Source organism: Lampetra planeri, chromosome 3, assembly GCF_965212315.1.
Source record: "Lampetra planeri chromosome 3, kcLamPlan1.2.h2, whole genome shotgun sequence".
Classification (NCBI taxonomy): Eukaryota; Metazoa; Chordata; class Hyperoartia; order Petromyzontiformes; family Petromyzontidae; genus Lampetra; species Lampetra planeri.
In genome coordinates this window covers 18,602,013-18,720,837 of record NC_136109.1, presented here as the reverse complement: position 1 = coordinate 18,720,837, position 118,825 = coordinate 18,602,013, and the positions used below count along the sequence as shown (strand labels likewise).

At 48.4% G+C, this 118,825-nt stretch overlaps 2 protein-coding genes across 5 annotated transcripts; both read left to right on the top strand.

The window, feature by feature from the left end:
- The first annotated feature begins 3,102 nt into the window (after positions 1 to 3,102).
- Positions 3,103 to 67,593, top strand: AGL (amylo-alpha-1,6-glucosidase and 4-alpha-glucanotransferase). Of its 4 annotated transcripts, XM_078622586.1 has the most exons (37): positions 3,104 to 3,177; positions 8,893 to 8,939; positions 13,847 to 13,956; positions 31,434 to 31,568; positions 32,862 to 33,069; positions 33,408 to 33,580; positions 34,456 to 34,704; positions 38,189 to 38,370; positions 38,868 to 38,979; positions 40,637 to 40,763; positions 41,012 to 41,111; positions 42,103 to 42,200; positions 43,208 to 43,350; positions 43,962 to 44,149; positions 44,892 to 45,015; positions 46,471 to 46,634; positions 47,313 to 47,414; positions 50,226 to 50,381; positions 50,824 to 50,974; positions 51,400 to 51,524; positions 52,850 to 52,962; positions 53,896 to 54,033; positions 55,006 to 55,136; positions 55,561 to 55,697; positions 56,073 to 56,206; positions 56,859 to 57,034; positions 57,614 to 57,716; positions 58,053 to 58,176; positions 58,426 to 58,527; positions 59,196 to 59,307; positions 59,492 to 59,627; positions 59,937 to 60,049; positions 60,909 to 61,123; positions 61,747 to 61,844; positions 63,162 to 63,249; positions 63,832 to 63,965; positions 64,266 to 67,593. In XM_078622586.1, the coding sequence occupies exons 4-37, from the start codon at positions 31,454 to 31,456 to the stop codon at positions 64,399 to 64,401; spliced, it is 4,707 nt and encodes a 1,568-aa protein (XP_078478712.1). In that variant the 5' UTR covers positions 3,104 to 3,177; positions 8,893 to 8,939; positions 13,847 to 13,956; positions 31,434 to 31,453; the 3' UTR covers positions 64,402 to 67,593. The 4 variants fall into 4 exon arrangements, with proteins under 4 accessions (XP_078478708.1, XP_078478712.1, XP_078478727.1 ...); XM_078622582.1 differs by lacking the exon at positions 13,847 to 13,956 and having other exon boundaries at positions 3,103 to 3,177; XM_078622601.1 differs by lacking the exons at positions 3,104 to 3,177; positions 8,893 to 8,939; positions 13,847 to 13,956 and adding an exon at positions 9,800 to 9,908.
- Positions 67,594 to 70,329: 2,736 nt separating this feature from the next.
- On the top strand, positions 70,330 to 84,502 carry ATPAF1 (ATP synthase mitochondrial F1 complex assembly factor 1). The gene is made up of 9 exons (XM_078622571.1): positions 70,330 to 70,608; positions 72,291 to 72,396; positions 74,551 to 74,592; positions 76,888 to 76,950; positions 77,591 to 77,641; positions 80,374 to 80,421; positions 81,063 to 81,158; positions 82,493 to 82,600; positions 83,521 to 84,502. Exons 1-9 carry the CDS (start codon positions 70,349 to 70,351, stop codon positions 83,725 to 83,727), a joined length of 981 nt encoding a protein of 326 aa, XP_078478697.1. The 5' UTR covers positions 70,330 to 70,348; the 3' UTR covers positions 83,728 to 84,502.
- The last annotated feature ends 34,323 nt before the right edge of the window (positions 84,503 to 118,825 follow it).

Genomic DNA, 118,825 nt, shown 5'->3' with positions numbered 1-118,825 from the left:
GATACAGCAATCGTGCTGTGACGGTTCCACCTGAAGACGGAAGCTTGTGTTGCCTCCGAAACGTCGTGATTTTTTATTTTATTTTACTTTTATTAATTTTAAATTTTTACCTACGTGACTTTACCGAAAAAACCTAAGAATATGCATCCTTGCAGTCACGAAAGCTTCAAATCTAGAATCTCTGGGACATTTTTGCCAGTATCAAAAACAACTGTTCACCTATTGACGTTCTCTGGTCTGACAACTGGTGAGAAAAAGGCCACAAAGAAGGCTGTGTCTGGTGTAGGTCAGTCAGTTTCGAGGACAATTCGTGTCATCAGAGCACGATTGGTTTGCATGCTTTGCCACAGATACGTGTGGTTAATGTAAAAGGTTTCTATTTGGTGTTTTGAACATCTTGACACTTAAATTTTTATTTAAAGCTTTCGTGACTGCAGGGATTCATATTCTTGGTTCTTTCGGTAAAGTCACGTAGAAGGGAAATAATAAAAGAATACATCTATAATATTTTATTATATACATTTAGACTATTTTATTATTTCCCTTCTACGTGACTTTACCGAAAGAACCAAGAATATCTTGACACTTGTTGTATTTCCAGAAATGGTGAAACCAAACATTGCTGCAATAATAATAATCATTATTAACATCTGGCAGCTTCACCAGCAGTGGATGAAGCGAGCCTGGCTCTGCTGGTGAGACAATGAATGTGGAAACAGGTGCAGAGCGAATGTTGAAACAATAATTATGATTGGATGTGTAAATAATATTATTCGTTTATTTGGAGGGACGGGTATGTTAACGGGGCATATTGTCTGCTTGTTTATTTTGTAATATGGGGCCGGCCATAAATGACGTCACGCACCTTGGTGGGGGGGTTCAGACATTTGTAACGATGTGTGACGAGGGGGGGGGTGAGAAATGTGACGTCACATCAAAATGCACAACTTTGAATAAATATAGACAACACGTTCTACTTGATTAAATAGACTTTTTAATAAATGTTTTCTCCTACAACATCAGAGTGCAGCGCCACATTAAATACGCACTACAATGACAATAGTTTAAAGTGATTTGAAGCATGTTTAATTTTTGGGGGGCGGGGGGGGCAGAGCTTTGTGACGTCATATTTGAGGGGGGGGGTCTGACTTTTTGTGACGTCGTGTGACGAAGGGGGGGGGGGGGTCAAAAATCGTCCAAAATCGCGTGACGTCATTTATGGACGGCCCCTTTAACGTATCGACTTGATAAGACAGTAACAATTCTAAATTAGAGTTCACGCAAGGACAAATATGTGCAGCGTTTGAATTGGTAGATCTGGTAATAGCATCATAATAAACATGAACGCTGTAACCCTGTCAGTAATTTAGAACTCATTAAAGTGCAATTTAATAGATTTAATAACTTTACATTTCCCCTCCAAATGACGTCAACGTTAAGGAAATTTGAGAAATACAATTTTTTACAAACTATTTCAATTTCAGCATACAACACGAAACGTTATTGAACTCCAGCAATCTAAATCATTACGAAACGTTGATCGAATTTAAACTCGTACATTTAATTACAGCGAAATAGCTCAAGGTTAAAGCGACACTGAGATTTTTAACATTGGGGGGGCTGCGGCCCAACTCCCCGTCGCCCGATTGGTCAAAGCGTCTCACGTGCGCCAATCAACCAATCAGGAGCCCCCCCACCCGCCCGGGTGTCCCCGTTACCTTCCACCGAACCGAGAGGCGCGCGCAGATAAATAAATAAATAAATAGTGGGAATCTTCCGGACGGTCCCAACCGAACGAACGGTAGACATCTTCCGGTGGCGGTAGACATCTTCCGGTGGCGGTAGACATCATCCAAATGGCGGTAGACATCTTCCGATTATGGTAGATGATGACTTCTGGTGGAAGTAGTTCTTCCAGTGGCGGTATAAGTCTTGGCGGTAGAGGATGTTTCAGTTTTCAGTTTCTGTTTTATGTATTTGGTATAGCCCTGTGAGCCATGCGGCTCTTGACTCGGGTGCAACCGCAACAAACAAAAACATGAACAAAAAACATCTTAAAGTGACTACGCGCAAACAGAAAAATCCAGGAAAAAACAGCAGTCTTCCATAAAAAGCACCAGATGTGGTGCTGTATTTTTTTCGGAACCCAGATTGTTTTCGATGTAATAGATTGTTGTCGGACAGGAAACTGCTAATTTGGTAGTTCAATAATTTTTCCAAAATTTTCATCAACGGGGACAAAATTGAGATAGGTCGGTAGTTATTTGGATCATCTGGCTGCAGTAGAGATCTGACGGTGGCAGTGGAATCTTTCATTACAAACTATAAATAATTGTTTTTATCTTACCAGGTAAGGCCAACTGAGCTGTATAGCTCGTTTTTTTCAGAAGCGACCTGGCCACAAATGATAGCGCAACGAAGTGGCTCTTATAATCAACATCACATGGAAATTGACAGCAGCCAAATAACTCTTAACGCGGGATGTTGATTCTAAGTGTGCAGGGGGGAAATCCCGGAGGACCCCGGAGAAAAAAATCCACGCGACCAGGGGGTAGAGAGAGAGAGAGACACCGCAAACTCTCAAATATACAGCAGCAGGCATCAGGGTCGGGATCGAACCCACAACCTCCTGCACAACAGGCGAGGTCGTTTGGGATCGAACCCACGACCTCCTGCACACCAGGCGAGGTCGTTTGGGATCGAACCCACGACCTCCTGCACACCAGGCGAGGTAGTTCGAGATCGAACCCACGACCTCCTGCACACCAGGCGAGGTAGTTAACATCACGGTAAAGTCACGTAGGTAAATAAGAAAAATTATATAAACAATAAAAGAAGCAAACTTTATTAATTTTTTTAATAACATAAATACAATATTTTTTATTTCATTTCTATTATTATTTCTATTATTTGTATTTGTTTTTATTTTTTACCTACGTGACTTTACCGAAAAAACCTAAGAGTATGAATCCTTGCAGTCACGAAAGTTTCAAATCTAGAATTAACATCACGGTGTGCGGGAGAGATCTTCCGGTCGCGGTAGAAGTCATCTTCCGGTGGTGGTAGATCTCTTCCGGTGGTGGTAGATGTCTTCCGGTGGCGGTAGAAGTCTTCCGGTGGCGGCAGTGGGCCAGTGTCGGGAGTGCGAATTCGCGGCACCGGCTCGTCTCCTTGCAGGTAGGAGAGGAGCCATGGAAGCTGCCGCTCGTTGTCCGTGTGTGTTTCTGCGTGCGGCGTTTACACAATCTACACTTCGCACACTTTACACGCACATTGCTGTCATGGACACGCTGCGAGTTTCTGTGTTGACGCGTTCACAATGTTCGCGTCAACACAGCGGCCGATGCGCCCTTAAAGGCGCCCGGTGTTGTTTCGCGGGGTTCAGGCGGAGCCACCGAAACTAAGCATTCGGCCCCGAGGCAACTCTCGTGCCGCACATCGGCCCGTTCAAGGCATCCGCTGCCTGTTGGTTGATGCGGAGCCACTGAAACGCCCAAGAGTTGCGTTGAGGGCACCCGTCACGTACGCAATTAAAGGCGCATGGTGTGTGGTGGTGTTTGGGCTGAGCTACGGAAACGCTGCTGCCTTATTAAAGGGGAGGGGGGTGAAACCATTGTCATTGGGGTTTTGGGTGAGCTACTGGAACCTATCTACACATTTACATCATTAGACCTCATTTGCCAGTACCAAAGTACTGTATAATAATAGGGGGTTTCCCCTTCTTTTTTAGCAACAAAACTGATTTTTTTTACAAGGAATCATGTCTGCATTAACCACAATACTTGTGGTGGTCAAAATGCAAAAAAAAACACACTCTGATAATATATCTGATAATATTTGCATTGTCCTTGAAACTGATTGGTCCACACCAGAGACTGCATCTACATCATTAGACATCCTTTGCCAGCACCAAAGTATAATAATATTTTGACCACAAGTATTGTGGTCAATGCACATCTGATTCATTGTAAAAAGGTGTCAGTTTTGTTGCCAGAAAAAAAGGGGAAAAACATTATATTTTGGTACTAGCAAAGGAGGTCTAATGATGTAGATGCTTACCCCAAGCCCTCATTACTTTGATAGTGCATTGTCTTTGAGCTGTACGCCTTTTGGCGTTCTCTGGTCTAGCACCAATTGAGACGAGGCTCAAAAGAAAGCCGTCTCTGGTGTGGACCAATCAGTTTCAAGGACAATGCATATATTATCAGTGTGTTTTTTGTTTGCATTTTGATAACAAGTATTGTGGTTAATGCGCACATGATTCCTTGTTAAAAGGTTTCAGTTTTGTTGCCAGAAAAAAAGGGGAAAAACCATATTACTATCTACACATTATTTTGCGATACTGCTGCGTTGAAATTGGTGCACACGCAGTCAGCAACGGGAAGAAAAAACCTCCTAACACATTCATTGAGGAATGTAGTGGACAGTGCAGTATTGCATCCTCTCGATGCGCGTGCGGATGTAACCTTTAATTAAAGGGGCATCGTCGACCGCTTCAGGAAGGGCTGAAAACATCCCCTTAAAGGCGCGCCGCGACGTTTGGGTTGGGTCACCGAAACCCTGCACCCTATTTAAAGGCGCGCTCCTTAATTCGTAATGGGTATTGAATGGAGTGACAACTCTAAATCCAACTAGGAATCCAGCTGCTGGCTCCCGGACACAACAGCGGGAGGGCCAGGCTACCCAGGGCCTCGTTGCTGTGTGCGCCACTGCGTGTGCTGAGAGAGCACGGGCAGGAAAAGTCTCCTCCGGTGTTTATTGGTGCGTGTGACCTTTACCGTTTTAGATGAGAAGGGACAAGCTCAAACATAACAGCGAGACTTGAGACGAGATGCAATTTCAACGTGTAAAAAGAAATACAATTAAATACATATATTTACATTAATTCTATCATTGGGACCTTTTTGCCAGTATCAAAATGATGAAGAAAAATAACAATAAGCTTTACCATTTTCTGTTTGCATGTTTTGCCACAAGTATGTGTGGTTAATGCAGACTTGATGTCTTGCAAAATGTATACATTTGGTGTTTCAACGTCTTAACACCTGTTTTATTGCCAGAGGGGTAAAGCCTATTATTTTTTTTACAATGTATTGAGTCTTTTTTCAGCCAGCTGACCATAAATCGGCAAGGATTATAGCCCACTTCAAATTTAAAAGTATTAGGGATATAATTAAATAAATCTCACTTCGCCATTTACTACTATAAAGAGCCAAGAAGGTCTGTGTCCCGCGCGTGACGTCACCCCATGTCGACGAGCCCCCCTCATTAAATATCATTAACAGGTTACGTCCTCCACATGGACCCCCCCTCATTAATAATCATGAGCGGGTGACGTCACTCCACATGTAACACCCCCCATCATTAATAATCATGAGCAGGTGACGTCACTCCACATCGAACAGTCCCCCTCATTAATAATCATGAACAGGTGACGTCCTCCAAATGGACACCCCCGCCATTAATAATAATTAGCGGCTGACGTCACTCCACATGAGGGGGGGGGGCGAGGCGCCTCCCCCCTCCTCGGCGTCAACTCACAACCCTCACTACAAAGGCAGAACCCTCACGTCACGCGATCTCCATAACGCTGTTGAGACATCAAAGTAAAAAGGACGTCATGATGAACAAGGGATTATAACCTTTAAATGAAATAGCTCTGTGTCACCGCGGCCTTACAAATTGCACACGAATTGATGCAATGGATATATCACGTCGTGGTCTGCTTTTCACCTGCTAGTTTCAGATTTACTGTAATACACCCGTCCTTGGACGGGCAAAAGGCTAGTTTAAGATATTATTACAAACTCATAATATCCACGTAATGCATCTAACGTGTTTCTTAATCGTGTGTCATAGCTGCCAATGTGCACAGTATGTATAACTTCTTTCGCACAGTACTTAGCCCCAACCTTGCACTGATTGAAATCGTGCTCCAGGCACATTCATATGTAAATTCAGCATATAATATTTCTGATAGGAAAAGTGTCCTTGGGAAAGGCACATTGCTAAAAAGTATAACCCGTAAAAACTAAGTTTTTCACTATAAATCCTTTATATGCGTGGCGGCTAGAGTCCTCTCATCCTCTGGCTTGAGATAGTTGCCACCTATGGGTCAGATGATTGCATTGCACCATTAAGCAATTGGTAATTAAATATAATATTTTTGTCCTAAAAAGTGTAAAATTTTGGAAATCTTTTTTTCACGAACATTAATTGTCACGCACAACGAGTCTGTGTGGAAAATGTCAGCTCGATTGGATCACGGGAAGTGGGTTAAAAAACGACCGAAAGATTTGCACGGTCGTAAGCAAGCAAGCAAACTTAATATAAAGGATTTAAAAAAGAGGTGATAGTTGATGAATGAGATTGGCGATGGAATGGGGCTACCCACACTTTACCTCACCGGACGTGACCTGCTACTTTAACTGTTTAACTGTAGTGTACCCATTTGTACTGTGCTGGGCGGACAGAGGCTGGGTGGTGAGGGAGGGAAAATTAAGAAAGTTGCACTCGGGGGATCGGATTTTTGACCTCTGGGTAACAAGTCCAGTGTGCAAACCATTCCACCACTGTGTCAGTATCTCCAGATAAGGGACGATCCATTTATCGTTTTTTAAAGGACCCCCAAATTATTATCATTTTTTTCTTGTAAGGGTTTGTATCACAGTATGTGTGGGAAGCGGTAGTGTAGGGGTTCGCGCACTGCGCTATGAACCCGGTGACTTGAGTTCGATTCCCACTTACGAGCCTAGGTCGACTCAGCCCCAAAAGTGCCTGGTGCAGTTTTTAAACATCATCAGTGGGGACACAAAGGCGGCCGAGTGTGGTGCTGGCCACCCACCCCCTCATGTGCCGTGTTAGCCTTCATCGTGTTCCCAAACAGCACTTGCCCCAACAGCCTGTGCAGCCTATTCATGGGATATTTGTCTTTGTGCACAGTGCGGAGCACAAGTGGTGCATCTGGCAGTCATCTAAGTCAATCAACCCGCAACACCTGGGTTTGTCCTGTGACCTGCCAGCAAGCACCTAACCCGGCACAAGCGCCGTGGAAATGTCACCGCCACTTAATGGGAGATGTCGGCTGTTGTTCTGTGCTTGTGCAGTGACTAACCATCAAACATAGACGGTCATCGCGCACTTTCAGATGCGCTTTTGTGGCCGTCTTGTACATTCTCCCTTCCGATATTAGGAAGCAACTGGAGCTATGCACTTTTAAATATAGATTGAAAACTCTTTTTTTAGGACAGTTTTTTTGTTGTCCTTCCCTCGCACCTCTGATTAGCATGGTTGGCAACGTACGGTGCGAAAGAAGTTCAACATACACGCGTATGTGAGTGGTAGTGTAGTGTATTTGGCACCTGGGTCCGTCCCGTGACCTGTCAGCGAGCCTTCTACACTTCACGTGGCCTAAAAGTGCACCTGGCCTGGCACAGGCGCCGTGTTTACTTCACCGTTACTTCGTGGCCAACGGTAAGTGTTGGTATTAGTGGACTTGGTCGAAGCAAATGGCGAAGTGGCAGCCAAAAGAAGGAACACGGCTAAGAGGACGCCCACCGCTTAGATGGAGCGATCATATCGAATTGTGTGCACGTGTCGTGTGCGAGTTTTTAAGCGAGACCGTGAGAGATTTTGCGAGACCGCAATGGCTTGGAGAGGGCTTCATTGATCAGTGGATGCCATCAATGGAAAGTAATGATATTCATGTGCACGATGCAATTAGTGCATCGTGAGAGTAAGGATCTCTTTTATTCGATGAACCCTTACAGCACGTTCGCCCCTTGTTGCAGAGGTTCGTGGTTTAAATCTTGCAGGTCGCCATGGTTAATACTCTGTAGTGTATATTGACTATAAAAACACGACGCACCGTCTGCTTCACTCAATCACAGTGATCCCTTGACGCCATTCGCGTGGACTTAAGGCCATTGTGTGCTGGCATCACGGTTGAAATGTACCAGATTTGGAAAATGATACCACAAGTCACTGAATTGGGACAACAGTGCTCCCCTACTGCGAAAACCTGACAGACCCCTCCTGAAAAAGAGCCATGAAAATCAGCGAGGCTCGCCTGGGTAAATAAGCCTCATAATAATCATATATACGGAGCAATGTAATTTAGACGTTTGTTTTTGTGTGGTCATGTAGACACGTAAAATACACATGCAATGGAGTCGTGTAATAGAGAAGTAACACAATTATTACATCACTGCTTGCGACACCACACTGAGAAAGAGCCTTGTGTAAAGAGATGCGGAGAGGAGAGAGAGGGGGAGTGAGAGAGATGATAGGGTGGAAATTGAGAGCAGAGAATAAGATGTGGCGTGGGCTTGGACAGAAAGTGATTGTGTATGAGGGAGCAATTGAGTGAGTGAGAGTAGGTGAGTGGCGGTGAGGAACAGTGAGTGTGTGCTGGTGTGTGGGTGAGTGGTGGGTGAGAGTGGGTGAGGTAGTGTGTGGGTGAGTGGTGGGTGAGAGTGGGTGAGGTAGTGTGTGGGTGAGTGAGTGAGCATAAGAATGACAGAGTGAGTGGGTTAATAGTTTGTGAATGTGAGTGAGTGGGTTAGGCAGTGGAGAGGTTGAGAGAATGGCAGGTGAGTGATAGGTTGGGTGAGTGGTGGGTTGGTAAATGATTGAGTGAGCATGAGGGTGAGTAGTGGGTGGATGATTAGGGGAGTGAGGGTGAGTGAGTGGTGGGTGAATGAGGGAGAGAGTGAGGGTGAGTGCTTGGTGTGCGAGTGAGGTGGGTGAGAGAGTTTTGGCGGATGTGGGTGAGTGAACGAGGATGAGGTGAGTGGTGGGTGTGTGGGTGAGTGAATGTGAGAGTTTGTTTATCGTGCTAATTGATCCCAGTCTCTGTGTATTGCCCCATCTCCCTTCCCGTCTCTCACACAGAACTCAATTCACAGGGCAGCCTCTCTCCCTTCGGAGCCCACCTCGCGGTAAGACGGCGCTCGCTCTATTCGCTCTTCACCTCTGGACCCAAATAAGTATGCAGGGTTCAGGTTTGACTGCAAACCCTGACGTTGTGTGATGATGGCTTCATAAGTCAGGCCATGAGTGGATATTTTACATTTGTTTGGTAATCACACCAGGGAAAACCTCTTGGTTGGTGTGCTTTGCAGTGAGGGAGACACTCCCTCACTGCAATGTATATGTCTTGGATTGCAACTCCTTTTTCCTGGGGCTTGTTCCAACTGGAGTTATGCATGATGTGTTTGTGTGTGCATATGTGTACATGTATATGCATACACGTGTGTCCATGTATTTGTCTTTGTAGGGGATCCATGGCGCAGCGGTTAGCGCGCTGCGCTACTAACCTGATGACCCGAATTCGATTCCCGCTCACGGCCAACACCAGTGATGATGATCTGAACCAGTCCTGGACCATCCCTAGGTCGACTCTGCCTTAAATGGTGCGGTGTGTAATCATCGCCACTCGGGAGACAAAGGCGTGGTGATGGCCACCCACTCTCTTATGTGCTGTACCGGCCTTCATTGGTGCTTGCTAATAGCACTTACCCCAACAGTATTTTGTAGCTATACTGGAAATATTTGTCTTTGTTGTTTGTACGCATCTCTATGCTTGTGCGTATATTCTTAGTGTATGTGTGAATAGGCATGTGTGGGTGTGTGGGTGTGTGTGTATGTGTCGATCGTCACTATCGTCTAGAAATGTTTCCATGAATTGAGAGAAGGGAGGGGAGTCAAGAGGGAGAGAGATGAGAGAGAGGGAGGAGAGAGAGAGAAGAGGAAAGGGGATAGGAGGGCTGGGCCTGAAAAGAGGGAGGAGAGGAAAGGAGAGAGAAGGGGCAGGCAGGAGAGAGGGAGCAGGGGGAGAGAGAGAGGAGAGAGAGGCAAGCAGCTGAAGCCAGGAGCTTGGTGGTGCGTGGAGACCTGACCTCAACCCGGTAGGCCATTGTGAGCCTTGTGTACACGCTGCAGCACAGCTTGACTGTATAACTGCATGACTGTGGTGATCCTGGCCGTGTTAATGGGGCATGAGAAGGAAAAGTCTGCGTGCCTCGTTGGTGAAACGAGAGTGGGGCGACGCTCATTTCTTCCAGCTGCCCTGAGCCAGTGGGGGTAGAAATTGCACGTTCCCATGCTGCCGACTTCGCTCAAAGTTGCGATGCTCGTTATATCGACCACTGCAGGAGGATGACAATGATGATAACGATGATAATAATGATGATAATCATGATTAATATGCTGATGCTAATGGTGATAAAAATGTCGTTCGAATGTCTACGTAAAACACGTGAAGCCCATTTGTTGGATGACGGCCTCGTCCGTGCCGTGCAGGCAGTGAGGAGTATGTGACCATGCCTCACCACGCTGGTCAGTGCGGTATCGTGAAGGTCGGGGGAGGTGAGAACATCAATAGGGTTTGCTGCACTGCCCTCTGCTGCCTACAACGCCCACTACACGTGTGTGTTGTGCATGGTGGTGGTTGCCCATCCAAGCACTGTCCAGACTCAACCTCCGCTTAGCTTCCGAGGTGCGATGAAATCGGACGCGTTTACCGGGTGGGTTGGCCATGGGCGCAGGAGGCATGTTATCGGTTTACCTTGTGTGTGGCTGTGAGTCTGCACCTGTGGGGAGGTTATTATTTTGATCATCCCGTGTGTTGCGCTGCAGTCAGGGTTCTCGACTCTCAATTTGTACGTGCCCGAGTTCAAATCCCGGCCGGGAATCAACACAGCTGCATGATTACTCTTAAGCATTATACTTGTCAGCATCAAGGTAATTGTCATCACCACCACTCACTATCATCATCATCATTAAGGTCATTGTCATCACCCTCATCACTGTTTACATCATCAACATCAGTGTGATCACCATCATGAGGGACTGCGTGTTGTCTTGCTGTGGTCTGCGACTGTTTTTGCTGTTGTCTTGTTGCCTTGCTCAAGCTTGGAAGTTTGTGTACTTATGCAATTTGAACTGATATACTTTACCTATTTTATTTATTTTCAGTGGTTTGCTTACCTTTCCTACACTTTGCACTCCTATCGTTTTTTGTATTGTTTGTTGTTGTAACTTTCTTACCCGCCCCGACTCAACCTTTGGAAAAGAACTTCACAGAACATCGGATTTCTCCAGGATAAATAAAAATTCTGATTTTGATGATCAACATCTCCACTTTAACCAAATTTAGCATCAACACCATGATCACCACTCCCACTGCCATCACCTTTACCATCATCAGCCTTAACATCACCATTATCACTAACATTATCAATATCATTATTAACACCACCATCACGACACCATTGCCATCATCATCGTTTACCATCATTATCATCAGCGCTTACTGCAGGACTAAAATAATGAGCACAACTCTATTTGAAATAAATAGTGGTCATCCAATGGAGAGACTGGCCTCTGCCATGTTAATAAGGAATTTTCATTGCTGGATTAGAGCTCCTCAATAGCATATTATAAGCAAAGTGAAAGTATGATCGTTGATGATTTTGATCCCATATTTCTCTGAGTAAAATGACAGCCGTGACCCGCAGACACGGCTCCTCTTAAGTAGCCCCTGCACATGGAACGTTGGACCCCTCTGGCCATTCAAGGAGTTTTCACGAATGGTCCGTGCGATTCAATTCGAGGATAGATTTTTTTTCTCGTTTGAATTATTTTCACTCTTGTGAGGTTTTGTACGCTCTCATTACAACCCAAAGGTCACGGCTTCGTAAATTCGGTACAAATTACGTATGTTACAAAAAAAATTTGTTACGCGTTTGAACGGATGCGTGAGTATTGTAAGCGAAAGAATGGATCGTTGGATGTACCGTTACATGTAGAGTGGCTGCGCCAACTAGGCTGTATGTCCAGGCTGTCCGACATCCATTCCGCATCTCTTACGTGGTGAAATAAATACTTCAGTGACTGTCACTTTTCTTGTCCACGTTTCTGATCCATATCTCATTGTGCGTCATATGCACTAGTTGACATTTTATTTTTTCAGGACATTGATTGGCATAATCTTGACTTAAAGCTTTCGTGACTGCAGGAATTCATACTCTTTGGGTCTATCGGTAAAGTCACGTAGATAGAAAAATTATACAAAAAATCACGACGTTTCGATCGCAACAGGTGCTTGTGTTGCGATCGAAACGTCGTGATTTGTAAATATTTTTATATCTACGTGCCTTTACCGAAAGACCCAAAGAGTATAGATTGGCATGTTGCTTTTTCGTGATCAAATTACCCGTTGACATTGTTTTACTTGTGTGGGCTTGCTACGAAGTTAAGTTTGCAAAAAAACCGCGTGAAATCAGCTCGTGCGCAGGAGTTATGCAGCTCATTGTGAGACCGTGAGAGGGTGCTGATGGATTGGGGAGGCTTTCACCTGGCAGTGGATAGATAATGGATGATGGTGGTAGTGCCTGCATTAACACAATCCTAATCGTTAACTGGCGGTTTAATTGCACGTTTATCAATGTTCTAGTGTGAAAGCCTAGCACCATCACAGCCTTTAAATATATTTTGGATTACGAAGATTATAAGTCAATTACGCAAGAGTTCATTTTTAGTAGCACATGGTGTATGTAATTTCATAGTGCACATAACCGCGGTGTATTAGATTCCATAGCAAACATTCACATGTTCATATTTTATCACCTATTTTTAGAGCATCTGGAGGCCTGTATATTTGAAGTTTCTATGTTCGCCCCCTGGTTGCGTGCATTTTTCTCCAGGTCCTCCGTTTTTTTTCCCTCCGCATTTGGAAACATGCTTTTAGAATACCACTTGGTTGCTATAAATTGCCAAGTGATAAGCCAGTTCGTTGAGTTATCATTTGTGGCCAAGTTGCTTCTCGAAAAGAGCTAAATAGCTCAGGGGGCCTTTTCCGGTAAAACAAAAAAATGTTTAGTGGTTTAGTTTAGTCTTTTCGATTTGAAGCTTTCGTGACTGCAGGGATTAATCTTCTTGGTTCTTTCGGTAAAGTCACGTAGAAGGGAAATAATAAAATAATAAACATTAAACAGAAAATACAATTCTCACGACGCTTCGGCCACAACGCAAGCAGCCGTCCTCAGGTGAAGAACAGGGCTATCGGAAAGACAGCGTCTGAATGAACACCACCAAGCTTGGCAGCGTATATTTAAGCTGGGTTAGGGGAGGAAGGGCGCCTTGACAAAGGAATTTGCATATCAAGAGGAATTTAGCTTATTTATGGAAAATGCAGATATGGGATTAGTCACTACTTGTGGAATGCGTAGGAGGTGGGGGGGGTCTCAAAGTCATATTATGCCCGTGCATTATGTAGGATTAGCAGCAACAAAGGTAGGAGGTAGGGTTAGCAGTAATAAAGGGAAGGAATTTTAATATAATTTTATTATTTCCCTTCTACGTGACTTTACCGAAAGAACCAAGAAGATAGTTTAGTCTTTGTTTAATAAATAAGTTTGCAAAGGCATACAGTATAACTGCTTCCTAGTTCACAAAACATAGTGCGTTGCTTTCGCTCAATTCACTGCTGGATGAGAGACTCCCCCCACCCCCTGTGCCGTTTCGGTAGCGGGGGTTGTTTGTCCATACGTCCCCGTGCTGGTCAGTGTGGGGTGGTAAAGGCGGGGAGCACGATAATCGCAGTACGACAAGGGATTTGACTACATTGACTCCTGTTGCCCGCTGCATGGGTGCCCAGCCGTTAACAACGCACCACGCATGCTGGGCATCCATCCAAACGGAGATCTTAAGCGCCCGGTCTCAAAAGATCTCCGTAGTGCACATTTTTTTTTGTCACTTGTTGTCATAGAACAGTTGTCGGCAACCAAAATAACAAGAAGAGCCATTTTTTGGAATTCGATTAAAAACAAACTTTTTTTTAAAGAGCCTGCACTGGACGTGGATACGAGACGTGGTCCTGAATCAACAACGTCACCAAGCAGTCCTTAAAGAGCCGCAGATTGCCGATCCCTGTCATCGACTATATAAGCCCATGTGAGTGAAATTCATAGTACATGTTCACGTGGTGCATTAGTTCTAGATTTGAAGTTTTCGTGACTGCAAGGATTCGTACTCTTTGGTTTTTTCGGTAAAGTCACGTAGATGAAAATAAATAAATGCATAAACAACTCAATTAAATCACGACGTTTCGGAGGCAACACAAGCCTCCTTCTTCAGGTGGAACCGTTACAGCCAAATTCACTGTAATGAGCTTGTGTTGCCTCCGAAACGTCGTAATTTAATTGAGTTTTTTCATTTATTTATTTTTACCTACGTGACTTTACCGAAAAAACCAAAGAGTATGGTGCATTAGATACTGCAGGGCACTTCTTCGTGTGGGGGCTTTTCACACTGTAACGATGCTCTAATTGTCATATATACAATCGGTATGCAATTCAATACTGGAGTGCACATGATAATTATTTATGAACATCTGTCATACATATCTGCTTATGTAGGCTGGAGTATCTGCAAGATGTTCTCCAATATATTTGTCTTGATGCTGCACACAATCAACACGCAGTGCACACATTAGTCAATAACACTGCCTTGAGATGAAATAACACTGCCTTAAATAAATAAATAAATGCATATATTTATGTTATTGACGAATTTGTTGACTTTTATTTGCACTGTTCATGTTGTCTTTATAAACATAGGTCAATCAATAGCATCGTGGACAAGATGTAATCCAATCGATAGAGCGCATCCGCGTAGGAACGTTTGCTCGAATATTCTGTTCAGTTGCATTGCACACTGCCAATCCACTGCTGGATGAATGCCTCCTTACGCCATGTCTTGTACTGTCGTGGGGGTTGTTTAGCCATTCCTCACCCCGTTGGTCATTGCGGGTTGGTGGAGGCAGGGAGTTTAGATGTGCGGTACGACAACGTGGTTTTTTTCTGCACTGCTCTCTGCTTTCGACAACATAACGCTGCAGCCTATAGCACCTGCTAGTAATGGTGATTGCCCATCCAAGGACTGTGCAGACTCTCACTTCGTTAGCCTCTGAGATTTGATGAGATTGGGTGCATTCTGGCTGATTTGATCATTGGTTAAACATCTAAAAATGAACACTGTGTTTGCCAGAACTTATATATAAACTGTTTTTACTTTAACAGTTTGCAAAGATGTTGGTAATGCAATTTGCATCATTTCAACGTGATGCGTCAGTTCCAAAATGCACATCGGCATGCACATTCTGTAACGAGTTGTTTAATATTGTGCGGTTGTTGTTGTTGTATCCAGGCATCTGTAGCTCAATTTCAAAGTGCAAATTCAACATGTTGGATTAAGTTTCACACACCATATGCATGTTGATTTCATAGTCTGTTTGAGCATGTATAATTAGATTACCTAACACACATGCCCTGAGTTCTTCAATGTTTTAGCATAGTACCTTTTACAGTATGGTTACGCAATCATCAACAAGCATGATCTATCCACTGCTGGATGACGACCTCGCCACACCGGCACAATCCCTCGCAGTCTTATGAGGCTGCGATCCATCTCGGTGCTGCGCGTGAGCTGATGGCATCATCCTGAGTCTGTGGCGGTAGTGCTCTCAGTGTGCTTCCATCCTTTGGCTGCCATTCTGTCACCAGTCTCATCCATCCCTTCGAGCAGTTGCCCTATCGCAGACCACTAACGTTGCTTAACAGTCAATATCGTGTCTCTGATTTTTGTTTGTTCCTCGGTAAAAGTGTTCCTCTGCATGCACATGTCTCGGTGTCATTCCCAACACGAATTTCTCAAAGCTTCTTTCCTTTCAACTTAATTTGTCTGCATCTAATCTTCTGATCCCTACTTCACAGAAGATCTGGTGGCACTGCTTAGGCAGTGGTGTGAGAGCACAAATAACAAAAAAATTCAAAACATTTGTCAATAACGCACCTCTGATTTGCGCAGTTGGCTACGTACAGTGTGAAAGAAGTTCAACGTAAAGCGAAAAACACAATGGGCGACATTCGAGCAATGTCGCTTCTTCATACGACATAAGAGGCCAGAATGGATAGGAGTTGGAGACTGCGCTTTACACCATGGGGCCTTATAAGAATACATTTTTTTAAAATGTTAAATGATGAGCAGTTTTTAAATTGGCATGGGAATAGTTACCTATTAGTAGCTGTAATAGACAACCCCTTCAATATATATTTTACTGGTAGGAACCTCCTGGTTACACCAGCCCACAGGGGATTATTGTGTCTGTCGTGCAGGGAGGGGCTGGGTGGGGAGGGAGGGGCTGGGTGGGGAGGGGAGGTGAGGGTGGGTGGGGAGGGTGGGGAGGGGGGGGGGCTGGGTGGAGGGTGGGAGGGGTGGGGCTGGGTGGGGAGGGGCTGGTCACCCCGTGGTACCCTTATAAAACTCAACTTTTAAACTACTCACGCCGGCTTGTGCCCGCCCTCACAGTCGGCCATATTTGCGGAATACACCACGCCGCCGTTGACCCTGGCCATTGACCGAGCAACCCAACGTTCCTACCAGCTCCCTCCGCAGGAATGTGTTTATTACTACTAAATAAACGAATTCACTTGACCTATGAAGAAGGGTCATTTCCTGAAACGTCACCTATTAAATAATATTCCTTTTAAGGCGACAGTGTTATTGACAAATGTGTTGAGTTCGATGTTGTTTGTACTTGTGCATCACTGCCAACACAGGATCACCAAATCACTTTCTCTGATATATGGATCAAAACATCATCTGTACTTGGGCATATTGTTTCTGTATTTTTTGCTATAGAGATCTGCGTCACATTCCTCAGCTATGTTTATGATATTATCTTGGCGATGTTAATGTCACTTAATGTATGAATATGCTATGATTGGTCAACCCACGCGAGATGGGAATTTATTATTGAACATTGATTTACCAATCTTGATTTGAAGCTTTCGTGACTGCAGGTATCATTACTCTTTGGTTCTTTCGGTAAAGTCACGTAGGTAGAAAAAAAAATCGGCTATTTATTTTTTAGATTTACCATTTGTGCTATATTTTCGATTTCTCATGCCGCACCGTTATTTTTGTGCAGATTTCTATTAGCTTCATTGCTGTGCTTTATTTGTTTTTCTTTCATTATTTTGATGACCCCAGGTCACGCTTGCAAACAAGACTATCCTGGCCTCTTAAGTGCTCACTCGATGAAACAAATTTGAACTTAAACTAAACAATTGAACTAAACTTTTTTTTATTTTACCAGGTAAGGCCCACTGAGCTATACGGCTATTTTTTTCAGAAGCGACTTGGCCACAAATGACAGCTCAACGAAATTGCTTATCACGTGGAAAATGATAGCAGCCAAATACTCTTCTTGGTTCTTTCGGTAAAGTCACGTAGAATGGAAATAATAAAATAATAAAATAAAACATAATAAGATAATTCTCACGACGTTTCGGCCACAACGCAAGCAGCCGTCCTCAGGTGAAGAACAGGTCTGTCGGGGAGACAGTATGTGGCCGAAACGTCGTGAGAATTATTTTATTATGTTTTATTTTATTATTTTATTATTTTATTATTTCCATTCTACGTGACTTTACCGAAAGAACCAAGAAGATGAATCCCTGCAGTCACGAAAGCTTTAAATCGAAATTCAGCCAAATACTGTAAACGCAAGGCATTGTGCATCCATGAGCAGCCTATAAGCTACTGTTTCTGATATATTTAGACTCGGAAATCTGAATTCTACTGAATGTCATGCTCATTTGCTCTCTGCAATTCCCTGTGGTATGCTCATTAGCAATGGTGAATACATGCTTGTTGTGTGTGTGCTTAAGTGCACTATGAAATAAAACAAACTAGCAGCTTTGGGATGAGGTGAACTATAAAAAAAGCACCGGCTAATGTTTATGCAGAGTATGAAATCAACACCCAGGGTTATGAAGGCCATGGGGTAATATATTGCTGAATAACCCTTCATCGGAATTTGGAAATCAATTGCTGATGCAAACTGTGAAACATTTAATCGCATAGATGCACACTAAATAACGCGTTGTGTGTCATGCACATCGTACAGTTATTTGTGTTCTTTCCCGTGGAAGGTTTTTAACGTGCATTCTGAAAACAAATCCCCTTCCGCTTATGCAACTTTTGAAATAGATTTAAGTTTAGAAAGTGGCTTTCAACTCTTGACTTAAAAGGTTAATGTATACGTATGAAAGGAAAACTTTGGCATGGCCTCAAGCCTCTTTGGATTTTGTTCTATGCAACCATAAGGCAGTAGTTTGTACCGTTAAATCGAACTTACACATGCTATGAACACTTGTACCAATCTTTACTATGAATTCAGTATCCTCATAAATAAGGGCTTTATGTAATGAGGGGGGTGCCGCTTGTGCACTATGAATACAAATCGTGTGTGCCGGTGTAAACTTTGATTAATAGTCTCTATAAATAAACGGTTTTAATATCGTCGTGTAGTGCGGTCAGGTTTACCCATAGATTACTACAGTACTGTGGTCAATCCAGACACCATTACTGCCACCGGTACTCTCGAGTTACTTGCAGTAATACAGCAACTGCAGCGCTTGGGTAATGCCAGATATGAGTTCGACGAGCGTTACCCCCCCCCCCCCCCACAGTGTTTCAATTGTAACACTGGAATTGCTGCGGTGCTTTCTTGATTACAGACCAGTGCTACGTGACGAGAGACACTCTACCCTGTAGCAGGGAACACCAACCAAAAAATAGCCGCGGAAGCGATTGCCCCCCCGGCAGACACGGCTACTCCCAGGGCACTGGCGCGCACATTTTGAAATTCAAAGCTTCCGCAGAGCCGACCGGCGCGAATGAACCGACCGCGTGAACGTGCTCTCAAGTGGTCTTCACTCTGCGGCCGGCGTCGTCAAATCGTATTTTCAGGTTGCTCTGTGACGGTGACACAGCCGGTGGTGACGTGGCCCAGCCGCTTGTTGCAGATGCTCACCGTGTTCGAAACCAGTGGCCACCGTGATTAATACGCTGCGAGACGCTTATGCAGTGGGAAAGGCTGGCCAACTGGCCTGCTGGTTGGCCGGCAGGCCGCTGCATTTGCCACTGCAGAGGAATCTCGCAGAGTGCTATTTCCATCGTCTTTTCTCCGACGCGTCCTAAAGTGTTTTTTCATATTGTGGGGAGTGGTGGTGTAGCGGTTAGTGCGCCGCGCTACAGACCCGGTGACCCGAGTGTGATTCCTGCTCACGGCCAACACCGTTGACGATTATCTGAATCGGTTATGGGCCTCCCCGAGGTCGACTCAGCCTCATATGAGTACCTGGTGCCATGTGCAAACATCGCCACTGAGGAGACAAAGGTGGCTGGGCGTGGTTCTGCCCACCCTAGCCCCTTCATGTGCCGTTCCGGCCATCATAGGTGCTCACTCGTGCAGCACTTGCCCCAACATTCTGTTAAGGTTACGCTGAGGTCTTTGTTTTGTCTCATTAAAATACGCAAGATGAGGGCACTTTGTGCCGGCATCATGGTCCAAATAAAAAAATTACCAGCAAAGTACACAATTCGAATGCACGTAGAAATCATCTCCCCCTACTGCGAAAACTATTTTGTACCCTCGTGAAAAAGTGGCATGAAAATCAGTGAGGCATTCGTGGGCAAACTAGCGCACTAATAAAACAAACAACAATTCATTTTTGACATTTTCATGGTTTGAATACGGATCGAATCTCCTGGGCTGGGAGAGCATCTGCTGAGTTGTCAAGTGCTGCATTCCAATTGTGTGGCTCCCTGCCACGTGAAGATTTTGGTTTGAGGTTTATAGGGTCAGGGAATTTGGCCAGCCCTGCTCTATGGGATGACTAGTTACTGCAGCGATTCTGGAACGACTGCCCCAAAGTTTGGGCCTGCAATTGGCTTGTTCACAGCCTCCTCCAGTAGTGGAACATTTTTAATCTTTACTCAGGATGCTACTTTTAAACCATGTTTTTTTTAGCTTATCTCCATGTTGGCTAAGCTGATATTTCGTAAAACATGTCAGATTTCATTTCAGATATTTATTTTGTGTACAAGCGCGTAGATACATTTTCTTGAAGAGTGCTTTTTTAGAAATAAAAATTTTGATTGGCTAAAATTGTTTGGCTGAAAGCATCTTAATCTATGCACCTCCGTGTTTGCAGATATACGCAGGGTTGTGTGATGCAGTTTAATAAATGACGCTACTATATAAAAACTCAATATTTTTTACATTATTATCATAGACTATTGCATATGTCGAGGCATGCATAAACGCACAATTGCCATTCCCCACTAAGTGGCGGTGACGTCACCACGGCGCTTGTGCCAGGCTAGGTGCACTTTGAGGCCAAGTGTTGTGTCGAAGGCTCGCTGGCAGGTCACGGGACAGAGCCAGGTGCCATGGGTTGACTGACTGAGATTACTGGCAAGGTACACCACCTGAGGCCCCAACTGTACCAACTTTCGATGTTTTATCCGCCCGGCGCTCTACTCATTGTTGTGAGCATCGCTCTTCTGCCCTCCGCACTCAAGAGAGAGATAGAGCTCCTCTGGAGGGTGGGAGGACCCACACTTTACCCCATCACACACGACTTGCTGATGGGCGGTGGTGGTGGGGGGGGGATACAGGAAACTTGCACCGTTGTTTCCACTGCCGCACTGGGACATGGAATCGAACCGGTGACCTCAGCATCGCAAGTCCAGTCTACGATTACACTGGCGGCAGCTCGGTTCCTGCAGTGCTGGAGGAATACCCTCAACACATCTACTGCAGTAACACTACGCATCCTGCAGAAACATTGGCATCCTTCCGTCAACAGCAGACGATGGAATTTGCAACTTTGCGTTTCCTAATAATAATAATGATACGAACGACTTGACTTGGTTTGATTTACATTTCCTTACGATGGCTGTCAAGGGCGACCCTGGACAGACGGAGCCTGCCGCGGCTCCACGTGTGCTCGTGGTCCGCTCTGCGAATGGGTCGTGGCCGGCTCCATTCTCTGCGCGTTCGCGATTTTATTCCAGAGCCACTGAAGCTGTTTTAACGGCACGGTCTCAATGAGCCAAACCAGAGTGAGTTTGCGGGCAGTTTCCCCTTCATCTCGCCACAAGCCTCTCATGTGTCGGCGTTGACGTCGAAGGTGCTCAGGTCGCACCTGCGGACGTTTTCGCAATCGGAGTTCTGGGCGACCTCTCGTGGTGTTAGCCACTTCTTGCCCAGCGCTGTGGAGGGAGGGTTGGGTGGATAGCGCACACACACACATTGTGTGGGCGTCAAGGTGCCATACCCTGGCTCGCCAGGAGAAGGCGGTACGGTGAAGTGCGGACTAAACTCATCTGCCCCTTAAATTTCGATGTAAGGCTTTCGTGACTGCAGGGATTCGTATTCTTGGGTCTTTCGAAACGTCGTGAGAATTTTATTGGTTTATTGTTATTGTTTTATTATTTCTCATCTGTCCCCTTTCGACTGGAATAGAGGTTTGCTGCATTGCACACGTGGGCTTCCTCCAGTTGCTCCGGTTTCCTCCCACATTTATAAACACGAACTACTTATTGGCTGAAAGCATCTTAATTTATGCACCTCCGTGTTTCAAGTTTCATTTATTAGGTGTAGCCCTGTGAGCCATTCAGCTCTTGAATCGGGTGCAACCGCAACAAAAATAAAACAAAAACATGAACAAGAAAACACAAAGCATATTTGCGCAGGGTTGTGTGTGATGCAGTTGCATAAAGGGGCCGTCCATAAATGACGTCACGCACCTGGGGGGTGGGGGGGTCAGACATTTGTGACGATGTGTGACGAAGGGGGGTGGGGTTTGAGAAATGTGACGTCACATCAAAATGCGCAACTTTAAATAAATATGGACAACACGTTCTACTTAATTAAATATACTTTTTAATACATGTTTTCTCCTACAGCATCAGAGCGCCACATTAAATACGCAATACGCACTACAATGACAATAGTTTAAAGCGGTTTTAAGCATTTTTATGGTTTTGGGGGGGGGGGGGGGCAGAGCTTTGTGACGTCATATTTGAGGGGGGGTCTGACTTTTTGTGACGCCGTGTGACGAGGGGGGGGGGGTAAAAAATCGTCCAAAATCGCGTGACGTCATTTATGGACGGCCCCAAATGACGCTACTATAGTAATTTTTTTTTTACATTATAATAGATACTATAGCATATCTTGAGGCATGCATTAACGCACAACGACCGGTGGTATGGCGCTTGTGGAAGGCTGGGTGCACTTTGAGGCCAAGTGAAGTGTCGAAGGCTCGCTGGAACGTCACGGGACAGACCCAGGAGCCATGAGATGCACCAACTGTGTCAACTTTTTGTATTTTATCCGCCCGGCGCTCAACTCGTTGTTGTGAGCGTCGCTAGTCTGCCCTGCGCACTTGCATGTACATTGCATGGTATGGCTGTACAGACACACTACTCTACGCGACATATTTATACACTCACTATATTTATCTATATGTGTATTCCATCATGGCTCACCATCTGTTAGGTATGAAGGATAGACGACAGTTGACAGCTCGTGACAGCCAGGTTCTGTGATTTCCACCAGTTTGTCAAACACCATTAACATAGAAAACATTTTACAAACATTGTAATTCAGTAGCTTCTTGAAGATGATCAAAATGCATCTTCCAGAGAAGGAAGAGACCGCGACCTGCCACGGCAGCCTTCTCCTGGAAGCGGAAGAGTAAGAGGAGTCAGACGAGTTTCCGAATAAAGGGCTACTGTGGAAGTAGCTTTCACATCATTTATTGATCCACATTCTGTCTTCCAGAAGAGCTCTGCCCTTCACAATCCAGGTTATTGATCCGCCTTGTGTCTTCCAGAAGAGCTTTGCCTTTCACAGTCCAGGTTATTGATCCGCCTTATGTCTTTCAGAAGAGCTCTGCCTTTTACAGCCCAGGTTATTGATCATCCTTGTGTCTTCCAGAAGAGCTCTGCCCTTCACAATCAAGGTTATTGATCCGTCTTGTGTCTTCCAGAAGAGCTTTGCCCTTCACAGCCAAGGTTATTGATCCGCCTTATGTCTTCCAGAAGAGCTCTGCCCTTCACAATCCAGGTTATTGATCCGCCTTGTGTCTTCCAGAAGAGCTTTGCCTTTCACAATCTAGGTTATTGATCCGCCTTATGTCTTTCAGAAGAACTTTGCCTTTCACAATCCAGGTTATTGATCCACCTTGTGTCTTCCAGAAGAGCTTTGCCTTTCACAGCCCAAGTTATTGATCCACCTTGTGTCTTCCAGAAGAGCTTTGCCTTTCACAATCCAGGTTATTGATCCGCCTTGTGTCTTCCAGAAGAGCTCTGCCCTTCACAGTCCAGGTTATTGATCCACCTTGTGTCTTCCAAAAGAGCTTTGCCTTTCACAATCCAGGTTATTGATCCACCTTGTGTCTTACAGAAGAGCTCTGCCCTTCACAATCCAGGTTATTGATCCACCTTGTGTCTTCCAGAAGAGCTTTGCCTTTCACAATCCAGGTTATTGATCCACCTTGTGTCTTCCAAAAGAGCTTTGCCTTTCACAGCCCAGGTTATTGATCATTCTTGTGTCTTCCAGAAGGGCTCTGCCCTTCAGAATCCAGGTTATCGATCTGCCTTATGTCTTCCAAAAGAGCTTTGCCTTTCACAATCCAGGTTATTGATCCGCCTTGTGTCTTCCAGAAGAGCTTTGCCATTCACAGCCCAGGTTATTGATCTGCATTATGGCTTCATTCCTAGTTGCTCTATGCCCCTTAGGGGCCTTCCATAAATGACGTCACGCGATTTTGGACGATTTTTTACCCCCCCCCCTCGTCACACGGCGTCACAAAAAGTCAGACCCCCCCTCAAATATGACGTCACAAAGCTCTGCCCCCCCCCGCAAAAGCATATTTCCATTTTGAAAATAAAACATGCTTCAAATCGCTTTAAACTATTGCATTGTAGTGCGTATTTAATGTGGCGCTGCACTCTGATGTTGTAGGAGAAAACATCAAAAAGTATATTTAATCAAGTAGAACGTGTTGTCTATATTTATTTAAAGTTGCGCATTTTGATGTGACGTCACATTTCTCAAACCCCCCCTCCCCTCTCGTCACGCATCGTCACAAATGTCTGACCCCCCCCCCCTAGGTGCGTGACGTCGTTTATGGACGGCCCCTTATACCATTCGCGTTCTGCTGTAATGTCCACCGATGCCTGCTTTATTGATGGCGATTTCGGCACGTACAATCGAGAATGATCGATTGATTGATTTCTCACTGCTGATATGATTCAGGCCGCTGGTACGTGAACTGGTGGGCACGGCCATCGTGAAGAGTGGTGCTGGATGTGGTGGTGTGCTGGGTGTGGAAATATATTTGGTGTCGCCGTCCCGGCTGAATTGGCATCTAGAATCGTAGCTACGTAGAGTTATACACGCAGTGCCCAGTGGACTATTGGGGCAAGTACCCTTCGCGAGCACCCGTTAAGGCCATCGTGGCCTTCATCAGTAGCCCGTACTACCACCCGCCACTTGGTTTCTCGTGTTTACACACTGCAACAGGTACTCGTTTAAGGCTAAGTCGACCCACTGGAGGCCCAGGACCGGTTCAGATAATCGCGGCTGTTTTTGGTTGTGAGTGGGAATCGAATTCGGGTCAGTGGCTTAATTAAGGCTCGGTGGACCTAGGGTAGGCACGGGTTTGCCACTTGCTTCACTGATGTCATTCGCGGCTGGGTAATCTAACTCAGGGTCACCGGGTTCGCTAAAGGGGTGTTGAACCACTGTGACACGAACATAAGCATGTGCCTGTTCGCATACGCATGCACACGTGGACACGCATGTAGACGTGCACGCATACACATTGTTAGGAAGACACTGGAGCAATGCACTTTTTCATCTGGATCGAAAACTCATTGAAATAAAACGGCGTTTTATGTTCAGTTTGTTGTCCTTTCCCCGCACCTCCGATTAGCACGGTTGGCTATGTACGGTGCGAAAGAAGTTCAGCATACATACACACATGCACGCCTTCTCACACACACACACACACGCTCGATTATGCTTACACCATTATGCATTTACATTGTATTCGATACACATACCCACATGCAGTTATATGAGCTATGAGGTACAGGTTATACACACACATTGATATGAACTTGCATTATCTACACAGACACCCACCAACACTCACACATGCACAAAGACAAAGATCCCGGACTGTAGTAGCCTGAATAGGCTTGGGGCAAGTGCTGTTAGGGAGCACCTATGAAGGCCAGCACGGCACATGAGGGGGTGTGGGTGGCCACGCCACACACGCGCACACACTCACACGTGCACACACTCACACGTGCACTCACTCACAGGTGCACACATTCACACGTGCACTCACGTGCACGCGCACTCACTCACACGTGCACACACACACGCGCACACTCACACGTGCACACGCTCACACGTGCACACACACACACGCACACACTCACACGTGCACGCCCACACGCACACACTCACACACGTGCACACTCACACGTGCACACACTCACACACGTGCACACACTCACACACGTGCACACACTCACACACGTGCACACACTCACACGTGCACACACTCACACACGTGCACACACTCACACGCGCACTCACGTGCACGCACTCACACACGTGCACACACACGTGCACACACACGTGCACACGCACACACTCACACGTGCACGCCCACACACTCACGTGCACACACTCACACATGCACACTCACACGTGCACACACTCACACACGTGCACACACTCACACACGTGCACACACTCACACGTGCACACGCTCACACGTGCACGCCCACACACTCACACGTGCACACCCTCACACGTGCACGCACTCACTCAATGCCCATTCTGTGACAGTAACTGTAGACGGGGTCTTTGCATAGCTCACACTCCCAACGGGGCAGGGCTCTTTCAGGGCACGTGAGACGTGGGCAAGGGCATTGTTAGGACAGGGGCAAGGTCCAGGACATTCGAATGCCCCTGCCTGAGCATACATAAGTGCCGACGCCTCCGCGCTGTGGTGTGTGCGCGTGTGGATATTTTCTGCCTACGTGACCACGGCAGCACACGCACGCTCGCTTGTGTGAGCACTCGAGCGAGGAGGCACTGTGAATTGTTAAAGGTTAAACGTTGAAAAATATCGGCCGCTTACTTAACTCGTTTTCTTTGGCCGGCGTTAGGTGGTGTAATTTTTTTTTAATACTTTTCGCAACACGTTAAAGTGGACAAGTTTTTAAAAAAATACATTTTTTATATTTGATTAGAATATTTATTTTGCGCTCCACCGCCAAGTGAATCGCTCTCAGCGTGGGTGCTGTCGGTGTTTAACTTCGTCTTCACGTTGCGGTTTCACGGTCGTCTTGAGAAAATGTGAGTTGAAGGGCCCTAATGTGCAACATTCACATTTGTGCCATGCATATTCTTGGGTTTTTTCGGTAAAGTCACGTAGGTAAAAAATTTAAATTAATAAAAGTAAAATAAAATAAAAATCACGACGTTTCGGAGGCAACAAAAGCTTCCGTCTTCAGGTGGAACCGTCACAGCACGCTGTGACGGTTCCACCTGTGACGGTTCCACCTGAAGACGGAAGCTTGTGTTGCCTCCGAAACGTCGTGATTTTTATTTAATTTTTATTTTTATTAATTTAAATTTTTTACCCACGTGACTTTACCGAAAAAACCCAAGAATATGAATCCTTGCAGTCACGAAAGCTTCAAATCTAGAATTGTGCAATGCAGTTAAACGTTTATGAGTTCAAATGTGAATACTGTGTGTACACCTCTTTGACTGTGTAGCAATTTATTTTGTAAAGTGTAACCATTCTAAAAGGTATATATCTGATAAAGGCACAGCCCTGCAATGGCTGGATCACGGCACTGCTGCTGGATGAAAGTGCTTCCAGCAGAGGGAGCTCTAGAGAACCACTCTACAATGTATTTGGCCTACTCTTCCAGGCCTCATGTCATACTGTATAATTCGTTTTTTAATGTATTTGTTTAATTGCCACTTTTATAGTTTAAAGGGTCTGTTTGTATCATCAAAATAAAATAGAATAATGTTTGTCCATGAGCCAGTGGGCCTTTGGAACAATGTTTTTTTACTTGGATAATTTATTTTAAAAAATACCATTCGAGTCAAGCTTATTTAAAGTTTTAGGAGTTAAATTTTAGTCATATTTTGTGATGAATTAGAATGAAATGTTTGCAGTGGCATGTTTATCGCATGATTCAAGTTACGTTTAAAAGGAAGATGCAATCCCAAGAGCAAACGGCTCTTATTTTGTAGCAACTCACCTAGGAAGTGCCCTGATCTGTCCGACGATAGTTTAAGCTTCATTCGTGAGAGAAAAAAAACAAATACTAGAAAGTTACCCTCTGGCATAGCGCCATGGCATCATCCAGTGAGTTGTCTTTGGTGCAACTACCGTTACCTATTAAGAGCAGCAACAGCGATGTCATCACCACGATGCTTGTGCCAGGCTAGGTGCACATTGTGAGGCTGCGTGAAATGTCGAGGGGCTTGCTGCTGGCAAGAACTGAACTTGTGAAAAATAAGAACAGGTTTTACCCTTTCTGGATATAAAACAGTTGTCAAGATGTTTAAATGTCAATTAATGTAGATACCTTTAACAATTAATTAAGTGCTTGTGGTGAACATGCAAACAGGCTGTCTCTGGTGTAGGCCAATCCGTTTCAAAGACAATTCACATATTATCGGAGCATTTTTTGTTTGTATGTTCACCAAAAGTACGTGTGGTTAATGCAGACTTGATTATTTTTCATACTTTGATACTGCCAAAAAAGGTCCGATGATAAACTAAACTTTTTATTTTACCAGGTAAGGCCTACTGAGCTATATAGCTATTTTACAGAAGCGACCTGGCCACAAATGATAGCTCAACGGAGTGGCTTATCATGTGGAATGTATAGCAGCAAAATACCCTCGAAGTGCATGTTCATTATACACGTGAGTGTTGGTGGGTGTCTCTGTAGATAATGTGGAGAACATGCAAACTCCCAAATACACAGGCGTCAGGGTCAGAATCGAACCCATGACCTCCCATATACTCGGCGAGGTAGTTAACATCTCTCAGGATCAGGATCAAACCCACGAATGCCTGCATACCAGGTGAGGGAGTTAACATCTCTCAGGATCAAGATCGAACCCACAACCCCCTGTAGACCAGGCGAGGTAGTTAACATCTCCCAGGGTCACAATCGAACCCACGAACTCCTGTATACCACGCAAGATAGTTAATATCTTATCAGGGTCAGGATCGAACCCACGACCCCCTGTACACCAGGCGAGGTAGTTAACATCTCTCAGGGTTACAATAGAACCCACGAACTCCTGTAGACCAGGCGAGATAGTTAACATCTTGCCACCACGGCACGAGGAGTTCGGGTCGGACGTGACCTGTTGACGCGACTACATCGAGGTGCATTGTGGCAGCCGCCACTGCAGCCAACGTCACGGCGCACGTCAGCGGCACGCTGGCAGTCGTCCATGCGGACCCAATGTAGGTCGGGGCACACTTGGGGGGGTGGGGGTCGTTATAGAAATAGCGGTGCTCGCTCTGGGAACCAATTAGGCAAGTTTTCGGGGAGATCCAGATCATTATTTATTTACTTTTACAAGCACACATTGTTTTTAAAGCCAGGGGGGTTTCAGCCGGTTGCACGGTGGTTAATGCGCTGCACTCTTTGAGCCCGCCGGTCACCCGAGTTCAATTCCCGGCCACGGCTAACGTCACGGCGAGGGGTATCCGAACGTGTCCCGGTCCTGGTCCCGTCCCCTTCACTATGACCCTCGCTGAAGACCGCGGTGAAATATGGTCAAACACTCCCATGACCTGCATCCAGCAGTCGATTTACCAGTGGCTGTGAAGTATTTAAAGGAAATTAAACCCAAACACGGCAAACGGCTGCTGTAGATGCATAGCTAGGCTGTACAACGAGGAGTTTCAAGCTTCACTAATGATTAAAAAAATAATTTTAAAGTGATGGCTAGGCGTATCATCATGGTGGCTCACTGCAGTGTTACTTCCATGCGTTTTAACGCCACGTCCATGCATTGATGTCTCTGGAGCGCTATGGTAGCACCTGCCTCGCTATGCCATTAAAGTCTTGATTTATCGTAAACAAAGCATTCCATCATGTTGGATAGCCCAGGACAACACACCCCAGGTGCTGCGTAGCTGCTAGAGAAGAGCCACTGTTTGTTTGGGGTCTTCCTTTGAGTCCCTGCACTGCCGTGGATGTCGGCGGTGTTTGGATTTAACAAAATAAAATAGCGATTCTATCTCCCCGATGCGTCTTCGCATTGTACCACGTGTTGTTTGGCACAATATCCGACGTTTTTCTCCATGTGCATCTTCAGTTCATTGAGGTCAGTGACTGAGTGTGCTGAAATTAAAGAGACGTCTTTTTCCAGGGATAAAATGTTCCGCTCGAGTACCTGATTAGTGTGGCTGAGATGCTTGCAGTGACGGATGTATGTACGTATGAACTTCTTTCGCATCGTACGTGCTAATCGGAGGATAAATATGACTTGCGGTCAGTTTTGAAGTGGGAAACTTCACTTGACCATGGAGCATGTGGAGCGAAAAAGCACAATTGTGTAAACGTATACAGTTACGCATTGGTAACGTCGCAGCGAATTTTAAACAATCTGCTCTTATCCTGGTGAATCGCAACCACACACGCACACATGCACGTGCACCAGCAGCCATTCACGTCTGCGTAAGCCTGGGAGTAGGGCCAACCAATAACCGTAGATGACCTCTCTGTTCGTGAGCTTATTAATATTCATGGCATGGTCATCATGACTATTAATGAGACCTCTGAATGCAGGCAAACGTAATCTATTCACTAAGCGTGTAATGATTCACTCCACCAGCCAGTCCCTTAATTATTCAATACACTGTCACGATTGTGAATCGTGGTCTGACTTAAGTTTCGATTTCCTTTCTGTCTTATACTGTCTCTTGCTCTGTCACATCTGTAAATGACGAGACAAAACCCATGATCATAACATAAAAATAAAAAATAGTGCAGGCCCTAATACCGTGAGTTTCAAACAAAACACATAAATGTGTACAAAGCACTCAGCCTCTGTGCATTGTGCGTTGATTTTTGCATAATGGCCAAAAGCCCATTGTTTTTTTGACATGTTTGTGTGCTGTTTAAAACTCGTGTTCTGTCTCATTTGATAAGTAGCCTAAAGGTAACGTTTGTGCTTGATGTGAATACATTCTAAGTGATCAATTCCTACGTGAACAACCGATGGACGTGTCATGAGCGTAAGAATTGGTTGTAATCGATAAATAGTTACACACTTGCGATTAACAATCAACAACTCACAGTTAGGATTGCGTAGCGTTATGTAGAATAATAAAGAAAATACATGAAGAGTAAACATCTTGGAACGCTTCTTGTGGCCAAATGTATTTTGGTGAACAAAAACAAAAGTGCACATTGCTAGTGCTTTGTTAAGATTTTATTAGTGGCAGTTTCGGAAGCACCCATATATCTGCGTGTAAGCAAATTTGTTTGTAACGTTACAAAAAACCTGACACAATACTGTCAACATTCACCAATGTATTTGCAACAAAGTGACATTTTCCTATTTTCTGCAACAGGCCCTAATATTGCCGCAAATTTATTTATTGTTTTGTTCATATATGCCGAGTTTACAGTAATTGTACCCACTGTAACTTAGATCCTTGGAATCAAATCAATCTAAATACCTCAATATTAAATGATTAAACTTAAACCACGAATTATATCCTTGGACTTAAACACATAGACTTAGAATTGTTACTTCAACTCGCGGATTTTGACCCTTAGATAGGAACTTCTTGACTCACGGACTTGAACCTAAACCCATGATTTAGATATACACATTTATCCACGTAGACCCATGGATTTAACAAGTACACTTAGATACAGGATTTAGCCCCACAGCCTTAATTCAAGAATTTGACCCATGGGCCTCAACCCATACACTTAGAACAGAGTTGGGAAACTTTTTTTTATTTTTCAGAGCCAAATAGGGCTTTCAAATATGTTTGGTGGCAGGCCACACACCACCTCACACCTCAGTCACTGTCACTGCAAGAGGCCATTGCAGTGACAGAAGAGACTGAGTGTGCCCAAATTAGAAAGATATTTTTTCCAGGTCAAAAATATTCTACCCTCTAGTACCCGATTAGTGCAGCTAAGATCCTTGCAGTGATGGATAAGTATAATTTGTGGTCTGTTTCGAAGTGGTAAGTCACATGTGGCCACGGGACATATGAATTGCAGTCATGGATCGTAGCTTCCCCACCCCTGACCCGGACACACAGACACACGAACTTCAACCCTAGACTCATGGGCTCAAACTCGTATCCTTAGACCCATAACTTATCCATTTGCATGCGTTCGCCTGGTCTCGGGCTATCACCTTAATCCTCTGGGCATCCTTATTAACCCTGACCCCCCCCCCCCACCCCCCATAGGGCCCTCCTGAGTGGTGCTGATGCCAGCACCACCCTCCTTGGCCTGTGAAAAGATGGCATCTGTACGGCAGACACGCGTCCTCACCCTCAACGCCATGGACAACCTGGAGCGCACGCTCTACCGCGTCAAGAAGGGTGAGCAGGAGCACGTAGACGGCTCTGCAGCTTCGGGTTCATAACGGATGTCGGGTTCATAACGGCCATGTCAGGTTCATAATGGCCGGGTCGGGTTCATAACGGCTGTGTAATGTTCAGACACTGAGCAGCCACACAGATGTGAGGCACTCTAGAAATTATGCTCATTGTGATCCTAGTTTAAAGATATATTTATGAGAAATAAAGAAAAACATTCTGTGATGTTTTCCAGAGCTGTACCTTTGAATATGCCACTGATGTGAAATCCATGTAGCATACTTCTTATATTTACTATAAAATATATTTTCTCCAGGAAACCGGGTTTTAGGATGACAGTCTTGAGACCAGGTTTTGAGATCAGTGTATTGATTGAGACTTGACTCCAGGAGACTGGTTTTAGGACCGGAGTCTTGAGGCCTTGTTTCAGGATCCGAGTCTTGAGGCCGGTTTTCAGGATCCAAGTCTTGAGGCCGGGTTTCAGAATCCGAGTCTTGAGATCAGGTTTCAGGATCCGAGTCTTGAGGCCGGGTTTCAGAATCCGAGTCTTGAGATCAGGTTTCAGGATCCGAGTCTTGAGGCCGGGTTTCAGAATCCGAGTCTTGAGATCAGGTTTCAGGATCCAAGTCTTGAGGCCGGGTTTCAGAATCCAAGTCTTGAGATCAGGTTTCAGGATCTGAGTCTTAAGGCCGGGTTTCAGGATCCGAGTTTTGAGATCAGGTTTCAACCACTGCCACCTTGGTAAGGAATTAGCCTTGGTTAAGTCTAGAATGATGCAGTTTCAGCTTTGGCCAAGACTAGGAGAGTGCCACCCCATTAATTATTTCTGATTTGAGGGCATGCAGCGATTCATAGATTTTTGTATGAAAGATCCATTCATATCAGGCGCATAATTTCACGGGTCAAATTATGTGTGCAAGAATGTATTATTAATGAATAATTTAAATTATATTCATATTTAATTTAGGCTAATGGTGTGAATGTAATGCAAATGGTACAGAAAAGAGACAATTTAAATGAGACAGTAAAAAGCAGACAAAAAATATGAAATCCTTTCAATCAACTTTTGACCCTGGATTGTGAAAATTCATAAAATTGTAGGAGGATGGAAGACATTAATTTATATATGCTAACTGTTATTGCATTTTCAAAGCCTTGGCCTAGTTTAACCTAGTCTGTTCTCAGACCTTTAGCCTCACACTAGTTTATTTTAGCCTGCGTTCATCCTTGGCCTGGTCTAGGATAGTTCTGTTTCATCCTTGGCTTCATCCCCATTGAGCTTGTTTTTCCTTCCAGGCTTTGAGCTGCAGTTCCGGCTGGGCCCAAGCCTGCAGGCCTTCCCTGTGACCGTCTACACAAACTACCCCGAGGAGGGGGCCGCGTTTGAGAGGGCCCGCTTCCGTGAGCTGCCATGGAAGCACACGGGAGTTGTGGGACAGTCGGACGCATTCTGCTCCATCAAGCCCCACATGTCCGGAACCTACGAGTTCCACTACGTCTACGGGTGAGACACGCGGAGCAGCTGCCTCGGTAGAGAGGCGACCAAGACTTAGATCCAAGACATTTGGTTTCTGAATCAGAGTCTTCATTGAGAATTGACTGCAGGGGAGACCATATTTCATTATAAGAGTCTTGAGACCAGTTTTTAGGAGTCTTAATTGAGAATTTTCCCCAAGAGAGAGTGGATTTAAGGATCGAAGTCTTGAGACTGGGTTTTGGGATTTGAGTATAGATAGAGGATCAGAGCCTTAATTGAGACTGGGTTTGCGGATCGGAGTCTTGAAACTGGGTTTTGGGAACGGAGTCTCGACGGAGTCTGCATTCCGTGCTCGTTCCTTCCAGGGCGGGCGTGAAAGCGCGCGGTTACCTCATCGTCGACCCCGAGCTTGCGGTGGGGCCTAGCGACTCTCAGCGCACCCTGCCCCTCGACTGCATCGCCCTCCACACCGTTCTCGCCAAGTGCCTGGGCCCCTTCAGCCAATGGGAGCGCAGGCTGCAGGTCGCCAAGGAGACAGGTGAAGTCAGGGTTCATAGAGGGTCCCCATGGTTCAAGAGGTCATGATGAGCATTTAAAGGTAGACTCATCTCAAACATACGGATCTTCTCTTGTAGCCATTACATGAGTTTGCAGCTCTTCGGTGAAAAAAAAACCTTTCAAATTTATTTTAAGGTGCCCTCTCGTAATATGCATTTGCGTAAAGCCACTGGAACATGTCCGAAGGTCACTTTTAAAGTATTTTATTAATATTATGAGTCCAGGATGCGCAGGCTAAGTGTGTGGTTACTAGCGAAGAGCCGTGTGATGGTTGGGGCATGTCTTCCTTTAATCTTTTCCACTGCTCTTCATTGTCTGTCTTCTGTTCAGTTTCTTAAAATGCCCTCCTGTTTCTATCTCCGCACTCCATTGCCTTAAGTGGCCTTCACTGCCCTCCATTTTCTTCTAGGCCTGTCCTCTAAATGCACTCCAATGCCCAGCTTTGTTATTCACTGTTCTATACTCAATTTTCTCTGGTGCCCTCCCATATCTTTTCCCCCTGTCCAATGTCCTTCAGTGCTCGACTCTTCAGTGCGCTCCGGTGCCCCATTTCTACCCTCCCTCTCCCTCCAATGTCTCTCCAGTCGACACCTAACGATGCATCAGTTCATCCATTAGCATCCATTCTTAGGCTCACCATGAGCGCATTGATTCGTGCGTGTGTAAGAATCGATTATGTTTCACTTGTGTCTGTTGTGTCCAATGGAGGTCACATGGCGTCTGCAGCCTCTAGAGGCCGCATCCTATTGAAATGTGAGCATTGGTGAATGATTACAAGTCTGCAATTAAATTACCTTTCCTACTGCTTGCTGCCCCTCACTGCCCATCCACTCTGCTGCTGCCCCTCTCCCCCAGGCTACAACATGATCCACTTTACGCCACTGCAGGAGCTAGGCGAGTCGCGCTCGTGCTACTCGCTCGCCAACCAGCTCCGCCTGAACCCCGACTTCACGGAACTCGCGGCGACACCAGGATTACCTGGGTCACCAGGGTCAGCGGCCAAGGGGCACGCACCCAGCTGGGATGATGTAGGGACGCTTGTGGAGGCCATGAGGAGAGACTGGGGTGTCTTGAGCATCAGCGACGTCGTCTACAACCACACAGGTCCGCCGGGGCACGCACGTGGGGGGGGGGGTGGAGGGAGATGGGGATGCCATGGGGACGTACAGGGAGCAGGGGACACGGGACCGAGAGTCGCAGGCATGGGTGGGGGAGAGGGGGAGACACAGTGGGATGCCGGGAGATACGGGAGACATGAGAGGGAGACACGTGGAGAAAAGGGAAATACATGGGAAGGAGGAGACACAGAGGGAAGGCATGGAGAGACACGGAGAGTAAATGAGAGCAAAAGGGAGGAGAGGGGAAGGCACGGGGATGAGCAGGGAGAGATGGCGACATGGCGGGGAGGGGGGAGAAGCGGGAAGGGGAGAACAAAGCAGGAGGAGAAGACACAGGAAGGAGATGTGGACACGTGGGAAGAGACGGGGAGACGGAGAGGGGAGACACGGCGAGAGAGACTCGATGGTGAGCAGAGAGGAGAAAATAGTGGGGGAGACGCAGGGCGGAGGGGGCGCACGTAGCGGAAGGTAGGCAAACGGAGTAGAAGAGACCCATGGGGAGAGAGGAGGCACAGGAGGAGGGAGAGAAGCAGAGAAGCAGAGATACGTGAAGTAGAAGACATGAGAAAACGAGAGATGCATGGAGAAAGGGAGACAAAGAGAGACACAGGAATTAGAAGGGCGACGAGGAGAGGAGAAAGGTGTCAAGGAGAGGAGCAGGGAGACATGGGGAAGCATGTGGAGGTGTGGATACGTGGAGGGAGAGGGGAGGCACAGAGAGAAGCGAAGAGAAAATTTAGACACATTAGAGACATGGTTTGAAGACTGACATTTGCGAAGCACCTGAGATTTGACCCACGATTTAAAATAGCCGTGAAAATGTCACTCTAGACTATGCTTGAGCTAAAATTACCAGCGTTTAAAGATAGCACGGATCTGTGAGAGGGCGTGCGTGCGTGCGCGGCTGCGTCTGTGTGTGAGTGCGTAGTGTGTGAAGTTGCTAGAGTGTGTGTGGATGTATGAGTGCACTGTATTTGCGTGCAAGTATCTGGCTGTGCTTGTCTGCATGCATGGATGTCTTGTGTACGTGTGAGCACTTGTGTGTGTGTGTGTGAGAGTGTCTTTGTGTGCAGCGCTTAGTGCGTTGCGCTACAAACTCGGCTACATGAATTCGATTCCTGCTCACGGCCAACATCAGCGACAAATACCTGAATCAGTCTGGGGCCTTCCCTAGGTCGTCTCAGCCTTAAATTAGTACCTAATACTGTGTGTAAAGACATCACCACTTGGTGGGGGGTACAAAAGTCAGCTGAGCGGGGTTCTAGCCACACCACCCTCTCACGTTCCATGTTGGCCTTTATTGTTGCCCGCTAACAGCACTTTCCACAACAGTCCGTGTAGGCTATTGCAGGGGATCTTTTTCTATATCTTTGTGTAAGTTTGTCTGTTTGTCCGTGCATATGTACCTTACTTGATGTGCCCCTGGCCGTTTTTCTATTCGCTTTTAATGCTGCTACAATGCGTGCATATGAAGAAAACGTGGGGGCAGCATTGGGCAGACTGGAATAATGTGAACAGTGCCCCCTTCTTGGTTCTTTCGGTAAAGTCACGTAGAAGGGAAATAATAAAATAAGAAAAATAATGTTTATCTTATATAAAAATAAAAATGTTTATAAATTTATTATATAAGAATATTTTTTTATTATTTTATTATTTCCCTTCTACGTGACTTTACCGAAAGAATCAAGAAGATGCATCCCTGCAGTCACGAAAGCTTTAAATCGAAAAGTGCCCCCTTAGTTAGGCATAAGAACTCCAGCGTGTGGTGCAGCAGCAGGAGGTGGAACTTCACGCCTATCTCTGTATCGGACACGTGCGGGTGACTAGGGAAATAGCTGGCAGTGCTGTTAGTGGTGCCACAGGCAACTGGTGGAATTTTGAAATTGATAATGATAATGTAAATGATTTATGAATAAATGGCACACACACATGCTCGTTAAAAAGCGTGAGTGCACACAAACATAAATGAGTTTGGTGAATACTCTTAGGTTCGGTAAAGTCACGTAGGTAAAAAATAAAAATAAATAATAAAAATAAAAGAAATAATAATAGAAATAAAATAATAAATCTATTATTTTTTTCCTTTTTTACCTACGTGACTTTACCGAAAAAAACCTAAGAGTATGAATCCTTGCAGTCACGAAAGCTTCAAATCTAGAGTTTGGCGAACTTACACTGGGTACTTGAGCTCACTGCAGAAGCACTCACGAGTAAGAGCGAGTCAGCACAACACAAGCTATTTACTTAAGCGCTGCAGTTACACCTTGTTAAGCACTTTGGTAAGCATTGGCAATTGTACGCACTGTTAGGAGGGAGGTGTGGAAGGGGAGCGGAGAGACGCAAAGTAAAACGGAGACGGAGGAAGAAAGGAGAAGCATGGGGATGGTTTTTTGGAGCACAAGTTAGCGCTTGCGTAAATATAAGCATTGCGATTTAAAGCTTTCGTGACTGCAGGGATTCATCTTCTTGGTTCTTTCGGTAAAGTCACGTAGAAGGGAAGTAATAAAATAATAAAAATAAAACTTAATAAAATAATTCTCACGACGTTTCGGCCACAACGCAACCAACCGTTCAGACGCTGTCTCCACGACAGACCTGGTTTTCACCTGAGGACGGCTGCTTGCGTTGTGGCCGAAACGTCGTGAGAATTATTTTATTATGTTTTATTTTTATTATTTTATTACTTCCCTTCTACGTGACTTTACCGAAAGAACCAAGAAGATATAAGCATTGCCTCAAGCATTAGTAACTAGTAATCATTATAGAAACACTATTAATATTACATGTTAGTATTGGTGACATCAATATAGTAATAAAAAGTAGCGGGCTCTCTTTCACAAACATTAGTGAGCTTGTTCGTGTGCACAATGGCTGGCAGGAATTCATTGGTACCAAGTAGAGCGAGCACGTGCAAGGCGCATCGAACCCGACAACCCGAGTTCGATGCCCGCTCACAGCCAACACCAGTGACGATTATTTGAACTGGTTCTGGGCTTCCCCTAGGTCGACTCAGCCTCAAATCAGTACCCGGTGTGGTGTGGAAACATCACCACTGGGGAGATAAAGGCGGCCGAGCGTTGTGCTGGCCACCCACCTCCTCGTGTGCCGTGCCGGCTTTCATAGGTGCTCGTTAACAGCACTTCACAGTCTGCTAAAGGCTATTTGGGAGTTTTTTTGTTTGTCATTCTTGCAGTATTTCTTCCTCTCCCGGTGTCGCTCCCTCTCCATTGCCCTATCTCTCTCATTATTATTGTGTCAGGCTCTTAGCCCCTAAGACAGTGCCATGGAGGAACCTGGGTTCCAGCCCTGGGTCTGAGTGTCTTATTTTCTGAGTGTGTGTCTCTCTCAGAAGATTCATCATGACTGTGTAAGGCTTGCAGCCCCTAAGACAGTGCTGTAGACGGTGCTAGGTTCAAGCCCCCTCTCTGGGTTTCTCTCTCTCTGCTCCTCCTCTTCCTCTCCGCCCTCAGCCAGTAACAGTGACTGGATCCAAGATCATCCGGAGTGCGGATACAACCTTTTAAACTCCCCACACCTGCGCCCGGCCTTTGTGCTGGACCGCGCGCTCTGGCACCTCTCCGTCGAGGTGGCCGCCGGGGCCTGGACCAGGAAAGGCCTGCCGCCCTCCATCACCACCGATGCACACCTGCATGTGAGTGCGGCCCTCATAACGGTCGCGTCGTCATGCTCATAATGGCCGAGTCGAGATGGCATCAGTGGAGGCGATGAGAGGCCGGGGTTTGAGCCATGGGCCTGGATTTTGTGTGTGTGTCCCTGTGTTTTTCTGTCTGGGTTCATAATGGCCATGTCAGGTTCATAGAGGTCGGTTTCAGGAGACAGAGGCAGCACTGTTGAAGAACTGGGTTTAAACAATAGGTCTGCGTGCTGCTACTGATGATGGTGTTGATTATTTTAGTGATTATGACGATGATGGTAATATTGTTGATGGTAGTGATGGTGTTGATAATTTTTTTGTGATGTTAGTTTTTGTGATGATTACGATGATCCTAGTATGTATTGATGATGTTGACAGTGTGTTGAAGGGAAGGGGTTGTTGATGGTGGTTGGTGAGACGATTTTTTTGGTGATAGTATTCATGGTGACGATGATGACAATGATGATGGTGTTGATGGTGTTGGTGGTATGTAGGCCATACGGGAGGTAATCTACGAGGACGTGTATCCGCGGATTAAGCTGTGGGAATTTTTCCAAGTCGACTACACCACTGCACTGGAGGCATTCGCCAAGAAAATCAGCGCAGGTAACTTCACCATAACCATCAGTACCATGGTTTCCACCATTACCATCGTGACCATGCACACCACCATTTACAAGTTTTCACAGAAGGGGGCGGCAACAATTGCTTTGTTTAATCCCAATTGAGTATTGAGTAATTTGCGGCATAAGTTTAGAATTTGGTAAAGTTTGGACCCTGATGCCAGCACACAAGGGCCCACTCTTGCAAATGACGTCACAGGATATTCTAACATCTGCTGTGCAGCGTAGCTCTGTTATGGTTAACACACCCCGGGCAGTTGCCGGATTCGAACCGTGAACGTCTGCAACAGGCGCCCCGTGGTGATGCTTGCACCTTCCCGTCAACTGGTGCCGTGGTAGCGAAATGTTAACTACCTCGCCTGGTCTATAGGAGGTCGTGGGTTTGATCCTGATCCTGACGCCTCTATATTTGGAGTTTGCGATGTCTCTCTCCTGGTGGTCGTGTGGATTTTTCTCCGGGTCCTCTGGTTTTTCCCTCGATATTTAGAATCAACAGCTACACACCCGGGCTGTGTTGTCCTGGGCTATCCAACATGATGTAATGCTTTGTTAATGATAAATAAGGATGTTCACGTAATAGCGAGGCAGATGCTACCATAGCGCTCTAAAGACATCACTGCATTTACGTTGCGTTAAAACTCATGAGAGTTACGCTGTAGTGAGCCATGATGATGCGGTGAGCTGTCATTTTTTTAAAAATCATTAATGAAGCTTGAAACTCCTCGTTGGAGAGCCTAGCTATGAATCTACAGAAGCTGTGTGCCATGTTTGGGCTTCATCTTCCTTTAAATACTTCACAGCCACAATCTACTGCTGGATGCAGGCTGACCCACACTGTGTTGGTTATGGCGGTGTTTTACCGTACTTCACCGTGCTGGTCAGCGCGGGTTACAGTAAAGGGGATGGGCCCAGGACCGGTTCAGATACCCCTCGCCATTGACGTTAGCCGTGGCCGGTAATTGAACTTGGGTTGCCGGGCTCAAGGGTGTAGCAAATTAACCACTGTGCCACCAGCTTTAAAAACAATGTGTGCTTGTAAAAATGAATAAATAAATAACGTTATCACTCGCCCCACAAACTTGTTTAATTGGTTCCCAGAGCGAGCACCGCTATTTCTATTATGAAAACCCCCAAGTGTGCCGCAGGCACTGTGCCCCGACCTACATTGGCTCAGCATGGCCGACTGCCAGGGTGCGCCGTGCGCGGTGACGTTGGCTGCAGTGCCGGCTCCCACAATGCACCATGTGTCTCGATGTCGTCACGTCAACAGGTGACGTTTGACCGATCTCCTCGTGCCGTGGTCGCGAGATGTTAACTTCCTCGCCTGGTATGCAGGAGGTCGTGGGTTCGATTCCGACCCTGACGCCTGTATATTTGGGAGTTTGTATGTTCTCCCCATGGTTGCGCGGATCTTTCTCCGGATCCTCAGGATTTTTCCTCCACATTTAGAATCAACATGCACTTAGAGTATTTGTCTGTTGTAAATTGCCACGTGATAAGCCACTTCATTGGGCTCTCATTTGTGGCCAGGTCGCTTTTGAAAAAGAGATATATAGCTCAGTGGGCCTTTCCTGGTAATTTAAATTTTTTTTGTAGTTTGTAGTTTAACTGACACTGCCCTGTTCCCTGCCCGCTATCAGACAAGGGCATGAAGGCGGGTGGAGAGCATTCTGCGGAGGAGCTGAAGATCATCCAGGACCCCGCGTTCCGCCGCCTCAGCTGCACAGTCGACCTCAACCTGGCGCTCAAACTCTGCCCTCGGAGAAGGTCAGGGGGGTCAACTTCTCAATAGGTCATCAGATCAAATATCAAACACGTCTCAATTGAGGTTGTTTTCTGAGAACGGAAATCTTGATTGAGAAGATTGATTTAAATTACCCTGGTAATATTAATGATGATGTTGATGCGATGCTCATGTTGATGAAAATAATGATGTAATTTTTGTAATTATGGTGTTGATTGTGATGCTGATGTTAATTATCATGATGATGGTGGTGTTGATTTTTTTATGACAGTGATGGTACTGTGAGTGATGACGGATGCCGTTGGCTGAGATCTCGCCTCGAGGCATTGAACTCTGAGGCTCGGATTCTCGTGGAAAATCATCAAGCACAGGTGACCCTCTCCCTCCCTACCTCTCCATGTCTCTCTCGAATTCTCCCTCTCTGACGCTCCTCCGTCTTTCCCTGCGGGTTTAACGACACATTTATATATTTATACTCTTTGGTTTTTTCGGTAAAGTCACGTAGGTAAACATTTTTTATAAATTAAATCACGACGTTTCGGGTGCAACACAAGCGTCCTTCTTCAGGTGGGGACAACTTAGCGAAAGCACTCCACTTAAGTCACTTAGCGAAAGCACACCGCTTAAGTCACATAAGCGGTGTGCTTTTCGCTAAGTTGTCCCACCTGAAGAAGGACACTTGTGTTGCGCCCGAAACGTCGTGATTTAATTTATTTTAATGTTTTACCTACGTGACCTTTCCGAAAAAAAGCAAAGAGTATGAATCCTTGCAGTCACGAAAACTTGTTAGAACAACTGGTGACGTTGCTCAACCATTTCCACTCTCTGACACAAATCTGTAGCTTTGGGAATTGTAATAAAAATACTCAAGTGACTTTCTTACGCACTTCAGAATTGGTATTGCGGCGGGACTGCCGTGTAGTTTTAGTCAACGCAGCTGCCGTGCCGGTGTCACTTCCCGAGTTGGATTCCTGGTCACGGCTAACGTCAGCGGCCAGTGGTGTCTAAATAGGTCCTGGCGTCTCCCCTAGGTCGACTCGGCCTTAAATAAGTACCTGGTGCAGTGTGTAAACCTCAGCACTGTGGAGACAAAGCCAGCCGGGCATGGTCCTGACCACACCACCGCCTCGTGCTCCATGCCTATCTTCATATGTCCTGGCTATACTGGGGGGGTGGGGGTCTGTGTCTTTGTCTTTTCCATGGGCATGCATTATGCGTGTGCGTGTTTACATGAAGTGTATATATTGATGAGTGTGTGTGTATTGTCATCATTAGTTATGGTCTATCCACTGCTGAAGACATATGTACGTGTGTCTCTGTGTGTGTGTGCATGTTCGCATCCCTCCCCACCCTCCCGCCCAGGCGGTGAACTGCATCTTGGGAACCGTTCGGTACGAGCGAATTGCGGAGCAGGGCCCCAAGCTCGGAGCCATCACACGCAAGCACCCGCTCGTGACCCAGTGAGTCCCCTACTCGGCCTGCTCCTTGGCAGCCTCTTAACGAGCCCTCTACCCTGCCTCTCCCCCCCCCCCACCGATCTTTTAATCAGCCGGTAAATCAACCCTTCAATCAGCCCTCTAATCAGTTCTTTAATTTATTCTTTATCCTGCTCTTTAACCATCACCATCAGCCAGTGATGATCTATCTGCTGCTGGATGAAGCTGTCGCCACCACCGCCATCCCTCGTGGCCCCCTCAATGCAATGATCTGTCCAGCACCTGGACACAAGGCGATCTCTTCGCTCCATCTCGGCCGGGGGACGTCTCACCTCGGGCATATTTCCGTCCTTCATCTGCCACTCCGTCATTCGTCTCGCCCGCCGGCCATCGTCCTACCCAAGCCCCCACACTCACTTTGTTTAACAGTTAAACATTACCTCTTTATCCTTCGTATGTTCTCGTAATCCTGTCTTTCTGTGCAGTTCCAAGCATGCATCTCTCCCCCCCTGGCTTCTTTGCGCACTTTTCAAGTTTTCATTCCATTTTCTTTGGTGGTGCCCATGTGTTTCTGATCCACGTTGTATAAACCATCACGCAAACTCTGGTCATCCTCGCAGTGGCTCTTGGCGAGCCATTGAACCCTTTCAGGTGCTCTTCTGTGGCCGTTTGGAACGCACTTTGTTCCAATCATCGGAAGCCACTGGAGCCTTGCACTTAAATCATCTAGATTGAAAACTCATTTCTTGACAACTGATTTTTGTGCTTAGTTTGTTGTCCTTACCCTGCACCTCCGATCAGCCCGGTTGGCTATGCAAAGTGTGAAAGAAGTTCTACATACATTTATACATCAGGTGTTACCCACTGCCTCGTAAATTCCTTCTTTCGCCACGTTGTTGCGTTGGTTTTCATCCGACCCTCGTCAAATTCTAAAGTTGGAGGAGTGGCGCGGGGCAGCGCTAGTTTGGGTGTTTTTCGGAGGCACCTCGGTGGCTGCTGGAAATTCCACGTTCCTATGACCTGTGCTGCAGATACTTCATGTTCCCGATGAAGGACGAGTTTCTGCTGGGGGAGGAGGAGGAGATGATGTTCGACCCCAAAAAATCGTGCCGCTTCCTCGCCTTCAACGGCTGGGTCATGGGCGACGACCCCCTCCGCAACTTTGCTGAGCCAGGTAAGGGGAGACAAGAAAGACAAAGATCCCCTGCATAGCCTCAAACAGACTGTTAGAGCACGTGCTGTTAGCGAGCACCTATGAATGCCAGCATGGCACATGAGGGGGTGGGTGGGCCAACACCGTGCATGGCCACCTTTGTCTCCTGAGTGGAGAAGTTTACACACCGCACCACGTACTCATTTGAGGCTGAATCGACCTAGGGGAGGCCCAGGACTGGTTCAGATAATCGTCAGTAATTTTGGCCATGAGCGGGAATCGAACCAGGATAGCCAAGTTCGTAGCGCAGTGCGTTAATCCGCTATGCTACAGACAAGACGGATAAACCGAAAGACAGACGGACATGAGTGTGGACCCACTCAGGTATTTTGCTAAACCAGGTAAGCAGAGAGACAAAAATAGATAAACACACTGATAGACACACGGGCAGACAGGAAGATGAACAGACACAGACAGAGACACAGACTGATCGTCTGCACACAAACGAACAGACCACCCTACATCTCCTTTCTCTTCACTGTATCTCCATTCTCCCCCCCCCCCCCCCCCCCCCGTGCATCCCTCATCCTCCCCTTGTGTCCCTCCTCTTGCCGCGGGTCCGTCACCCCCAGGCTCTAACGTGTACATCAGACGGGAGCTTGTCTGCTGGGGTGACAGCGTGAAGCTGCGCTACGGACGCGGCCCCAGCGACTGCCCCTTCCTGTGGGCACACATGCGCGCGTACACGGAGCTCACGGCCAAAATCTTCCATGGCATGAGGCTCGACAACTGCCACTCGACACCCCTACATGTCGCAGAGGTGAGGGGGAGCAAGGAGGCGCAGGGAGGACCAGGGACGCATGGGGGAAGAGGAAGCGAGTAGGAGAAGAGAGGTGAATAGAGATACAGGGAGGTGGAGGTAAACAGGGAGGTGAAGTGACACACAGGGAATTGAATGGATACATTAGGAGCAGAAAGAGAGAAGGGAGTTGAATGAAGACATAATGACGAGGTGGGAGGCAGGCAAGAATGAGGAGAGTGGGGAGGGGTTATCCAAGGCAGTGAAGGTAAACATTTAGAGAAGGGAGAAATGGAGAGGAAAAGGGGACCCAAGAAAGAAGGAGACATGGGAAGGAGGAGGGAGACATGAAGAAGTGATGGGAGAAACTGACTAGAACAGAGACATAAAGAGAATTGATACATAGGGAGTAGGAGGGAGACGGAGAGGTGAAGCGATGGACGAGGGAGATAGGGGGAAGAGGAAGAGGCATCCAGAGAAAAGCAACATAAGGAGGAGAAATTATGAGCATGGCAAAAGACTATAAAAGAGAAGCAGAGACACAAGGAGGTGAAAGGAAATGCATGGAGGCAAAGGAAGACACGGAGTGTAGAAGGGAGGTACATTTATCTAAATGTGTTGTTCTTACGTCTCAGTGTATAATGGATGTATGCTGAGACTTTGACCCTACCCGTTTCCCCATGTGTCTGCACGTGTCTCCGCGCTTGTCTCCTCGTGTCTTCTTGTGTCTCACCATGTCTCCCCACGTCTGTGTGCGACTCAGTACATGATGGACGCGGCCCGCACCGTCCGCTCGGACCTCTTCCTCCTGGCCGAGCTCTTCACCGGCAGTGAGGACCTCGATAACGTCTTCGTCACGAGACTCGGCATCACATCCCTTGTCCGAGGTGAAGGGACACACGGGGAGGGGGAGGGACACACGTGGGGGAGGAGAGACACGCGGGGAGGGGGAGAGACGCACGTGGGGGAGGGGGAGGAGAGACACGCGGGGAGGGGGAGAGACATGTGGGGGAGGACGAGGGACACACGTGGGGGAGGAGGGACACACGGGGATCCATACTCTCTGGGTTTTTCGGTAAAGTCACGTAGATAGTTCTAGATTTGAAGCTTTCGTGACTGCAAGGATTCATACTCTTAGGTTTTTTTTTTTGGTAAAGTCACGTAGGTAAAAAAAAGTGAATAAAAGTACAATAAAAATCACGACGTTTCGGAGGCAACACAAGCTTCTGTCTTCAGGTGGAACCATCACAGCACGATTGCTTACTTGATACAGCAAGCGTGCTGTGACGGTTCCACCTGAAGACGGAAGCTTGTGTTGCCTCCGAAACGTCGTGATTTCTAATCAACTTTAATTAATTTATTTTTTATTTTTTACTCACGTAGATAGGTTCAAAGAAAATAATAAACCTATCTACGTGACCAAAAGACTCAGAGAGTATGAATCCCTGCAGTCACGAAAGCTTTAAGTCAAGACACAAGGGGAGGTGAAGGGACACTCGGGCAGGAGGGGGGGGCACATGGGGGAGGAAGGACAAACATGGGAGGGAGGAGGGACACATGGAGAGGAGGAGGAGGGAAACACAGGAGAGGAGAAAGGTGACACTGGGAGAATAATGGAGACGTGGGAAGGTGAATGGCAACACGGTAAGGTAAAGAGAGACACAAGGAGGAGTAAGGGAAGCATGTGGAGAAGGGAGACAATGGACGACTAATGAAGATTAAGCGAGATACTTGTAGGAGACAGAAAGTTAAAGGGGGACACGGCGAGGTAACCGTGAACACAAATTCATGGGAGATGAGATGTGAATGACAAAAGGAATGACAAAAGGAAAGACAAAAGGAATGTAGGACAACTCGGCATGTCAAAGGACTCTTGGGCAAGTGAGAGATGCGGGGGAGGTTATCGGCCAGGCTGAGAGACACGCGGAGGAGAGGGGAGCCCCGTGGACTTTAACGGTGCCACCGTTACGCGAGTCACTGAGATGCCTCTTCTTGGTTCTTTCGGTAAAGTCACGTAGAATGGAAATAATAAAATAATAAAAATCAAACATAATAAAATAATTCTCACGACGTTTCGGCCACAACGCAAGCAGCCGTCCTCAGGTGAAGAACAGGTCTGTCGAGAAGACAGCGTCTGAATGACACACCCCAGGCTTGGAGCGTATATTTAAGCTGGGATGGAGGGGGGAAGAGCGCCTTGACAAAAGAATGTGCATATCAAAAGGAATTTAGCATATTTATGGGAAATGCAGATATGCGATTGGTACTACTTGTGAAATGCGTAGGAGGTGGGCGGGGGGTTTTAAACTCATGTTATGCCCGTGCATTATGTGTCGACACAGAGGCCTTGAGCGCCGGCAACAGCCACGAGGAGGGCCGCCTCGTCTACCGCTACGGCGGCGACCCCGTGGGTTCCTTCATCCAGCCGGGGTTCCGCCCGCTCACCCCCGGCATTGCCCACGCCGTCTTCATGGACATCACCCACGACAACGAGTGCCCCATCCAGGTGCCCGGGCTCCCACGTCCCTCCAGCCAGACCAAGACCGGGATTCGGGGTCAGAGTCTCCATTGAGACTTTTCTATGAGACTCAGACTGAATTTCGATTTAAAGCTTTCGTGACTGCAGGGATTCATCTTCTTGGTTCTTTCGGTAAAGTCACGTAGAATGGAAATAATAAAATAATACAAATAAAACATTATTAAATTATTCTCGCGACATTTCGGCCACAACGCAAGCAGCCGTCCTCAGGTGGAGAACAGGTCTGTCGAGAAGACAGACAGACTCTGACAGACTCTGTCTTCTCGACAGACCTGTTCTCCACCTGAGGACGGCTGCTTGCGTTGTGGCCGAAACGTCGTGAGAATTATTTTATTATGTTTTATTTTTATTATTTTATTATTTCCATTCTACGTGACTTTACCAAAAGAACCAAGAAGAAGACTCAGACTGGGCTGAAATGTCAGTCTTTTTGAGACTCTTAAAAACCAGGTTTCATCATCAGTCGTTATTGAGACTCCCAGGCTTAAATATTGGAGTCTTGATTTGGACGTGTCACCATATGTATGTCCTTATGTGTCTCCTCGTATCTTCCTGTGTGCCCATGTGTAACCCCTTGTGTCCTTCCCTGCTCCGGTGTATCCCCACGTGTCCCCGTGCGCGTCCCCGTGCGCGTCTGCGACACAGCTGCGCTCCGTCTACGACTCGTTTGCCAGCGCTGCCATTGTCGCCATGGCCAACTGTGCCACTGGGAGCACGAGGGGCTACGACGAGCTGATCCCCCACCAGGTGAGCGAGTGGGCAGCACAGCAAGTAGGATGTTGCCTACGAGCATCTGCCTGTGTCAAACGTACTCTTAGTTCTTTCGCTAAAGTCACGTAGGTAAAAAATGAAATAAAAATTAATAAAAATAAAATCATAAAAATCACGACGTTTCGGAGGCAACACCAGTCTCCGTCATCAGGTGGGACCGTATCAGAGACTTGTGTTGCCTCCGAAACGTCGTTATTTTTTATTATTTTATTTTTATAAATTTTAATTTCATTTTTTACCTATGTGACTTTACCGAAAGAACTAAGAGTATGAATCCTTGCAGTCACGAAAGCTTCAAATCTAGAATGTGTCAAACGTGTTTTCCCCTCTTGCTATACACGGTGGGCTTTCTCCGAGCACTCCCGATTGCTCCCACAGGGAACGGAGAGAGACGGTGCTCTGCTTTCATTCATGTCAAGTTGCTGCTTCGTTGAACTTGTATGTCAACTAACTAAAATGTCGTGGTATATAAACGAACTCGAAGCTAACTTAACACGTAGACTTTCTCGACCAATATCATCCATAAGAGGGTTTTTTTGGGTTAGATCGCGTAAATATATAAATGTGTCGTTAAAACCCGCCACCACCCGACACAGCCAACTAGTAAGGGTTGTCACGTAAACAGAACGTGGCCAATTCGTCACTAGTACAGCACTAACCGGTGTGTTGGAGAGCCAAGCCACAACTTTTACAATCTGAGTACCACGTTTCGCCAGTAATTACAACTAGCTTCATCAGGCAACAGCAAGATTTGGCTGTGCTGTACTAGGGACGAATTGGCACGTTCTGTTTACGTGACAACCCTGACTAGTTGGCTGTGTCGGTGGTGGAGGGTTTAACGACACATTTATATATTTATGCGATCTAACCCCAAAAAAACACTATTATGTTTCGATTTAAAGCTTTCGTGACTGCAGGGATTCATCTTCTTTCTAGATTTTAAGCTTTCGTGACTGCAAGGAATCATATTCTTAGGTTTTTTCGGTAAAGTCACGTAGGTAAAACATCAAAATTAATGAAAATAAAATAAAACAAAAATCACGACGTTTCGGAGGCAACACAAGTCTCCGTCATCAGGTGGGACCGTCACAGCCGAATTAGCTGCATCAAGTGAGGCAATGATTCAAGAAGTAATCCCTTATAAGCAAGTTGAAGGGGGGAGGAGAAGGGGGGGGGACCTCATCAGAATGTGGTAGCCAATGAAAAACAATGGACTACGGCTTGGACGAGGTTGCTGCTGTACACGCCAACACAATGGACAGAGAGGGGGGAGGGGAGGTATGATACACATGATAGACAAAAGAACGAAAATGCCCATGTTTATACCAATGCTGGCTGAACAATGAAGAGAGCACTGCCAAAAAATAACTGGGGATGTTAACACTCGGTAAAGTAAAGTAAAATAGTGCCTGTCAAATAAGATGGTCCAAAAAAGTGTAATGCAGTCTTTTCCGAGACCAAGGTTCTCTGCAAACCTCCCGGCTACCATCAAAGGTTTGTACACGAAGCCATACAAATATACAAACACAGACATAATTTCAACCGTGATGATGGGTACAAACTTAGTAATCATTGGAAAGATGTTATCAACCACGCAAAAAAGACTTAATTACACTTTTTTGGACCATCTTATTTGACAGGCACTATTTTACTTTACTTTACCGAGTGTTAACATCCCCAGTTATTTTTTGGCAGTGCTCTCTTCATTGTTCAGCCAGCATTGGTATAAACATGGGCATTTTCGTTCTTTTGTCTATCATGTGTATCAGACCTCCCCTCCCCCCTCTCTGTCCATTGTGTTGGCGTGTACAGCAGCAACCTCGTCCAAGCCGTAGTCCATTGTTTTTCATTGGCTACCACATTCTGATGAGCTCCCCCCCCCTTCTCCTCCCCCCTTCAACTTGCTTATAAGGGATTACTTCTTGAATCATTGCCTCACTTGATGCAGCTAATTCGGCTGTGACGGTCCCACCTGATGACGGAGACTTGTGTTGCCTCCGAAACGTCGTGATTTTTGTTTTATTTTATTTTCATTAATTTTGATGTTTTACCTACGTGACTTTACCGAAAAAACCTAAGAATATTCATCTTCTTGGTTCTTTCGGTAAAGTCACGTAGAAGGGAAATACGTGACTTTACCGAAAGAACCAAGAAGAACACTATTATGTATCAAAGCTAACTTATAGCATCGTTGTACATACATACATAAACTAACAGCTTTATTTCAACTCTCACTGAGATCAGAAGATCGCCCATCTGCGGGAACCGTTGTATTTCGCAGAGACGACGTCGTATATAGTCTCGGCTGGGCGGGTTGGTGGACTCACTGAACAGCAATGAGTTGTCAATGTTTGAAAATGTTTGAATACGCGCTACGGGTAAAAATGTCGATTGAGTTTTCTGATTGAATCAGAATCAGAATATTTATTCATATTGGAGGAATCCGATGAACTATAAAGTTCATGATTGTCCCTGGGCACGTCCAACATGGCCATTGTGAACCTGCCCGAGATACACACATATGTGTGTTTGTAGGGAGCGGTGGCTCAGTGGTGAGTACGCTGCACTACAAACCCGGTGACCTGAGTTTGATTCTCGCTCACGGCTGATATTGGCGGCGAAGATATGAACCGGATCCTGGGATAAGGCAGCGGGCGTGACGCTGGCCACCCACCCACCCCCTAGTTTGTTGTGCCGGCCTTCATAGATTATTGCGAACAGCACTTGCTTCTACAGTATGTTAAAGCTGTACGGGTGGTCATTGTCTTCGTTGCGTGGTGAGTGCAGGTGTCGGTGGTGTCGGAGGAGCGGCTGTACGCGTCGTGGGAGGCCGGGTGTGACCCCTGCTCCCCTGGGACTGTGGGCTTTCACTCGGGGATCCTGGCTGGGAAGCTGGCTCTGAATCAGCTACACAACCAGCTCGGGCTTCACAGCTTCTCCCAGGTACCGCGCGCGCTCAGCCACTGCGTGCAGTGTGTTCATGGCCCCTGTGAACGTCCAACACTGGGTGAAGGGCTTCCCATGCCTGGACTTCCTGTGGTAAGGGAGTTCCATCCGGACAACTGGGGATAGCCAATGGAGAATGAGCGACCTCTCGGAGAAAATGTGGATTGGGGGCTTAAGTTTCAAACAACACGCAAACACACGTCAAGAGCGCACGCACGCGCAGCCGCTGTGGATTACGCAGAAACCATCGGCCTTCTCCTCTCCGTATCTGTCCCCATGTGTCTCCCTCTCCTCCTCCCCGTGTGTCTTCGTGTCTCTTCTACCCCTCCCCATGTGTCTCCCTGTTCTCCTCAACGTGTGTCTTCGTGTCTCTCCTTCCCCTCCCCATGTGTCTCCCCCTCATCCTCCTCCACGTGTGTCCGCGTGTCTCCTCCCCCAGGTATACGTAGACCAGGTGGATGCGGACATCGTTTCGGTGACGCGGCACTGTCCGCACACGCACCAGTCGGTGGTGTCAGTGGCGCGCACGGCGTTCCGCGACCCTGAGAGTGCGCACTACCCCCGCGACGTGCCCTCCATGTGCATCCCGGGTGAGCCACCCTGCTCCTCTGTATGATGACAATGATGATCATGATTATGGTGTTTATGTGAATAATGATAATGATGATGGTGATTGTGGTGGTGATAGTAAGGATGGTGATGATGATGATGATGATAATTATCGTGGTGCTAATGGTCATGTTGATATTGATTGTGGTGACAATAATGTTGGTGTTATTGTGTTCATAATGGTACTGCTGCTGTTGAGGCTGCTGTTTATGATGTGTTGCTGCTGCAAATGGTCATGATTATGATATTGCTGCTGATGTCTATGATGCTGCTGCTTATGATTGTGCTGTAGATATTTATGATTATACTGCCGCTGATATTTATGCTACTGCTGCTTCTGTTGTCAACAACGGTGCTGCTGATACTGATGATGGCGTTGCCGGGTGGGGGGGGTTCCTGGGAGCAGGTAAGATCGAGGAGATCGTGCTGGAGGCTCGCACCGTCACTCGCAAGGGCTCCGAGTTCGTTAAGAGCAACAAATTCATCAATGGCCTCCTCCGCTACACGGTGGACATCACCCAGCACATCCAGGTGACGGCTCCACGGCACGGCGCACGAGGTCAGGGTCCTCGGTGCCCCGCAAGGAGACACAGATTGAGACGAGGGAGGTTAAATTTCGATTTAAAGCTTTCGTGACTGCAGGGATTCATCTTCTTGGTTCTTTCGGTAAAGTCACGTAGAATGGAAATAATAATTATGATGTTTTATTATTATTTTATTATTTCCATTCTACGTGACTTTACCAAAAGAACCAAGAAGATGAGGGAGGTTCTCCGGTGCTTTTCCAGTTGGTCTTTTAGGTCTTGCATTAGTCTCAAAAGTGCCTCTTTCCGACAAACCGGTTCTTCACCTGAGGACGGCTGCTTGCGTTGTGGCCGAAACGTCGTGAGAATTGTATTTTATTATGTTTTATTTTTATTATTTCATTATTTCCCTTCTACGTGACTTTACCGAAAGAACCAAGAAGAGGTATAGGGAGGATCACAAGTAACTCGAGGTTCTTTAGTACATCGACTGGGTCATCCAAGTCTTTGATTAGGTCCATTGGTCCTTTATGCTCTTTGTGGAGGACTACAGGTTCCTTTGTAGATGTAGGCTATTCTCAAAGCCATCCAGCAGATCCAGGAGGACCTCATTGTTCTACAGGAAGTCGAGGATATATTCCTTGAGTGATCTAGAGACGTATAGGGCCCTCGGGAGTCCTTCAGTAGATCTAATGGCTCCTTAAGTTTTCTTTTCAGAGAACTTTATCCACTTTTGCCTCCTGGAGTATAACCAGCAGGCTCATAGTGGCCTCAAGGTCATCCAGGTACAATTGGATGTCCTCCAGTGGTCCAGGAGGTAAAGAATATCCACCAAAAGGTATAGGAGGGTCTCCAGGAGGTCTTTGTGTGTTCCAAGCTTGCTGCCTCCAGATATTCTACTGGGTTGCCATGACCACTTAACATGGCTCTCAATGGTTTTATTGGCTTCATTCATCTAAGATCTGCTGAAGCTACACGAACCAATCAGGAGCCCTCCGCTAAAAACCCCGCGTGAAGCCAGCGGCTCCAGGGAGCCCGCCACGGTGAGGTGGTGTCGCGTCGTGTAAATGCGCTTCGCCGAGACTCCGGACCGCGCTGCCTGCATCGCCGCCTTCATCCCGCACCTCCTATGAGCATGCTTGGCTACGTATGTGGGGAAAGGAATTCTACATACATGCAGGCTTCTGATTTGCCGTCATTCCGTAACCCGCCCTGAGGGTCGGTTGACATGTGGAGCGGATTATGAGAATGAATGATTACGTCATCATCGACATTATTTTATTTTGTAATTATGATTATCCCCCCCCTGACCCATGTCCCATGGGCGAGCAGCTCAAGGAGAGCGAGATGGTGGAGCTCTTCCAGGCTGGCTCGGGCAAGGGTGGCGCCTACGTGCAGGAGATAGAGTTCGTCACCTTCCCTCCCGGCAGCGTCATCGTTTTCAGGTTCGGTGGGGACACGGGGGGGGGTGGGGGTGGGGCGGGAACCTACAGGGAGTGGGAGACACAGCCGCGGGGAGACACGGAGAAAGAGATAGAGAGAAGCTTCGGAGTAGAGAGAGATTTACAAAGGAGGGAGGAGTGGAGGGGGGGGGGGAAGGAGACAGACACAGGGAGGTATGGAGAGAGACAGAGAGACAGAGAGACGCGGGGAAAGAAACACATGGAGAGTACATGTTGCGGATTTACTCTCCAACACACTGGCGTGCTGAACTATTAACGAATTGGCATGTTTTGTTCACGTGACAGACCTTACTAATTGGCTGTGTCGCGTGGTGGTGGGATTAACGACACATTTATATTTACGCTCTCTAACCCAAAAAAAACCCCTCTATTATGGATAATATTAGTCGTGAAAGCCAACGTGTTAAACATGGAGAGTGACTGAAACTGTGAGACGTGAGGAGAGACACGGGGGGGACGTAGTGTGAGAGAGAGACATGGGGAAGAGAGAGAGGGAGACATAGATGCAGAGAAATATGGAGAGAGACACACACAGATATGGGGGAGAGGGAGACATATACGCAGGAAGATACAGTGAGGGAGAGAGAGAAACACAGGGAGAGCAGGTGCTAGAGGGAGAATCACCAAGAGAGAGATCGGTGGAGATAACAGAAACTTGGAGGGTGACAGAGGACACAGTCATTATGGAAGACAGAGAGAAAGCGAATCATAGATAGAGACATGAAGAGAAACCGGGAGACATGGAGAGAGAGAGACACACAGGGACAGTCACAAAGATAGAGAAACAGGGAGGGAGATACATGAGAATTCACACAGAGACATTGAGAGACGGAAAGAGAGTGTGTATACGAGTGTAATTGAACCTTACACCCCCCACCCCCCGACTCCTCACCTCTTACCCATCTCACCCTTCAGGGTGAGTCTGGACCCCGAGGCCCAGGCGGCCGTCTCGTCTCTGCGCGCTCACCTCGTGCAGTTCAGCCCGCACTTCCGCAAGGGGAGTTCCAGTCCCGTTGAAGGTCACCCACCCTTGACGGCCATGAACTTCAGCGCGTGAGTCTGCACATTGCACGTGAATGACTCCCACGGTGGCGAGATGTTAACTACCTCGTCTGGTATACGGGAGGTTGTGGGTTCGATCCCGACCCTGATACCTGTATATTTGGAGTTTGCATGTTCTCCCCATGATCACGTGTATTTTTCTCCGGGTCTTCCGGCTTCCCCCCCTCCCCCATATAAAAAAAAAACACTTTTGAAAAAGAGCTATGTAGCTCAGTGAGCCTTACCTAGTAAAATAAAACAGAGTTTATTTTTTTTAGTTTAGGGAGGTGCACGCAGAGTCCGTGTGGTTTCTGGTCTCCGCCACGCAAGTCTAAGGCTTTGCTAACAAGAACAAAAATACTTTAAAGCCACTTTCATGCGCGCTGCAGCAATGACACTATGACTTGACTAGGCACTTTTTAAAAACGTTTCCAATTTCATTTCGATTCTGTGGTCGCTATCGGCATCCTGATGGCATGATGAGTGTGCCCCCCTCATATCAGAGATCTCTTTGATTGACCATTAGGGGACAACAACACAAACCCTAGCTGCCCTGCCAAAGTCAAACCCAATATTTGTAATTTCTCAGAGCTGGAAATTAGCCAAATCAAAACTGAAGCAAAACGAAAATGACGGTTTCTTGTGCACCGTTGTCTGGACTGAGACCATCATCAACGCACTACAGTCGAGCACCCAGTTTAATCACATGTGGTTGCCTGGATTTGAACCCAAGGTAGTCAGTAGTGCTATTTCAGCACTCTCACCTCTGAGCCATCTGGCCACCAGTCCCCCCCAAACCCCCCCCCCCTAATTGTAATTGAGTTGAATCTCAATCACGACTCCAGTCCTTAAGTCCAGATCTTCTGCAGCCGAGTCTCAGTCTCAGAGTCTTTGGTACCGAGACCCATCGTCGCGGAGCCAAGTTTCGATCTTAAGAATGTTTTCCTGTCTCCCCTCCCCCATCTTCCCCGTGCACGTCTTAAGCCTCGTGTCTCAGCTGTCCCTGGCCGACATGAACATCCTCCTGTACCGCTGTGACGCCGAGGAGAAGGAGGATGGAGGCGGCGTCTACAACGTCCCCGGGATTGGGGGCCTCACCTACTCTGGCCTGCAAGGTTAGGGGGTGCAGATTTTTTATAATATATATGTCATGTTTTATATTGTGGTAAGCATGCGAGCGGAATAGGATAAGCAATTCGTATGTTTGGAATAGAAAGTGACGGGAAGGAAAGTCTTGAGTAGATGTATCAGGAAGAGTAAGTTGTGATGTGTGGACACTTGTGCAAAATTGGGTAGGGTTAGGTTTCCACGGTACCTGGCATTGGAGTTGCACCCAGAGGTCAGTAACCATTACCACTGTCATTGCCACTACCCACACGCTCACCACTAACAGCATCACGATCACTACCACCACTATCATTGCCATTACTGCTGCTGACGCCACCATCATCACCAATATTGCCTTCATCACCATTATCTTTATCACCACCACCATCACACTGTGTTAACGCTGCTCTCTATCTCTCCGTGTCCCCCCAGGCTTTATGTCCGTCCTGTCTGAGATTCGTTCGCGGAACGACCTCGGCCACCCATTCTGTGACAACCTCCGTGCGGGTGACTGGATGCTGGACTACATCAGTGGACGACTCCTGTCCAAGGACGGGCCCCTCGTCGAGGTGAATGAGCGGGCACTGATTGGTTCATCTGTGGCCAATCGGGAACTCCGATATTGACTGCCGCCCCCTTCTTCAGTGACCTTTGCCCTCTTGTTTCCCTGTGTTTCTGTGTATATCTCCATGTCACTGCACACTTCATGTCTCGCTGTGTGTCCCTGTGTGACTCTGCGTCACTATGTCTCTGCGTGTCTCAGGGTGTCCGTGTCTCACCTTGTCCCCCCCGTATTTTAAATTGAAAACTATTTTTTTTAAGAACTGCTTTTTGTGCGTAGTTTGTTATCCTTTCCCCGCACCTCCGACTAGCATGGTTAGCTATGTACGGTCGCCAACATACATAGTTACATGTCTCTGCGTGTCTCTGCGTGTCTCTGCTAGGTGGGACGCTGGTTCCAGTCGATGTTTGCGCTGCTGAGGAGGATCCCGCGGTACCTGGTCCCATGCTACTTTGACGCCATCATGCTGGGGGCCTACACCACAACGCTGGACATCGTGTGGGAGAAGATGTCTCCGTACGGATCACACAGATACTCGCACACAGAGACAAAGATCCCTCCACAGCCGAAACATTCTGTTGGGGAAAGGGCTGTTAGCGAGTAGCACATATAAAGGTCAGCACGGCTGACCTTCATATGTGCTACTCGCCAACACACATCAAGTACTCATTTGAAGCTGAGTCAGAAACGATTCGGATAATCTTCACTGGTGTTGGCCATGAGTGGCAATCGAACTCAGGTTGCCCGTGGTTCGTAACACAGCATGTTTAACACTCCGCCACCGCTCCCCATCCTGACATACAGACACTCACGCAGACACTCACTCACGCACACACTCACACACTCACACACTCACTCACACACTCACTCACACACTCACTCACACACTCACACACTCACTCACACACTCACTCACACACTCACGCAGACACTCACACACTCACCCACACACTCACGCAGACACTCACACACTCACTCACTCACTCACGCAGACACTCACACACTCACTCACACACTCACACACTCACTCACACACTCACTCACGCAGACACTCACACACTCACACACACACTCACTCACATACTCACTCACGCACTCATTTACAGCCATTACTAACCTGACCCGGCTATGATACAGCTGAGTGGTACCATGGTGCGTGCACGTGCAGCTTCGTGAAGCAGGGCTCGTCGTTCGTGCGGGAGCTCGCCCTGGGCTCGGTGCAGCTCTGCGGCATTGGCCGCGTCCCCGCGCTGCCGCCGCTGTCCCCGCTGCTCGGGGACGTCCCCACGCGCACGCAGGCGGACACGGGGAGACGGGAGCAGTGCTGCATCTCCATTGCCGCAGGTGAGATGCACGGAGACATGGGGTCGGGATGGGGGAGACAAGCAGGGGGTCACAGACATTTGGATACATTGTTACGTGCAACAGAGAGACGGACTGATCAATAGGTGGACACGGAGTCATCTCCCTGTATGTATCTCCCCATGGACATCTGTGAAAAAAGAGCTTTATAGCTCACCGGATTCCTCCAGTCTGAATAAAGATCCTGATGTCTCTGTCCTCATCTATTATTACGTCTCCCTCCTCCCCCCGTGTCTTCTTGTTCTCCCTCCGTGTCTCCCTGTGTCTCCCGACTCTCCCCCCACACCTGCCATGTCTCCCTACCCCCCCCCCCGTGTCTCCCTCCTCCCCCCGTGTCTCCCTCCTCCCTGTGTCTCCCTCCTCCTCCCTGTGTCTCCCTCCTCCTCCCCGTGTCTCCCTCCTCCTCCCCGTGTCTCCCTCCTCCTCCCTGTGTCTCCCTCCCCTCCCGTGTCTCCCTCCTCCCCCCGTGTCTCCCTCCCCCCCCGTGTCTCCCTCCCCCCCCCCCCCGTGTCTCTCTCCTCCTCCCCGTGTCTCCCTCCTCCCTGTGTCTTCGCCTGCCAGGTCTTCCTCACTTCACAACGGGGATTTTCCGCTGCTGGGGCAGAGACACGTTCATCGCTCTCAGGGGACTCCTGCTGCTCACGGGGAGATTCATTGAGGCCAGGTACTGTCCAACATCTAGGTTGGCTCCGACGGACAGTTCCTGGTAAATAGCGGCTGCTGTTGTTGTTGTTGTGTGTCTGTGTGCACGTATGCGTGTGTTTATGTGTACATGCGTGTTGTTGACCCCCCCATCTCCGCCTGTGCCGTGCCGGCCTTAATAGGTGCTCGCCAACAGCACTTGCCCCAACAGTCTGTTATGGGCTGGATGGGGGATCTTTGCCTTTATTATTTTTTGTGAGATTAAGGGCCATAATTCTTGTATTGTTACACTGGGACCATCCCGTAGCAGGTTCCCTCAAGCGGTAACCCATACATGTGGACGCGTGCGCGCGTGAAGGAACATCATTCTCGCTTTTGCCGGGACCCTGAGACACGGCCTCATCCCCAACCTCCTGGGCCAGGGAGTGCACGCGCGCTACAACTGCCGCGACGCCGTGTGGTGGTGGCTGCAGTGTGTGCAGGTGGGGACGCACAGCGCTGTCTGCTGCTGGGTTAACGACACATTTACATTTACGCAATCTAACCCAAAAAAACCCTTTATTGCACCTTTACCTTGTGTTCACATCCCAGCTCTGCCCTGCAGCAGAAATGTGTTATCTGCTGTGGCTGTAAGTTGAGGGCATTGGTTTGATGGTTGGCGGAGTGGCTTAACACCAACGGGGCCTTTTGCTCTCCGCTCTCCATGTTGCTGCTGCTGCTGTTACCGCCAGGATTACTGTGTGCTGGCCGACAAGGGGAAGGAGATCCTGGCTCTGCCCGTCTCACGGATATTTCCCACGGATGAATCCGACCCACAGCCGCCAGGAGCTGTGGTAAGAGCATGAAGGATGGCAGTTGTGGTGTTGCTGGGTGTGATGTTGGTCATGATGGAAATGATGCTGATGATAATGATGGTGATGTGGTGGAGTGCAACTGTTAGCGCGCTGCGCTACGAACCCGGCGACCCGAGTTCAATTCCTGCTTACGGCCAACACCAGTGACGATTATCTGAACGGGTCCTGGGCCTCCCCGAGGTCGACTCAGCCTCAAATAAGTACCTGGTGCGATGTGTAAACATTGCCACTGGGGAGAGAAAGGCGGCCAGGCATGGTGTTGGTCACCCATCCCCTCGTGTACCATGCTGGCCTTCATAGGTGCTTGCTAACAGCACTTGCCCCAAGTTTGTTAAGGCTATAGGGGGGATCTTTGTCTTTGATGTTGATGGTGGGGGTGGTGGTGATGATGATGGTGAGGGTGGTGAGGGTAGGGGTGGTGGTGATACTGCTGTTGGTGGTGGAGTTAAAGATGATAATGATGACAGAAGTGTTGGTGGTGGTGTGGAGTTGATGGTGTTGGCAGGGTTGATGATGATGATAATGATACTGCTGATAACAGTGACAAAGAAATGGTAATATTGTCTCCACTTTTGTTCACGATGTTGATAATTTTCCTGCGGCTGCTGCTGCTGATGCTGACGATGGTGTTGGTGATGTCGATGCAGGATCAGCCGCTGTATGAGGTGATCCAGGAGGCCATGCAGAGACACGCACAGGGCATTGCGTTCAGAGAGAGAAACGCGGGGCCAAACCTGGACCGCTGCATGAAGGAGGAGGGTACGAGTGCAGCCGTGTCCATCATCTCCCTCAACATCCCCACCACCCTTAACATCTCTCCAGCATCTTCCTCAGCATTACCACACATCGATATGCCTTCCTGTGTCTCCCTTCTCCCTGTCTTCCCTTTATCCCTCCCCATTTGTCTCCCTTCTTACCGTGTCTTTCCCTTCTCCCCGCGTAGGGTTCTACGTCTCTGTGGGAGTTGACCTGAAGACGGGCTTCGTGTACGGCGGGAATCGCTACAACTGTGGCACATGGATGGACAAGATGGGGGAGAGTGAGCGGGCGGAAAACCGGGGCCTGCCAGCCACACCACGGTACACGGGGAGGAGGAGGGAGACATGGGGAGGAGGATGCAAACATAAGGGAGAGAAGTGGGAGGGTGAAGGAGGCGGAAGGGGGAGGAGATACGGGGACGGGAACCAGAGCAAGAGTGGGAGGCACAGGCTGCAGGAGGGATGCAGGGTGCAAGGAGAGAGACAGGGAGGAGGAGTAACATACGTGGGGGAAGAGGAAGGAGGAGGAAGTCAGTGGATGCACTGATCACACGTGGTGCTCTGGCCCCATTGTTCTGAGCGGTGCGTTGTGAACGCTTTGCCCTGCCCCGGTGTGCCGTTGTCTGACAGGGACGGCTCTGCGGTGGAGATCGTGGGTCTGTGCCGCTCGGCCGTGCGGTGGCTGTCCGAGCTGCACAGGAAGGGCGCCTTTCCCTACGATGGCGTCAGCATCGACGTCGACGGTACAGGCTCACGATCGCCGTGTCGGAGACACTGAGACGGCCCCGCCTATGTCATGGGTTCCATCCCTGAGTTTGGGCATCTCTCAGATTCTGTCTGTGTGAATTTAAAGAATTTCAAATTCCTGTGCTGGAGTCCAGTCTGTCCTTGATTCTGTTACTACTCATGATGATGGTGATGATGATACGGATGATGCTACTGCTGGTATCGTTGCTACTCCTGCGACTGCTACTACTACTACTGTTGCTGCTGCTGCTACTATTTCAGTGGTACTACTGCTGTTACTATTACTGATAGTATTACTGATCTCACTGCTGCTGCTGCTACTGCTACTGGTGCTGTTGCTGACATTGGTTGACATCACCAACAGTAGCAGCAGATACCATAATGGTAGTAATAGCACTGCTACTAGCAGTATCGTTAGCATTAGTAGCAGTAGTTGTAGCAGCAATAGCATCAGCAGTTTGTATCATCCTCCCCTGTCCTCAACCTCTGCTCTCTCTATCCTGTGGTGACGTGGGACCCAGCAGTAGCTCGTTTGCCGCCTATTACAGAGGTTCAAGGTTCAAATCCAGCGGCTGCCCTGGTTAATACTGCGGGTGAGATAACCATAATACGATACACCGCCTGCTTTAACAGTTGACGCTAAAGATCCCGTGACAATCCGCAAGAGTGGCCCATTGTGTGCCGTTGTCGTGGTCCAAATCAGAAAACATTACCTGAAAATCACTCAATTAAGATTATACATTGCGATAATCTCCCTTTACTGCCAACACCTTGCTAGGACCCTCCTGTAAAAGAGTCGCGAGACTCTCCCAACTCAGGGCGTACCCCCACTCTCTTCCTGAACCCCCACCCCAGGTACGGTGTCACACCTGTCCTACACGGACTGGGCGGACCGGATCCTCCGCTCCTTTGAGCCCAAGTTCTACGTCCAGGACAAGAGCGATTCCCAGAGCCAGGACCCCCACCCCGAGCTCGTGCACAAGACGGGCATCTACAAGGACAGCTATGGGGCCTCGCAGCCCTGGTGCGACTATCAGCTCAGGCCCAACCTCACCGTCGCCATGGTGGTGGTGAGATGCTTGCGATGGTCGCATCCGGTTTAGTAATGGCCGTGTCGGGCTCATAATGGCAGTGTTGGGTTTATAATGATCGTGAAGGGTTTATAATGGCTGTGTTGGGTTCATAATGGTTGTGAAGGGATACTAATGATCGTGAAGGGTTCATAATGGCAGTGTTGGGTTTATAATGATCATGAAGGGTTTTTAATGGCTGTGTTGAGTTCATAATGATCGTGAAGGGATACTGATGGTTGTGAAGGGCTAATAATGGGCGTGTCAATTTCATAATGGTCGTGAAGGGTTCATAATGGCTGTGTCGGGTTCATCATTGTAGCGATGGGTTCTCAATGGCCATGTCAGGTTCATAATGGTTGTGAAGGATACATAATGGTTGAGTCGGGTTCATAATGGTTGTGAATGGTTAATAATGGCCGTATCCGGTTCGTAATGGTGACTTTCAATTCAATTAAGATATTTAGTTTCTCCTCTCTGTCTCTCTTCACTTCCCCATGTTGTCCCCGTGTCCCTTCTCTCGATATCTCCGTTATTGTTTCTCTCCGTCTCTTTTTTTTTCCGTGTCTCCCTTCTGCCTGTATCTCCCATGTTTCCATGTGTCCCCTTGTCTCCGTGTTTAGGCTCCTGAACTCTTCACCCCAGAGAAAGCCTGGAAAACACTTGAAATTATCGAGAAAAAACTTCTCGGCCCGCTCGGCATGAAGACACTGGACCCAGAGTGAGACACGGGGAGGGAAAATGAGATATTAGGAGGCGAGGTAGACGGGGAGAGGGGGGAGAGACACAAGGCGATAATGGGAGAAATGGTGCAGAGAAATAGGACACGGGAAAGCAGGGGAAATCTAAGGAGATGGAGGGAGAAGAATTAGATCTCATAACAATAAAATGTTACGTAACATTCTTTTTGAATTGCAGTATCAATATTTGTGAAATATTAATATGCATCGTATGTTATTATGCTATATATTTGTATATCTTGTGTATAAATGTTCATAATTTGGTAAATTTTACGTGAAAATTATCCACCGTTGCCACCTTGCCAAGACCCCGTTTTTAAATGGGATGGGATCTCAAGAGTTTACACCCACGCACCTCCGATTAGCACGGTTGGCGATGTACAGCGTGAAAGAAGTTCAACATACGGTTTATGTTACGGCGCTGGTTCTTAACCTTTACTGCAGCCTTACATTCCTTTGGTTCTCAAATGTACCAACAATGTACAATGTTAATAAATACACAGGTTTAATGAAACAAAGTAGTTGTACTTACAGACCCGAGCTTAATTTGTCTTTTGATTTACCTTCTAAAAAACTCTGCATGTCTCACACCTCCAGAAGGGGCATCTCGCACCCCCAGGGAATGCGCGCACTCTAGGTTAAGAACCAGTGCTTTACGGTATACAATGGAATCTATCTCAAATTTAAGTAAAGTAAACCGTTAACTTCAAAAGTCTCCTTTTTCTGGGGCCCTGCCTTAACGGAACAGGCCCTCGGCTGCCTTCGTTTCTGTCCGTCTCTCCTCTGCTTCATTACCCCAAACGCCCCCTTCCTTCAGCTGCTCCAACATCCCAATCCTCGGCCTTCCTCTCGTTCTCTGCCCGTCTAGTCTTCCCGCGATAGTGTCCTGATCCGCTGAACTGTCCCCGCGCAGCGTACGGCCAATCCAGTTCTTCTCTCTCTCCTCCGGATAACTTAGCTTCAAAGTAATAGTGAAATATTATCAGCATCAGCTGCATTAGAGGGATTTGGTGAAGCCGAGGTCAGTTCCACCTCCTGATGATAGATGTATTGCAAATATGAGGGAGTTTGCAAGGTTTGTGAAAATAGTTGATTATGGTTCATCAAGGTAGGAGCTGACTATGAGCAAAGGTAGAGTGCTAGTTCAAAGCATGCAACATGTAATATTCCCCAGAATGTCACTATTTTTTGGCGTAAGACTGAACTTTGTGAAATTCTGGTTTGATATGTAATACGTTGACGTTGTTGGTGGTGCTGATGTTGCTGATAGTGTTGATGGTATTGTCGTTGATGCACAGTGATATGGTTTACAATGGAGTCTATAACAATGCCGATGATGGAACCGACTTCAACAAAGCCAAGGGATTCAACTACCACCAGGGACCGGTACATGAGCTCACACAAAGACAAAGATCCCCCATATCGCCTTTAACAGATTGTTGGGGCAAGTGCTGTTTGCGAGCACCTTTGATGGCTCTATTATGGACCTTTAAAGGCTGACACGACACACAAGGGGATGGGTGGCCAACGCCACACCCATTCACCTTTGGCTTCCAAGTGATGTTTACACACTGCATCAGATGCTCATTTAAGGTTGAGTTGACCTAGGGGAAGCCCAGGCTTTGAGCAGGAACTGGGGTCACCGGGTTCGTGGCGCAGTGCAATAACCACTGCGGTACCACTCCCTTTCACTTACACACACGGGTGTTCCATGTTTGAACAAAAAAATAACACCACAATGATGTCACTTCCCCACCCCCCTCTCGCAAATGGAAGTGACATCACTTTGGTAGATAAACCCAAAACCATTTTTACAGATGATCCAAATTTTAGTTTCTCAAGTTGATTTACGGTTTTTAAGATCATTCCAAAAATCTGGAACATATTCCTAACATATATCAATATGGGTATGCTTTATTTTTAAAATATCAAACGTTGGACATTTGGCTCTCTCTGTGTCTCCGATAGGAGTGGCTCTGGCCCGTGGGCTACTTCCTCCGTGCAAAACTTCTCTTCTGTCGCTTCATGAGCGAGGAGATCCAGAAGGAGACGATTGCTCTCGTCAAGAAAACACTGGCAGCTCACCAGACTCACCTTGAGAGGTGAGGGAGAGGTGGTGGTGGTGGAGAAAGAAGTAATGGTGGTCATTTTAATTATGATAGGGTGGATGCTGCTGCTGCTACTAATCATAACAATTCTGATGATGATAATATTGCTGATTATAATGATGCTGCTACTGTTATGACGATAATAATGTTGACTGTGATTCCAGTAATAATGCTGATGATAACGTTGCTCCTGAAGTTGCTACCGATGATTCTACCCATCGTAACGATGCTCCTGCTCACGATGCTGGTGAAGATGATCCACGATGATGATGCATGATGATGTCGCTGTCACAGGTCCCCCTGGAAGGGTCTCCCTGAGCTCACCGACGCCTCGGGCCGCCACTGCCCATTCAGCTGCGAGAGCCAGGCCTGGAGCCACGCCGTCATCATCGACGCCGTGCATGCCCTCACCGGGGGCATGGTCGCATAGACGTGCCTTCTGTACGAGGGCAGGGATGCCTAGGTCGCCTAGGCGTGCCCTCCGTTGGGAGGCTGGGCCACCGAGGCATGCCCCTGTCACAACTGGCAAGGCTGATTCAAGTGCATTCGCGAGGGGCGTGGCCCATTAAAGTGTATTACCAGAAACAAGGTGGCTTAGCGGATGCCCCTCCATCGTGGGCAATTGCAAGGGGCTTGGCCCACTGAAGTGTATTACAAAGGGACGGTTGATTGTCATGTATCAGAGGGGCAAGGCCTATTAAAATGCATTATATGGGCGTCGTTCATTGAGGTGCTTTAGAGGGGGCATGGCTGCATAGGCTGTGCCCTTAGTAGGGTCAAGAGCAGCTAAGGGCTGTCCTATTAAAGGCATAGCCCATTGCCACATGTGTCACGTGGCCATTGAAGCATTACAGGGAAGGAGGGCTCATTGAACCATGAAGGGCATTTCCAATTCACAGAGGGCATTTCTCATTCAAAAACATTACAAAGGGGTATATCGCAGTGCACCACTTGCAAACCACATGGCCCATTGAACTGCAAGAGGACATGGCAATTTAAATGCATTAGTGGGGCATGGCCCATTGAAACACATTTCAAAGGGTGCGTCAACACATTTCACAGGGCATTGCCCGTTAATTAAAAAACATAAATGGAATAGTAGGCAAATAGCTCAGTCTATTGAGTGTAGCAACATAATATTGCAATGGTGTGTTTAAAGAAATAAATGACGTGAAAAAATGTACCACCAAAATCAGTGCACAAAATTCACTTTAAATGGAAAAAACTATTTTAGATTAAATGTGTAGCCCACTCAGCACTTTTCAACTTGCTAAATAAAATGTTAGCTCCCCCCCTGTAATGATCGTTTAAAGAAAGACCCAGCCCCAAACCACCATACGGCTCTTCCCAAGTAGCCACTCATCCATGCTGTGTGCCTCGGGTCTGCCCACACAAATCTGCAACGTCATCATTCGTAGCAGCCATGATCCATCCACTGCTGGATGAAGACCTCATCAAGTCGCCGCCACATCTCACGGTCTCGTAATGCAACAATGCATTCAGTCACCTGCACACGAGCTGATTTCATTGTTCCATCTCCGCATAGGACCTAAGTCTTGGGGATGTCCCTTCCTTCGGCTGCCACTTTGTCGTTATTCTCCAGCAGTGTGTGCTGCCCAAGGCCAATTGCTTTTCTTAACAGTAAATATGATTTTTGATTTAACGCTTTCGTGACTGCAGGGATTCATATTCTTGGTTCTTTCCCTTCTACGTGACTTTACCGAAAGAACCAAGAATAGTAAATATGATGTCTCCTAACTAGCATACATTCTTTCAGAAGCTGCGTTATTGAGGAAAATAAACTTCGAAGTGACCTTCATGAGCGCTCTTGTGATGCCATTGCAATGTAACTGAAGAACATGTCATCAAGCGTCACTGATGCTAACCTTTAAGTAAATTTAAAGTATTTTTCTCACAAATTAAGAATTTGAACTCAGGAGGGAGAGCCCCGGTACACGCAGCCATGGCATATAGCTACTGGAGCAGACCTGTGTGTGCTTTGTGTTGCGTCGCTCATCAACGAGTCTGCTTTTAGATAACTATTTATTTTAACAAATGTGGGTAGTAATTGAAAATCAAATTGCTAATGGTGACTTAAAAGTTTATTTCAGTTTTTATGCCAAATTGATTTTATTTTATTGAGAATATCATTGATAATATGTCAGATGTTTCATAACTCATCTGATAACCCTTGTTTTATCTCATCAGATAGAGAAATCCCATCCTATCTTAGAAAATCCAATGCCCTTGTCTTGTTCGATATGGAAGACTCATCTCATCCAAAACAGAACTATCATCATGTCGAAGCTGATACAGAACCCTTGTTTCTTCCAATGAAGAAGCTTTAACTTGTCCATTACATAATACCCGTCTCATCTCATTCAACACGGAACATCACAACGGATCACATCACAACCTTCGTCGCATCCGAATACAAAACCAGTGAACTTCCAACATGAGCCTCTTCAAATGTAATGGCGTATCGGATTTTAAAGGTTTACTGACGGTTGAATTTATGGTGGAGTGTTGTAGTATGTCGTTGCATGCAATCAACCTAGTAGCTTAGGCTTTTAAGTGACACACATTGAAACACATAATTAAGAAACACAAATAGTTATATATCTGATGATGCAACTCAAACACACTTGCAGCTCTTGTCTCGAACTTACTCCCTTGGGTTGTGTCACCTGGACTATACCCCGCATCAGGGGCGGTTTCTTCATTAGGGCGATTGGGCGACGCACCACCAAAGTGTGAAAGGGACTTTTTCAATCACATTCAAAATCTCATTCAACCACAGAGTTACGCTCGCCGTTACTGTGCGTCTGGATATAGTCCAATCAGCGTCATGTCACGTTCTGTGGAGTACCGCCTCTTTTTGGGCGATTTCACTCTGGCTGAGAATCGCCAAGAGTGTTCCCATAGACTTACATTCAAAGATGTTTTTTTTCGAACGGCAGGCGCTGCAATGCATTCTCTATGGCTTCCGGGAGGGCTCGCACTAACGTGCTTACGTCATCATACGTAAGCACGTTTCAGTCAACAATATTATTTGTCGCCACCGAGTGGAATCTTTAATAAAAGAAACTGAGTGGATTGTAATAATAGTGAGTATAAAAACAAACAAGGGGATGTATTGTAAGAGTCACTTTATTTTTCATTAATATTAAAGTAGTGAAGTTGCCTTTACATGCTTAAGCTGTTAATTTATCCATTGCATGGGTGGACCTTATCCTTATCAATCATCCAGACATTTGCCCCCCCTGAGAGATTTTGCAGGAGCCGCCACTGCCCCGCATGCATCTGAAACCTTTTTTGTGGGGAGAAAACGCTTTCAATTTCATTTCAAGCGCAGTCTATTGATGTCACCGAGGTGGCGGATGAAAAGTCAGGCTGCTGTGCCCGATTGACTTCACTATAGTGCTCCTGGAAGTTACTTTAACGTCTTCTTCCCTCACTAATTCATACACAACAGCCCAGGTCACACAGCTCGGATGTGTGGCTACTAGAGAAGAGCTGTGGTGTTTGAGTGGCGTCTTGTTTTAGCGAAAGTCTATCATATCAGGCCTTATGGAGTGTGTTGCTGTGATAAACCAATAAAACGGCACCTGATTGAAACAAACTCGTTTCAGTTTAACACGTTTGCTTTCGCGACCAATATAATCCATAATACTGTAGAGGTTTTTGGGTTAGATCGAGTAAATAAACAAAACGGTCATCAACATGACTAACGTTGAATTATCCAGCGATATAGTTTCAGTCCTGTCTAAAGGTCTTAACTTTGCTGTTGCCTCATGTAAAATCCCTGTCGATGAGATCATTGCTGAAGTGGAATCAGCAGTTAGACATCTCGTTCATAATCAAGCTGAGATGACTAGGCACGAGGTTGCCAAAAACAAATATTAACTTTAGTGAAGCAAAAGCCTTAAGAGAATTGAGAGAAAATAAAGATATCAAAATTATTGCTGCTGATAAGGGCCAATCGACTGTTGTGATGCCCTGTGAGGACTGATAATAAAATCAGAGATTTATCGATGAAGGTACCTACCTTAAAATTAAACGAGACCCAACCAGCACCTTGGAACGTAAAACAACGGCAATCTTTCCCAATATTCTTAGGTTTTTTCCGGTCAAGTCACGTAGGTAAAAAATTTAAATTAATAAAAGTAAAATAAAAAAATCACGACGTTTCGGAGGCAACACAAGCTTCCGTCTTCAGGTGGAACCGTCACAGCACGATTGCTGTATCGAAGGATCGAGAAGGGGGGCGTGGCCTGGGGCGGAGCCGGCCACACCACAGCGGTTATAAGCGGGGTGTGAACAGAGAACGGGGCTGTTCGACCCCGGGGTGAAGATGCCATCAACACTCCTCCAGACTCCGGCCTTCGTCCGTGACCAGGCAGCCCGTTAACTTGCCCTGGTCACGTTACGTAGTATTCCTTCCCCGAGTGTTAGTGAGATTAGGAACGGTGGTCACCACCCTGTGTATAACGTTCCCGTTGGTTGTTATGCGTTAGTGAATAGTGATGCCTCCAAGTTGAGTGTGCACCTCAAGCGAACCCATTATACACGTGATGGAAAGTACAGCAATGAAAACAAATCTGTAGAATAAACAACAGCCGCCATTCACCACTACACCACTAACTGGTGGTAATGTCACCACATAGCTTGTGCCATTGAGGCCATGGTGGAGTTTCGAAGGCAGGAGGTCATGGGACAGGCCCAGGTCTTGTGGGTTAACTGACTGAGGTAAATGGCAGATGTACGGCCTGTGCTCCCCACTGTGTCATCTTGTGTTTTAAGTCGGGGACGGCCAGTATCGTAATTGTCACAGTGTGCCATACTCTTTGGTTCTTTCAGTAAAGTCACGTAGGTAGAAAAAATAATGAAAGATCACGACGTTTCGATCGCAACATAAGCGACCGTCATCAGGTGAGACAACCACAGCAGGGAAACTGCTGAAACAGCTTCAAATCCAGATTGTTAGTGTTTCGATTTAAAGCTTTCGTGACTGCAGGGATTCATCTTCTTGGTTCTTTCGGTAAAGTCACGTAGAAGGGAAAAAAATAATAAAACATAATAAAATTATATTATAGTATTTTATTTTATTATTTCCCTTCTACGTGACTTTACCGAAAGAACCAAGAAGATGTTACAGTGTTCTTAACTTTTTCTAGATTTCCTGTAGTTCATTACCATTGGTCTTAATGACTTTCAGGACACTTCTGAAATGGTTTTTGAGCTCAAACCCAGTAACCCAGCCGTGCCGGTTCAGCGCTCTGACCTGAGCCAAACGGCCACTTCTAATCACGCTGTTGAATACGGTATGTGCTTGAGCCTCAATTGCTCATCGGAATGTGAAGTTTTCGTGACTGCAATGATCCATACTCAAGTTCAAGTTCATGTATTAGGTAGAGCCCTGTGAGCCATTCGGCTCTTGAATCGGGTGCAACCGCAACAAACAAAAATCATGAACAAGAAAACATCTTAAAGTGACTATGTGCAAACAGAAAATCCAAGAAAAGACAGCAAAATATTGCAGAAAAAGCACCGTACACCAACGCTGTGTGCAAAAATCCCAGTGGGATGCAAGTCAAACAACAACAACCACAAGACAACTTAGATTAAGGTCATCAGTCTAACTCCGTACTACAACAAACATGGCCAAACCAAAAACTTTTCGAAATCACCAAAATAAAGCCATGAAAGCAAATGAAACAGTGATCATAGGAACTGTGACGGAATTTTCACAATAAATGACATAAAGAAAATGTACTACCAAAACCCTGCAGCCATAGCTGGCTGCATGAGTCACTCCACAACAGCAGGAGCATCAATCGGAGTATTATATTTTTTCAATACTCTCTTGTTCTTTCGGTGAAGTCACGTAGGTATAAAATAAAATAAAATTCAAAAAAATATACATGACTTTACCGAAAGAACCAGAGAGTATGCTCATCTGAAATTACGTATTCAAACGCAATTCCCAATGCTAAACCTACAACGTGGTCATCGCACGCGGAATCGATTCATTATCATTGTAAACATCGTTTGTACACTTCGATTAAAGCCGGGATTAATCGAAACTTCGATTTGCGTTGTGGTGTTCGATTCGTTTTAACCTCGTGCTGAACTTGGGCTTGTGAATCGATTCCTAAACCTCCATCGTTCTTTGGTGATTCGATTAAGACACTACAACTACATTATCGAATCACGCTCATGAATCTGCGATCGATCAAATAGGCTGCATCTGACCGAAACGTAGCATCTAATCGCCGCGATGAACGTGTCTCTCAATATTGACAATAATTTCAATCCTGTTTGCAGCCGTATCGATTAGATAATTGTCCGCTTCCAGGAGAATCGATTCCTTGACCATGGCGGCCTCGTCTCTGTGCTGGGCGCCCGGTCGCTTGTGCCGCGTGAGGCTGCGGCCTTCGCCGTCGCCCCTCGCCCTGGGAGTCCCGTGCGGGGCCGTGCGAAGCTTCTTCCTCCCATCACCCACAAACAGCAACAACCTCCGCGCCTCTTCCCTCCCGACAAACAACAACAACAACCAGCCCCATGACTCCGCTTCGTCGATAGAGGGGAACCCCTTCTACGGGAAGTACGCCGCTAGGATTGAGGCGCTGCGGAGGTGAGGAGCGATGCGGCCGGCAGGGCTGCTCAGGTGAAGCGGGAGGCTTCATCAATGGCCAGGCCTCACTTTAATTTACTCTTTAATATGAACAAAATAAACCCTCATAATTCCTCAATAGCATTACCCTAAAATAACATATATGTGTGTGTTAGGACCATTACTGGGTTCTCAGGACAAGACGCTTTTCCCCTTGTATTTTAAAGCAAAAGTTGGGGGGACGTCTTATAATTTGAATCTAAAATGTCAAGAATTGTTAGAGATGACTCCAGTGGTTATAATCTCAATAATAACAGACATAATAGTGAACTCTCAAGAGCGATGTCAAAGATACCGGTTAGAATGTAGATATTTATAGCTGTGATCATGCGGTATTTCCAATAATAATGTTACACTAATTATCTTGTCAACAATGACATGTCTTTATTCCCAATCGTTAACTCATTCGTATACCTTATAATGCCAATTATATCCATCATCCTAGTCATAAATTAATTAATACAAAAATCTCAATAACGTCAATACTAATCACAACCTCGGACATAATTGTAGTCATAATCTCATTGACAGTTATCGCAATACTTATAATACTTAAATTATTAACGATTCTTCATCCATAACACTATGTAACACGATTTTTGTCCCTGGGTAGTAAGTGTTATTCTTTATTTGCTCATGCCTAAAAAGTATAGAAAATGGCTATTCCCCACAAACTTTGCTTTTGTGACCAGGACTTTGTGATGGAATGACACATGCACACGTTTTCGCATTGAAAATAGGTAAATTTCAATATATCACTGCCCTGGTTACAAAAGCAAAGTTTGTGGGGAATAAAGCCATTTTCTGTACTTTTGAGGCATATTCAATTAGGAAATAACACTACCCAGGAACATATTTTGGTTACACAGTGGTATAATATATCCACTGATGAAGGCCTGTCCACCCTGTGACTTTTACGTGGGGGGGCCTCTGATATCAACAATCCATCGCGTTTCTACACACGAGCTACTCTCATCCCTCTGTATGTATGTTGAACTTCTTTCCCACCGTACTTAGCCAACCATACAAATCGGAGGTGCTACGTATCCTAGATAGTTGTTTCCTCTGGTGTGTTCTCTCTCGTAGCTGCCATTACATCACCCATCTCCTCAATTGCCTTTCGTTCCTACCGGTGATGTCCGATATTTGGGTCTCTGTGATCTTGGTGAACAATGTAATTATTTACATGTGATTAGAGGCCAATGGGTTTGTCATTTTTAAGAGCAGTTTTTGTCTTTCTCTGAATAGAAGAATATTGCAGGCAAAATTCTCCAACTGACAATTTCCGTGTAAATCGATCTGCAAATTTTATCATAATATTTGTTTATACTCGAGGAATTCAATGAGCTATCCATCTCTTTTTCACAGATGTCCAGGAGGATCTAACAGCATGTCCCACGCAGTTGTTTATTCTAGTCAGAGATATTTCCCTTTGTTCATGTTGCTAAAAGAAGTGGTTAATTTTTCAAGGATGACATCGGCAACATCCCCCTGCTTATCTGATATGGCCATTATGAACCTCTTAATAGAGTGACAGAAACCCAGGGCTCAATCAAACTAAGGTTCTCAGCCAGCAGTGTTGGCTGAGTGTCTGTGACCCCAGCCATTATGAATCCCATAAATCGGTGGCGTGTGGTTTTTAGAAATCGCCCGGATGATTTCAATGCTCGACTACAGAGGCTGGAGCAGATGCGGGAGGCCAAAGAAGAGGCGCCAAAACAAGAGGGGACTACACAGAGGGGAGAGAAGGTGTGTGTAGAAAAGTGCATGTGCGTCCACGTGTATCTCTTAATGTTCGTGTGCATATAATGTGTGTGTTGTGGGGAGTGGTAGTGTAGCGGTGAGCGCGCTGCACTCTGAACGCAGCGCCCAGAGTTAGGAAGACAAAGGCGGCCGGGCGTGGTGCTGGCCACTCACCCCCTCGTGTGCCGTTGCCGGGCTTCATAGGTGCTCGCTAACAGCACTTGCCTCAACAGTTTGTTCAGACTATTCGGGGGATCTTTGTCTTGTATATATTTGGGGAGCAATAGTGTAGTGGTTAGCGCACTACGCAATGAAACTGGCGACCCAGGTTCGATATCTGCTCACAGCCAACATTTGTGACGAATATCCAAACTGGTTCTGGGCGTCTCATAAGTGGACTCGGCCTGAAATGAGTAATTGCTGCAGTGTGTAAATATCTGCGCTAGGGAGACAAAGGCAGCCGTGTGTGGTTCTGGCCACCCACATCTTCATGTGCTTCATAGGTGCTCGCTAATAGCACTTGCACCAACAGTCTGTGTTGGCTATTCGGAGGATCTTTGTCTTCGTGCATATATATATATTTTATTGTATGTCCATGTTTATGTATTAGTGTGTACTTATGTCTGTCTATCCGCAGGTCTGCATGTGTACATGTCTTAAACTCTTGTCACATGATATTCCAGTTTACATTGTAAAACTACTGCAAGTATAACTCAAAACATGAATCTGAAACTTTTATGTATCCTGGAATAATCTGAAGAGCTATGAAGTTCTTTTTCACAGGTTTCCGGTAGGGGCGGGTCAGAAAGTTGCAAACAATACAAAAACATGATAGTAGTGCAAAGTATAGGAAAAGTAAATAAGTCACTTAAATAAAAACAGAAATAATGTAAAGTATATAAGTATTTGTGTAAACAACGACTCAAATGTCATAAATCGTCATCTGTTATTCATCAGCTGTTGTTTCATTGCTATCAGTGACATACGTATGTGCATGCCCCAATAGTTAACATAGGCAATATATCAGGTCTGTGCCTTTTTGTGTCTGTGTCTATCTCTCAGATAAGTATCTGTATTTGGGTCACTGTGTCTCTATTAATATACAGTATCAGTGTGTCTCCTTATATTTTTCACATTCTCCATATCCTAGCGTTTGCCTTTGTCTCTGTATCAATCTGTCGGTATTTGTGTGTTTGTCTCTTCGTCAGTTCAATATGTTATTATTGCTGTACTTTTTTGTGTTGTTGTCTCTCTGTATCCATTTCCGTCCAATAGGAGGCGCCATCTCACTCCTAATCTTCGGAACAATGTGTGCGTGTTTTGTGTATGTATGAGGCATGATGGGGAGGGGTTGTTGCCCAGTGGTTAGGGCATACCCTACGAACCCGGAAACCTGACTTCGATTTCTGGCCATAGTTCCAACCAATGGTGATTATCATAACTGGTCCTGGGCCTGCCCTAGGTCAATTGAGCCTTAAAATGAGTACCTGCCAGGCTGTGTAAACAACAGCAATGTGGAGACAAAGGCAGCTGTGCTTCTTTAAATTAATGCATAAGCAAAAAAGTAGCTTATCTCGCCATTCAGAAATAAAATAACATTCACATTCATCAGCCTCCTGAACCAACATTTGACAGCTGTATTTTTGTATCAGTTTTGAGTTATTTGAGTCTCCTCAGAAGAGGGTCTGCACATGCATTATCTGTACGTGCATCTTTCAGTATGTACATACTCTTATTATACCGTATGTATTGTGTGTGAATATTATACGAGTGCACATATAGCCATGTAAATTGGGTGGAGTGGTGGTTAAGTGGTTTAGTGCACTGCACTGTAAACCAAACAACCCGAGTTGGACTCCTGGCCACGGCTAATGATCAGTGGCGTTTTAGGTAGACTCGGCCTCACCGAGGTAGACTCCGCCGTAAATGCGCACCTGGTGCGATGTGTATCCACCAGCACTGGGGAGAAAAAGGCGGCCAAACCAGGCATTTTCCATAACGTCCCGTCGCATGCCATTTTTATTTTAATAGGTGTTCGCTTACAGCATCTGCCCCGACAGTCTGCATGGCTAAACGGGGGATCTTTGTATAAGTGTGTGTAAGTGTGCTTTACTGCGTTCATTAACCCCATGCTCACCCCCCTGCGCTGTCATTTCTCAGTCGAATGAATTCAGCAGAGAGAGCAAAGCGCACAGCGGAAAGGTGAGGGACAGGAGAGAGAGTGTGTGCGTGTGTGAGAGAGATTTGAGAGTGTGAATGTGAGTGTGTGTGCAAATAGAACATATCGCTAAGGAGTGTGTGTGAGGGATTTTATCGTTATCAGCTGTTATATCCACTGCTAGATGAAATCCTGGGCAGTCTCACAATGCAACAATCCATCTCCTGCAAATGAGCCATTCTCATTGCTCCATCTCTGTGGTGGTCATCCTCTCTAATCTGTTCACACATTTAGCTCTGAACAGAGTTGTAGATAAAGATGATCTATTAGACTGCACCTCCCATTATCACGGTTGGCTATGTACGGTGCGAACGAAGTTCAACACACATAGAGGGAGTGAGGAAGAGAGGGAAGAGGTTGGTAGAAAAAGGATAACCTGTAGGCATGTTACGATCTACTAAGTAATATGAATTTGTAAAATGAATGGTAGCATGTCTTAGAAATTGATTATGTATTATCCATGCAAATCAGATTCAAATGTTACTTTTAAGCTAATGGAACGAATGATACAGTCCACACAAGACTTGCAGTACAGGTTAAACAGAACAAATAAGACAGTACAAATGAGACACAATGACAGTACAAACAAAATAGTACAAATGAGGTCGTTATACATCAGGCAAACAAGGGTACAAATAAGATGGTAAAACAACAAGACTGGCAGTACGGATGAGACGGAATAAATGCAACGGTATAAGCAAGACAATGAGACGGATCAAACGGTTTTCCAGAATATAACAGCCAATTGCTAGAACCGACCATGTAAGAACCTTTCCAAACCTTACTGGCGAGGAGAGATTGCCATTCCTCAGAAGCTTGACTGGAACCGCCAGGACCTCTTAACTATTTACTATCTATTTTTATTTTACCTGGTAAGGCCCACTGAGCTATGTAGCTCTTTTTCAGAAGCGACCTGGCCACAAATAATAGCTCAGCCAAGTGGCTTGTCACGTGGAAATTTATAGCAGTAATGTACTCTCAACGCATGTTTCTAAATGTGGAGGGAAAAACCGGACGGCATGGAGAAAAATCCACGTGATCACCGGGAGAACATGCAAACTCCAAATATACAGGCGTCAGGGTCGCGATCAAACCCACAACCTCCTGTATACAATCCGAGTTAGTTAACATCTCGCCCCTGTGAGGGGGTGCACAGTCACCTGTTTAGGTCAGGATAACATTGAACGACGTGGAGTGAATCTTATTCTGAATAAAAGAATGAAGTGAAGCTTCGGGTGCCATGCTGTTGTGAGTTAGCCTCCCCATCAACGGTAGGTGAGGTATGGTGGTGGTGATCTCTGCCCTCATTGAAAATGAACATCTGTAGAGGGACACAGGCAAAGCTGATGAGTCAGATGCCTTCTGTGACCTCCTTTCCCAGACGGTGGCTAAAGTGGCCCCTCGGGAGGGAGATATTTTTCATCAGGTGACAGTAATGGCCGAGCGGGTCCTGACGCTGGTACTTGTGTGGAAGCGATTGGAAGGCATGGGCCAGATCAGCTCAATAGCAATGTAAGGAGGCAGCTGGATGTCTGTAGAGTCCGTGGGTTTGTTATCACCTACACGCGCTTCCATCACTGGTGCTTCCACGCAATAGCATACGTGCATACCAGGTTCAAGCGGCAACATGTGCTGCACTGTTTAGTGGTGGAATGGCGAATGCGAGCCCCCGTCTTTGACACCGTAACCTATCTTAGAACCGATCTGTCCCTTGATCATTGAATTGTGTCATCTGTAAAATGCATTTTTTCTTTCACTGTGTGTGAGGGCATCTACCAAGGACCCCATTAAAATCTGCATCAGCCTGTTCGCAGCAAGCTGGTAGAGGCTGCAACCAAAAATGCAGTAACCGCTTGTAGCTTTTGTCGGCATATTCCACCCTGCTCCCAATGCCCAAGGAAAATGAGCGAGGCTCTGGACTGTAGCTGATGGTAATACACTTCATGCAGTGCCTATGGTTGCACTGGGTAACCCAGTCTAGGTCTGACACTGGCTAGTGGATAAGGTGTTCCAACCAGCTGAAATAAAGAGGCAGGGCCATGCTTACCGTCTACAACGTCCATGCCCAAGAACAAGGAGGCCTACTCTCACCTTCATTCGGAGGTCTAGAGAGCCATGTGTGTATATCCGTATATAGCAGGTGTGTATATGCGGTACCGGTCCAGCTCCCAACAGAGGAGTATAGCAGGTGTGTATATGCGCCTGTGAATTTATGTATGTATGTGTGTGGATGTTTGTTTTATGTGTGTAAATATGTGTGTGTGTCTTTGCTGAATCAGGGTCTGGACTCCATCATAAAAATCGAACTCATTCAAGATAAAACGCCTCATGAAATTGAGGAGGTAAGAGCGTAGCCCTCAACCCCGACCACTAACACAAGTTTATTTTCACCTCAACAACTAATACAGCCCCACCTCTACGCCTACCGCTAACACAGCCCTGCCTCTACCCCTATAACATATATTTACGTGCACACTTTTGCGCGCACCTATATTACACACGCACACACACGATTGTGCTTCCTTCACCAACCCGCAATGACTGGCACAGTGAAGTGTGGTCGGACAACCCGAGTGGATTTGTAAGCCTTGGTCCCCACCGGCCGCCCGTGGTCCCAGGGCGAGTGGTAAATATTTACGCGCTCACGTCCACGGTTACAGAATTGCAGGATCAGTGCAGGTGAATTGGACTCGGCAATGAACTTGAGCTCTTTCACACAACACTACAACCTGCTGTGCAAGTCCAAATAGAAACCGTGAAAGCCTGAATGGCACTTCAATTAAATGTTCTTCCAACCAGGTTCTTGGGCCTATGTTATAATTCTATTATCGCAGAATTGTTGCGTAAACATTGGCACTGGGGTTTAGGTGCTGGACACTCCACCCCCTCGAGTGCCATGCCGGACTTGCTCAGCGCCCACCAATAGAAATTGCCCCAACAGTCGATGTCGGCCACATGGGGGATCTTTGTCTCCGTGTGCAGATCTGGACTCTCTACTTCAGCAACAAAAATGTCATCTCCGCTGTGATCCCGGTGAGTCAACTCACGTCAGTGTGAGTATGCAAGAGGGTGCAAGTGACCGTGTGTGTGACCGTGTGTATCTATGTGGTAACCCCTTTACCTTCAATTACCACAAACCCATGTCCCCGGGGGGACAGGCATTTATGATGTCTCCTGGCCAAAACCCCATTTGGCGGAGCCAGGAGACTGAATCCTTACCCTCGGGGCTCCTCCAGAAACAACAACAACAAAAATCACTCCTGGTGGCCACGTGAAATGTTCGAACGCTCACTGCGGAGGAGAGGCTGCCACTCCTCTGTTGGGAGCTGGACCGGTACCGCCTGGATCTCTATGGTATTCGGGAGGTCCGGTGGACCGGCTCTGGCTCCTGCCACCATGAGGGGTGGACAGTCCTCTACTCGGGGAAGGAGACTGCCAACAACAGGGAGTGGCTCTTCTGAACAAAAGAATGAAGGGGGCGTGGAAACGTGGCGGTTTCCCATCGGAGGCGAAGAGTCGTGGTCGTGGTTACTTATGCCCCCACCGAAGACGAACATCCGTGGACTGATTCAGGCAAGGCCGATGAGTCGGATGCCTTCTATGACCTCCTGTCACAGGTGCTAGCTAAAGTGGCCCCTCAGGATTGAGTCATCTTATTGGGTGACTTCAATGCCCGAGTTGGTCATGATGCTGGCACCTGGTCTGGACTGATTGGAAGGCATGGGCCAGATCAGCTCAGTAACAATGGTAGGAGGCTGCTAGATTTTTGTGCAGCCCATGGACTTGTAATTACCAACACGCTGTTCCAGCATCGGCGCATCCACGCAACATCATGGATGCATGCCGGGTCCAAGCAAGAACATCTGCTGGGCTACATAGTGACGGAACAGCGGATGCGGGCCCATGTCCTTGATACCAGGACATACCGTGGAGCTGATCTGCCCACTGACCATCGACTGTCATCTGTAAGATTCGCCTGCCATTCTTCCACTCCGGTGGTGGGTGTACACCCAGGACCCCATTCAAACCCATCCTCCAGATGTCGAGGGGAAATGGGCAAGGTTTAGGACTGTGGCTCATGCAGCCGCAATGGCTGCTTTGGGTACATGGTCCAGACCTCCCCAGAGACCCTGGCAGACAGAGGAGGTGTTCAAGCTGGCTGAGAAAAAGCAACAGGCCCACTCTCATCGGCTACAGCATCCCACGTCAGAGAATGGGGCTTACTGCAGCCTTCGCTCGGAGGTTAGGAGAGCCGTGAGGCGCTGCAAGGATGGGTGGTGGTCGCGGGTTGCTGAGGAGATGGAGTCTGCCTCAATGGCCCGCGATCACAAATCACTATTTAACTCCATAAAAAAGTAACCTGCAGCACCACACCTATTACAATCATTAGGGGAAAAAAACGGGATCCAATCTCTGACCCCCAGGAACAGGTTTGCAGATTTGCTGAGCATTTCTGTGAGGTCCTGGGGGAGGGAAAATCCCTCAGCCTGGAAAACAACGTGGGACAAAGTGGGGATGACCTTGCTGAGGCTGCGGTGTCTCAAATATTGGAAGAAGTCACCTCCCTCTTTTGAGGAAGTACTGAAGGTGATCCAGACTCTTGAGACCAGGAAAGGCACCGGGCAGAGATGATCTCCCAAGCGAAATGCTGAGGGAGGGTGGCGTTTGTGCACAGACTGCCCTACATGACATCATAACAACAGTCTGGACCACTCGACGGGTTCCGCAGGATTTGAAGGATGCCCTGGTGGTCCCCCTCTTTAAGAAGGGGGACCGCACAGACTAACAACTACAGGGGCATCTCACTCCTCAGTGTGCCGGGAATTGTCCTGCCAAGGATTATTCAACATCGCCTTGCTAGGCACGCTGAGGAGAGGCTTGCGGAGCCCCAATGCAGTTTCAGGAAAGGACAGTCCTTCACAGATGCCATATTTTCTGTCCGTCTATTACAGCAGAGGGTGTAGGGAATTCCAATAAAACCTACATATCTGCTTTATTGACGTGGTCAAGGCCTATGATACCATCAGTAGGCCTGGGCTCTGGGTTATTCTTTGTGCTTTCGGAGTCCCTGACCCTCTGCTCACGATCATTAAGGACCTTCATTATGGTGCGCGGGCCCAGGTAAAACTACGTGGCTGGGAGTCGGAGCCATTCCCTGTTCACCTTGGAGTGCGACAGGGATGTCCTCTGGCTCCCACATTATTTAACATCTTTTTCAACCACGTATTTTGTGAAGCATTCGATGGCTGTACCGGAGGATTTTCCATCTGGTACAGATACAATGGGAGGCTGATCGATGCCTGGGTGCGGTCAAGGGATGGCTCCCTATGGTCAACCACATTATGAATGATCTGGTAATTGCTGCTCACTCAGAGGAGGAGTTGGAGGTGCTGCTGCTGAACCTGGAGCTTTCCACTAAGAGGTGGGGCCTTACCATCAGCCCCACCAAAACGAAGCACCTGCCTGGGTACTTTGTACCATCGGGCACTCCACCCCCACAACTCCCAATTGGTGATGGGGCAGGAGTGGAGAGTTTCCCATACCTGGGCACTGTGCTCATGACCGGCTCCGGTTTGACAGCAGAGGTCTCGCTCCGAATCACTTGAGCGGCATTATCTTTTCATCGGTTGCGTAACACTGTGTGGAAGCAACCTGGTCTGCGTGGCCTATAGCTATACGGGGCATCGTTGTCGCTGTGTGCAGTGAAGGGCAGCAAGTGTCATTGTAGAGACAAACGGCTGTGTATCTGCGTATCTTGTCTCCAGGGGGACACGTACGACCTCATGTCCTCACGCGGGAAGGAGTGTCCCACGGTGAGTTTGTGTCTCCGTGTCTGTCCACATGGCTGTCTGTCTTGGCATTTTTATGTCTGCCTCCATGAGTCTTGTGTCTTTATGTGTATCTATCTGTGTGTCTTTGTTTTTCTCTCCATGTTTCATATTATGTCTCCGTGTTGTTGTATGTCTGTTGTGTTCTTTTTCTGCATCTGTGTCCCTGTGTATCTCTTTGTGTGCATGTGTGTCTCTGTGTTTGTGTGTGTCTTTGTTCATATCGCTTTCTGTGCACAAGTGTCTGTTACTTGTGTCTTTGTAATTGTGTGTTTCTCTGTATCTGTGTGTTAATGTGTTGGTCTGCATCTCCCAATGTCTTTGTATATCCCTGACACTGTGTTTCTTCTTGTCTCCCTAAGTTTTTCAATGTCTCACTTTAATTGTCTCGGTTTCCCTTCATGCCTCCTCTTGTGTTTCTGCGTCTCCCGTATGGTCATACAGTTACTCCGTACTTTCTCACTGTGCGTTTTTCTACGTCTCCTTCATTTGTGTCTGCCCATATCTCCCGATGTGCACATGCTTGTCCTCCTCGGTGTCCCCGTTTGTCCCTGTGACTTCCGATATCTCGCTCCACGTCTTCTCACCGTCCCCGCGTGTGTCTCCGCGTGTGTCCCCGCGTGTAGTTTGTCTACGCTGTCCCCCGTGAACATGGACACGAAATGTTCATGGGGCAGTGGGCGAGCAGCTCGATTCACTTCACCTCCCTCATTAACTTCCAGGTGACGAGGCACATCGTCATCATCATCATCACCATCATCATCACCATCATCACCACCACAATCATCATCACCACCACTATCATCACCACTATCGTCATCATCATCATCACCACCACAATCAGCATCACCACCACTATCATCACCACTATCATCATCACTCACAATCATCATCGTCATCATCATCATCATCACCATCATCATCACCACAATCATCATCACCACGACAATCATCATCGCCACCATCATCACCCACAATCATCATCACCTTCACAATCATCATCACTTCCACAATCATCACCACGACATTTATCATCATCATCATACCCACCGCCATCATTATCACCATTATTGCCATCATTAGTATCATCATGAACATCATTACCACTATCGCCACCACCTCCATCACCTTGATAACTGCAATTCAGAACTTCAGAGGCAAGGTTTAGCATAGCATGTCCATTCATGAAACTCGAAAACATGACGGGCTGCGTAGTGACAGGCATATGGCATTACAGCATATGGATTTCTAAATCCATCTTTGTGGTGCGTTTGAGTATAATCTCCTCATATGATCCATGGGTTTTCTCCTACATATTAAGCACTCAATAATTTAATTGGCCAAATATTCCAATGTGTAGGACCCTCTTGAAAAAGTCTTCAAATTCAGTTTAACTTGGAAAAAAGGCAATATTTATAAGGCGTGTTCCTACACACTGCATTTCTACTGTACATCCAATATATATAGCCAAGTGTGAGTAAGTTACTAAGCGAGTGACTGACATGCATTCTATAGATGTTCTAGAGGAGCTAGAAAGATGATTTTGGTACAAATACAGTGGACTCTATGCTCATAAGTGCAAAAAAATGTTTATTCGAAATGTTTTGATTAGGACTCCCACAATTTGGGAAGAATTTGTGAACTTTTCTTCTTGAACCTGGGCCTAGGAAACTTAGCATGTGGATGTTTTGAAGGGTGCTGAATCTTAATGTGGCATAATTTTCATAAAAAATTCAACTTTGAATAGTGCATCGTATACATCTCGTCGAGATGAGTCGAATGCCGTATCTCCGACCATCAACAGACTAAGAATAACTGCATTACAGACATTATGCAAGAGCCAGGGTACTATGGAACCCCGGCGTACCGCCATAAGGTTCATATTCATACACACATACATCTTGTGGGTATCTCCATTTTCCGGGTACGTCATCGAAGGCTGTGACGCTGGATCCAGTGGAGGTTTGGGGCGACACGTCCGTGTGCTCGCGCGACAGACACGCGAACCGCTGTCGGTGGCGTCTCCGTGTGTGTGTGTGATGGCGTTGGTGTGTAGACCCGAGGGGACTTGGCCGAGAGTCAGCTCGTGATCCACCACTACACAGAGCTCCGGGAGAGCAAGGGACTCGTTCTCATGGTGTCGGAGACCTTGGGAGAGACACTGGTGAGACCAGCTTGGATTCGAGATCCCAATTCAAGGACCCGGTCTCCTGAAACGCAGACTCAATCGACACTTCGATTCTGGGATCTTGTCTCCTAAAACCGAGACTCAATCGAGGCTGCAATCCTGAGATCCGGTTTCCCAAAACCCAGACTCAATAGAGACTCCCTATCCTGAGGCCCGGTCTCAATCAGCCTTCCAATCCAGTGACAGGCCTGCTCTGTAATTCCTAGAGTCATATGTATTACCCATTTTTAATAGAAGAAGTATGCATCATTCCATGATTGCAATTCACTTCTGTGTAAGCATTTAGTAAAAGATCTGCCAAATGTATTCCAACAACTTTACTTGCATGCTTTTTTGATATCCACCATTACCCTATCTGGTCCAGGAGTTTTCCCTCTTTTCATTCTGCGAAGGGCAGAGTCGATGTCTTTAACTGAGTCGGTTGGATTTCTGGGCTACGTGCATTTCTATGCTGTATAGATTTGCATAACATCTTTCAATGTAAAAATTATATCTCGCGATTTACCATTGCGTTTGTCTCCCTAAGGGTGGCCATTTGTGATTTGCCAATAATCATCTTCCTCTTTTGCTGCTTTCATGCCCTTGCTGCTTGCTGTTAGGGTTTTCCTGGTATATGTGTTTTGTTCTTCCATCTATTTTCATCTTTTTTCCCCAAACCATTTTTGCAGAGTTTGTGTATTCTCTCTTATCATTTGTCTGGCATTTTCATCTGTTTCATCTCTATTTTATCTCTATTTTCTGCATCATACCTTTTGTTGTGAAAGATAGCTTATTCTCCAGTTGCTTATTTTTTTTGCCCCCAACTTTCAGTCCACTATCCATTGCGATGTTCCCCGATTGCTTATGTATGTATATGTGATTAAACGTGTGTGTCTCTGTGTGACATCTCTCCACAGTCCTCTCTGGAGGCAAGGTGTCTGGCATCACAAGTGCAGATATTCTATGCCGACCCGGGCACAGAGTCAAAGTTCAGCCTCGTGCGTCGCCTAAATCAGAACCCCTCTGACTTCGATCACATGACCCTTCTAGCTGCACTCAGGCAGCAAGGCATCCTGGGTATCGGTGGGCAGATGGGTGGTGCGGTGCCGGCCAGTCAGGAGTGAGAGCCAGCAAAGTGCTTTCAGCCAATAATATTTAAGAAGAGGATGGCTTGTGTGTGCGCATGTGCGTGCGTGTATGTTAATAACGTGTATGTGGATGTTGACCACCGAAAAAACCTAAGAGTATGTGGGTGGGGTTGTGTCTGTGAGTGCATGTGTGGGGAGAAGTGGTGTAGCGGTTAGCGTATTGCGCTACGAACCCTGCGACCCGAGTTCGATTCCCTCTCAATATCTGAACCAATCCTGGAGCTCCCCGAGGTTGACTAAACCTTAAATGAGTACCTGGTACCACATGTAAATATCAGCACTGGGGAGGCAAAGGCGGTTTGGCATGGTGTTGACCACACCATCCCCTCGTACGCTGTCCCGGCCACAATCAGTGCACGCTAACAGCACTTGCCCCAACCGCCTGTACGGCTACAAGGGGTGTATTTTGTTTATTACAATGGCTCACACATTGGGCTATGAACCCAGTAATGGGGTTTGATTCCCTGCCGTGGAGGCCATTGGTGGCAAGCGATATCTGCACCTGGACTAGGCAGCCCTGTATGTTGGCTTAGCCCTCAGCGAATGTCTGGTATGGTGTGAATATCCCCACCCCCTCATAAATAGGTGCTCGCAATAACGCTTGCAGGTTATGCACCCAAACGCTATGATCTGTGCGTGGGAGTTTGTACGTGAACAGTTTCTACACATGCGTTTGAATGTATGAAGTTACGTTGTTCAATCTGGAACCGAGACTATTTAAATAAAGCTGCGTTTGTGTCCAGCAAAGAAAGAGTTGATATAATTCTTTAATTCTGTCCCTTATGACTACAAATATTGCTTAGCAAGGAAGAGCACAGAGGCGATTGCAGACACTTGGTCAGCACCACGGATGGTCCCAAGGTCAAACAAACTAAAACATTTTTTATTTTACCAGGTAAGGCCCACTGAGCTATAGCTCTTTTTCAGAAGTGACCTGGTCATAAGTGATAGGGCAACAACGTGGCTTATCACGTGGACATTTCTACCAGCCAAATACTCTAAATGCATGGTGATTCTAAATGTGGAGGTAAAACCTCGGAGGACCCGCAGATAAAGCCACATGACCACGGGGAGAGACATGCACACTCCAAATATACAGGCGTCGGGATCGAACCCACGACCTGTATACCAGGCGATGTAGTTAACATCTTGGTGGCCCTCGAGTTGGGTGTTGTTCATCATGGCCATTTTAGCAATGCAGACAATCCTGGGTTGGAGCCCCGTGTCTGGGTGTCCCCCTCTCTTGAGGTTCATAATGGTCGTATTGGAGAAGCTGAGTTTGAGCCCAGGGTAATTGGTGCCTCAGCATTCTGATAATTTGTTTATAAGGGCAATACAAGTAAAGGTTTCTGGGAATTTTCGATTTAAAGCTTTCGTGACTGCAGGGATTCATCTTCTTGGTTCTTTCGGTAAAGTCACGTAGAAGGGAAGTAATAAAATAATAAAAATAAAACATAATAAAATGAAATAATTCTCACGACGTTTCGGCTACAACGCAAGCAGCCGTCTTCAGGTGAAGAATGAGACACTACCAAGCTAGGAGCTTATATATAAACTGGGTTGGAGGTGGAAGAGCGCCTTAACAAAAAGAATGTGCATATGAAGAGGAATTTAGCATATTCATGGAAAATGCGTAGGAGGTGGGCGGGGGGGGGGTTTCAAAGTCATATTATGCCCATGCATTATGCAGGATCAGCAGCACCAAGGGGGGGTGCAGGGAGTAGCATTAACAAAGGAAAGGAATGTTATTGATATGTAGCTGCAGTTACTAAACAACCACGTAGAAAACTGAAGTATAAACTACATAAAAAAAAGTATAAACTGCATAGCACCATCAGTATACTTACTATACTCTACAATAAGCTGAGTTACTAACAGCAAGTAAAACATTACAATTCTACGTCGTAAAAAATATATAATATGCTTCCATCTAAACTTTATTCTCTTACATCACACGAGCATATACCGTACTATATACTGCCCCCTCCTGGAACCGCATCCGTGAACATAAAGCTGACCTGAAACACGGTAGGACAAACACCTCAGCCGTGGCAGATCACCAGAGGTGGGACAAAGTCATTGTTATGCAAGTCCAAGTCGAGTCGCAAGTCATCAAATTCATGACTCGAGTCTGACTCGAGTCCAAGTCACATGACTCGAGTCCACATCTCATAGGTGGGACAAAGTCATTGTTATGCAAGTCCAAGTCGAGTCGCAAGTCATCAAATTCATGACTCGAGTCTGACTCGAGTCCAAGTCACATGACTCGAGTCCACACCTCTGCAGATCACTGTTACAACTCAGTTGGCTCACATGACATTGACTTCTCCAAGACAGAGGTTCTCTGCAAGCCATCTGGCTATCATGAGAGATTCGTTCATGAGGCGATCCACATATACAAACACAGAGACAATTTTAACCGAGAAGATGGATTCTGGCTTAGCAATCATTGGAAGGACGTGATAAACCATTTCGATACACATTAGGGTGGGTAGAATAATACATAGTGTTATGTTGAAATGTATAAGGTATAGGGTGGTTTATAGTAATACAGTATATAATTTAATGTTGGGTTTATCTATGGCAGTATATAGTACGGTATATGCTCGTGTGATGTAAGAGAATAAAGTTTAGATGGAAGCATATTATATAATTTTTACGACGTAGAATTGTAATGTTTTACTTGCTGTTAGTAACTCAGCTTATTGTAGAGTATAGTAAGTATACTGATGGTGCTATGCAGTTTATACTTTTTTTTATGTAGTTTATACTTCAGTTTTCTACGTGGTTGTTTAGTAACTGCAGCTACATATCAATAACATTCCTTTCCTTTGTTAATGCTACTCCCTGCACCCCCCCTTGGTGCTGCTGATCCTGCATAATGCATGGGCATAATATGACTTTGAAACCCCCCCCCCCCGCCCACCTCCTACGCATTTTCCATGAATATGCTAAATTCCTCTTCATATGCACATTCTTTTTGTTAAGGCGCTCTTCCACCTCCAACCCAGTTTATATATAAGCTCCTAGCTTGGTAGTGTCTCATTCTTCACCTGAAGACGGCTGCTTGCGTTGTAGCCGAAACGTCGTGAGAATTATTTCATTTTATTATGTTTTATTTTTATTATTTTATTACTTCCCTTCTACGTGACTTTACCGAAAGAACCAAGAAGACTTCTGGGAATTGTTATGTTAAGTGGCCAATGGGAATGTCATTTAACCAGAAAAGTAGCATAAATTATACATGTGTAGTGAGTCACTTCGGAGACAGTGATAGTAGGAGGCAAAACGTCTATTCTACACTCTAAACACTGTCCACACCGCGGGATGACTATAAACGGGTCAGAGCAGCCGGCACGCTGTCTGACCCACGACGCCGGAGACGAAGACGTCGCACGTTGGGTTCCATTCCACCCACAGCCCCTATCCAGCCTCGGGACTTCCCTTTTATGCCCCCCGACGTGGCCTGTCTCCGCCCTCGGTTACGCCCCCTCCTGGAACCTACCAGAAGGTTCTGGGCCACCTTCCACGTGTCCCCTGCCTGGCCACGCCCCCTTCTGGAACCCACCATAAGGTTTTGGGCCACCTTCCACGTGTCCCCTGCCTGGCTCCGCCCCCTTCTGGAACCCACCAGAAGGTTCTGGGCCACCTTCCACGTGTCCCCTGCCTGACCACGCCCCCTTCTGGAACCCACCAGAAGGACCTGGGCCACCTTCCACGTGTCCCCTGCCTGGCTACGCCCCCTCCTGGAACCCACCAGAAGGTTCTGGGCCACCTTCCATGTGTCCCCTGCCTGGCTCCGCCCCCTTCGGGAACCCACCAGAAGGTCTTTCCCTCACGTGTCCCCTCGGTCATCTTTGCCCCACATCCTTTACCCCGGCCTATCACGTGCTCACATGCCCCCTTCTGCCAGCAGCCAGCGCCACACGCCCGAGTGACCCACTCCGTGGCATTGCAATGCTCTGCTGGCAGAATGGCTGCCACACCCGGCTCTGCCGGCAGGTCGGTCGTTACGCCAAAATTCCGTCTCTCTGTCAGTAACCAGCGCAACGCGCCGTCGTGACCCATTCTATGTCACTACACATGTTTAAAAAGCACGCTAAACAACAGCAATTGCCATTCACCATTAAGTGATGTTGACATCGCAATGGGGGTTTGTGGCAGGCGAGGTGCAACTCAAGGTCACGTCCAATGGGTGAGGGCTTATTGGCAGGCAGTCGCAGGACAGACCCAGGTATCGATATCACATGGACATTCTGTTTGAAAGGTTTCTCGAACGAGGTAGTAAAACAAAAATATGTTAAAATAGTGTAGGAGCCACAGGGCATCCCTTGTCACATGCTGAAGGTGAACAGGCAATGTCTCTTGACTCATTGGGGCCGTCCATAAATGACGTCACGCGATTTAGAACGATTTTTGACCCTCCCCCCTTTGTCACACGGCGTCACAAAAAGGACACCCCCCCTCAAATATGACGTCACAAAGCTCTGCCCCCCCCCCAAATTTTTTAAACATGTTCCAAATCGCTTTAAACTATTGGCATTGTAGTGCGTATTTAATGTGGCGCTGCACTCTGATGTTGTAGGAGAAAACATTTATCAAAAAGTCTATTTAATGAAGTAGAACGTGTTGTCTATTTATTTAAAGTTGCGCATTTTGATGTGACGTCACATTTCTCACCCCCCCTCGTCACACTACGTCACAAATGTCTGACCCCCCCCTCCCTAAGTGCGTGACGTCATTTATGGACGACCCCTTGTCACACCTCTCGTGTATATCAGCATGCCCACGTATACATGCTCATTCACGTGCAGGTAATCCAGCGGCCATATACTAACACATCCACATGCTCACACACACACACGGTATATACACAACCTCAAATACAAGCCACATTACACACGTTTACAAAGACAAAGATCCCCCGTATAGGATTCACATACTGTTGGGGCAAGTGCTGTCAGCGCTACTTGTACACAAACACTGTATAGTGCTTATATATGTGTACACAATCCACACGTACACACCCATAAACTCACTCGTCCCTTGGCCGAGAATCTTAACTCGTGTCGCCATGATCTACATCGGTGTATCGACGACGGGAAATACCCTGAAACACGAGGGGCACGGCACACGATGAGGTGTCTGGCCAACGAAACCACAACACCCGGCCGCCTTTGTCTCCCCAGTGCTAATGTTTACTTACATTTTTTTCTCTCTAAAGTTTGACGACGTGGGACGCTCAGAATCGGTTCGGATCATTCGTCAGCAATGTTGACCGCGAGCGGGAATCGAACTCGGGTCATCGGTCGTGTTGGCAGCGCGGTGCGCTAACCACGGCGCCACCGCTCCCCCACCACCCCCCACACTCGAACACTCCACGTGCAAAAAAGAACCCTCTCGTGTAGCCTCAACAAGCTGCTGGGACAAGTGCTGTTATGAAGAACGGCACCACGCCCGGTCGCCTTTGTCTCCCTCGTGGCGACGATTACACACCGCACCAGGTACTCATTTGAGGCCGAGTCGACCTAGGGGAGGCCCAGGGCCGTATAATCGTCACTGAGTTGTTGGCCGTGAAGCGGGAATCGAACTCGGGTGGCCGGGTTCGTAGCGCAGCGCAGCGATAACCACTGCACCACCGCTCCCCCCCACGCAGTGGCACATTCACATGGGGACGCACACACGCACCATGCCGCCCACCCGTGCCACATAAATTGAATATAAAAGTTTAATGAGGCTGAACGCTGTAGATATAACAAAACCACATCAAAAATACTCATAAATAAATATACAATAACAATGGCAATAATGAACACGATCACTGGGAAACGGCACAAGACGGATCGTGTGTTTACAGACACGCACGTGTACACACACAGCACCACACGCCAACAATACACACACACAATACACACACACACATAATACACACATACAATACACACATACAATACACACACAATACACACACACACTACACACACACGTGTACACACACAGCACCACACGCCAACAATACACATACACACAATACACACACAATACACACACACACTACACACACAATACACACACACACACATGTACACACATACAATATACACACGTGTAGACACGGCATCACACACGTGAACAACACACACACACTACACACACACTACACACACAATACACACACACGTGTACGCACACACACACAATACACACACACACGTGTAGACACAATACACACACGTGAACGATACAAAAAAAACCTTACAACCTTAACAGACTGTTGGGGCAAGTGCTGTTAGCGAGCACCTATGAAGGCCGGCATGGCACAGGAGTGGGTGGGTGGCCAGCAACCACGCCCGGCCGCCTTTGTCTCCCCAGTGACGATGTTTACTACACACCGCACCGGGTGTGCAGTAAACACGACATCGATGCACACAAAGACAAAACACACGCGTACACATAGCATGTATACAGTATAGATAGACATGCACATACATTTATTTTGTCGGCGTGGTGTATTAACAGATATTCATCATCAGCCCTGGTAAATCTACTGCTGGATGAACGGCTCCCCCAGGCCGTCCTGTGATGTAACGATCCGTCTCGTTCCTGCACACGGGCTGATTTTAACACATTCGTCAATAACCCCGTGTGTAGCCTTAAAAGGAAGATTTTTTTTCAATAGATGACGTTTCGGACAATGTCCCTTATCCATAGCACGTAAGGCCACACACACGCGCGGTGTTGTTGACAGATGTGTCGGGTTTTGTTAGCTGCGCTTTGTGCGCTTACTGCCAACGCAGCAGCAGCAGCATCACCAAATATTTTGTTTTTCACAAATATCCACACACACACATGCGCCATCGACCTTATTACAATATATATAATACACACGGCTATATACATACCCAGACTGAGATACAGACACGTACGGGGTACGTACAAGCAGACTACAGCATAATACAGATACATAAAGCACAGGTAAAGATAAAGATCTCCCGTATAGCCTTTAACAGAGTGCAGGGGCAAGTGCAGTTAGCGAGCACCTATGAAGGAGAGGAGACGGCGCGCAAGAGGCAGCGGTGTGGACAAACACCACGCCCGGCCGCCTTTGTCTCCCCGGTTGCTGATGTTTACATATCACACCGGGTACCCATATAAGACCGAGTCGAACAGATATTGGTGAAGGTATTGGCCAATGGTGTTGGCCGTGAGTGGGAATCGAAACCTCTCGGTCAAGATGATTTGTTTGAGTTCATGACCAGGGGAGTAACTCGAGTGACCAGTCGAGTCGCAGAGTGACCTGGGGTCAAATCATTCCGGTCGCCGGGTTTGCAGCGCGTTGCATTACCGCTATACTAAACTAAACTATTTTTTTGATTTAGTTTAAAGGACGCCAATCACTTGAGATAATACATCTCAGTGGTCATGTTAATGAAGTTATTAAAAGTACTAATTTTCTTGCTGTGGATTCCACACCTGATGATGATTGCTGGTGTTGCAATCGAAACGTCGTGAGAATTGTATTGTTTTATTTTTTTATTGTATTATTTCCCTTCTACGTGACTTTACCGAAAGAACCAAGAATATATATGTAATTTCACGTGGTTAATGTGTCAGCCGCGAGGAAAGATATGCAAAGTAACGACGACGCGTTGTTACCGCAAGGGGGCGCGGGTTTCCGCGGGGATGTGAGAGTCGCGGATCGCGATTCGGGTCGCAGTTTAATTGTGAGCCCCCTATACCCACGTTCGAATCAGAATCCACGATATTGGTTATTTTTTGGGGGGGTTAGATCGCGTAAATATAAATGTGTCGTTAAACCCGCCACCACAGAATCAGAATATTTATCCTGGAGGAATCCGATGAGCTATGAAGCTATTTTTGTTCTACAAGACGTCCAGTTAGAGGCGGGTCTGCGAGTAACGTCAACAAAGAATAAACTCGCGCGACACTATTGATGGGAGTGACAGTATGGAACAATGATTAACTTAATGAGGTGGGCGAGAGCGGGTTGGAGTTATTTAGGGGGAACTGGACTTGATGATGAAAATTAGAACGCGTGGACCGGCAACTCACTTGCTGGGAGTCCGAAACGTGGCCGCTGGCGAAAGGTTCGGAAACTAGTGCCTGATTATCCCAGTAGCACAAGTAGCTACACATGTAGTAAAGTAGCTACACATGTAGTAGCTACGGGCACCGCACTCTCAATGGCCCCGCGCTAAATGCTTTCAACCTGTCAATTCCGGTTCAGTGATTCTGCACTTGCTCTATTACAATAGTACTATACTGCCTTCAACTTTTATGAACGACTGGGTGTGTAAGGTTAGCGATTTATCGTATTATCTGGCTGTATAGCAAATGATCAAATACAATGCAAGTAAAAAACATTGTGTTTTAATTGTGTTATTTTTTTAATTTTAGGGCCCCTTAATAACATCATGCTACAGGCCCCGCATGAGCTTAATCCAGCAGTGACGGCAACCAACACTAAAAAGTGGGCACAGAAGCGCGGAGAGAGGACGCACGTAGCATGCTCGGAGTTCCATTGCGAGGCAGAAAGAGGATCACGTGGAGCAGAGAACACACTGCAGCTTTAACCTTACATCATGTCAACTTAAGAGAAGCAAGTGTGGGTTTGTGCAGGAGGCTAAGACGGGAGGGATGGTGGCCGATGGGTCCAGGGGTAACGACCGAGTGGCAGCCAAAGCACGGAACTCGTCCCGAAGCGGCGTCCACCGACGAGATGGAGCGATGAAATCAGTCCGCACCGCCGATGAGCAGGGTTGGCTACGTACGGCGCAAAGAAAATTCAACATCGAGTTCGATGAAATCGGGTGCTGGACGGATTCTATTATTTATACCGCAGGATCGTGGGAGGTAGCGGTGGCTTGGGGGGGGGGGAGGCCTTCATCCAGCATTGAATTGGTGATGGATGACGCTGATGACGATGAACAAATTTTGTGTAATGTGCCCGTGAAGAATCAACGAGGTCATTAACGATGGTCTTGCCGACAACGATGGTGGTAATGATGCACTATGTGAAGTTAGTAATAATTTCTGTTAATATCTGACCATACGTTCAAACACATTTCTTTACACGTGTGTTATGTGTGCACAATTCATTTTTAAAGTCTCCATGCGATTTGTGCGAGTTTGTGTGTGTGTCCGCCTGTCGCTGTGTGTCTCGCTTCTCGGCCTCGATGTCCCTCTCGCCTCGCTCTGTCATTGTCTTTGTTCCCCGCTCTCCCTCTCTCTCTCTGTCCCCGTGTCTCTCTCCTCTCTCCCCCGCTCTCGCTATAATTTGTAGCGAGAGTCAGGGGCGCTGTGCCTCATCTTTCCCAGGTCGCAGCTCGCGATGATTTAGGGGAAACACTGGGGCTTTAGCGAAACCGCGACTCCCCAGAGACACGCCGGAGTTACGGAGAGCCGAGAGAGAGAGATAAGAGATACAGATGACGCGCGGCGAGATCCTACAGAGATGATAGAGAGATGTGGAGACGTGTAATAAAGATGTCGCAGAGATGAGACTCACGGAGAGAGATGATGCGGGGGGAAGAGATCTTACGGTGGGGATCTTACGCGCAGAGATGTTGCACTGTGTTAGAGAGATGTAGAGACGTGTGAACAAGATGTTAGACCGCGGTGAGAGTCACGGAGAGAAATGATTCTCACAAAGATGCTGCACAGATAGAACAGCACGATATGAGAAATCGATGCATCTCATCGAAATGACACAGAAATATTACAGACGGAGACGCGTATGAAAAATGTTACAGAGAGGAGAGTTACAGAGGGATATCTTACAGTGAGATATTACACGCAGAGATGCACGTATGTTGACTTTCTTTCGTACCGTACGTAGCCAACCGTGCTAATCGTAGGTGCGGGGGAAGGACAACGGAAAAGCTGGAGATATACACAGGAGGGAGATGTTACGGGCAAGGATGTGGCAAGATGATAGAGACGGTCGTTATATGCGAAGTGTGTTAGAGAGAGAGGCGTGACAGATCTGGGCGTGAGAGATGGATGCTGCACCTCCGATTAGCGCGGTTGCCTACGTACGGTGCGAAGGAAGTTCAACATCCATTTGTGTCACAATGCGAGGAGTTTTGAAAACTTTAAAGAGCGCCCGCGCACAGGCGTTATCCTGCAGACATATGCACAGCCCGTCGTCTTTGTCGATCTACTGCTGGATGATGTCGCGGGCCGTGCCCCGCAGTAGACCCCCATACTTCACCAGGCTGGCCAGTGCGGAGTGGCCGAGGTTGGAGGGAGTGCACGAGAGCAATGGGCTCTTGGCATCACCGCCCTCTACTGCTCACAATGCCCACCGCAACCTTTTAATACGCACGGTGGCGGTGGTGGAGGAGGAGGCTCGTGAAGGACGCTGCTACTGGGCAGATGGAGGCAGTCGCCCTCCGACAACAACGGAGGGCAGAGGAGCGACGCTCACAACAACGGACGGATACAATGCAGCAAGTTGGTACAGTAGTGGGCAAAGATGGTGCATCTGCCAGTCGTCTCAGTCAGCCAACCCATGGCACCTGCTGGGTCTGTCCCGAGATCTCCTGCACCTAGCCTGGCACAGTAGGGGGTACAGCTGGTGCATCTTCCAGTCATCTCAGTCAGCCAACCCGAGACCTCCTGCACCTAGCCTGGCACAGTAGAAGGTACAGCTGATGCATCTACCGGTCATCTCAGTCAGCCAACCCATGGCACCTGCTGGGTCTGTCCCGAGACCTCCTGCACCTAGCCTGGCACAGTAGGGGGCACAGCTGATGCATCTACCGGTCATTTCAGTCAGCCAACCCATGGCACCTGCTGGGTCTGTCCCGAGACCTCCTGCACCTAGCCTGGCACAGTAGGGGGCACAGCTGATGCATCTACCGGTCATCTCAGTCAGCCAACCCATGGCACCTGCTGGGTCTGTCCCGAGACCTCCTGCCAGCAGCGAGCACTTCGACACTCTACGTGGCAGCCTCAAAGTGCACCTAGCCTGGCACAGGCGCCGTGGTGCCGTCGCCGTCACTTCGTAGCGAGTGGCGGGTGTTATCCAGGCTCAAACCGGCTTAGCTTCCGAGATCTGTCGAGATCGGGCTCACTGGAAAAGTGTCCCGGGTAGTCCGAGGACCATTTGATGAGTTTTTAACGTAACAAAACCCCCTTATTTTAATTCATGTCTTGAATAGCATATTTGTTGTTTTTCTCTTAACTATGATTCTTAATATGTTATTGTTAATTTGAAGCTTTCGTGACTGCAGGAATCCATACTCTTTGGTTCTTTCGGTAAAGTCACGTAGATATAAGATACAATAAATCACGACGTTTCGGGCGCAACACAAGCGTCCGTCATCAGGTGGGAAACGTCGTGATTTATTTTATTTTATACCTACGTGACTTTACCCACAGCACCAAAGAGTATGTGATTGTTAGTTGTTGATGCCAGGTCAGAAACACTGAGTCTGTGCTGCTCTTCAGTCGCCTGGGTGAACAAACTGAATCCGCTCATTTCGGGTGGTTTGCTCAGAGATGATCGGGACTGTTTGAGGTCCGCGATGGGGACGTGGACGACTAGGGAGGGTTTTTGTTGATACATAGAGAGAGAGTTGGCATACGAAGATTGTTATAGACAGGCGTAACAGATGCTATTGCTTTGTGACAAGTGTTTTTCACAGCGTATTGTGCCATTGGTATTACATACGGATGTTGCACGCACTTGTTGGATACACTGATCGTACTTCTGCACAGACTTGCCCCCGCCAGAGGAATGTGGAATTTCCACATCTGGCTCACACGAGCGCCACCCCACGCTTGTCCAGAGTCGCGGGGAGGAAGAGAGCCACGCGTTTCAGACTTCCCACCAAACCCCCATGCTCCCTCCGCCTCCATTCTCACCCCCCCCCCCTCTCATCCAAGTGTCTCCATCCTTGTTCCCCGTATCTGCCTCAACCTCCCTAAAGATCCCTTCTCCCCCAGTGTCTCCCTTCTCTGTCCCGTGTCTGTCCCGTGTCTCACTTCCATCGTCTCCCCTATTTTCTCCCCGCTTCTCCTACCCATGTCTCCCTTACCCCATTCAGCGTCTCCTTCCTTCTGTCCGTGTCTCACTTCTCCCGTGCCTCCCATCGCGGTGTGCCTCCCCCAACCCTCCGTGTCTCCTGATTTCTCCCCGTGTCTCCTTCTTCCCAGTGTCTCCTTCCTCTCACCAGTGTCTCCATGCTTCTCTCCGTGTCTCCATCCTTCTACCCATGTCTCCCTACCCCCGTCTCCTCCTCGTGTCTCCATTCTTCCCGTGTCTCCCACCCTCCTCCTCCTCCTCCCCGTGTCTCCCTCCCCCCGTCTCCTTCCTCCTCCTCATGTCTCCCCGCTCCCCGTGTCTCCATCCTTCTACCCATGTCTCCCTCCCCCCGTCCCCTCCCTCCTCCTCGTGTCTCCCTTCTTCCCGTGTCTCCCACCCTCCACCTCGTGTCTCCATTCTTCCCGTGTCTCCCACCCCCCTCCTCCTCGTGTCTCCACCGCTCCCCGTGTCTCCCTCCCCCCGTCTCCTTCCTCCCCCCCATGTCTCCCCCTGCCCGCGTCTCCTCTTGTCTCCTCAGTCCCAAATTCCTCGAGTGTCTGATAATTTCTCGGGCAGCGATTTTAAGTCGCGCATTAAACACCCAACACCACCATGGGGAATGCGAAGGGCACTATCCCTAAGAGCATCGTCACTGTAATAATCATCGTCGTCGTCGACATTAGCCAGGGTCTACCCACTGCTGGATGAAGAGCCCTCGTCATCCACCCATCTCGCTGCTGCACACGGGGGGGGTCTCATAGCTCCGTCTACGCGGTGGGAACAGCGTCGTCGTCGTCATCATCATCATCATCACCATCATCAGCAACACCATCATCATCATCATCAGCATCATCATCATCAGCATCATCATCATCACCATCATCATCATCACCATCATCAGCACCATCATCATCACCACCGTCATCATCATCATCATCAGCAGCAGCAGCACCATCATCATCATCACCATCATCACCATCATCATCACCATCATCACCATCATCATCATCACCATCATCAGCAACAGCACCAGCAGCATCGTCTTCACCAACATCATAATCAGCAACATCAACAGTAGCAGCAGCACCACGATCGTAGTTATAATCATCATCAGCAGTGTGGTAGCTGGTGTCAGTGTGGTAGCTGTGTCAGTGTTGCAGTTAGTGTTCGGGGAAGTATGAGTGTCTAAGCCAACTTTGGAAGTGTCTATTTTTAAACGTTTATAGTTTATTTTAATTTCACGCGATTTGTGACTAAAAGGAGTTTCTTTGTTGAGTCTAAAAACAAGAACATATCTGAGAGTCAGTGTGTGCTCAAGTATTTGACACCGAAGTGAGAGTCGGAGAGCGTGGGGAGAGAAGGGAGGGGAGAGGGGAGAGCGTGAAGAATGTGAACTGTTGGAGGGTCAGGCCATGGTCAGCTACCAGAGTGGAGTGTGGTTAACCTTACCCACGTGTACACGGTGCACGTCATATATGCAGTCGTTTGGCACATGCGTGTACAAAAAATAGATCCCCCCCCCGTATAACCTTAACAGACTGTTGGGCCAAGTGCTGTTAGCGAGCACCTTTGAAGGCCGAGGTGCAATGATTACTCCACACCGCACAAGGTACCTATTTGAGGCTGAGTCGACCAAGGGGAGGCCCAGGACCGGTTCAGATAATCGTCACTGGTGTTGGTGGCCGTGAGCGGGAATCGAACTCGGGTGGCCGGGTTCGTAGCTACACCACCGTTCCCCAAAAAACAAAGATCCCCCGTATAGCGGTAACAGAATGTTGGGGCAAGTGCTGTGAGCGAGCACCTATGAAGGCTGGCACGGCACACGGAGGGATGAGTGACCAGCAACACGCCCGACCGCCTTTGCCTCTTCAGTGGCGATGTTTACTCCACACCGCACCAGCTACTTATTTGAGGATGAATTAACCCCGAGGAGGCCCAGATCCGGTTCACATAATCGTCGCTGGTGTTGGCCGTGAGCGGGAATCGAACTCGGTTGGCAGAGTTCGTAGCGCAACGCTCTAACAACTACGCTACTGCCCCCCACACATACACACACACACACATTCAGGCACACACACACACATCCAGGCACACACACACAAACATCCAGGCACACACACACACACATCCAGGCACACACACACACATCCAGGCACACACACACACACGCGCATGTAAATTATTCACGAGTCGCGCTATTGACGCGACTCGTTCTCGATAAAATCCATGGAGCCTTATTACTCGCGCGGAGCGGTTCGATACCGACTCTAATGTGGATATTAAAGATTGATGCGGGCAGCGCGCGCGCGTGTGTCTGTGTGTGTCTGTGTGTACTGCGTGTGTGTGTGTACTGCGTGTGTGTGTGCTGTGGGTGTCTGTGTGTGTGTACTGTGTGTGTGTACTGCGTGTGTCTGTGTGTGTGTGTACTGCGGGTGTCTGTGTGTCTGTGTGTGTGTACTGCGTGTGTCTCTGTGTGTATGTGTGTGTGTACTGCGTGTGTGTGTACTGCGTGTGTGTGTACTGTGTGTGTACTCTGTGTGTGTGTACTGTGGGTGTCTGTGTGTGTGTGCTGTGGGTGTCTGTGTGTGTGTGCTGCGTGTGTGTGTACTGGGTGTATGTGTGTGTGTGCACGTGGGAGCGGTGGTGTAGCGGTTAACGCCACACTGCGCTACGAACCCGGCGACCCGAGTTCAATTCCCGCTCACGGCCACCAACACCACCAGTGATAGCGAGTATCTGAACCGGTCCTGGGCCTCCCCCAAAGGTCGACTCAGCCTCAAATGAGTACCTGGTGCGGTGTGTAAACATCGCCACAGGTGAGACAAAGGCGGCCGGGCGTGGTGCTGACCACCCTCAACCCCGTCCCTCTCGTGTGCCTTCGTAAGTAGTCGCTAACAGCACTTGCCCCGCCAGTCTATGAAGGCTATAATAGGGGGGGGGGGTCTTTTGTCTGTGTACTCGAGTGAGTGAGATCTCACTTCTCCCTCGCCCTTTGACATCTGTTCCCCCCCCCCTACTCACCACCCCCCTTACGCCCCCCCCACCCCCCGGCACGCGCGCTAATTACCCCTAATTAGCAATTAATAGCCATTTAGCGCGCGTGCCCCGAGGGCGCTTTGGCTGTGACGTCAACAGCGTCGGGATGCGGGGAGGGGGCGATGGGGGTGATGATGAGAGGGGGGGGCGGCGGGGGGGGGATAAAGGGACGAGGGTGGGGCGGGGTTGGGGGAAGAGGGGAGGGGTTGGGTGAGGGGAGGGGTTGGGGGGTGAGGGGAAGGGTTGGGGAGGGGTTGGGGGGGTGAGGGGTTGGGGGGGTGAGGGGAGGGGTTGGGGGGGTGAGGGGAGGGGTTGGGTGAGGGGAGGGGTTGGGGGGTGAGGGGAGGGGGTGGGGGGGTGAGGGGAGGGGGTGGGGGGGGTGGGGGGGTGAGGGGAGGGGGTTATGAGGGGAGGGTTGGGGGGTGAGGGGAGGGGTTGGGTGAGAGGGGAGGGGCTGTGGGGATGAAAGGGGGTTAAGGGACGCGGGGGAGTTGGGTGATGAGGCGAGGGGAGGGGGGGATGAGGGGGGGGTTAAAGGATAAGGGGAGGGGTTGGGGGGCAAGGTGAGGCTTGGGGACGAGGGGCGGGGCTACTTCCGCAAGCACAAATGTTGTGATAACGTTCATCACTCGCCGTGCGCATGAGCCGCGTGAGTGAGTTCACGGGTCGACCGGGAGAGGCGTTTGCCCGCTTAATATTTGCAATAACGTCCCACTCATCACCAAACCATCCCGGGCATTTGAGTCAGATAAAAGTTACAGTATGTTTTTTTTTATACATTCGGCCACCTTCAGCGACTGTTAACGTCCTAACGAGGTCAGAATTATTGTTTCAAAGGTGCATGCGGTGGGGGCTGGACGGGCTCCATGTTAGTGGGGAGCGGTCGTGTAGCGGTCAGCGCTACCATCCCGGCGACCCGAGTTCGATTCCCGCTCGCGGCCACCAACAACCCCCGAGGTCGACCACTACGCTGCCTCAAACGAGCACCTGGTGTGGTGTGTAACCATCGCCACTGGGGAGACAAAGGCGGCCGGGCGTGGTGTTGGTCGTGTGCCCACTCCCCCGTGTGCCGTGCCGGCATTCGTAGGTGCTCGCTAACGGCACTTGCTCCAACAGTCTGTCAAAGGCTATTCGGGGGATCTTTGTCTTTGGAGCTACATTTGACAATTTCTGCATTTCTAAATTGAGGTCAGTGCAGTCGTTGGACTCGTCATGAAGCTTGTCAATGGCTCCGTCTTCTCCTCGGTGATGTCCTCGCCCGGTCAGAGAGAGAGAGTGACGTCCACCGAGGAGATGGAGCGACTGAATCGGGTTCTGGGTGGATTATATTATCAGTCCATCATCACCATCATCACCATCACCATCATCGCCGGAGCGTGGGAGGTGGCAGCCACCTGAGCCAGGGAGGTCTTCATCCAGCAATGGACTGGCTGATGATGGCCATGACCCTCCAAAAACATCCAGATTCAAAACATTCCGAGGCGTACGATGAGAGACAATGGGAAGAACGAATTGTAAACATTGGGGCTTTGTCTTTAATAATGGGTCAGTATTTTCACAACCAATTGACCCGTAAGGCTGATAGACTAATGCATGAGAAAAACTCTTCTGTACTTTCAATCTGTGTGCGGCCTATGTATGTTTAAATGTGTTACCGACGTGCGTGTGTTGTTTATGTGTCGGAATATGCACACGACATTAGGACGGTTGGCTACGTACGGTGCGAAAGAAGGTCAACATACGCACATACGAGGATGGGATGTGTTAAACATAATTTTCTAATAAAATATGTCAAGCGGCGAGACTGATGTGGATGGGAACGAGGCGACATTGCCCCTCTTTATGATGTTGGTCCGAGTCCGCTTTCTACGGGCTTTAACGTCACACGCGCCGAGAGGCAAATTACTCAGTTCACTGCTAATGACGATGATGAGGGGGGGGGGGGTGTGCGAGTGCTGAGCGCGAGATCCCTGAAGCGATGAGAACCTGGGGCTGAGTTCGCTCCCCTGTGAGAGATACCACTGGGGCTGTTGTAGATGGTAAATCGGCCGAACCTCGTAAGATATAAAGGTTGCGGTTACGAACCGGTTCAAAATATCACTCGCCACTGATGTCAGCCGTGGCCCAGAATCGAATTCAGGTCGCCGGGGGTTTACGACGCGCAGTGCGCTAACCACTGCGCCACCGCTCCACCCATGTGCGTAAGAGGAGTGTACGTGTGTGTGTGTGTCCGGTTCAAATGTCACTTTATAGCTGCTCGCTAACAGTCCCAACACTCTGTTCAAGGCTATACGGGGGATCTTTGTCTTGTGTATGTCCGGGCGTAATGCTGGCCACCCAACCACCCAACCACCCCCTCGTGTGCCGTGCCGGCCTTCATAGGTGCTCGCAAACAGCACTTGCCCTAACAGTCTGTTGAGGCTATACGGGGGGGGGGATCTTTGTCTATGTATGTGTGTGTAACTATGCGTGTGTGTGTGGATGCATACACACGCGTGCGTGTGTGTGTGTGTTCCCGTGCGTCTCGTGTCGCGTTGATTGATGACTTCTGAGCGACGCGAGAGAGCGGGAAGGGAGCGGGGTGGTGGTGGTGGGGGGGAAGCGCGCAGAGAGAGAGAGGAAGGAGACAGCGAGCGAGAGGCATTGGGGGAGAGGAGAGAGACATTGGGGGAGAGGAGAGAGAGGGGTGGGAGACCCCCCCCCCCCTCTCTCCACCCTCAGGGCTCCTGTTAGCCAAGTGACAACTCACACGCCTAACACACACACACGGACACGCACACAGATACTAAAAGACAAAGATCCTCCGTGTAGCCTGAACAGACTGTTGGGGCAAGTTCTGTCGGCGAGCACTTATGAAGGCCAACAATGTGGCACACCAACGGGGTTGGGTGGCCAGCGCCACGCCCGACCGCCTTTGTCTCTCCGGGTCTGATGTTTACACACCGCACCAGATTGCTCGTTGAAGTCGACCTCGGCAAGGCCCAGGACCGGCTCAAATATTCGCCACTGTTATTGATCGTAAGAGGGAATCGAACTCGGGCCTATACCGTGTTCGTAGCCCCGTGCCATAACCACTGCGCCACCGCTCCCCACGCAATATAAGCGCACGTGCACACGCACACACAACCACCACACAGACACACTCACTCAACCACACCCGCCCCGACTGAAACAATAGCGCTTACACACTCGATTAGGCACTCACACGCCCCCTTACACACTCACACTGGCACTCAGGCACCCCTTACGCACAGACACGACGCACACAAAAGACAAAGATCTCCCGTGCAGCCTTTCAAAGACTGTTGGGGCAAGTGCTGTCAAAGAGCATCAAAACTAAGGTTGGCACGATCGTAAGAGAGTGGATGACCAGTAACCCCTGCCCCGGTCACTTTTGTTTCGCCAGTGCTGATGTTGACACACCACACCAGGTACTCATTTGAGGCTTAGTCGACCTAGGGGAGGTCCAAGTCTCAGGTTTCCGTTCGAGAGTCGAACTCGGATGGCCGCTTCGTAGCGCAGTGCATTTACCACGAGACTCCCGTTTCCCCATGCAAATACACAAGACCAAGATTCCCCGTATAGCCTTTAACAATCTTAGGGCAAGTGCTGTTCGCGATCACCTACGAAGGCCGGCACGCTACACGAGGGGGTGGGTTGGCCAGCACCACGCTCGGCCGCCTTTGTCTCCCGAGTGGCGATGTTTACACACCGCACTAGATACTCATATTTAGGCTGAGTCGACCTAGGGGAGGCCTAGGACCGGCTCAGATAATCGTCACTGATGTTGGCCGTGAGCGGGAATCGAATTCGGGTCGCCGGGTTCGGAGCGCGGCGAAATACAAACACACGCACACACGCACAATCACAGGGACACACACACACACAAGTACTCATACATTCAAGCCTACTCATAGACACAGTCATACGACTGACACGTACACTCGCGAATACATCATCTAGCACTGACCGGTGGTGGTGAGACCACCACACGGCGCTTGTGTGCCAGGCTGAGTGCACTGTTGCGGCCACGTGGAGCGTCACTCGAAGACTTTCTGGCAGGAGGTCACGGAACAGCTGGTGGCGTCCGGTACGGATTTGACTGATGTGACCGTCCGCTACTTTTGCTCTCCACGACTGCGCCGACTTTGCAGTGGACTTAGCCGCCCGCAGCCGGTGACATGAGAATGACGATCGCCTCTCGACTGACGCGGGAGTGAGGAAGATCGCTGCCGCCAGGATCGACGCCGACTTGCGAGCAACGCTGCCCAGGTCGAGGAACTCCGTCCACTCTCTCCACCCCCGTTAGCCATGGGCAGCGGTCGGCAGGCAGGCAACGTGCGGTGTCCGGAGCCGCATGCGACTCTTTATCGAGAGCTGCTTCGTGACCGATGTTTATTCGTATTCACCGCATTGCATTGCGGCTCTTGAAATATCGCGTTTTTTTTTGTTAAAACATAATTCGAACAAAAATTTAACTTCTTATTTTGTTTGCCGACCCCATTACCCCATGGGGAATACTCGTTTGCGTCCTTGTGGAGAATATTTACGGTGATAATCACGCCGGTATACGTCGGGGATGCGTTCCTGAAAGGTACGACGACGAATATCGAAATGACTGAAATAAAAAAATGTTTCTTTCTCCAAATCACCAAAAGACTGCTCCTCCGATGAGCTCGTTTGCCACGCACGATGCGAAAGACGTCCAACTCATGCACACATTGCACTCTGTGGCACGTTCCTTTATGCGCGACGTAAATTAGTAGGAGTTCGTGTATAGGGCAGGTGAATGTATAGGGCAGGTGAATGCAAACGGATACGAGAAAGAACGGACGATGCTGTCAGCGACGTAAGTGTGGGGTTGAGGCGACGCATCTCACTCGACTCCCCTCCACGAACTCTCCTACCTCTCCCCCCTCATCTCACTCCACTCCCCTCCACGCACTCTCCTGCCTCTCCCCTCTCATCTCACTCTACTCCCCTCCACGAACTCTCCTGCCTCTCCCCTCTCATCTCACTCCACTCCCCCTCCACACATTCTCCTGCCTCTCCCCTCTCATCTCACTCGACTCCCCTCCACGCACTCTCCTACCTCTCCCCTCTCATCTCACTCTACTCCCCTCCACGCACTCTCCTACCTCTCCCCTCTCATCTCACTCAACTCCCCTCCACCCTCCCATCTCACTCGACTCCCAGGAATTGGATCCTCAAGCCATAGCCATTGAAACGTTGAGCATCGAATTCGCTCATAATTGTCGTTATGATGATGATGATCATGATGATGATGATCATCATCATCAATGATCAACTATATAGAATCTTCATCAATCAGTTGTCACCAGCGTTAGAAGGATGACCAGCAAATCATGGTATCGTCATCAATGACGTGTGGTCATTACCATAATCAATAGCATAGGATACCTATCGGCATCGGCATCATCAGTACCAGGATCATGAGCAGCATGATGAACCCTGCCAGAACTCTCCACTGCCCTCCCCCCTCTGTCTCCAGCACACTCCTCCCGATCTACCCTCTCTCCGACATCTTCACTCTCTCTCCTCTCTCCTTCTTCTTCTCACTTTGTTTAGCTCTCTCTGCCCTCTCTCCTCTTTCTCCGGGCTCTCTTCCCTCTCTCCCTTCTCTCTTCCATCGGCTCTCCTTACTCTCCCCTCGTTCCCCCCCTCTCTCTCTCTCTGTACCTCTCTCCCCCCTCTCGCTGGGTTAATTGGATCTGTACCTCGACTCGTCCCCCGACCCTCCAGGTCAAAACCTCCATTTTATGGGGAGAGCGAGGGGAGCGTGAACAGAGAGAGAGGGAGGGAGAGCGGCAATGGGGAAATGTACACGAATTGACACTCACACCCTCGCTCACCCTCGCTCGCTCACTCACTCACTAATACTCACCCTCGCTCACTCACTCATACTCACCCTCGCTCACCCCGCTCACTCACTCGCACACTCACTAATACTCACCCTCGCTCACTCACTCACTAATACACACCCTCGCTCACTCACTCGCACACTCACTAATACTCACCCTCGCTCACTCACTCACTAATACTCACCCTCGCTCACTCACTGGCACACTCACTAATACTCACCCTCACTCACCCCGCTTGCTCGCACACACACTCACACACGGATTTGCCCACTCACTCTCACTCACCCTGGTCAGTGACTTCCACACCTCTCGTTATACGGTAACTCAATAGACGGAATTTGGCGACAACGTAACGTACACACTCACTACCTTGTTAATTCCTCACCCATCCACTCATTCACTCACTCCTCACCCAATCAATACTCCACTCAATCAGCCACTCAATCATTCGCTCAATCACCCACTCACTCAATTGGCTACTCGCCAACTCACTCACACCACCTCCTCACTCGTTCACTCAGCCACTAAATCACCCACTCACCCCTCACTAACGATGCAAATACTCACACACCCACTCATTCAAAAATGTAGCTGCTCACTCAATCATCCACTCAACTCACACACGAACTCAGTCTCTAAATCACTCTAACTCACCACCTACTCGCTGCTTCACTCATGAATTCATCTACTCACTCATTCACCCACTCACCAATTCACTCACTGACAGACTCATTCGCTCACACGCCACATACTCAATCATTCGTTCGCTCACTCACTCACCCACCCAACCACTGAATTCACTCACCTATCCACTCACCCGATTAACCACTCAACCAATTAACTCACCGCCTACTCACTCCTTCACTCACCCACCCCAACCACTCATTCACTCACTTATTTACTAACGCACTCACTCACCAGTTCGCTCACTGACAGACCGCTCTCCCCCTGACTCCCCCCCCTCCCTCCCGCCTCTCTAGACATGTGTAATGTTTTCCCGTGTGTGCCCTAGACTCTGTTCTGTAAGGAGATCGATAAAAAAATTTCTTACAACACCAGCCCCGGGGCTCAGAGAAAACTACCTCATACTCTCTCTCTCTCTCACACACACACAACAACGCTTACACACACGCACACACACACAATCTCACACACACACAATGCTTACACAAAACAAAGATCCCCCGTATAGTCGTAACAGACTGTTGAGGCAAGTGCTGTTAGCGAGCACCGATGAAGGATGAAAGAAAGTGGGGATGTTTACACACCGCTTCAGGTACTCGTTTGAGGCCGAGTCGACCTAGGAGACGCCTAGTACCCGTTCAAATACTCGTCACTGGTGTTGCTGGCCTTGAGCGGGAATCGAACTAAGATTGTCCGGTTCGAAGCGCAACACAAATACTGCATATACACCACAACAACAACAACAACCGCCATTCGCCACTAAGTGGCGGTGACGTCACCACGACGCTTGTGCCAGGCCATGTGCACCTTGAGGCTACCACGTGAAATGTCGAACGTCCGCTGGCAGGAGGTCACGGGGCAGACCCAGCTGGTGCCACGGGTCGGCTGACTGAGATGACCGAGATGAGTGGCTGTGCCAACTTGCTGTGCTTTATCCACCCGGCGCTCCGCTCGTTGTTGTGAGCGTCGCTCCTCTGCCCTCCGTTGTTGTTGGAGGGCGACTACCTCCACCTGCCCAGTAGCGTCCTTCACGAGCCTCCTCCACAGAGGCCGATCTTGACACCGCTGGTACCAGTCATCGACAAGTCCATTCAGCTCGACGTCCTCCTGTACCACGTCATCTCTTCTCTAACCCGTGCCGCGCCCGTTTACGCCCCCTCGATCCGGCCGAACAAAAGCTGTTTAGGCATGCGGTGATTGGACATGCGGGCTATATGACCCAGTCAACGCAGCCTTGCCTGCCGGAGGAACTCACCGATGGGACTTTGGCAGGATTTTTCAAAGATTTGTGAGCTCCTCACACAATCCAGCCTGGTTAAACCCAGGATGGATCGTAGGCAGGCCAGCCTAAATGTTTCTAACCGGCGACGATGCTCCATTAGGAGGGGTCCACTTTTTGCAAGCGTAGAGAAGGGAGGGAATGACCGTGGCCGAGAAGACCTGAAGCTTCGTGCGGAGCGACAGACCAGGTAGCTTCCACACAGCGTTACGCAACCGATGAAAATATATTGCCGCTCGACTGATTCGGAGTGAGACCTCTGCTGTTAAACCGGAGCCGGTCACAAACACACACACTCACACACACTCACTCACACAGACTCACAACAACCGCCATTCGCCACTAAGTGGCGGTGACGTTACCACGACGCTTGTGCCAGGCCAAGTGCACCTTAAGGCCACGTGAAGTGTCGAACGCCCGCTGGCAGGAGGTCACGGGGCAGACCCAGGTGCCACTGTTCGACTGACCGAGATGACCGAGATGACTGGCTGATGCACACTCACACCACAGACTCACACACACTCACTCACATACACACACACACTCACACACACACATTCTCACACTCACCCACACACGCACTCACTCACACACTCACACTCACTCACACACAGTCACACACACAGTCACACACACTCACACACTCAAACACACTCACACACTCACTCTCACACACTCACACACAAACTCACTCACACACACAGTCACACACACACAGTCACACACTCACTCACACACTCACTCACACACTCACTCACAAACTCACTCACTCTCACACACTCACACACAAACTCACTCACACACACAGTCACACACACACAGTCACACACTCACTCACACACTCACTCACACACTCACTCACAAACTTACTTACACACTCACTCACGCAAGAATTAATACACGCAACATGCAAGCATCCCCATACACTCACTCGTGTCAACAGCCATTATCAACCCCCTGCTGGATGACGCGTTAATGTTTAGACCAGAGGTGTGGACTCGAGTCATGTGACTTGGACTCGAGTCAGACTCGAGTCATGAATTTGATGACTTGCGACTCGACTTGGACTTGCATAACAATGACTTTGTCCCACCTATGAGATGTGGACTCGAGTCATGTGACTTGGACTCGAGTCAGACTCGAGTCATGAATTTGATGACTTGCGACTCGACTTGGACTTGCATAACAATGACTTTGTCCCACCTCTGGTATAGACACTCACACCTCTACATATATAAAGGCGTACGGGATACACACACAGCACACACACGTAAACCAATAGAACACGTATCAAAACGAGCCAGGCTAAATCCACTGCTGGATGAAGGGCTTCCCCAGCCGTCACCATGTCTCAGGATCTCGCGAAGCGTGAACCAAAAACAAAATCCACCCAGCACTCGCACACGGCGCTGATTTAATCGCTCCATCTCCGTGGCGCTCCGTCCTGTCGGGCGTGATTCCCTCCCAACATTGGCTGTCAATCCGCCTCGAGTCTCGACCACCACCATCTCTTCTCACGGCACCTTGCGCGTGAGCGCTCACTGCGACGGGTCAGCAGCACGCTGGAGGGGTCATCAAGAGGGGTCATCAGGAGGGGTCATCAGGAGGGGTCATCAGGAGGGGTCATCAACACGCTGGAGGGGTCATCAGGAGGGGTCATCAGGAGGGGTCAGCAACACGCTGCAGGGGTCATCAGGAGGGGTCATCAGGAGGGGTCATCAACACGCTGGAGGGGTCATCAGGAGGGGTCATCAGGAGGGGTCATCAGGAGGGGTCATCAGGAGGGGTCATCAGGAGGGGTCATCAACACGCTGGAGGGGTCATCAGGAGGGGTCATCAGGAGGGGTCAGCAACACGCTGGAGGGGTCATCAGGAGGGGTCATCAGGAGGGGTCAGCAACACGCTGGAGGGGTCATCAGGAGGGGTCATCAGGAGGGGTCATCAGGAGGGGTCAGCAACACGTTGGAGAGGTCACCAACACGCTGGAGGGGTCAGCATGATGCTGGACTTGCAAGCCAAGAGGGTCGCAGCAGTTGAAACACGGGACACAGAAGCACACACACGCGCACACACACACAACACTGCACAGATGTAACGATCAGAAAGCGCGCCCGACCGCCGTCGTCTCCCCTGTGCTGACGGTTACACATCGCACCACGAGAGGGCCAGAACCGGCCTTCGATATCACTCGCAACTGAATCCGAATCTTTATTCATGCTCGAGGAATCCGCTGAGCTAAACGGCGATTTTTCACAGATGTGCACTGATGTTGGCCGTGGCCGGGAATTGAACTCAGGTGGTCGGGTTCTGAGCGACAGCTCCACCACACACACAGAGAAACAAAGACAAAGAATAAAGAGCGCCCCCCCCCCCCCGAATAGCCTTAACAGACTGTTGGGGCAAGTGCCGATAGCGAGCAGCACCTACGAAGACCGACGACACGGCAACACGAGGGGTGCTGTGGCAGAAACCACGCCCGATCGCCTTTCTCTCCCAAGTGCTGTTGTTTACACACCGCACGAGGTACTAATTCAAGGCTGAGTCGACCTAGATGAGGCTCATGACCGGTTCAGATAATCGCCGCTGATGTTCGTTACCACTACACAAAGACCCCCCTCCCCGTGTAGCCTCAACAGACTGTTGGGGCAAGTGCTGTTAGCGAGCACCTATGAAGGCCGCCGGCACGGCACACACGAGGGGGTAGGTGGCCAGCACCACGCCTGGCCGCCTTTGTCTCCCCAGCGGCAATGTTTACACATCGCACAAGAAACTCATTTGAGGCTGAGTCGACCTCGGGGAGGCCCAGGACCCATTCAGACAATCGTCAGTGGTGTTTAGTGGCCGTGAGCGGGTATCGAACTTGGGTCGCCGGGTTCGTAGCGCAGCGCCCTAAGCACTGCGCCACCGCTCCGCCTGCACACACGCACACACACTCGCACACGCATACTTGAACACACACACACACACACTCGCATACTTGAACACACACACACACACTCGGTCTAATCCTCTTTTCGGAGTCGTGGACGGGAGTGAGGTTAAGTCGAGACGACAGCGAGGAGAAAGCCATTCATAACCCACACACAACAAAGGTCCCCCATATAGCCTCCGCAGGCTGTGTGGTGCAAGTGCTGTTCGCGAGCACCTCTGAAGGCCGACACGGCGCACGAGGGGAGGTCCTGTCGCCATTTCTCCAGTGCTGACATTGACACACCGCACCACGTGCCGAATTTACGGCTTAGTCGACCGAGGGGAGACCCGGGAACGGTTCAGATATTCAGCACTGATGTTTGGCGCCTTAAGCGAGAATACAACTCGGGTCCCGTACGGTTTGGAAGCACGGCGCGCTAACCACTGTTCCACCGCTCCCCAAAGACAAAGATGCACCGTATAGCCTTAACAGAATGTTGGGGAAAGTGCCGTTAGCGAGGACCTATGAAGGCCGGCACGGCACCGCTCCCCACACACATTCAGACACGCACACACATTCGAAGTCTCTAACCCTCCTGCACTTACCTTCCCTCCCTCTCCGCTCTCCCCTCCCCATGCACGCTCTCCACTCTCTCCTCGCTGTCTAAGAGGATTAGTCTGGGTTAAGCTTAAGTCGTTTTAAACGGACCTTCGTTAACAATGATGATGATGCTACTCACAATCACGGCTTAGATCTGACTCAAAGCCAACGGTGCACACACACGCACTCACACATACACATAGAGGTACAGGCATACAAAGACAAAGGTCCCCCGTATAGATTTTAACAGACTTTTGGGGCAAGTGCTGTTAGCGAGCATGCCGTATGAAGGCAGGCACGGCACACGAGGGAGTGGGGTGACCAGCACCACGCTCGGCCGACTTTGTGGTAAATTTTCCACTTCGTATTTGAGGTTGAGTCGAACTAGGGGGTGGCCCGGGTTTCGTTCAGATAATGAATCGTCATTGCTGTCGTTGAGCAGGAAATCGAACTCGGATCGCCGGTTTTGTAGCGCGGTGCGTTAACCACCGCGCCACCGCTCCCCACGTGGGTAGGTTAAAGGGACATCTCCGTCCGTCTCTCTCTCTGTGAACAGGCGCACGGAGTATTGTGCAGCACAGATGCCGACGAAAACGACTTGAGTTTTGGTCAAATGAATTGTGACGATGACGATTGGTGTCGTTCTAGTCGTGCCGACGCCGACTGCCGTCGTCTTGTTGTTGTTGTGTGCGGCCGCCGGGCGATGTGGATGGAGGGGGTTGAGATGGTGGAGGAGGAGGAGGAGCAGGGTCAGACTCCAGAATGACATCTTCTGTTTCCCCATTAGCTTCACCCAGCATTGTCAGAGAAGTAGGAGGGTGAGGAAGGGGAGGACGAGGATAAGGAAGAGGATGAGAAAGAGGATGAGGAGGAGGATGAGGAGGAGGAGGAAGAAGTAGAAGAGGAGGATGAGGAGGAGGAGGATGAGGAGAATGAGGAGGATGGGAAAAAGGATGAGGAGGAGGATGAGGACGTAGAAGAGAAGGATGAGGAGGATGAGGAGGAAGAAGAGGGGGAGGAGGATGACGAGGGGGAGGAGTATGAGTAGAAAGGGGAGTATGATGAAGAGGAGTATGATGAAGAGGAGGAGGCGAGGTGTTCACGCTGGCTAACTGGAGAAGGACGAGGGCAGGAAGCCGGCAGGTCGATGTGCTCCGTGTGGACGAGTCTACATCTCGTGCGTGTGCGCGTGTGTACGTGTGCGTGTGTGTGTGTATACGTGTGTACGTGTGTGCGTGCGTGCGCGTGTGTGCGTGTGTGCGTGTGTACGTGTGTGTGCGTGTGTGTGGACGTGTGTGTGCGTGTGTGTGTGCGTGTGTATGCGTGTGTGTGCGTGCGTGTATGTGTATGCGTGTGTGTGTGTGCGTGTGTGTGCGTGTGTGTGGGCGTGTGTGTGTGCGTGTGTGCGTGCCAGTCATCTCAAGTCAGCCAGCCCACGGCACCAGGGGTTACCTCCTGCCGGCGAGCCTCACGTGGCCTAAAAAGTGCACCTAGCCTGGCACAAGCGCCGTGGTGATGTCACTGCCACTTAGTGGTGAATGGCGGTTGTTGTTGTTGTAGTGTTCAGTTTGTTGTCCTTCCAACCCGCACCTCCGATTAGCACGGTTAGCTACGTACGGTGCGAAAGAAAGTCAACATACATATTACGTTGTTGCATGTATGCATGTGTACTGTATATGTGTAGTAAGACCGAATTAGGTGCACACACACGCAACTTGGAGGCAACACTATTTATTAAACGGTAAATAATATAACACTCTACATGAGGTGGTGACCACCTTCCTCAACTCACTAACACTCTGGAACACGACACAGACTGGACCAGGCAGGCAACGGCCTGCCTGGCCCAGGACGACGACTCGGGACTTGACGACCGAAGATGTCTTCACCTTGGAGTACAGTACAACAGCCGCCTCGCTCTGCGTTCACACCACGCTTATATTTGGTTTGGCGTGGCTGGCTCCGCCCCGGCGTGGCTGGCTCTCTTCAGGCCACGCCTCCCTTCCCAGGACACGCCTCACTTCCCCCACCTCTGGGAGGGTCCGGATCCCTCGACCACGTGACCCCCCAGGCACCCCCTTGGGGCCCCCAGCCTTCGTACGGGCCGACACAGTAGTGACCTTTCTCTGTCACTACATCACCCCCCCCTGTATAAACACACAGCCGTCCCCGGCTGTAACACAACTGTGAAACATCGAAAAGGTGTGCCTCCGAACCAACAACATCAATAAATGACCGGCGACCGATAAGAAATACAATCACGTAATACATACAGAATCGACGAGGGTAAAAGGGAACCGCATAGAAAACGGGGAATTAACAACAATTATACATGAAAACTGGCTAACCCACTTACGCTCCAGCACAGCCCCCCCCCCCCCCCGTTAGAATCACGCATGCAATGACAGTCACCCGTTAGCACCCCCCGCCTTTCCGACGTGGCGTCACAACCAGTAGCACGCGTCGGCCATATCGGGGGGGGGAATTTCCATGTTACCACTCCACCGCCTTTCCGACGCGGCGTCACAACCAGTAGCACACGTCGGCCATATCGGGGGGGGAATTTCCATGTTACCACCCCACCGCCTTTCCGACGCGGCGTCACAACCAGCAGCACGCGTCGGCCATATCGGTGGGATTTTAACCCAGTCTCTCTCCAAGACTCGCATCGCAGCATATAGCTGTACCGACCAAGCCGAGACGACCCATCGTTCACTCACTGCACAACATGCACCCTAACAACTGAGGGATACAGTCTCAACGTAACAGGACAACTCCACCTGAACCTTACGAATCTCCAGCCCACTGTTTCAACGCACCTCGGAGTGTCTCACTCTCCGGGCCGTCAGGGCAAGCCATCAGACACAGCATGATGGGACCACACTCTCTGAGCCATGTGAGCGCACAGCCCACTTGGCTAGACAAGCCACGGAGTGTCTCGATCTCCGGGCTGTCAGGTCAAGCTGTCAGACAGCATGACGGGACCACACTCTCTGAGCCATGTGAGCGCACAGCCCACTTGGCTAGACAAGCCACGGAGTGTCTCGATCTCCGGGCTGTCAGGTCAAGCTGTCAGACAGCATGATGGGACCACACTCTCTGAGCCATGTGAGCGCACAGCCCACTAGGCTAGACAAGCCACGGAGTGTCTCGATCTCCGGGCTGTCAGGTCAAGCTGTCAGACAGCATGACGGGACCACACTCTCTGAGCCATGTGAGCGCACAGCCCACTAGGCTAGACAAGCCACGGAGTGTCTCGATCTCCGGGCTGTCAGGTCAAGCTGTCAGACAGCATGACGGGACCACACTCTCTGAGCCATGCGAGCGCACAGCCCACTAGGCTAGACAAGCCACGGAGTGTCTCGATCTCCGGGCTGTCAGGTCAAGCCGTCAGCCATTGCATGACGGGACCACACTCTCCGAGCCCTGTGAGCGCACAGCCCACTAGGCTAGACATACCACGGAGTGTTTCAATCTCCGGGCTGTCAGGTCAAGCCGTCAGCCATTGCATGACGGGACCACACTCTCCGAGCCATGTGAGCGCACAGCCCACTAGGCTAGACATGCCACGGAGTGTTTCAATCTCCGGGCTGTCAGGTCAAGCCGTCAGCCATTGCATGACGGGACCACAACGTTCATGTTAGACACGCAACACTCACTGGGCCATCCTGGTCAGGACCTGCGCCCCAAGATAGGTGACAGCCAGCAGCACAATTACAAATCCCTGGCAGCATGTCACCATCGCAATTTAACACCATCACAACACATACAATTTGAATTATGATCCCCCACAGAACTGATCTAATGCCGAACAGGTACGCACAATTTGTGACGATCCCGAATATTCAATGGTCACAACAATACACCTCACATCCCGTATCCGTACACATCATCTCCGAGACTCGCATTGCAGCATGCAGCTGTACCAACCGAGTGGAGAGAGCAACGCAATTTGACGGCAATTAACGGAAACGCACCCCTGATCCATATAGAACACAAGGAGCATTCCCGCACAAAAGACATCATCTGTGCAACAACGGACAGGAACCAACCAGCGAGTTTGAAACAAATCGAACCTGTCATTTCAAAATCTCCTTCAACATTAACCATGGGACTCAGGGCATTCGAATTTTGAGAGCAAAAAAACTATACACAAACCCCAAGAATCGCCAAATTGATTAATACAGTATATGCAGTATATGAAATTCGTACAGTGAATCATTTGGCGCAATGCTCCATCCAGTCCCCACATGGCAACACACACAATCAATACTCCAGACAATCCGTACATAGTAAATAATCACAAGCAAGTACCCAACAGTCCCTACACTGTTAACAATTCCAAGCAAAGCTCCATACGGTCTGTACCTTGGCAACAATGACAATCAAAGTTTCTTACAGTTACACGTGACAATCACGAGCGAAACTCCATACAGTATACACAATAACAATGGCGATTTCGCAACAAAACGATGTAACAACACGAGTCGTTAACACGGCAACCTACAGCATATCAACGGAGCTCGGGACACCAACAACGAATTAATCATTAACTACACCCAGAAGATACCGATCTCGACGCCGTATTTAACCGTCCGCGAGGAACACAAAACCGGAGAGTCAAACTGAAAAAGTCCCTCCCAGCAGTGTCTCCAACGTCGAAACCCTCTCTTCAATCACGGGCCCCTCTCGCTCTCACCACCGATGCCCTCCCCCGCTCTTCTTACTTCAATGTGGGGAGGGAGGCCCGTAATCACAGGGCTGCAGCGGCGCGCCGCCAGGCCGGCGCAGCACACAAGGCGCAAAAGGCGGGAACGCCGCCATCGCGAAAACACTGCCGCGGTGAAAATGGCGGGAACGCCGCTGTGGGAAGTGCGGGAACGCCCACACGTTGAAATGGCGGGAACGCCGGCATGTTGAAGTGGCGGGAAACCCCCGGCATGGTGCAAATGGCGGGAACGCCGGCGCTGTGAAACTGGCGGGAACGCCGCCGCAGTGAAATGCAGGAACGCCGGCACCGCCGAAACGGCGCGAACGCCACAGCTGCGTCATCTTGCAATTTCGCCATCACTCACCACACCCGGCCACTCCCTTGCCACCAGCAGCTGGTCGAGTTGACGAGCGACGTCGCTCCAACTCGCCGTTGATGGCGATCAGCCCGGGCTCGCAGCCTCCTCCCATGCAGGCTGCAGTCGCCCATCCCCCGGGGCACATCACCGGGGCCCCAGACTCCGTGGTCGTCGCAGGGAGAGGCCAGGTGCAACCCACACCCTCCATCCGCACCTCCGGTTGGGTCTTGCACTTCGCTGCCAGCTTTTACACCATGGCAGCGAAGGGTACAGCTTCTTCAAATTAATCAGCGAAAGTTCGATGACCACTTCTACACCAAATGTAGTAAGACCGAATTAGGTGCACACACACGCAACTTGGAGGCAACACTATTTATTAAACGGTAAATAATATAACACTCTACATGAGGTGGTGACCACCTTCCTCAACTCACTAACACTCTGGAACACGACACAGACTGGACCAGGCAGGCAACGGCCTGCCTGGCCCAGGACGACGACTCGGGACTTGACGACCGAAGATGTCTTCACCTTGGAGTACAGTACAACAGCAGCCTAGCTCTGCGTTCACACCACGCTTATATTTGGTTTGGCGTGGCTGGCTCCGCCCCGGCGTGGCTGGCTCTCTTCAGGCCACGCCTCCCTTCCCAGGACACGCCTCACTTCCCCCACCTCTGGGAGGGTCCGGATCCCTCCACCACGTGACCCCCCAGGCACCCCCTTGGGGCCCCCAGCCTTCGTACGGGCCGACACAGTAGTGACCTTTCTCTGTCACTACATATGTATGGGTCTTCATACGTGCTCGATAACAGCACTTACCCCCAGTACTTGCCCCAACAGTATGTGAAGGCTATGCGGGGGATCTTTGTCTTTGTTTTTTTATGTATGGGTGTGTATGAGTGTATTTAGGGGCCATCCATTCAGTAGGTACGCAAAGATCTGTCAAAACTTGACCCCTCCTCCCTGTACGCACGCGGACTTTTTACACCCCCCCCCCCCACCTGCGTACGTCCGCTTGACCCCCACCCCTCCCGAATCCTATAGAACGGCCGATATTTAATCCACGCAGAAACGATCAAGGATTCATAATATTAACGTGTTTAAGCTATCAAACTCATTTGAAGGCCAATGTAGACAAATTATTATCCAGGCCTCAACCCCCCCCACCCCCCCCGTTTCCTATGCGTAAATTGTCAGTAGACCCCTCCCCCCCCATACGCAAGCTACGCATTTGGGTTAACCCCCCCTCGCCCCTCCATGCGTGCGTACTTAATGGATGGCCCCTTATTGGAGGCTGATCGTTTCCCCAGGTGCGGTCAAGGGATTGCTGATTGGTCAACCACATCTTGTACGCTGATGATCTTGTAATTGCATATTCTTAGGTTTTTTCGGTAAAGTCACGTAGGTACAAAATTTAAATTAATAACAGTAAAATAAAAATCACGACGTTTCGGAGGCAACACAAGCTTCCGTCTTCAGGTGGAATAGTCACAGCACTACGTGACTTTACCGAAAAAACCTAAGAATATGAATCCTTGCAGTCACGAAAGCTTCAAATCTAGAACTTGTAATTGCAGTTAATTTACTGAAAAGAGTTGGAGACACGTCGAGCGAACCGGGAATGTGTCACGAAGATGTGGGCCCATACCATCACACAAAACCAAAACGCCTGTCCAGTTATTTTTTTGCCATCAAACACACCACCACCTCAACTCCCGATCAGTGACGGAGCAGTTTTGTAGAGATTGGAGGAGTTTCCATACCTGGGCATTGTGCTTATGGCCGATTCCGGTTTAGCAGCAGAGGACTCACTCCGAATCATTCGAACGGCATTATATTTTCATCAGCTGCATAAGGCTGTGTGGAAGCTGTCTGGCCTGTCACTCTATCGGAAGCTTTGGTTCTTCTTGGCCACAGTCATCCCCTTCCCTTCTCTGTGCTTGCAAAACATTGCCACGTTCAAGCTGGCATGCCTTCGATCCATCCTCAGAATCCTGGAACAATCCGATGAGCTATGAAGCTCTTTTTCACGGATGGATTGTGTCAGGATCTCAGAGATTATTGAAAGATCTGTACACTGTCCCAACGGTGAGCTCCTCCAGCAGGCGAGGCTGCGTTGCCTGGGTCATGTAGCCCGTATGCCCAGCCACCGCATGCCAAATCAACTTCTGTTTGGCCGGATAGAGGGGGCTAAACGAGCGTGGCAAGGGATAAAAAGATTGGAATGATGCGGTACGGGAGAATGTGGAGCTGAGTGGACCAGCGGTGTCAAGATCGGCCTCTGTGGAGGAGGCTCGTGAAGGACGCTGCTGGGCACTTGGAGGATGTCGCCCTCCAACAACAACAGCGGAGGGCGGAGGAGCGACGCTCACAACAACGAGTGGAGCGCCGGAAGGTTAAAGCACAGCAAGTTGGCACAGCAGGGGGTACAGGTGGTGCATCTGCCAGTCATCTCAGTCAGTAAACCCATGGCACCTGGGTCTGTCCTGTGACCTGCCAGCGAGCGTTGGACCCTTATTGGCAAACGGCGGCTACTGTTGGGGTACGCGGTGTATGTATGGTGTGTAAGGTATATATGTATGGGGATGTGTATGGGGGTGTGTGTATGGGGTGTGTGTATGGGCTGTGTGTATGGGCTGTGTGTATGGGGTGTGTGTATGGGGGTGAGTGTATGGGGGTGTGTGTATGGGCTGTGTGTAAGGGCTGTGTGTAAGGGCTGTGTGTAAGGGGTGTGTGTATGGGCTGTGTGTATGGGCTGTGTGTATGGGTGTGTGTATGGGCTGTGTGTATGGGCTATGTGTATGGGCTGTGTGTATGGGCTGTGTGTATGGGCTGTATGTATGGGCTGTATGTATGGGGTGTGTGTATGGGCTGTATGTATGGGCTGTATGTATGGGCTGTATGTATGGGGTGTATGTAAGGAGTGTGTGTATGGGGGTGTGTGTATGGGCTGTATGTAAGGGATGCGAGTAAGGGGTGTGTGTACGGGGGTGTGTGTACGGGGGTGTATGTATGGGCTGTGTGTATGGGGTGTGTGTATGGGGGTGTGTGTATGGGGCTGTGTGTATGGGGGTGTGTGTATGGGGCTGTATGTATGGGGGTGTATGTATGGGCTGTATGTATGGGCTGTATGCATGGGGTGTATGTATGGGGTGTGTGTATGGGGTGTGTGTATGAGGGTGAGTGTATGGGCTGTATGTATGGGCTGTGTGTATGGGGTGTGTGTATGGGGGTGAGTGTATGGGGGTGTGTGTATGGGCTGTATGTATGGGCTGTATGTATGGGGTGTATGTAAGGGGTGTATGTAAGGGGTGTGTGTATGGGGGTGTGTGTATGGGCTGTATGTATGGGGTGTGTGTATGGGCTGTATGTATGGGCTGTATGTATGGGCTGTATGTATGGGGTGTATGTAAGGAGTGTGTGTATGGGGGTGTGTGTATGGGCTGTATGTAAGGGATGCGAGTAAGGGGTGTGTGTACGGGGGTGTGTGTACGGGGGTGTATGTATGGGCTGTGTGTATGGGGTGTGTGTATGGGGGTGTGTGTATGGGGCTGTGTGTAT

What these genes read in the sequence shown, in the direction of transcription:
- ATPAF1 (XM_078622571.1), top strand. Translation starts at nt 70,349, where the DNA reads ATGGCGGCCTCGTCTCTGTGCTGGGCGCCCGGTCGCTTGTGCCGCGTG. An exon ending in CGCCTCATGAAATTGAGGAG is followed by an intron (nt 76,951 to 77,590) that starts GTAAGAGCGTAG and finishes CTCCGTGTGCAG; the next exon opens with ATCTGGACTCTCTACTTCAG. An exon ending in AGACCTTGGGAGAGACACTG is followed by an intron (nt 82,601 to 83,520) that starts GTGAGACCAGCT and finishes ATCTCTCCACAG; the next exon opens with TCCTCTCTGGAGGCAAGGTG.
- AGL (XM_078622582.1), top strand. Translation starts at nt 31,454, where the DNA reads ATGCCAGCACCACCCTCCTTGGCCTGTGAAAAGATGGCATCTGTACGG. An exon ending in CGCCAAGAAAATCAGCGCAG is followed by an intron (nt 38,980 to 40,636) that starts GTAACTTCACCA and finishes GCCCGCTATCAG; the next exon opens with ACAAGGGCATGAAGGCGGGT. An exon ending in GGTGGCTGCAGTGTGTGCAG is followed by an intron (nt 58,177 to 58,425) that starts GTGGGGACGCAC and finishes TGTTACCGCCAG; the next exon opens with GATTACTGTGTGCTGGCCGA.